Source organism: Salvelinus namaycush, chromosome 36 (genome assembly GCF_016432855.1).
Source record: "Salvelinus namaycush isolate Seneca chromosome 36, SaNama_1.0, whole genome shotgun sequence".
In the NCBI taxonomy this organism is placed as follows: domain Eukaryota; kingdom Metazoa; phylum Chordata; class Actinopteri; order Salmoniformes; family Salmonidae; genus Salvelinus; species Salvelinus namaycush.
In genome coordinates, this window is record NC_052342.1 from 14,840,227 (window position 1) to 14,976,705 (window position 136,479).

The 136,479-nt window shown below is 43.4% G+C and overlaps 6 protein-coding genes and 1 pseudogene across 11 annotated transcripts; 4 read left to right on the forward strand and 3 right to left on the reverse strand.

The window, feature by feature from the left end:
• The first annotated feature begins 638 nt into the window (after positions 1-638).
• On the forward strand, positions 639-10,803 carry cldn7a (claudin 7a). Its single transcript, XM_038975463.1, has 4 exons — positions 639-861; positions 8,511-8,675; positions 9,792-9,876; positions 10,629-10,803. Exons 1-4 carry the CDS (start codon positions 639-641, stop codon positions 10,801-10,803), a joined length of 648 nt encoding a protein of 215 aa, XP_038831391.1.
• A 33,852-nt stretch (positions 10,804-44,655) lies between these two features.
• LOC120030184 (cornifelin homolog B-like) lies at positions 44,656-48,016 on the forward strand. The gene is made up of 3 exons (XM_038975529.1): positions 44,656-44,761; positions 45,184-45,338; positions 47,894-48,016. Exons 1-3 carry the CDS (start codon positions 44,656-44,658, stop codon positions 48,014-48,016), a joined length of 384 nt encoding a protein of 127 aa, XP_038831457.1.
• Positions 48,017-53,585: 5,569 nt separating this feature from the next.
• On the reverse strand, positions 53,586-58,690 carry LOC120030449 (annotated as a pseudogene).
• On the forward strand, positions 58,441-70,848 carry LOC120030447 (UDP-glucuronosyltransferase 1-2-like). Of its 3 annotated transcripts, none has more exons than XM_038975855.1 (2): positions 58,441-58,481; positions 68,620-70,848. In XM_038975855.1, the coding sequence occupies exon 2, from the start codon at positions 68,633-68,635 to the stop codon at positions 70,259-70,261; it is 1,629 nt and encodes a 542-aa protein (XP_038831783.1). In that variant the 5' UTR covers positions 58,441-58,481; positions 68,620-68,632; the 3' UTR covers positions 70,262-70,848. The 3 variants fall into 3 exon arrangements, with proteins under 3 accessions (XP_038831783.1, XP_038831782.1, XP_038831784.1); XM_038975854.1 differs by lacking the exon at positions 58,441-58,481 and adding an exon at positions 59,639-59,831; XM_038975856.1 differs by lacking the exon at positions 58,441-58,481 and adding an exon at positions 65,130-65,151.
• Positions 70,849-70,964: 116 nt separating this feature from the next.
• Positions 70,965-73,930, forward strand: si:dkey-165a24.9 (probable G-protein coupled receptor 132). The gene is made up of 2 exons (XM_038975858.1): positions 70,965-72,778; positions 73,066-73,930. Exons 1-2 carry the CDS (start codon positions 72,192-72,194, stop codon positions 73,460-73,462), a joined length of 984 nt encoding a protein of 327 aa, XP_038831786.1. The 5' UTR covers positions 70,965-72,191; the 3' UTR covers positions 73,463-73,930.
• A 1,735-nt stretch (positions 73,931-75,665) lies between these two features.
• LOC120030671 (prostaglandin D2 receptor 2-like) lies at positions 75,666-77,816 on the reverse strand. The gene has a single exon (XM_038976112.1). The coding sequence runs from the start codon at positions 77,680-77,682 to the stop codon at positions 76,507-76,509; it is 1,176 nt and encodes a 391-aa protein (XP_038832040.1). The 5' UTR covers positions 77,683-77,816; the 3' UTR covers positions 75,666-76,506.
• Positions 77,817-82,589: 4,773 nt separating this feature from the next.
• On the reverse strand, positions 82,590-115,192 carry fxr2 (fragile X mental retardation, autosomal homolog 2). Of its 4 annotated transcripts, none has more exons than XM_038975698.1 (17): positions 114,517-115,192; positions 97,906-97,958; positions 94,815-94,908; positions 93,981-94,052; positions 92,587-92,735; positions 92,132-92,225; positions 91,787-91,903; positions 91,521-91,691; positions 91,339-91,417; positions 91,048-91,157; positions 90,333-90,419; positions 87,191-87,419; positions 86,327-86,506; positions 85,817-86,017; positions 85,595-85,699; positions 85,337-85,422; positions 82,590-85,245 (listed from the first exon to the last, which is right to left on the reverse strand). In XM_038975698.1, exons 1-17 carry the CDS (start codon positions 114,637-114,639, stop codon positions 85,138-85,140), a joined length of 2,058 nt encoding a protein of 685 aa, XP_038831626.1. In that variant the 5' UTR covers positions 114,640-115,192; the 3' UTR covers positions 82,590-85,137. The 4 variants fall into 4 exon arrangements, with proteins under 4 accessions (XP_038831626.1, XP_038831623.1, XP_038831625.1 ...); XM_038975695.1 differs by having other exon boundaries at positions 91,000-91,157; XM_038975697.1 differs by having other exon boundaries at positions 93,966-94,052.
• Positions 115,193-136,479: the final 21,287 nt, after the last annotated feature.

Genomic DNA, 136,479 nt, shown 5'->3' on the forward strand with positions numbered 1-136,479 from the left:
CTGCATGCCGGGTCTCCTCTGAAGGAAAGGCATCCCTCACTGGAAAACAAGTTATAAGAAAAAGTTATTTATTGTCATTTGACCAGTTGTTGAAGGTAAAATACAAACCTGATGTGTTTCTAGACAGTTCCAGAAGCAAATGTAAAAACAGTTTAATCTTTTCAAAAATGTGGGGGTGATTTTTTTCAACGGATAAGGCCTGGGAACACCTGTCAGCTAAGCAACGCTGGCATTCTGAAACTGAACAAATAGTTACCGTCAGCCCGGTAGGAACTGTACAGTTGTTTTACAGTACCGACTTGCTCGAGAAACAATTGTAGCTTCCCTGGAATGAAGAAGTAGCAAGGCCAATGGGCGTGACCTAACGGTAAGGGCCCTGGGAGGAGGGGATGCGAGAAGAGACCTCTCACGCATCACCGGGCACCGACTGGACACACACACCCCCTCGCGGGCCCTCATGCAGAATTTAAATCCCCCTTCCCGCAAGCTCAGTACTACAGTATTCAAGGTGCGGCTTGAGCTATAACAGGTGGAAAGGAGATCAAGAACCACAACAATATTGTGTTTACTAAAGCCAACAGAAACGTATTTATTTAGTCATTTAAAAAATAATCGATAAAATAATTTTATTTTTAAAGATGGCAAACTCGGGAATTCAACTTTTAGGATTCGCCCTTTCACTCGTCGGTGTCATTGCACTTATCGTGGGGACCATTCTTCCACAGTGGAAGATGTCTGCGTACATAGGAGACAACATCATAACGGCGGTTGCCATGTACCAAGGACTATGGATGTCATGCGCTTTTCAGAGCACAGGGCAGCTCCAATGTAAAATCTACGACTCGATCCTGCAGCTAGACGGTGAGTATAAATAAACAAAATATTTATTTGTCCGTTATATTTCTATGACGGTATGCGCGTCCGGTGCGCACCTCACGCACTGTGAATTACGCATGCATATACCCCTGTAGGCTATCTTATTATCAAAGGAGGAATGTCATGAGTATGGTGACTTGTTTCGGGAAAGTCTCATGTTGTACCAGTAAATGGAATCGATTGACGGGAGATACAGGTGAGCAGACACCTGAGACTGAGGTCCCCACCCATTTTCCTATGGAGCAGCTCTTGTTCAATGGAGCACATTGGTGTCACTGATAAAGGTGTCGCCTCGGGACTGTTAGTCATTTAATTGCCCCTCTCATGGTTATCATTTAGTAGCACCTTTTGTATTATTATACAGTGGGATACTGTTAACTCCTTTCCAGGTGCCACACTCACTGACACTTCAATCACTCTGGATTTTACTCTTGAAAAATCAATTAGAAACGTATCTGACATTTACTCTTATCAGAACCCCTTGTACACCTGGAGTTCTCATTCCTGTTACTGTTCCCGGCAACCTCTCCCCACCTCCCAACCCATTTTCCCCTCCCCTCTCTGCTGTATATTCTCAAACGGCTGCGCCAGTCCACCCCCAAGGTGGTAAGGCCCCGACTGGCATGCCCCCTGCCCATTCATCACCCACTATACCCTGGCATAGAAAGGTGGCACAGGGAGGGTGCTGACTGGGGCTCCAGATGCCAGAGACGTCCTGGTCCTAACTAACTAAATAACTAACTAACTAACTAACGGTAAACAACCAAAAGAGTAGCCATTGGAACAGCAACACAGTAACCTGTGCAGGAATTTTACGCCCTTCCCCTCCCTCTTCCTCCCACCTCGGTTTGCCCCAGACCCTTAGGGCACCATGATGAAGAGAACCTGGGTGTAATTTGGTATAACTCCCCATCTATTCTTCTTGGTTTCTCATGTCATACTGGTTGGTGAGAGGGATTTCATTGAACAGAGATGCCTGTTCAGATTTAGAACACTTAGAGATCCAGTTTTTACTGCTTGTAACTGCTGACAGTGAGCAGGTTTAGGGGTTCTAGGAATGGTACAGGGGGGGAGTCAGGGTGGTACCGTGGGGTACAGGGGGGTCAGGGTGGTACCGTGGGGTACAGGGGGGTCAGGGTGGCACCGTGGGGTACAGGGGGGTCAGGGTGGCACCGTGGGGTATAGGGGGGTCAGGGTGGCACCGTGGGGTACAGGGGGGTCAGGGTGGTAACGTGGGGTACAGGGGGGGAGTCAGGGTGGTACCGTGGGGTACAGGGGGGTCAGGGTGGCACCGTGGGGTACAGGGGGGGAGTCAGGGTGGTACCGTGGGGTACAGGGGGGTCAGGGTGGCACCGTGGGGTACAGGGGGGTCAGGGTGGTAATGTGGGGTACAGGGTGAGAAGTCAGGGTGGTACCGTGGGGTACAGGGGGGTGAGGGTGGTAACGTGGGGTACAGGGGGGTCAGGGTGGTAACGTGGGGTACAGGGGGGTCAGGGTGGTACCGTGGGGTACAGGGGGGTCAGGGTGGCACCGTGGGGTACAGGGGGGTCAGGGTGGTAATGTGGGGTACAGGGGGGTCAGGGTGGCACCGTGGGGTACAGGGGGGTCAGGGTGGTAATGTGGGGTACAGGGTGGGAAGTCAGGGTGGTACCGTGGGGTACAGGGGGGTGAGGGTGGTAACGTGGGGTACAGGGGGGTCAGGGTGGTAACGTGGGGTACAGGGGGGTTAGGGTGGCACCGTGGAGTACAGGGGGGTGAGGGTGGTAATGTAGGGTACAGGGCCCAGGGTGGTAACGTGGGGTGCAGGGGGGTTAGGGTGATATTCCATGGTATCCCCAATTTGCATGCCTGGCATGCCCTCATTGTGTTTAGAATATAGCAGAAGAGGAATTTTTCTTCCTTCCTTCCTCTCTCCTCCTCCTCCATCCCTCCATCCATCCATCCATCCCTCCCTCCCTCCCTCCCTCCCTCCCTCCCTCCCTCCCTTTCTCCCTTTCTCAGGGTTGGAGTTTTTTTTGTGACCTCAGGAATGGCCTGAACTGGCACAGACAGTTTGGGGTGGCCTCTGCTTCGCCCTCGCTGTCAGTTTTATGAGATGGGGTGACAGATTAGGGGGTCCTGACAGTAGCTTTCAATCCCCCCTCCCCTAAACAACAGCAGACTGTGTGATCATGCTCTCCACAGCCGATGTAAGACCTTTAATCAAATTAAAATCCAATTGTATTTGTCACATGCTGCCAAATACAACAGGTGTAGATCTTACAGTGAAATGCTTACTTAAAGCCCTTAAAACTTTTCTAGGGTAGGGGGCAGCATTCGGAATTTTGGATGAAATGCATGCCCAAATTAAACTGCCTGCTTCTCGGGCCCAGAAGATTTGATATGAATATGGTAGATTTGGATAGAAAACACTCTAAAGTTTCCAAAACTGTTAAAATAGTGTCTATGAGTATAACAGAACTGATTTGGCAGGCGAAAACCTGAGAAAAATCCATTCAGGAAGTAGTTTTTTTTGTTGGTTTTGTAGTTTTCTATTCAATGCCATTACAGTATCCATTGACTTAGGACTCAAATGGCAGTTTCTATGCCTTCCACTAGACGTCAACAGTCTTTAGAAATTGTTTCAGGCTTCTTTCTGAAAAATGAGGAAGTAAGAGCAGTCTGAATGAGTGGACCCTAAAGTGTCACAGAGCTTTTTCATGCGCGAGACCGAGAGAGTGCCTTTCTTGTTTACCTTTGACGTTATTGTCCGGTTGAAATATTATCGATTATTTAGGCTAAAAACAACCTGAGGATTGAATATAAACATCGTTTGACATGTTTCTATGAACTTTACGGATACAATTATGATTTTTTTGTCTTCCTGTTTTGACTGCGTTTGAGCCTGTGGATTACTGAAGAAAACGCGCAAACAAAACTGAGGTTTTTGGATATAAAGAGACTTTATCGAACAAAAGGAACATTTATTGAGTAAATGAATGTCTTTTTATTTTTTTTATACCCCCTTTTTCTCCCCAATTTCGTGGTATCCAATTGTTAGTAATTACTATCTTGTCTCATCGCTACAACTCCCATACCGGCTCGGGAGAGACAAAGGTCGAAAGCCATGCAACCTCTGAAACACAACCCAACCAAGCCACACTGCTTCTTAACACAGGAAGCCAGCCGCACCAACGTGTCAGAGGAAACACCGTGCACCGGGCGACCTTGGTTAGCGCACACTGCGCCCGGCCCGCCACAGGAGTCGCTGGTGCGCGATGGGACAAGGATATCCCTACCGGCCAAACCCTCCTTAACCCAGATGACGCTAGCCCAATTGTGCGTCGCCCCACGGACCTCCCGGTCACGGCCGGCTGCGACAGAGCCTGGGCGCTAACCCAGAATCTCTGGTGGCACAGCTAGCGCTGCGATGCAGTGCCCTAGACCACTGCGCCACCCGGGAGGCCTGAGAAAATGAATGTCTGCTGAGTGCAACCATATGAAGATCATCAAAGGTAAGGGATTCATTTTATCTCTATTTCTGACTTGTGTAACTCTTCTACTTGGCTGGTTACTGTTTGTAATGATTTGTGTAGTGGGCTATGTTCTCAACTAATCGTAAGGTATGCTTTCGCCGTAAAGCATTTTTATAATCTGGCACCGTGGTTGGATTCACAAGAAGTTCATCTTTAAACCTATGTAAAATATGTTTTGTTTTCTGAATTTTTATAATGAGTATTTCTGTATTTGAATTTGGCGTCCAGCAGTTTCACTGGCTGTTGAAGAGGTGGGACGCTAACGTCTCACGTACCCAAGAGAGGTTTTAACCAACTATGCAGTTTTAAGAAAATACCCACCCAAAAAATAAAAATAATAATAAGAGAGAAGAAAAACGAATCATTAAAGAGCAGCAGTAAATAACAATAGCGGGGTTATATACAGGGGGTACCGGTTCAGAGTGAATGTGTCAATGTGCGGGGACACATTGTCGAGGTAGTTGAGGTAATTATGTACATGCAGGTAGGGTTATTAAAGTGGCTATGCATAGATTTACATTTACATTTACATTTAAGTCATTTAGCAGACGCTCTTATCCAGAGCGACTTACAAATTGGTGCATTCACCTTATGATATCCAGTGGAACAGCCACTTTACAATAGTGCATCTAAATCTTTTAAGGGGGGGGGGGGGGGGGGGGTTAGAAGGATTACTTTATCCTATCCTAGGTATTCCTTAAAGAGGTGGGGTTTCAGGTGTCTCCGGAAGGTGGTGATTGACTCCGCTGTCCTGGCGTCGTGAGGGAGTTTGTTCCACCATTGGGGTGCCAGAGCAGCGAACAGTTTTGACTGGGCTGAGCGGGAACTGTACTTCCTCAGAGGTAGGGAGGCGAGCAGGCCAGAGGTGGATGAACGCAGTGCCCTTGTTTGGGTGTAGGGCCTGATCAGAGCCTGAAGGTACGGAGGTGCTCCCCTCACAGCTCCGTAAGCAAGCACCATGGTCTTGTAGCGGATGCGAGCTTCAACTGGAAGCCAGTGGAGAGAGCGGAGGAGCGGGGTGACGTGAGAGAACTTGGGAAGGTTGAACACCAGACGGGCTGCGGCGTTCTGGATGAGTTGTAGGGGTTTAATGGCACAGGCAGGGAGCCCAGCCAACAGCGAGTTGCAGTAATCCAGACGGGAGATGACAAGTGCCTGGATTAGGACCTGCGCCGCTTCCTGTGTGAGGCAGGGTCGTACTCTGCGGATGTTGTAGAGCATGAACCTACAGGAACGGGCCACCGCCGTTCCGGTAACCGATAACAAAGAGAAGCAGCAGCGTGGGGGGGTGCAAATAGTCTGGGTAGCCATTTGATTAGCTGTTCAGGAGTCTTATGGCTTGGGGGTAGAAGCTGTGTAGAAGCGTCTAGGACCTAGAGTTGGCGCTCCGGTACCGCTTGCAGAGCGGTAGCAGAGAGAACAATCTATGACTGGGTGGCTGGAGTCTTTGACCATTTTTAGGGCCTTCCTCTGACACTGCCTGGTTCACAGGTCCTGGATGGCAGAAAGCTTGGCCCCGGTGATGTACTGGGCCGTACGCACTACCCTCTGTAGTGCCTTGCGGTCGGGGGCCGAGCAGTTGCCATACAAGGAAGTGATGTAACCCGTCAGGATGCTCTCGATGGTGCAGCTGTAAAGATATAGGAGGACCCATGCCCATAAAGTCTCTTTATATCTGAGGACCCATGCCAAATCTTTTCAGTCTCCTGAGGGGGAAAAGGTTTTGTCGTGCCCTCTTCACGCCTGTCTTTGTGTGCTTGGACCATGTTAGTTTGTTGGTGATGTGGACGCCAAGCTTTCAACCTGCTCCACTACAGCCCCGTCAATGAGAATGGTGGCGTGCTCAGTCCTCCTTTTCCTGTAGTCCACAATCATCTCCTTTGTCTTGATCACGTTGAGGGAGAGGTTGTTGTCCTTGCACCACACGGTCAGGACTCACCTCCCTATAGGCTGTCTCAGCAAACGTAATGATGGTGTTGGAGTTGTGCCTGCCGTGCAGTCATGAGTGAACAGGGATACAGGAGGGGACTGAGCATGCACCCTGAGGGGCCCCCGTGTTGAGGATCAGCGTGGCGGGTGTGTTGTTACCTACCCTTACCACCTGGGGGCGGCCCGTCAGGAAGTCCAGGATCCAGTTGCAGAGGGAGGTGTTTAGTCCCATGGTCTTTAGTTTAGTGATGAGCTTTGAGGGCACTATGGTGTTGAACGCTGAGCTGTAGTCAATGAATAGCATTCTCACGTAGGTGTTCCTTTTGACCAGGTGTGAAAGGGCAGTGTGGAGTGCAATAGAGATTGCATCATCTGTGGATTTGTTGGTGCGGTATGCAAATTGGATTGGGTCTAGGGTTTCTGGGATAATGTAATCCCTTAGTATTCTTTGTTTTCTTTATTATTTTAGTTAGGTCAGGGTGTGACATGGGGAATGTATGTGTTTTTGGATTGTCTAGGGGTTTGTATGTTAAATGGGTCAGAGTCTTGTCTAGGTGTTTGTATGTCTATGGCTGCCTAGATTGGTTCTCAATTAGAGGCAGCTGTGGTTCATTGTCTCTGATTGAGAGCCATATTTAAGGCAGCCATAGGCATTGGGTTTTGTGGGTAATTGTCTATGTAGAACGTTTGTAGCTTTTGTATTGCACTTACGTTTGTAGCTTCACGGTCGTTTGTTGTTTTGTTTCGTTTTGTTATAAGTGTTCGTTTCGTGTTTCACTCGTCTCAAATAAAAGAGATGTATTTTTCACACGCTGCGCCTTGGTCCACTCATTATCCTCAAGACGATCGTGACACCTGCACATTTACTCTGTACCGGTACCTCCTGAATGTAGCTCCGGCTATTGTTATTTTACTGCTGCTCTTTAATTATTTGCTATTTTTATCTCTTACTTTTTGGGGGGGGTATTTTCTTAACTGCATTTATTTATTTTTATTTCACTAGGCAAGTCAGTTAAGAACAAATTCTTATTTACAATGACGGCCTAGCAAAAGGCAAAAGGCCTCCTCCGGGGAAGTGGGCTGGGATTAAAAATACAAAATAAATCAAATATAAATATAGGACAAAACACACATCATGACAAGAGAGACAACACAACACTACATAAAGAGAGACAACACAACACTACATAAAGAGAGACAACACAACACTACATAAAGAGAGACAACACAACACTACATAAAGAGAGACCTAAGACAACATAATAGCAAGGCAGAAACACATGACAACACAGCATGGCAGTAACACAACATAACAACATCATGGTAGCAACACAACATAACAACAACATGGTAGTAACACAACATAACAACAACATGGTAGCAACACATGACAACACAGCATGGTAGCAACACAACATAACAACAACATGGTAGCAACACAACATGGCAACAACATGGTAGCAACACATGACAACACAGCATGGTAGCAACACAACATAACAACAACATGGTAGTAACACAACATAACAACAACATGGTAGCAACACATGACAACACAGCATGGTAGTAACACAACATGACAACAACATGGTAGCAACACATGACAACACAGCATGGTAGTAACACAACATAACAACATGGTAGCAACACATGACAACACAGCATGGTAGCAACACAACATAACAACAACATGGTAGCAACACAACATGACAACAACATGGTAGCAACACATGACAACACAGCATGGTAGTAACACAACATAACAACAACATGGTAGCAACACATGACAACACAGCATGGTAGCAACACAACATAACAACAACATGGTAGCAACACAACATGGTAGCAGCCCAAAACATGGTACAAACATTGTTGGTTAAGGGCTTGTAAGTAAGCATTTCACAGTAAGGTCTACACTTGCTGTATTCGGTGCATGTGACAAATAAAATTTGATTTGGAAGAGAGAGAGAGAGAGAGAGCGATAGAGGGGTAGAGAGACTTGCTGATCTTTTATTTTAATTTTACATTCTGCAATATATCCCACAAGTCTATAAATTAAAGCTAGCTATAACTGTGCCACACCTCTCTCTCCCTCTTTCTCTCACTATCTTGCTACTCCTTTCCCTCCTCTCCCTTTCCTGCTCTCTCTCCTCTCCCTGGTGTGTGTATGTGTGTGCGTGTGTTTCTCAGGCGCTCTCCAGGCCACCCGTGCCCTGATAATTGTTGGCATCATCGTATCCATCGCTGGGCTGGGCGTGGCCACCATGGGCATGAAGTGTACCACCTGCGGAGGAAACAGAAAAGTGTGGAAGTCTCGCACCGCCATGACTGGAGGCATCATCCTACTGGTTGGAGGTGAGAGAGAGAGAGGGAGAGAGGGAGGGAGGGAGAGAGGGAGAGAGAGAGAGATAGGCTATAGAGAGAGAGGCTATAGAGAGAGAGAGGCTATAGAGAGAGAGGCTATAGAGAGATAGGGATAGAGATAGAGAGAGAGATAGAGAGAGAAGCTATGTTAAAGGGGCTATAGAGAGCGATCAGAATAATCACCACAAACATTATCTTTTCTTCGGGTCCAGAGTTTTCCTTACATGGTCAAATGACTTGGTCATGAAAATCTCAGGGCCCTACTTTTTTTTAACATTCTTTCTAAGCTGGTCTGAGATCTGTGCTTATTATGTCACTTGGTCATTCTGGTCCCTAACAGGGGCTATATAGAGAGATCGAGAGAATCATCACAGGCATATACTGTATTTTTATTTATGTGTAGGCACTTCTTATTTAACATTACATGAAAAGATCTGTGTTAGAGGTCACTTGGTCATTCTGGTCCAGCGTCTGAGATCTTAGAGACTACTGTATGTAGGAGGTTTGACCCTCTATCTGGCCACCAGCTGCTCTCCCACTCATCTAAGCCTGACGAAGACCTTCGGTTCGAAACTTGCACAATACAAGTCACAATCATCTGCCCAGGTTCCCCTGGAGGTCACATAGGGAGAGAATGGGGCGTTTTTACTGACTCTGTGGCTATTACTCTGACACTATTCCCTATTTAGTGCATTACTTTTGACTAGGGCCTATAGAGATCTGGTCAAAAGTAGTGCACTATATAGGGAATAGTGTGCCATTTGGGATGCTGGTTGTTACTGTTATATAAGAGGTCATTATTAACTGTCATCAGACAATGGCAGTAAAATCTAATGGTTAGGGTCTGTTATTCACAAAGTGTCTCAGAATAGAAGTGCTGATCTAGGATCAGTTCTTTATTTTAGATTATAATTAATGGACAGGGGGGACTAGATCTTAGCTCATTTGAAGACTCTTATAGGTCAATGGCAGTAAACAGCTAATGACTGGAATTCAATAGCTAGCCTCCCATTGACTTCTTGAGTGTTTGGCTCCCCTCTCTCAAATACGTCTTTATGATGTCTCGATGTACTGATCTGTCTGTATCTGTTTGATCTTCTCATTCAGCTCTGTGTGCATTAGTGGCCTGCTCGTGGTTCGCTCACAATCTCATCCGGGCCTTCTATAACCCATATACTCCTGTCAACACCAAGTAAGTATCCCTACAAAATGCCTGAATGTATTGGCCTTTTCCCTTCTATTGAGTGATCTTATTTAAAAAAAGGTCCAATAAGCAGAAATTGTGCCACCATTTCCTGGTTTCTAAAATTCTAATAGTTCACCAAATTTCAGTTTGTGATAAAACAAACAACCCCTAGTGTAGTGCAGGAGTAGGTAGCCATGGTCCTCGTAGAATGCCGCATCCACTTCATGTTTTTTATTTAACTGACCTGGAAGACCAGGTGTGTTGAATTTAGGCAATCACTGAACTGATAAATTAACTCAGGTTGGGCAGGTGGGGTGCCTAGTTGGGACAAAGGGTTGCCCAACCCTGGGTTAGAGAATCATTGTACCATCTGAACCACTATGAAATATATTTTCAATAACCAAAAATATTGTATTTTCAGATGTTTGAATCTGATGTACAAAAACAAAAGTAAAAGACACAAAAACGAAATGAGAAAAAAATGAACGAGAAGCATAGAAATAGCGCACATAGAAGAGATCTACCACTTCTTAGACTTGCTTTCAATGCAAATAACAGATCTATAACTATCATTTCTATGTGCAGTAATACCTTTCAAGCAAAGTTGGCTTGGTGCCGTCTTAAGTCTTTGAATATTGACTTAAAATAATGCAAGGCTGGAGAAAAAATGTGCACACCACATGACTTTCCAGGAGAATAATGTAAGAACACTGTTCTAGAACAACGTCTCACTCTTCTCTCCATTTCCCCAATAACAGGTTTGAGTTTGGGGCAGCCATCTTCATCGCCTGGGGGGGTTCTTTCCTGGACCTGCTGGGGGGAGCCATGCTGGCATCTTCCTGCCCCAGGAGTAAAAAGCCGGTGCCCAAATACCCTGTCATGAGTGGCGTGAGTGCTCGCTCACCATCCAGCAGCACCAAGGAGTACGTGTGAGCTAAATCATGCTGCCAGATTATAATGAGATTCATGAGGTTTTATAATGAGGTTTACAGATATGCCCCCCCCCCCCCCCCCCACCAGGACCGTTGTGATGTCTCTCACCCACTCCCAAAATTCCACAATTGTTTATGAGTGGGCCTCACAAATACACTATAATTGGTTATTGGATCCCCCTTATATTATGCCTTTGTGTAATATGAGAACATGCACCCTAACACACACACACACTTCTCTTATTACAGCCAAGATGCAGCATCATGGCAAACACTCACCTCCCTGTAAGAAACACTGTCTACTTAAATGAACATTTCCATTGTAATTGAAGGTAGTCAATTAAACTTGTTGTGGTGCTAAGGTCCTACTCTTGGCATACTCATGGGACAGCTATGTATGTAAAATAGGAAACGGGACTAGCGCATCACCAATACTTTTACAATGGAGTTTTCTGTAGACATGACCGTCTCCAATTGTGTTCAATGTTCAAGCCAAATGGAACTTCACACTAGTTGTGAGTGACTGTACACGCTATGGTGAATCACCGGACAATTCACTATTGCAGTCCAAAAGGTAGGGGGCTTTTCATACAGGCCTGCAATCTACTCTGTCCCATTATAAAATCTCTCAGAACAGTCATTCTCAACAGGTGCATTATTACAAGAAGTGTTTGTTTTTATTATTGTACTACATAATATACAGTGCATTCGGAAAGTATTCAGACCACTTTCCATTATCCACATGTTGTTAGGTTACAGACTTTATCTAAAATGTGTAAAATACATTTTTTCCTCATCAATCTACACACAATGTCCTATAATGGCAAAGCAAAAACAGGTTTAGAAGTTTTTGCAAATGCATTAAACATAAAAAACAGAAATACCTTATTTACATAACTATTCAGACACTGCTATGAGACTCGAAATTGAGCTCAGGTGCATCCTGTTTCCATTGATCATCCTTGAGATGTTTCTACAACTTGATTGGAGTCCACCTGTGGTAAATTCAATTGATTGCACATTTATTTATTTTATTTATTTATTTCACCTTTATTTAACCAGGTAGGCAAATTGAGAACACGTTCTCATTTACAATTGCGACCTGGCCAAGATAAAGCAAAGCAGTTCGATACATACAACAACACATAGTTACACATGGAGTAGAACAAACATACAGTCAATAATACAGTGAAAAATAAGTCTATATACAATGTGAGCAAGTGAGGTGAGATAAGGGAGGTGAAGGCAAACAAAATATATATAAAAATAAATAAAAATATAAAAAGGCCATGGTGGCGAAGTAAATACAATATAGCAAGTAAAAAAAAAACACTGGAATGGTTGGTTTGCAGTGGAAGAAAGTGCAAAGTAGAGATAGAAATAATGGGGTGCAAAGGAGCAAAAATAAATAAATGAATACAGTAGGTAAAGAGGTAGTTGTTTGGGCTAAATTATAGATGGGCTATGTACAGGTGCAGTAATCTATGAGCTGCTCTGACAGCTGGTGCTTAAAGCTAGTGAGGGAGATAAGTGTTTCCAGTTTCAGAGATTTTTGTAGTTCGTTCCAGTCATTGGCAGCAGAGAACTGGAAGGAGAGGCGGCCAAAGGAAGAATTGGTTTTGGGGGTGACCAGAGAGATATACCTGCTGGAGCGCGTGCTACAGGTAGGTGCTGCTATGGTGACCAGCGAGCTGAGATAAGGGGGGACTTTACCTAGCAGGGTCTTGTAGATGACCTGGAGCCAGTGGGTTTGGCGACGAGTATGAAGCGAGGGCCAGCCAACGAGAGTGTACAGGTCGCAGTGGTGGGTAGTGTAAGGGGCTTTGGTGACAAAACGGATGGCACTGTGATAGACTGCATCCAATTTATTGAGTAGGGTATTGGAGGCTATTTTGTAAATGACATCACCGAAGTCGAGGATTGGTAGGATGGTCAGTTTTACAAGGGTATGTTTGGCAGCATGAGTGAAGGATGCTTTGTTGCGGAATAGGAAGCCAATTCTAGATTTAACTTTGGATTGGAGATGTTTGATGTGAGTCTGGAAGGAGAGTTTACAGTCTAACCAGACACCTAGGTATTTGTAGTTGTCCACATATTCTAAGTCAAAGCCGTCTAGAGTAGTGATGTTGGACAGGCGGGCAGGTGCAGGCAGCGATCGGTTGAAGAGCATGCATTTAGTTTTACTTGTATTTAAGAGCAATTGGAGGCCACGGAAGGAGAGTTGTATGGCATTGAAGCTCGCCTGGAGGGTTGTTAACACAGTGTCAAAAGAAGGGCCAGAAGTATACAGAATAGTGTCGTCTGCGTAGAGGTGGATCAGAGACTCACCAGCAGCAAGAGCGACATCATTGATGTATACAGAGAAGAGAGTCGGTCCAAGAATTGAACCCTGTGGCACCCCCATAGAGACTGCCAGAGGCCCGGACAACAGACCCTCCGATTTGACACACTGAACTCGATCAGAGAAGTAGTTGGTGAACCAGGCGAGGCAATCATTAGAGAAACCAAGGCTGTCTAGTCTGCCGATGAGGATGTGGTGATTGACAGAGTCAAAAGCCTTGGCCAGGTCAATGAATACGGCTGCACAGTATTGTTTCCTATCGATGGCGGTTAAGATATCGTTTATGACCTTGAGCGTGGCTGAGGTGCACCCATGACCAGCTCTGAAACCAGATTGCATAGCGGAGAAGGTATGGTGGGATTCGAAATGGTCGGTAATCTGTTTGTTAACTTGGCTTTCGAAGACCTTAGAAAGGCAGGGTAGGATAGATATGGGTCTGTAGCTGTTTGGGTCAAGAGTGTCCCCCCCTTTGAAGAGGGGGATAACCGCAGCTGCTTTCCAATCTTTGGGAATCTCAGACGACACGAAAGAGAGGTTGAAAAGGCTAGTAATAGGGGTGGCAACAATTTCAGCAGATAGTTTTAGAAAGAAAGGGTCCAGATTATCTAGCCCGGCTGATTTGTAAGGGTCCAGATTTTGCAGCTCTTTCAGAACATCAGCTGACTGTATTTGGGAGAAAGAGAAATGGGGAAGGCTTGGGCGAATTGCTGTGGGGGGTGCAGTGCTGTTGACCGGGGTAGGGGTAGCCAGGTGGAAAGCATGACCAGCCGTAGAAAAATGCTTATTGAAATTCTCAATTATAGTGGATTTGTCGGTGGTGACAGTGTTTCCTATCTTCAGTGCAGTTGGAAGCTGGGAGGAGGTGTTCTTATTCTCCATGGACTTTACAGTGTCCCAGAACTTTTTTGAGTTTGTGTTGCAGGAAGCAAATTTCTGCTTGAAAAAGCTAGCCTTGGCTTTTCTAACTGCCTGTGTATATTGGTTCCTAGTTTCCCTGAAAAGTTGCATATCACGGGGGCTGTTCGATGCTAATGCAGAACGCCATAGGATGTTTTTCTGTTGGTTAAGGGCAGTCAGGTCAGGAGAGAACCAAGGGCTATATCTGTTCCTGGTTCTAAATTTCTTGAATGGGGCATGCTTATTCAAGATGGTGAGGAAGGCATTTTTAAAAAATATCCAGGCATCCTCTACTGACGGGATGAGATCAATATCCTTCCAGGATACCCCGGCCAGGTCGATTAGAAAGGCCTGCTCGCTGAAGTGTTTCAGGGAGCGTTTGACAGTGATGAGTGGAGGTCGTTTGACCGCTGACCCATTACGGATGCAGGCAATGAGGCAGTGATCGCTGAGATCTTGGTTGAAAACAGCAGAGGTGTATTTGGAGGGCAAGTTGGTTAGGATGATATCTATGAGGGTACCCGTGTTTACGGAATTGGGGTGGTACCTGGTAGGTTCATTGATAATTTGTGTGAGATTGAGGGCATCAAGCTTAGATTGTAGGATGGCTGGGGTGTTAAGCATGTTCCAATTTAGGTCGCCTAGCAGCACGAGCTCTGAAGATAGATGGGGGGCAATCAGTTCACATATGGTGTCCAGAGCACAGCTGGGGGCAGAGGGTGGTCTATAGCAGGCGGCAACGGTGAGAGACTTGTTTTTAGAGAGGTGGATTTTTAAAACACATGATTTGGAAAGGCACACACCTGTCTATATAAAGGTCCCACAGTTGACAGTGCATGTCAGAGCAAAAACCAAGCCATGACGTCGAAGGAATTGTCAGTAGAGCTCCGAGACAGGATTGTTTCGAGGCACAGAGGGAAGGGTAGCAAACAATGTCTGCAGCATTGAAGGTCCTCAAGAACACAGTGACCTCCACCATTCTTAAATGGAAGAAGTTTGGCACTACCAAAACTCTTCCTAGAGCTGGCCACCCGCCTGAGCAATCTGAGCAATCGAGGAGGTGACCAAGAACCTGCTGGTCACTATGACAGAGCTCCAGAGTTCCTCCGTGGAGATGGGAGAACCTTCCAGAAGGACAACCATCGCTGCAGCACTCCACCAATCAAGCTTTTATGGTAGAGTGGCCAGACAGAAGCCACTCCTCAGTAGAAGGCACATGACAGCCAGCTTGGAGTTTGCCAAAAGGCACCTAAAGGACTCTCAGACCATGAGAAACAAAATTCTCTGGTTTGATGAAACCAAGATTGAACTCTTTGGTCTGAATGCCAAGCGTTACGTCTGGAGGAAACCTGGCACCATCCCTACAGTGAAGCATGGTGGTGGCAGTATCATTCTGTGGGAATGTTTTTTAGTGGCAGGGACTGAGAGACTTGTCAAGATCGAGGGAAAGATGAACGGAGCAAAGTACAGAGAGATCCTTGATGAAAACCTGCCCCAGAGTGCTCAGGACCTCAGGCTGGGGTGAAGGTTCACCTTCCAACAGGACAACCTTAAGCACACAGCCAAGACATTGCAGGAGTGGCTTCGGGACAAGTCTCTGAATGTCCTTGAGTGGCCCAGTCAGAGCCCGAACTTGAACTCGATCGAACATCTCTGGAGAGACCTGAAAATAGCTGTGCAGCGACGCTCCCCATCCAACCTGACAGAGCTTGAGATGATCTGCAGAGAAGAATGGGAGAGATTCTCCAACACAGGTGTGCCAAGCTTGTAGCTTCATACCCAAGATCACTCGAGGCTGTAATTGCTGCCAAAGATGCTTCAACATAGTACTGAGTAAAGGGTCTGAATACTTATGTAAATGTGATATTTCAGTTTTCAAAATTTCTACAAACCTGTTTTTTCTTAGTCATTATGGGGTATTGTGTGTAGTTTGATGAAGGGGGAAATAACGATTTAATCCATTTTAGAATAACGCTGTAACGTAACAAAATGTGGAAACAGTCAAGGGGTCTGAATACTTTCCGAATGCACTGTACATTATCATCAAACTTGTTTTTTTAATGTGTTTTATAATTTGTTCATTATTCTGTATGAAGGCATCCTGTGTTCTGATGTCCACACTAGCGTTCTACTTAGGATGGAACAATATATTTGGAACGCATTATAGATAGTATGCTAGTGGTGTTCTTAGAATGTAGCCTGTGTTTTAAATGTAGCAGACTACGGTAGTACCATTCCTAAGTGCTAGCGTAGTCCAGTTCAGCCTTGTGTTTTTGCCTTCGGCTTTAAACAGCATAAGGAATATTTGATATTGGATCTTTGTGCTGCACATTGCGAAAGCTCAACCATACTGCCTTTGCCTGAAAAAGATGTTCAGCAGAATTTTAATGCTGGGTCCTTTTGTATTTGTTTGTTGTAAGCATATAAATGAAATTGCTAGATAGTAATAGTAACTAGGTTACTTATTTGTAATATTTCTATGGATGTAAGATTAAGATGTTCTGAAAGGTTTTTAGAAATGTTTGTTTTAATAAAATGCAGCTTTAGTTTTTTTTCTTTATCTAGCCCATTTTTTTTATTATTGAAAAGTTGACTCAGTGTTTTTTCTCATCACAATAGTTGAAATGCAATGTCTTAACTGTCAACGTCCCATTATAGAACAACTCTGGTAGTAAAATACACAACAGGACTATTATACAGCTTGTGATGTGTTTTTTGTCGTATTTGTCTCGACATGGGGGCTCGTATTTGGCTGTTTAGAAGTTTGACATAGGCTAGCGTAATTCTGGAGGATGCTTAGCAATCAAATGTTACATTAAAAAAGAAAAGCTCCTCTTTTATTTCAAATAATACATTATTATGCAAAACTCCTCCCATTTTCATGCAAATGTTCCCAATGCACATAACAATTCCATCCATTTAAGTCATGTGATAGTGAAAGCATCACAATGAGCCATGATATGAAATGCAATGTTTCACTGAAAGACGTGACCAAAGTATACAAGAAATTTACAGGCTTTGGTTAGGTCAATATTGTCCATATGACATTGAAACAGTATGTGTGTCCCAAACAGCACCATTTCCCTATATAGTGCACTACTTTTGGCCAGGGCCCATAGGTCCCATGCAAGGAATAGGGTGCCATTTGGGACTAAATCATTATTGTAATAATATTTAAACACCAAAGAAGAAAGTAGCCCTTCTGGACAGGAAAATTGTCCTGACATGTTTTGATGCTTCAATAGAATCTGTGCATAGAAATATGTAAAGTTTCATCATCACATACAATTTAACAGTCATTCCCACAAAGTGTACCATTACGCCATAATACGAAAAACAACATAACCCATATATTATATAAATTCTTTGAAAAAATGTGCTAAAAATTGTATAAACCAAAACTGTATTTTGTTGTAAATATAAATTATCATCAGTGGCCATCTTTTCCAACTGTCCCTGCATTCCAAAATAGTGATTATTCAACAGTAACCTGACACTCCACAAGGTGAAGCACAGATTTAGGTTAAGTCACAACAATTAGTAACCTAATGTTCCATCTGCACGTTACACATTAACAGGCTTCCTTCCTTCCAAGGATGATTTCCATTTGATCTTATAATTTAAAGAGTGCAACTTTTTTCAAATGTTGCCCTTCAGAAGCTTTAGAGACAAGCCACACTGTACTTTTCCAAGTACAGATATTACTGCCGTAGTGGACTAGGAGCAGAACAGGTTTCAGTACAATTCATTCACAGTATAAGAACAGCTAAATAAAGCACAATATACAAGCTTTAGATGCAAAGGTCTATAGAATCCTAGAATTCCGGCAATAGAATTGTCCTATTTGTGCCACGATGAGAGTTTCCATCTAATATGGAGGTCACTTGTAATATTGATGGATTAAGGCCAAATTGATTCAGTTGAGTTTGGCTTCGAAGAACTTCATGGTCACATGTGGTGTTTAGGAGATGGGTGAGAGGATGAGGGACACGGGACATTGTCTGTTATTATTCATGTCATCATCCACGTCCTCGTCCCCTGGGTCCACTGGAAAGCGAGCAGTAACATGAGAGTTAAGGTTTAGTAGTTGCAATCTACTCATACAGTTAGTGTTTAAGGTAGATAATATCAGAATCATATTTTCTTCTTATTTGGATAAGATAAAGTTGTAAAGTGATGGTTTTAAATGAATCTCTGATGCAAGATAACCTCTTGTTCTATACTCACAAAAAAACAGACATTATCACAAAAATACAATATGGTATATCTCGCTCTCAAAATATGTGGGTATACAGTGAGAACATATATCTTTCCACTTAAGGCTACTCACCTTTCTTAGAACGACCAATTTGTCAGAGCTTGGGCACACGGTGCCCTAGTCTCTGTGGGTTCAGTCTCTCACCATGTCGGTTCTGTGCTACCACCTGGGTGTATCCCGGGTTGAACTGACCTGTTGGACCTGACTGTCTCGGGCCATTAGGTGGAATCAAATCTAGCATCCCATACATCTCCACTCTACAGCAGGGCGCGCGCGCTCTTCTCCGTTTCGTCCACTAGATGTCCTCCTTGATTCTCTCTTCTCACGTTGCCGGGGTTTACTTCCACAATGGCATTAAACAGTGTTCTGGGATTGTTTACAAGCGAAATCACCAGAAATAGCCCGTTGACACAACCTGTGGATAGGGAAATTGTTGCCATGAAAACATGGCGAGGCTACACGGACACACCTAGTGCCCAAATGGACGACTTAAGAAGCGCAGCTGAGAGTCGCGTGTGGAGACGAATGGATTGGGTTCAGGTTCAGTCAGTCCTTATAAGCCCTTCCAAGTTAGTTTATGCTGGCTAGCTGGCAACAACAGCGGCATGGCGCTAGTTACAACTTGTGAAAGTAAGTGATGTTAATTTTGATGGGCGAGGGGAAAATAACTTTGTAGCCTATTGCTCACCATCTCCAATTTTTTCCATGCCACTTAATTTTATTTCGATTAGGATAGCATCGTACACCATAAATAACTTTTAATAGTTATAGTTATAACCAATCATATCGAGTGGTTCCCATGATGAATTGACGGCTGAAGGCAGGAGACTCCAAGGCTGGAGACTTTCTTCAGCAAAGATGGCTGACAAAAATACTAGGATGGAAGCAAATGTAAGTGATTATAACGTCATAACGAATCATGCAAAAAATGTACAGTTGACAGGAATATGGTAGTTAATGTAGAGACAAACAAGTATTCATCTTTTTTATCATAAAGTTAATTTACCAAAATTGCGATTTAGCAAGCTAGCTGACTAGCTAACATTAGCCAGCGAGCTGGCTAGCTTTGTTGGTGTTGTGACATGAGTATGACATTGTAATTCTGATTGTTTAATGTTTTAGGGACTCCTGAAACAACCAGCAAACCAGGCTGTCGTCTTGTGAAACAGTGGATGTAAAGAATCTAGCTAGCTAATGTCACGATCGTTGTTGTAAGAATCGGACCAAAATGCAGCGTAGTTTGGGTTCATCATCTTTTATTATGAGAACCGGCACAAAAACAATAAAGAGCAAAGAAACGAACGTGCAGCTTTGTCGTCCTCAAAGGCAACAATACAGAAACAAGATCCCACAACCAAAAGGTGGGAAAAAGCTGCCTAAGTATGATCCCCAATCAGAGACAACGATAGACAGCTGCCTCTGATTGGGAACCATACCAGGCCAACCTAGAAATAAAGAAACTAGAATGCCCACCCTAGTCACACCCCGACCTAACCCAAAATAGAGAATAAAGGATCTCTAAGGTCAGGGCGTGACAGTACCCCCCCCCCCCCCCCCCCCCCCAAAGGTGCGGACTCCGGCCGCAAAACCTGACTCTATAGGCGAGGGTCCGTGTGGGCATATAGCCTCGGCGGCGGCTCGACCCCGCTCCGCTCGCGGATCCGCACGCTTCGGTGGCGACTCTGGTGCGGGGATCGTCGCCTGAAGCTCCGGACCATGGATCGTAGCCGGAGACTCCGGACTGGGAACCCTCGCAGGAGGCTCTGGACTGGGAATCCTCGCAGGAGGCTCTGGACTAGGAACCCTCGCTGGAGGCTCCGGACTGGGAACCCTCGCAGGAGGCTCCGGACTAGGAACCCTCGCAGGTCGCATCCATTGATACAGAACAAAAAGACTGAGCGACTGGGCCACGTCTCTGGCAACCGAACCGATAGAACGAACGACAGGCCAGCTTGGGTAGTAACCCTAGATTTGTGTCAGGACTATATCTTGTGAAAGGATGAAATAGTATGAATACATTAATCAATATAATGTTTTTAATGAAAATATGTCAATCATTATTTGAATATGTTGGTAACCCGTTGTATAAAAGTGATAATGCCTTGAAACCAGTGTTTGGAGGATATATTGGTATGGTTTGCCGGCCCTCGACTTCATCTCGGGCCTAACAACACCTGTGCAAATATATCCTCTGAACACTGGCTTCTCGGGCATTATCACTTAACTAGAACCAACCCGCTCCATCCACTCAATGCGTAATGAATGATGCACGAACCACACAAAATAGGTGACTCATGTGGAGTTAGTTGCTCGTGTTTGCCAGATGCATTGAGGTCAAATGACAACATTTCATGGTAGCCCTTTAGCATCTATAAAGGGTTTGTAAAGGATCTTTAGGCCTATATATAAAATGAAATGTTAACATTTCATTAAGAAATACTTTAAAACACAATAATAATAGGCCTAATGTGATCTGATTTCACTGTTTTCATAAGATTCAGAAGAGTTAGGCCCCAATGACCCCAAAAAAGTTTTAATGTCAGCCAACCATGACTGAATATTCCGGGTAAGTAAACAGATATGATCAGAGTTGAGAAATTGTCATTTTTACATGTACAGGTCCAGCGCTGTACAGTTACATGTAATCTGATTACAAAAAAAATGTAACTCTAATCAGTTACATAACCAGCCAAAATAATAAAAACTTGAGAATTACTAATTGGATTATTTTTAAATAAATATAAAAAAATAAAAAATATATACATTATGACAATTTTCTGTTTTCTCAATGACATTCAGTTCAGTATTGTAAAAAGGCGCAAGTTAAAGTTTGGTCTGACCAATGCCTCTTAAGGAGAAAGTAATCTGAAAATAACATAAAGTTAACAGATTATATTACTGAGTTGGGGTAATCCAAAAGTTATGTTACTGATTACAATTTTGAACAGGTAACTAGTAACTGTAACAGATTGTGTTTAGAAAGTAACCTACCCAATCCTGCAGGCCTATACCTTGCTTTTGAATAGTTACAAACTGAAAAACACATGGGTAAAAAGCTAAAACTTGGCATTGCACAATGATCATCCACCTTGCAGATTGTAACTGTAATTGCAGACTCCTAGTGGATTTAATCTTTGCCAGATGAATAGAAACACTGCCCCAATCAGGCTCCACAACCACCACAACAACTCTTGAGTCATCGAGGCTGGCCGAAGAAGAGCCTTCATAGGAGTTTGTGTTTCACTTTCTCTTATGCTGCCCTATCTATCTCCATCATCATCACATATCAGATGTTAGGGCATGCTTGGTGGCAGAGAAAAACAAAAAGCCCCTTAAACCTGTCCAGACTTATCTATCTAGCTCTCTGGCTGTAACACAAATAAGACGCATAGAGGGGTGATTATTGCCTGAGATTATAATGTAAATTAAACGGCTACGGATAGAAAAGAGCAGATGCTCTAAGCTTTCCTCCCAAGACTAAGGCACTACTACTACTATTCCTGTAACATATTGTGTTTAGTTTACTATTCCACTTGAACACATTACCAAGAAAAGAGACACAGCACTGCTCTACTCTGTCCAGTGTCCACGGCTGCCATCATCATGTCCAAGCTCATCTGTGTGGCTCTCCTACTGGTCTTTCTGGTCTCCATTTGGTGCCACAACACAGGTGAATATGCAGAATACTATATGTGGGTTTACAATATAGGTGATATCAGCTTCATGTCATACTTGAACAGTGGTGTAAAGTACTTAAGTAAAAATACTTTAAAGTACAACTTAAGTAGTTTTTTTGGGTAGCTGTACTTTACAATTTATATTTTTGACAACTTTTACTTCACTACATTCCTAAAGAAAATAATGTACTTTTTACTCCATACATTTTCCCTGACACCCAAAAGTATTAGTTATATTTTGAATGCTTAGCAGGACAGGAAAATGGTCCAATTCACGCACTTATCAAGAGAACATCCCTGGTCATCCCTACTGCCTCTGATCTGGCGTACTCACTAAACACACATGCTTCATTTGCAAATTATATCTGAGTGTTGGAGTGTGCCCCTGGCTATCTGTTAATTTTTTTTAAATGGTGCTGTCTGATTTGCTTAATACAAGGAATTTGAAATTATTTAAACTTTTACTTTTGATACTTAAGTATATTTTAGCAATTCCATTTACTTTTGATACTTAAGTATATTTAAAACCAAATACTTTTAGACTTCTACTCAAGTAGTATTTTACTGTGTGACTTTCACTTTTACTTGAGTCATTTTCTATTAAAGTATCTTTTAGTTTTACTCAAGTATGACAATTGGGTATTTTTTCCAGCAGTGCACTTGAATTAAACAACAAAGTATTTCTTGTCTGCATATAGTCAATTCTGTACAGATAGATGTATCATGCCTGAACATTACTAGGTCAATGACTAAGATCTTTTACAGTTAAATGTACCTTTTGAATGGACTGTTGTTTTCTGAAGGGTTGCTCAGTAATGAACTGTTGCAGTAGTTCAACATTCATGACAAAATGGGACCAATGATTAAGTTAACTCTTCCTCCACTCTGTGTATAGTCTCTTCTACCAAATGGTCTGTGAGGGACGTGCTCCGTAAGTGTCGGTGCAAAGGTGAGCATGCCTATTTAGTAAGTGCTGTAAATGATAAATGCCAATGGTAATAGATTCATTGTATTTGTTGACTATAAAGCACTTACTGTAAGTTAACACCACTGCCTAATTAAAAACTTGAACTCAAACTTAAACGTAATTCTCTACAGTCTCCTACAAAGGTTATCATCATCATCATCCTCACTTGCATACCTATGATGACTTATTGAATATGCTATGAATATAAAGAGATGTGTGTAATTTAGAACTGTGGATGTCATTCTCTCTCCAGTTCTTCCCAATGGGAGAGAGATCTGCCGCAAGCCCCAAATCCCTGAGGAGACAAAGCAACTGATTAAATGCTTTTGCAGGAAATATAACTTGTATAGTGAGTATACAGTGTGTGTGTGTGTGTGTGTGTGTGCAATTGTTTTTTGCTTTCTATAACTTTGTCTGACTGTCTGTCTGTCTGTCTGTCTTTGTAGAACTCAGTGCAAAGCTGAACTTGGAGACAAAGCGGGACTTGGAGAAATGTTATTTTATCTGGTCCAACCCCTTCTGAGGATGAGAGGGCAAGGAGTGAACAAATTATTTTAAATCATTGTTACACCAGCATAATCAGTCTTTTAAACATGTCAATCAAATAAATAAATGATTTTTCTATATTATCAATTCACATGTTGTGTTTATGTTCATTTTTGTGTATGTGTGTTGCGTGATAGTCATTGTGTGAAAACATAATCACAACTTATTCAATCATGTTTTGCATGCAGAGCCCCTATACCTAACAGGTGAGTGCTTACAGTAGGTTTCACAGTGGCGGGTTGTCACACTCTAGAGACCTTTTTATACCTGCCATTAACTTGCGTCCTTCGTCCTGATCTTGACCTGGACTTGTCTGTTTAAACTTATGATTTGCATATTTTAATCGTCTACACCTGTATGAAAAAATTGGGCACAATCAGAATGTGGACAAGATCAACTAACTAAAAATAAACTAGGTTTACCTTTTTGTCTGTGGATTACTCGTCAGAGTAGAGAAATACACTATTTTGTATGACTCCAGGTCAAAATTCAGGTAAAATAATTACCCAATCTCCCAGGATATGTACATTAATGTTTAATGTGTGTTTTGACCTGCCCCCAAATTAATATAGTTGGTTCACAGTTGGTTCTGATATTTTAACCTGCATGTCAGATTACAAACTCACACCACTGCGCTTTGGCACTAGTTACATCTCTCTCTCTCTCTCTCTCTCTCTCTCTCTCTCTCTCTCGCGCTCTCTCTCTTGCTCTCTCTCTCTCAAATCATTGTTGCATGAACAGGCCTTCATGGTCAAATTGCTGTGAAGAAAGCACTACTAAAGGACACAAATATTAAGAAGAGATGTGCTTGGGCCAAGAAACACAAGCAATGGACATTAGAAAGGTGGAAATCTGTCCTTTGGTCAGACGAGTGATGGTGTGGGGGTGCTTTGCTGGTGACACTGTCAGTGATTTATTTAGAATTCAAGGCACACTTAACCAGCATGGTTACGACAGCATTCTGCAGTGAAACTCCATCCCATCTGGTTTGCGCTTAGTAGGACTATCATTTGTTTTTCAGCAGGACAATGACCCAACACACCTCCAGGCTGTGTAAGGGCTATTTTGCCAGGAAGGAGAGTGATGGAGTGCTGCATCAACTGTTGGAAAAGTATTTCTCATGAAGCTGGTTGAGAGAATGCCAAGAGTGTGCAAAGCTGTCATGAAGACAAAGGGTGGCTACTTTGAAGAATCTCAAATATAAGATATATTTTGATTTGTTTAACACTTTTTTGGTTACTACACAAATTCATAAATATCATATGATGCTGTACTTACTATAAAGTCAGACACCTTTGGTCATTCATAACACATACATAAAGGCTTAATGATGTAAATACACATTTATTAATACTTAATACTAATTACTAACAGCTAAAACAAAAAAACATTAAAGACATGTTTTAAACATACATTTCCTTTTATTTGTATTTTTTTTTTTTAACAATACAAATACATGAAGTTTCAATGTCTTCAACCAGGATCTCAGCGATCACTGCCTCATTGCCTGCTGTCACGATCGTCATAATGAATGGACCAAGGCGCAGCGTGCGTAGAGTTCCACATATTTTAATAAATCAAAACTCACCAAACAAAACAAACAAGCACAAACGAAATGGGACGTTCTGGGCTGCTCACAGGCAGCTACACAAACACAAGATCCCACAAAGCACAAAGGGGAAATGGCTGCCTAAATATAATCCCCAATCAGAGACAACGATAAACAGCTGCCTCTGATTGGGAAACATACCATGTCACGTTCCTGACCGGTTTTCTGTTATTTTGTATGTGTTTGACGGTCAGGGCGTGAGTTTGGGTGGGTAGTCTATGTTATGTGTTTCTATGTTTGTTAAAGGGTGACCTGATATGGTTCTCAATTAGAGGCAGGTGGTTTTCATTTCCTCTGATTGAGAGCCATATTAAGGTAGGTGTTTTCACATTGATTGTTGTGGGTGGTTGTCTCCTGTGTCTGTGTTTGTCGCGCCACACGGGACTGTCTCGGTTTGTTTGTACGTTCGTTCTTTTGTGTAGTCATTTTCCTGTTCGTGAGTTCTTCGTTTTATGTAAGTTCGCATGTCCAGGTCTGTCTACTCCGTTTTGTTATTTTGTTAGTTATTCAAGTTAGTTCGTTTTTGTCTTGTTTAAATAAATTCATTATGTCCCATTCCAACGCTGCATTTTGGTCGAATCCTTGCTCCTCCTCTTCGGATGAAGAGGAGGAGGAAATCCGTTACAGAACCACCCACCGAACCAGGACCAAGCAGCGTGAGTTCGAGCAGTGGAATACTAAACAGGAATGGACATGGGAGGACGTGTTAAACGGCAAGGGTTGCTACACATGGGAGGAGATCCTGGCTGGAAGGGATCGCCTCCCATGGGAACAGCTGGAGGCAGTGAGGAGAGCAGACGAGACCGGAGAGAGGAACCGAAGATATGAAGGTACGCGGCTAGCACGGAAGCCCGTGAAGAAACCCCAAAAATGTCTTGGGGGGGGGGGCTAAGAGGTAGTGGGCCGAGGGCAGGTAGGAGACCTGCGCCCACTTCTCAGGCTAACCGTGGAGAGCGGGAGTACGGGCAGACACCGTGTTACGCAGTAGAGCGCACGGTGTCTCCTGTACGTGTTCATAGCCCGGTGCGGGTTATTCCACCTCCCCGCACTGGTAGGGCTAGATTGAGCGTTGAGCCGGATGTCATGAAGCCGGCCCTACATATCTGGCCACCAGTACGTCTCCTCGGGCCGGCTTACATGGCACCAGCCTTACGCATGGTGTCCCCGGTTCGCCTACATAGCCCGGTGCGGGTTATTCCACCTCCCCGCACTGGTCGGGCGACGGGGAGCATTCAGCCAGGTAAGGTTGGGCAGGCTCAATGCTCAAGGGAGCCAGTACGCCTGCACGGTCCGGTATTTCCGGCGCCACCTCCCCGCCCCAGCCCAGTACCACCAGTGCCTACTCCACGCACCAGGCTTCCAGTGCGTTTCCAGAGCCCTGTTCCTCCTCCACGCACTCTCCCTATGGTGCGTGTCTCCAGCCCAGTGCCTCCAGTTCCGGCACCACGCACTAAGCCACCTGTGCGTCTCCAGAGCCCTGTACACACTGTTCCTTCTCCCCGTACTCGTCCTGATGTGCGTGCCCTCAGCCCGGTGCCACCAGTGCCGGTACCACGCACCAGGTCCATAGTGCGTTTTGAGAGTCCAGTGTGCCCTGTCCCTGCTCCCCGCACTAGCCTGAAGGTGCGTGTCCTTAGCCCGGTGCCTCCAGTTCCAGCACCACGCACCAGGCCTACAGTGCGCCTCATCCGGCCAGAGCCATCCGTCTCCCCAGTGCCATCTGAGCCATCCGTCTCCCCAGTGCCATCTGAGCCATCCGTCTCCCCAGCGCCATCTGAGCCATCCGTCTCCCCAGCGCCATCTGAGCCATCCGTCTCCCCAGCGCCATCTGAGCCATCCTTCTGCCCAGTGCCATCTGAGCCATCCTTCTGCCCAGTGCCGTCTGAGCCATCCGTCTGTCCCGAGCCATTAGAGCCGCCCGTCTGTCCCGAGCCGTCAGAGCCGTTAGTCAGTCAGGAGCCGCTAGAGCCATTCGTCAGTCAGGATCTGCTAGAGCCGCCAACCAGTCAGGATCTGCCAGAGCCGCCAACCAGACAGGATCTGCCAGAGCCGCCAACCAGACAGGATCTGCCAGAGCCGCCAACCAGACAGGATCTGCCAGAGCCACCAACCAGACAGGATCTGCCAGAGCCGCCAACCAGACAGGATCTGCCAGAGCCGTCAGCGAGCCATGAGCGTCCAGAGCCGTCAGCGAGCCATGAGCGTCCAGAGCCGTCAGCTAGCCATGAGCGTCCAGAGCCGTCAGCGAGCCATGAGCGTCCAGAGCCGTCAGTCAGCCATGAGCGTCCAGAGCCGTCAGCCAGTCATGAGCTGCCCCTCAGCCCAGAGCTGCCATTTATCCAGAACTGCCCCTCAGTCCAGAGCTGTCTCTCTGTCCGGAGCTGCCCTTCAGTCCGGAGTTGCCCCTCTATCCTGACCTACCTCTCTATCCTGACCTACCTCTCTGTCCTGAGCTATCTCTCTGTCCTGAGCTACCTTATGCCGGTGCTGCCCCTTGTCCCGGTGCTGCCCCTTATCTTAAGGTTACCATTTAAATTAAGTGGGTGTAATATGAGGGTGGTCATTCTAAGGGGGAGACGTAAGCTGGGATTGACTATGGTGGGGTGGGGACCTCGCCCAGAGCCTGAGCCACCACCGTGGTCAGACGCCCACCCAGACCCTCCCCTAGACTTTTGGTGGTGCGTTCGGAGTACGCACCTTGAGGGGGGGGTTATGTCACGTTCCTGACCGGTTTTCTGTTATTTTGTATGTGTTTGACGGTCAGGGCGTGAGTTTGGGTGGGTAGTCTATGTTATGTGTTTCTATGTTTGTTAAAGGGTGACCTGATATGGTTCTCAATTAGAGGCAGGTGGTTTTCATTTCCTCTGATTGAGAGCCATATTAAGGTAGGTGTTTTCACATTGATTGTTGTGGGTGGTTGTCTCCTGTGTCTGTGTTTGTCGCGCCACACGGGACTGTCTCGGTTTGTTTGTACGTTCGTTCTTTTGTGTAGTCATTTTCCTGTTCGTGAGTTCTTCGTTTTATGTAAGTTCGCATGTCCAGGTCTGTCTACTCCGTTTTGTTATTTTGTTAGTTATTCAAGTTAGTTTGTTTTTGTCTTGTTTAAATAAATTCATTATGTCCCATTCCAACGCTGCATTTTGGTCGAATCCTTGCTCCTCCTCTTCGGATGAAGAGGAGGAGGAAATCCGTTACATACCAAGCCAACATAGGTGGTTAAACACCTAGATAACCCCCCCTAGTCATTGTCACGCCCCAACCACCATAGAGAATAAACAGCTCTCTATGGTCAGGGCGTGACACCTGCGTCACCTGCAGGGGCTATTCGATGCATTAACTTTTCTGGGAAGTTAGGAACCAATACACACAGGCAGTTAGGAAAGCAAAAGGCTAGCTTTTTCAAGTAGAAATTTGCATCCTGTAGCACAAATTCCAAAAGGTTCTGGGACACTGTAAAGTCATGGAGAATAAGAGCACCTCCTCCCAGCTTCCCACTGCACTGAGGCTAGGAAACACTGTCACCACCGATAAATCTGCGATAATTGAGAATTTCAATAAGCATTTTTCTACGGCTGGCCGTGCTTTCCACCTGGCTACCCCTATCCCGGTCAACAGCCCTACGCCCCCCACAGCCGGGCTAGACAATCTGGACCCTTTCTTTCTAAAATTATCCGCCGAAATTGTTGCAACCCCTATTACTAGCCTGTTCAACTTCTCTTTCGTATCGTCTGAGATCACCAAAGATTGGAAAGCTGCCGCGGTCATCCCTCCATCAAAGGGGGAGACACTCTAGACCCAAACTGCTACAGACCTATATCTATCCTACCCTGCCTTTCTAAGGTCTTCGAAAGCCAAGTTAACAAACAGATCACCGACCATTTAGAATCTCACCGTACCTTCTCCGCTATGCAATCTGGTTTCCGAGCTGGTCATGGGTGCACCTCAACCACACTCAAGGTCGTAAACGATATCATAACCGCCATTGATAAGAGACAATACTGTGCAGCTGTATTCATCGACCTGGCCAAGGCTTTCAACTCTGTCAATCACCACATTCTTATCAGCAGACTCAACAGCCTTGGTTTCTCAAATGACTGCCTCGCCTGGTTCACCAACTACTTCTCAGACTGAGTTCAGTGTGTCAAATCGGAGGGCCTGTTGTTCGGACCTCTGGCAGTCTCTATGGGGGTGCCACAGGGTTCAATCCTCGGGCCGAGTCTTTTCTCTGTATACATCAATGATGTCGCTCTTGCTGCTGGTGATTCTCTGATCCACCTCTGCGCAGACGACACCATTTTGTATACATCTGGCCCTTCTTTGGACACTGTGTTAACAACCCTCCAGACAAGCTTCAATGCCATACAACTGTCCTTCCGTGGGCTCCAACTGCTCTTAAATGCAAGTAAAACTAAAAGCATGCTCTTCAACCGATCGCTGCACACAACTGCCCGCCCGTCTAGCATCACTACTCTGGACGGTTCTGACTTAGAATATGTGGACAACTACAAATATCTAGGTGTCTGGATAGACTGTAAACTCTCCTTCCAGACTCACATTAAGCATGTCCAATCCAAAATTAAATATAGAATCGGCTTCCTATTTCGCAACAAAGCATCCTTCACTCATGCTGCCAAACATACCCTCGTAAAACTGACTATCCTACCGATCCTTGACTTCGGCGATGTCATTTACAAAATAGCCTCCAACACTCTACTCAGTAAATTGGATGCAGTCTATCACATTGCCATCCGTTTTGTCACCAAAGCCCCAAATACTACCCACCACTGCGACTTGTATGCTCTCGTTGGCTGGCCCTCGCTTCATATTCGTCGTCAAACCCACTGGCTCCAGGTCATCTATAAGTCTTTGCTAGGTAAAGCCCCGCCTTATCTCAGCTCACTGGTCACCATAGCAGCACCCACCCATAGCACGCGCTCCAGCAGGTATATTTCACTGGTCACCCCCAAAGCCAATTCCTCCTTCAGCTGCCTTTCCTTCCAGTTCTCTGCTGCCAATGACTGGAACGAATTGCAAAAATCACTGAAGCTGGAGACTCATATCTCCCCCACTAGCTTTAAGCACCAGCTGTCAGAGCAGCTTACAGATCACTGCACCTGTACATAGCTCATTTGTAAATAGCCCATCCAACTACCTCATCCCCATACTGTTTTTTATTTTATTTATTTTGCTCCTTTGTACCACCGTATCTCTACTTGCACACTCATATTCTGCACATCTATCACTCCAGTGTTTAATTTCTATATTGTAATTATTTCGCCCCTATGGCCTATTTGTTGCCTTACCCCCCTTGTCCTACCTAATTTGCACACATTGTATATAGAATTTTTCTATCGTATTATTGACTGCATGTTTGTTTATTCCATATGTAACTCTGTGTTGTTGTTTGTGTCGCACTGCTTTGCTTTATCTTGGCCAGGTCGCAGTTGTAAATGAGAACTTGTTCTCAACTAGCCTACCTGGTTAAATAAAGGTGAAATAAATAAATAAAAATCATTGAACAATACACAGGGCTGTGAATAGTGTAGCTTGTCCCTGAGCTGGTGGACGAATGGTTGTTGCCTCTCTTCCTGCTGGAGGAACTACAGTTAACTAAAGTTAAAGTAACAACAAAGAAAGTTAGCAGGTCTGTTAGGAAATGCCTTTGTCACACCATCTGGATAAGTGGATTTCTGTGCTGTGCCAGAAACTGTGAATGTGAAGATGGGAAACTCCATTCAATTCGTATTATTATATTCCTCTTTCATTTACAAATCTCATGACGTGACAATGAGACATGGCTGTATCTAGGGGGATTTATATTTAGCTGAGTCTGCTAGCTTGCACAATTTCGGCTAGCTAGCAATTGCTGTGAATTGACCAAAATTATTTGAAATAACAACTGAGGTAGCTACAGTATATAATCTAACACTTAGCTACAATAAACTCATTTCAATTACAATAAATAAAGGCTAAACTTGTTTTTTGCTGTCCAGTGGCAGCATAACTGGGCCATTTGATTTGCGAACACATCACATGATCAGCATCTCATCAGCAACACTAATAAAGTACTTCTGGGTCACAGAATAGTAGAAAAGTATCAATAACCATTCATGATATATGAAAATTAATTCTCTAAACATGAACAATTATTCCTATTTGGGTTTTGGGTTTTAAAACACGTTCCAAGTTCAAATCAATTCCACCAATGCAAACCACTGTATATGGAATACATATTGTCTTAGAGCAAGAACTATTCTGGGTGCTGTCACACCCTGATCGGTTTCACCTGTCTTTGTGCTTGTCTCCACCCCCACCAGGTGTCACCTATCTTCCCCATTATCCCCTGTGTATTTATACCTGTGTTCTCTGTTTGTCTGTTGCCAGTTCGTCTTGTCTTGTCAGGTCTTACCAGCATGTTTTTCTGTCTTCCTGCCTTTTCAAGTTTCTGTTTCCTAGTTTCCCCGGTTCTGACCATTCTGCCTGTCCTGACCCAGAGCCTGCCTGCCGTTCGGTACCTGCCTGACTCTGACACGATTGTAAACCTCTGCCTGCCCTGACCCCGAGCCTGCCTGCTGTTCTGTACCTCATTGACAATGCCCTGGATTACGGACCTCTGCCTGCCCTGACCTGTCTTTTGCCTACGCCCTGTTTGGGTCAATAAACATCTGTGATTCTAGCTGTCTGCATCTGGGTCTTATCCTGAGTTCTGATAGTACAAACTGGCCATGACTGACCCAGCAGACTCAGACCAGCTCCACAATGCTGTCTCAGAGCAAGGAGCCACCATTGGAAGACACGAGGAGTTACTGCAATGCCTTATGGAGAGACTCCATACCCTGGTGGAACGACATGACCAGGCATTCGATACATTACTGGAGCAATTCAAGAGATTCTCTACAAGGTAGCAAGCCACATCAGTAATGCCCCAGACTCTCAGCAACCCTGCCACCAGTGGCGCTTCTTCCCAGCCTACCCCAGTGTCTCGAGAACCCCGCTTCCCACCTCCAGAGCGTTACACTGGAGATTCTGGAACCTGCCAGGCCTTTCTCTCCCAGTGCTCCCTCGTTTTTGAGCTGTAGCCTTCTTTGTTCCACTCGGACCGCTCGAGGATAGCGTACATCATAACGCTGATGTCCGGGAGGGCACACGCTTGGGCTACGGCGGTATGGGAGCAACAGTCCGCCGTCTACCTCAGTATGCAGGAGTTTGTGGCGGAAGTACGGAAGGTGTTCGAGTCTCCATTGTCCAGGAGAGAGGTTGCTCGTAAACTGCTCTAGCTACGTCAAGATGCCGTAGTGTGGCAGACTATGCGGTGGATTTTCACACATTGGTGGCTGAGAGTGCCTGGAACCCGGAAGCATTGTTCGACATGTTCTTTCACGGATTATCAGAGGTGATCAAAGATGAGTTCGCAGCCCGGGAGTTGCCCATGGACCTCGACTTCCTCATAGCCTTAACCATCCGGATCGACGGGCGGCTACGAGAACGTAGGAGGGAGAGGGAATCTGTCCCCTGTCGCCTTCGCTCGCCCTCGATTCCAACGTCGACTCCGAGGAATCCCGGAAACCCCCAAAGGCATTTCTGAGAGACTCCGACATTACCCGAGTGCTCACGGGAATCGCAGAGGGCTGTCGACTCGCCTCCTCCAGAGCCCAAGCTACTGGGAAGGGCTCGATTTTCTCCAGAAGAACGTTTATGCAGACTGAACACCAGAACCTGTCTGTATTGCGGGACTACAGGACACTATATTTCCACCCGTCCATTGAAAAAACCAGGCTCATCAGTAGGCACGAGTACTCTGGTGAGCTGTACAGGGATTTTCCAATCTCCCATTACTCGCACCCCTCTACATGCCACCCTGTTATGGGATGACCAGGCCAAATCACTCCGGGTGCTCATTGATTCTGGGGCCAATGAAAGCTTTATCGATGCTACCTTAGTGTTGGAGCTTGGTATCACCACTCAGCCCTTCTCCATTCCCATGGACGTCAGAGCGCTGGATGGGTGAACTACTGGCAGAGTGACCCGCAATACAATTCCTATCGACCTACGAGTATCAGGGAATCACAGTGAATGTATGGAGTTCCTGCTAATTGAGTCTCCCCATGTACCTGTGGTTTTAGGATATTCAGGGCTCCAGAAGCACAATCCCCTGATCGACTGGGCTACTGGTGCTATTGTGGGTTGGAGACCGTGCTGGCATGCTCATGCTCATCACCCATCAGCCTCCCCCGCCGGCGCAGGGTTCTTCTTTGTGGAGAAGAAGGACAAAACCCTGCACCCGTGTATCGACTACAGGGGCCTTAATGATATCATGGTAAAAAAGAAATTACCCTCTACCACTCATCTCCTTGGCTTTCGAACTTTTTCAGGGAGCTACCATCTTCTCCAAGTTGGACCTTCGGAACACCTACCATCTGGTTCGGATATGGGAAGGAGATGAGTGGAAGAATTCCTTTAACACGGCTAGCTGGCACTATGAGTACTTAATTATGCCATTCGGGCTGATCAATGCTCCTGCTGTGTTCCAGGCCCTGGTCAACGATGTGCTCCAGGACATGCTGAACCGGTTCGTGTTTGTGTACCTCGACGACATCTTGGTCTTTTCCCGGTTAGCTCAAGAACACATCCTCCACATCCGACAAGTCCTTCAGCATCTCCTGGAGAACCAGCTTTTCGTTAAAGCGTAGAAATGTGAGTTCCATTGCTCCAATATCTCCTTCCTTGGATACGTCATCGCTGCAGGACATATACAGATGGATCCAGACAAAGTGAGAGCGGTGGTAGATTGGCCTCAACCCACATCCAGAGTCCCCACAAGGGTGCGTTCTCAACCCTCTCCTGTTCACGACTGCGTGGCCATGCACGCCTCCAACTCAATCATCAAGTTTGCAGACGACACTACAGTGGTAGGCTTGATTACCAACAACAACGAGACGGCCTACAGGGGTGAGGGCCCTCGGAGTGTGGTGTCAGGAAAATAACCTCACACTCAATGTCAACAAAACAAACGAGATGATCGTGGACTTCAGGAAACAGCAGAGGGAGCAGCCCCCTATCTACATTGACGGGACAGTAGTGGAGAGGGTGGAAAGTTTTAAGTTCCTTCGGAGTACACATCACGGACAAACTGACATGGTCCACCCACACAGACAGCGTGGTGAAGAAGGCGCAGCAGCGCCTCTTCAACCTCAAGAGGCTGAAGAAATTCGGCTTGTCACCAAAAACACTCACAAACTTTTACAGATGCACAATCGAGAGAATCCTGTCGGGCTGTATCACCGCCTGGTACGGCAACTGCTCCGCCCATAACCGTAAGGCTCTCCAGAGGGTAGTGAGGCCTGCACAACGCATCACCGGCGGCAAACTACCTGCCCTCCGGGACACCTACACCACCCAATGTCACAGGAAGGCCAAAAAGATCATCAAGGACAACAACCACCCGAGCCACTGCCTGTTCACCCCGCTATCATCCAGAAGACGAGGTCAGTACAGGTGCATCAAAGCGGGGACCGAGAGACTGAAAAACAGCTTCTATCTCATGGCCATCAGACTGTTAAACAGCCATCACTAACATTGAGTGGTTGCTGCCAACATACTGACTCAACTCTAGCCACTTTAATAATGGAAAAATGTATGTCATCAATTTATCACTAGCCACTTTATATAATGCTTACATACCCTACATTAATCATCTCATATGTATATACTGTACGCTATACCATCTACTGCATCTTGCCATCTTGATGTAATGTATCGCTAGCCACTTTAAACAATGCCACTTTATATAATGTTTTCATACCCTGCATTGCTCATTTCATATGTGTATACTGTACTCTATACCATCTACTGCATCTTGCCATCTTGATGTAATGTATCACTAGCCACTTTAAACAATGTCACTTCATATAATGTTTTCATACCCTACATTACTCATCTCATATGTATATACTGTACTCTATACCATCTACTGCATCTTGCCATCTTGATGTAATGTATCACTAGTCACTTCAAACAATGTCACTTTATATAATGTTTTCATACCCTGCTTGCTCATCTCATATGTATGTACTGTACTCTGTACCATCTACTGCAACTTGCCTATGCCGTTCGGGCATCACTCATTCATATATTTTTATATACATATTCGTATTCATTCCTTTACACTTGTGTGTATAAGGTAGTTGTTGTGAAATTGTTAGGTTAGATTACATGTTAGATATTACTGCATGGTCGGAACTAGAAGATCTGATGGCGATCTAGATCTAGATGATCTGATGGCGATCTAGATCTAGATGATCTGATGGCGCTTTTGGTGGCCTTCCATGGTGCCGGATGTTTCTGCATTCGTCGCTGCCTTCATGGTGTGTGCACAAAATAAGACTCCGCAGCAAGCTCCAGCAGGCCTTCTCCAACCACTCCCTGTTCCTCACTGTCCATGGTCCCATATATCCCTGGACTTTGTTACTGGGCTTCCCCCATCAGACGGCAACACTACTATCCTGACGGTTGTGAATAGGTTTTCTAAAGCCACCCATTTTATTCCCCTTCCCAAGTTACCCTCAGCCAAGGAGACAGCTCAGCTCATGGTGCAGCACATCTTCCGGATCGATGGACTTCCAGTCGACATGATCTCCGATCAGGGTCCCCAGTTCTCGTCCCGATTCTGGGAGACGTTCTGCATCCTCATTTGGCCTGTCCTCTGGTTTCCACCCCCAATCTAATGGCCAGTCGAAGCGAGCAAATCAGGACCTGGAGACGGCCCTTCGTTGCCTCGTCTCCGCCAACCCCACCATCTGGAGCCCACAAGACCCTTCCCTGCTCGGCCACTGGTCTCTCTCCCTTTGAGTGTTCCTTGGGATATCAGCCCCCGCTCTTCCCTGAGCAAGAGGAAGAAGTCAGCATACCCTCTGCCCAGATGTTCATCCGCCGCCGCTGCCGCCATACCTGGAAGAGAGCCCGGGACGCTCTTTTGAAGACTACATCCAGGTATCAGCAACAAGCGGATTGCCACTGTACCCCTGCTCCCCACTATCGGCTCGGGCAGAGGGTATGGCTCTCCACTTGGGACCTGCTCTTCCGGGTGAAGTCCCGTAAACTTTCCCCCATTTCAACGGCCCGTTCCCCATCTCTAAAATCCTTAGCCCCTCTGCTGTTCACCTTCTATTGCCCCGCACCCTCTGTATCCATCCTACATTTTATGTCTAAGATAAAACCTTTTTCCCACCGTCCTTTGTCTTCTGTTTCCAGTTCGTCTTGTCTTGTCAGGTCTTACCAGCATATTTTCCCATCTTCCTGCTTTCTCAAGTTCTTTTTCCTAGCTTCCCCGGTTCTGACTATTCTGCCTGTCCTGACCCCGAGCCTGCCTGCTGTTCTGTACCTTATTGACTCTGCCCTGGATTACTCTGCCTGCCCTGACCTGTCTTTTGCCTGCCCCCTGTTTGGCTCAATAAACATCTGTGATTCTAGCTGTCTGCATCTGGGTCTTATCCTGAGTTCTGATAGGTGCAGCTGTAAAAGTTTTGTAGGGAATACTCAGTAGCGTCTGTAGAATATATATATGGTGTCATTTCATGATTCTCTGAACAATACGAAGTGTGGCTGGTCTTTTACTCCACCCATTCCATTGGCGGCCGAATCACATTACATGTGCGCTTACTGCACTACAGAAAATCAGCTAACCAAACAACAATGCAGTTTCTTAGATATTTCCCAGACCTCAAAAGTAATCCTTTGATGTGGTTTAAGCATTGTTGTGAACATAGGAAATCAAATGTGGTTGTTTTTCTATTAAGAAAAGTTAAACTCGGGTTAACCAGAAAATAATGGGGAAATCTGAAACCTGGAAAAACAGAACCAAGAAAAAATAGAAGTAGGCAAAAAATAAAAACAGATTTTAAAACGCCCTTCCACTTTTGAGTGTGTGTCATCCTGCAGCACAGCATTTTGAGGGAAATTGAGATCAGGTCAAATATTGACTAAGCATCCAAGAGGGAAAGAGGTTGGTCCATCCTACAAATGTTTTAATGAAATAAAATATAATATATAAAATTTAGCAGACAGTTTTATTCAAAGTGACTTACAGTCATGCGTGAATACATTTTTACATATGGGTGGTCCTGGGAATTTAACCCAATATCCTGGCATTGCAATGCTCTACCAAGATGCATTACAGGGTTAGAAATGCTTTTTGGGGCCTCAATTTAATATGATTTATAAGGCCTATATTAATTAAGCAGTGCTTATGTCACCCTTTATAAAGCACAAGTTTATGTCACATTTGACATGGGTGGTTATCCCACACCCTTTATAAAGCATGACCTGTGGTTATAGTTGATTTTTAACACATTTATGTAGTGTTTATGAAGGACTTATGAAGCCTTTATAAGCTCCATGTCATTTAAAGCGTGACCACATTCTATTCTTATTTACAATAAAAATGACTCCAAAATGACACAATACATCATTTACCATTCATTTCTATTGTGCAGAAAATAATCTGAAACACAACCAAAACAAACAGCAAATGTGTAGAGCCACAAGCTTGATGTAGTCATTGCATGCTATGAATATGGGACCAAATACTACACTTTTGACTACTTTAATACACATATAAATGAATTTGTCACAATATTTTTGGTCCTCTAAAATGGAGGGACTATGTACAAAAAGTGCTGTTCACCCGATATGGATTAAAATACCTTCAAATTAAAGCTGTCAGTCTGCACTTTAACATCATAGTCATTGTATCAATTTAAATCCAAAGTTCTGGAGTACAGAGACAAAACAACAAAAATTGGGCACTGTCCCAATATTGGAAGATTTGAATAAACTACCTTTGTCTATGAGCAAAAGTATGCCTCTGGGGTCAAAATGACCCCAGTCGGTAGCTTGAGGGTTAAACATGTAAATCAAATAAATAAAGGATTTTGCTATATTTTTAAGTCACATATGTGTTCTTGTGTTGATCCACATTATTTGCAAGTGGAAAAGCATAATGGTATTGGGTGTGTGTATATACATTGTAAAGTAGCAATCACTACCATACTTAAGTCATTTGTCAAATGCATTGTCTCAGTCAGCAGTAGCCCCTATACACAACAGGAGAGTACTTCGGTTTCAGTGGTGGGAATTCACACTCTAGGGCTCTCCTGATCTCTATCAACTCTCACTGACATCAGGGGCATCATTATATCTCAATGACAGGTCACACACACACCACTGGGCTTTGGCGTCAATCATCAATCAACAACATGAAGTCACAATCTTCAGGTGACAGTTTAATACTGTGATAAATGTTTAAGAGTTCTATTCAACATGGGTTGAACAACAACAGCAAACAAATCAACGTCTGTATAGAAACAGGTTAGACAGCCCTATGGCGCCTCGAAAATCTGATCAGCAAGTTTTTTGTAAGCTTTCATGGGAACGTGAGTCCACTGCTGTTTACTCCATGTGGTTCAGTCATTTTACACTATAAACCCCTGGTAAGGAGGAGGAGCAGAGTAAAACGTGATAGTCCAGTAATCTGAGAGGACAGAGCGATGGGTAAACACTGATCTAGAGAGTCCTGTACAGAAACCCAGTCTTCTGTCCTCGCTTCTTCCTTCACACACACTTAGAAAAAAAGGTGCTAGCTAGAACCCGAAAGGGTACATTGGCTGTCCCTCCAGGTATAACTAACACTTTCCACAGAAGGTTCTACGTGGAACCCAAAAGGGTTCTACCTGAAACCAAAAAGGGTTCTCCTATGAGGACAGCCAAAGAACCCTTTTGGAACCCTTTTTTGTTTTGCCTGCCTGTTTTACCTGTAAGACCACCAGTGTGGTGGGGGTGTGTCCCTGTCTTCCTCTGCTGGACTGTATCAGCTATGTGCCCCACGTCTTTCCCTAAAGGGCCTTCTTCATTGATTCATGGTATTACACTAATTAATCAATTGTTTTATTGATATAGTACTATCAGGAAGGCATATTATTATAACATATGAATAATATTATATTAATATACAGTATTTCCTCCCACGTCACCATGGTAATGTAATAACAGTCCAACAAAATGGTTTGCCAAAGAAAAACTTCCATATTTGTCTTGGTAAGCACTTATGTTGAATTTTTGTGGTTGTTGTTCAGTACCCCTAGTACCTTTATGTTGTGCCGTGCAGTGGAGGCCTATCTGAACTCTAATGTAATAACAGTGTAATAAACATGCATCTGGATATGCAGACAACGTGCGCAGACGCTAGTAGTTGGTAGGTGTTGTTTGTCAACACAATACCCTGACATGGCGCCTGTTTGTCTCGAGGGCCTTTGAAACTGATGATCATCAGTTCACACAGTCTCAGTCACTGACTGCACTTGGCACTAAGCAAATCTGGGCAACACAGTGGGCCAAAAGTATTACATTTCTATGGCCTGACTCCAAGAGATGGTCTCAGACCACTGCCAGTGCTCATCAGTTCCTCTCGTATCGCTCTTCTTCCTCTCTATCAGAGACATTCAGTTCTGTCCTTTTGGTCCAAACATGCCCCTTGGCCCAGGCACCCTCTTATTGTTGATAAAGTGGGCTGTTGCTACTACTGCAGTCTATAAGCTATAGATACTCTCTGCTAAGCAGTATGTGTCTGAAGGTTTTCTTATGGAGGAGCATCTGATTTTCTTGTCATGACAAATAGAAAGAGATTTATTCACCTGCGTCAGCAACATAGATCAAAACCATGGACCAAGTAGATCAAGAGGAGGGCGTCAATGTTCCATGACCTGTTGGACACCAAACGTGTTCCTAATGCATGGGATCATGTCCTAACCATGTGATCTAAACAGAAAACAAATCAAATCTGGACCGCAATTATGATTACTCTGAGGTGGCCCTGCAGTACACGGCTTCTGTCTGTAGAGAGAGCTCTTTTACTTGTTTCTGCCTGTCACCCATTGACGTTATAGAAAAGCAAGGCAATTTAAATACTTGAAGACTAAGTAAAGATTTGAGCCACGCATGTACTGTATGTTATGTCTGTTGTCAAGATGTGTTCAGTTTGAGCAGTTCTATAAGTCATTGGCATGTGAATGCTAGATAATTCTGTGTGATATGTCATGTAGGCTACGTTAACACCCATAGACAAATTCAGTTAACACCCTACAAGGACTTGTTTATTGTTTGTTTATAACCACCTACACGATTTGAGCTATTTGCTGCTCTCTCTCTCTCTCTCTCTCTCTCTCTCTCTCTCTCTCATTATTGGCATGGGAAACATATATATTTACATTGCCAAAGCAAGTGAAGTAGATAATAAACAAAAGTGAAATAAACAATAAACAAAATGTACAGTAAACATTACACTCACAAAAGTTACGAAAGAATAGACATTTCAAATGTCACATGTCTAAATACAGTGTTGTAATGATGTGCAAATAGTAAAAGTACAAAAGGTAAAATAAATAAACATACTGTAAATATAGGTTGTATTTACAATGGTGTTTGTTTTTCACTGGTTTCCCTATTCTTGTGGCAACAGGTCACAAATCTTGCTGCCGTGATTGCACACTGTGGTATTTCACCCAATAGATATGGGAGTTTATCAAAATTGGATTTGTTTTCGAATTCTTTGTGGGTCTGTGTAATCTGAGGGAAATATGTGTCTCTGATATGGTCATGCATTTGGCAGGAGGTTAGGAAGTGCAGCTCAGTTTCCACCTCCTTTTGTGGGCAGTGTGCACAAAGCCTGTGGCGGCCTTTCTAAATAGCAAGGCTATGCTCACTGAGTCTGTATATAGTCAAAGATTTCCTTAATTTGGGTCAGTCACAGTGTTCAGGTATTCTGCCACTGTGAACTCTCTGTTTAGGGCCAAATAGAATTCTAGTTTGCTCCGTTTTTTTGTAAATTCTTTCCAATGTATCAAGTAATTATCTACCTCTCTCTCGCTACCTCTCCTCTCTTTCGCTCCCTTACTCCCCCCCTTTAAACAATGGAGAGTGAAGGGATTATGAAAAACAGGGATGATGAGTGATATGCAGTATAAGAGGGTGACTCAGCTTTAAAACCCTTTCCTGCAGTCAAATGAACAAATCGCCCTCTATAGTTGCCTCATGGGTGGAATGTTATTAGCATTTTTCATAACATTATTTCCAAAAACCCGCCGAAAATACGAGTTTGAAAATGTTTCTATGTCAAACGGTTTTGTTACATTTCAGTCTTCTGTGATGAATATAAAGTGTAATATTAGGATGCAAACTCAAATTGAAATACATTTGAACTCTCTATCTGACATGGTACAGGTGTCTTCTTCTTTGTAAGCCCCTAACCATGTGTGTGAGGTGTATACCTTTGCTTCAAAGTAGATTTGTTTAAGACTACCAAGGAACACTCTTTGTCACCCTGATTTAGCCCACTGCAGTATTAAAGTAGCTAGAATCAATCATGTTGATGCTGACAACTGGTCTTTCCAGTCTGGGTAAATAAACAGAGAGGGTAATTTCCACTGCTGCTTCTCTTTGTATTCATTCTGCACAACATGCACACAATGGAGTTGCCTACATTATTGCTACAACAACAATTGTCTCTCAGTGACTCATTTAACGTGACTTTGGGTGTGATGAGGTGGAACGCAGTCAGTCAATGTTCTACTATCTCTCAGGTTTATGTTTTAGAGGTTGAGATGACCTCCTTCAACCAACAAACCCAGATTCCAGGAAACATGAAAGGAACTGAGTCATTGTCTATCTTTTTGTGAAAAATTACACTCAAAAAATGTATTAAGTTGAAATAGACCTCACTTTAGATTATCCCACACAAAAATACTTAACTAATTATTACTAAATGGTTTATAATGACCTATATTAAACATGTTATGAATTATCTTATTAATCATTAGTGCAAACTTTAAAAATGGTTTATACATGTGTTAATAACTTGCTTACTAACATTTACAAATGTAGGAGTAAAGATTAATGAAGATTATGAATCAACTATTTACTAACCCATTATGAATACTTAATAATTATGATTAAGGGTTCTTAATGGTGTTATTATAAAGCGCTACCGGACACATTTCTTCGATATTTTAATTGTTAAACATTTTTGGCCCCAGACTTTTGCAAGAAGTGGGACAGCCAAGGTTAGCACTGATCTGTTTGCGTACAGTATAGCACATTATTTTAGGTGATTCTAGAGCAGGGTTGTTCCTGGAGAACTACCCTCTGTAGGTTTTCGCTCCAACCCGCAGTTGTTACTAACCTCATGCAGCTGATCAACCAGCTAATTATTAGAATCAGGTGTGGTAGATTAGGGTTGGAGTGAAAACCTACAGGACTGTACCTCTCCGGGAACAGGGTTGGATAGCCCTGTTCTAGAGAAACAGTAGCACTGCAAGCTATTTGGAAGAATCTTGATAAACTACAATGCTAACATACAGGGAGATCATATCTTCAATGCTACCAGATATCATAATTGCTCGTTAAAATAACTTGCATGGTTTGCCAAGCTAAACTTGTTTGGACACAAAAAAGGCTTGATGCTAATGATTAGGGCCCTGATGTTTTCCTGACCATATGACCTGACCAGGAGAAACTATGCATTTAACAGTACATTACAGTGCCCCAGAATTTCAAGTTTGTCGTGGTCGGGTCAGTCTTTTGAGGTGTGGGGCTTATGAGGAAAGCCTGTGTCTGACAGTCTCAACTATTTAGACAAACTGGATAGACTAGTTAATGGGGGAAACACTGGTTTGTAAGCGCTTGCCTGCCTGCCTGCCTGCCTGCCTGCCTGCCTGCCTGCCTGCCTGCCTGCCTGCCTGCCTGCCTGCCTGCCTGCCTGCCTGCCTGCCTGCCTGCCTGCCTGCCTGCCTGTCTGCCTGCCTGCCTGCCTGCCTGCCTGCCTGCCTGCCTGTCTGTCTGTCTGTCTGTCTGTCTGTCTGTCTGTCTGTCTGTCTGTCTGTCTGTCTGTCTGTCTGTCTGTCTGTCTGTCTGTCTGTGTGTGTGTGTGTGTGTGTGTGTGTGTGTGTGTGTGTAGCCTTTCCTACTTTCTCTGCCCCCACATATAGCATGCCACACTTCTTGCTTGGTTTCAGTCACTCAGCATTCCTCTTCACCATCCTCTTCTCTGAAGCTAACTCGGGTAAGACTATGTCTATGAGCAAAGACCAGGGAGCTTAGTCCCTCTATACGGAAAATCAATATTTGTGAAAATATGAAATATATTTTGGCTATATTTTATATTTCACATTTATTTTGAAATATAAAAAATTGGCCAAACGTATATTGAATATTTACACATATATTAAAACATGTATTTATTTTCTATATGGCATAAGGAATGAAAGGGAAAGGGGAATCACATACTGCTGAATGTAATGATAATTTACAAGCCTGGTCTCACTAGATGTAACACAGTAAACATAAATCAGGGACTCTCAAATTAGAATGATATGTTACGTATAGTATGGTTACATAAGACAGAAGGTTACTTGTAGGGTGGTTGGTCATGGTGAGTGGGCGTATAACGCGAACATCTAGCAACCCCAAAGGGTGCGGGTTCGAATCTCATCACGACAACTTCAGCGCTTTAGCGGATAAGAAACTACTTACTACTTTTTAGCTACTTTGCAACTACTTAGCATGTTAGCTAACCCTAATCCTAACCTTAACCCTATCTCATAACTCTTTAATTTAACACTAACCTTAACCCTAACTCTAAACTTAACCCTTAACCCAAAGCCTACTTAACGTTAGCCACCTAGCTAACATTAGTGTTAGCCACATAGCCACCTAGCTAATGTTAGCCACAACAAATTGGAATTCGTAACATATATGTTTTGCAAATTCGTAACATATTGTACAAATTGCAATTCATAACATATTGTAGAAATTGTAATTCGTAACATACACTCTTAAAAAAAATCTAGAACCTTAATAGGGTTCTTCGGCTGTCCCCATAGGAGAACCCTTTGAAGAACCCTTTTTGGTTCCAGGTAGAACCCTTTTAGGTTCAATGTAGAACCCTTTCCACTGAGGGTTCTACATGGAACTCCAAAGGGTTTTACCTGGAACCAAAAAGAGTTCTACCAGGAACCAAAAAGGGTTCTCCTATGGGGACAGCTGAAGAACCCTTTTGGAACCTTTTTTCTATGAGTATAGAATACGAAATAGGTGACGGACATCCACAAATGAATACATACCATACCATACGAAACGTAACATGTCATACTAATTGGAGTGTTATGGATTTACAGTTTTACTCTATTACGTCTACCCCTGAGTCAAGGTTGAATTTACAGTTTGAGTTGGACTATGACTCCTTCTAGCTCATGTTCAAAGGAGCAGTTGTAAAGCCTGGGGACAACTAAGCTCTAAACACTAGGCTTCTCTGTACAGCATACAGCATTTTGAATAACTTCAACTCGTTTTGAAGAATTTCACAAACTATCTTGAGAACTAGTTCTGGCGCCATTTTTGTGAAGCATGAAACATCGCCCTATATTGATTTGCTGGTGGTGTGACTTTTGTAAAAAAAATATATACATACAGTATATATTCTTTTTTTTTTATCCTCACAGAAGACGCCACCATGGCAAACACGATGGTCATCCAGCAGCCCAAGCCCTTTGTTCAGGCCATTACCTCAAACCAATGGAGCTCCGAAATCTGTGACTGCACCAAGGATATGTCTTCGTGTAAGTGTGTGTGTTCGTGTGTGCGTACGAGCATGTTTGTGTGTGTACATATATTGATCGTCTTTAAACAAGGCCTCTTTTACCGCTCAATTCCATTCAATGGGGGGCAAACTTGTTTCAATCAACAATATAACACATTCGTTTGGAGTTTGGGCTCCCGAGTGGCGCAGCGGTCTAAGACACTGCATCTCAGTGCAAGAGGTGTCACTGCAGTACCTGGTTTGAATCCAGGCTGCATCACATCCGGCTGTGATTGGGAGTCCCATAGTGTGGTGCACAATTGGCCCAGTGTTGGCCGGGATAGGCCGTCATTGTAAATAAGAATTTGTTCTTAACTGACTTGCCTGAATAAATAAATGTCAATAAAAAATTATCCCATGGGTAAATCACTGTCATTTCTTGTCCTCTATCTCCCTTTATAGGTTGCTTAGCATTCTGGTGCTTCCCCTGCTTTGCCTGTATAACGGCGAGGGAGGCTGGGGAGTGCCTGTGTCTGCCCCTGCTAAACGGCTTCGGCCTTATCCCCCCCGCCACCATGTCCCTGAGGGTGGGGATCCGCCAGCGCTACGGCATCGAGGTAAGGACACACAGAACGCCATGACCTTGTCTAGAGTCATGACGTTTGGTTTTCTCATTGTTTACTGTTAGCACAAATCAAATCAAATCAACGTTTATTTATCATGTGCGCCGAATACAACAGGTGTAGACCTTACAGTGAAATGCTTACTTACAGGCTCTAACCAACAGTGCAAAAAAGGTATTAGGTGAACAATAGGTGAGTAAAGAAATAAAAACAACAGTAAAAAGACAGTGAAAAATAACAGTAGCGAGGCTATATACAGTAGCGAACAGAGGTGGGACCAAGTCATTGTTTTACAAGTCACAAGTAAGTCTCAAGTCTTAGCACTCAAGTCCCAAATCAAGTCTCAAGTCACGACAGGCATGTCCGAGTCAAGTCTCAAGTCAAGAATCAAGTCGAGTCTCAAGTCCTAAACCTTGAGTTTCGAGTCCTAATGTGCTCTTTACCAAATGTAATACCAAGAGTAATAGTTAGTATATTACATTTACGCAAATCATGAATGCTTTTAAAAATATCTATATATTTATTACCTTCCAAATAAACTATATATTTCCATGGAAATACATGGGTAGCCATGAGAAAGCCCCCCCCCCCCCCCCCCTACCTAGCCAGTTGTAGCTCAATCTTGGGTGCAATGATCGCGTTCCCGCACTGACTGACTGTGTGGAGGCTCATTGATTTAACGTTACGTTAGCCTACATGATACACTAGTGAAGTAATAAAATATATAGCTGTCTGTCACGCCCTGACCTTAGAGATCCTTTTAATTCTCTATTTTGGTTAGGTCAGGGTGTGACTAGGGTGGGCAATCTAGTTTTCCTATTTCTTTGTTTGCCTGGTATGGTTCCCAATCAGAGGCAGCTGTCTATCGTTGTCTCTGATTGGGGATCATACTTAGGCAGCCTTTTCCCACTTTAGTTTGTGGGATCTTGATTTTGTATAGTTGCTGTGTAGCCTGCAGAACTTTACGTTCGTTTTGTATTTTGTTGTTTTTTTGGTGTTCATTTTAATAAAAGTAAGATGTTCGCCTACCACGCTGCACCTTGGTCTCCTCATTCAAACGACGACCGTAACACTGTCGGCTATATTAGCCATGACTTACCGTTCTTTGTGCAGCTTCAAATGTCGAACAAAGTTGGAAATTGTTGCGCCTCCGCCTGTAATTTTCTTCCCGCAAGTTTTGCAAGTTGCAATCCGTTTTTTGTTGATACAGCGTTGTCTTTATATCCAAAAATAATAATTTTGGGTATCATCTTTCCAAAGGCTCTATCTGAATATCTGAATGCGCTGCACACTTTTTTTAATAGCATAATTTTAAATAATTGGGCTTGGGGAAGGTATCAAGTCAGGTCAAGTCATAAGGCTCAAGTCCAAGTCAAGTCACGAGTCATTGGTGTTAAAGTCAAAGTCGAGTGCAAGTCATCATATTTGTGACTCGAGTCTGACTCGAGTCCTAGTCATGTGACTCGAGTCCACACCTCTGGTAACGAGGCTATAACAGTAGCGAGGTTACATACAGGCACCGGTTAGTCGGGCTGATTGAGGTAGTATGTACATGTAGATATGGTTAAAGTGACTACGCATATATGATGAACAGAGAGTAGCAGTAGTTTAAAAGAGTGGTTGGCGTGTGGTGGGTTGTGGGACACAATGCAGATAGCCCGGTTAGCCAATGTGCCGGAGCACTGGTTGGTCGGGCCAATTGAGGTAGTATGTACATGAATGTATAGAAGAACAAGAGTCATAAGGCTTGGCATGCCTTATGACTAGAGTTTTTCCTGATCACAGGATCTGACCAGAAAAAACTCTGGGCTTTATAGGTATAGGCCATAATTATTGTTGAAGATGTTGTATTATTTAAACATTTTGTGAAAATAATGCATATGAATACAATGTCCATACAAATTATGTGTATCGCCCAGTTCCTTTGACTGTACATGTGAATGTGTTATATCTCAAAATAGTGTACAACTATCAGTCCCTCCATCTCTCCAGTAATTCATGATCAAATCAAATCAAATTGTATTTGTCACATGCGCCGAATACAAAAGGTGTAGACCTTACATTGAAATGCTTACTTACAAGCCCTTAACCAACAATGCAGTTTTAAGAAAAATACCTTTAAAAAAAGAAGAAATATAAGTAACAATGTTCACCTCACCTTCTAATCTGATCGCAGAATTCTCCTAACCAGTTCTAATGACCTAGGTTTCAGGAGTACCTGTGGCCCAGACCATGCCAACATTTCTTTTAGAGTACTCAACGTCTGTTTCAATACCTGCATACTGAGGGGGTTGCCTGTGTACCAGTCTGTCTGTGTTAACATTCCTCTCCTTGCCAATCCTAGTCATGCCAATCAATGAGTTGTAATGATAGAACTGATTGGGGACCAGGCTACTCAGGGAGTAATGCATAATGTTCTGAAGATGGCACAGTGCTGAACTCCGATCAGACAGTCTATCTCCGCTAATTGATTCATTGATCCATGTAGTCAGTGTTAACTGATCCTAGATCAGGTGTAATGTGATGTATCTCTGTCTCCTCCCTAAAAGGGCACCATGTGTAATGACTGTGTCTATTCCTTCTTCTGCGGGCCCTGCACCTGGTGTCAAATGTCAAGAGAGATGAAGACCCGCCTCCAACCAGTCACTCTCATCAACCCACATGTAAGATAAGGACAGACCTCGTTCTTCCTCATCCTCTTCTTCGTCATCATGCACCATCATCATCATATATCCCTCCTCTTCATCCTCTTCCTCCTCCACCTTCATCATAGTCATTAGACTAATAATAATCAACATCATCATCATTAGACTCATGTTCATGGAATAGTAACAATACCAAGCCTTATCGCGGACTGCACTTTCTACTACAGGAAGCTGATGATGGGAGGACGGCTCATAATAATGTCCGGAATGGAGCAAATGGTGTATTTGATACCATTCCATTAATTCCGCTCCAGCCATTACTACGGGCCCGTCCTCCACAATTAAAGGGCCACCAATCTCCTGTGCTTTCTATCCTCTGTTGACTCTTCTATCACTGCTCACTGTCACCAAACTCGTCACCATTGAACGTCACACACGTGTACACCTGTACTGTGAGCCACCCAAAACTGTTCTCCATTCAGTTTCAAGCAGGTCTGCAATAGTATCCTGTTCTTAGGTTGTTCACGTTCACTTCCGCCCTGCTGACAGCTGAAACAGTTTACTCTGTATCTGTAAAGGCCCTTTAGATTTTTTGGGGTGTGTGAAAGATGAATGAATATGTATGTATAAATAAGTTTCCAAAACCCTTTTGAAAACTGGACCTTTTTATCTACCACTATGCTAAATGTACAAAACATGTGCAAATGTATTGTGGAAACATATACGAGAGAAATAGGTGTGACACATTTCCAAACAACAAAACATACATTCAGATATATCGTTCATGTTTGCAGTATAAATGTATCTTAATTAATGGTGAATAAATTATTAAAAGATGAGTGTCTGTCCTTTCTCTGTGACGTTAATACAGAGGATACTGTATGTCACTGATATTTAGTGAAGGTGTTGAATCTTATGCAAACCACACACATGCAAATAGTGACTGTTCTATAATTTAGTTCCTGAATGATATGGTTTTTAATGCAACCTCTGGTCCGGAGATACCTATCACAAACCTGGATACAGCCAGGCAGAGCTGTCCATTTCAGGTGAGTATATTTTATTAAGAGTCATAATTCAACAAAACAGGACTTAGATTGAACATACCCCACTATTAGAATTATAGGCTGCAATGATTTGTATTTGATGGGGAGACTTATACGTAGACGACATAGACTTATACGTTTTAACATCAGGTTAATGGTGAATACTATATAGACTACAATTTGAAAATAAACAGTACCAGAGTGCACACAGTAGCCTATTGGTTGTTAAGTGATGATTGAAGGGGCTCCACTTGTAAGACGTGAATTAGCCACTTAGAATAGAAGGAAGTGCAGAGCTATTAAAGCGCATTTCGAAGCCCAGTGAAAGATGTGGGGGGGGGGGTATTTCATATTTGATTTCAGCAAGTTGGCATTGGGGAGGCAGAAAGAGCCAAAAGTTAGGAAAAAGTAACAATTCATTGATGTTTGTTGTTGCCTTTTGTTCAGGTTCTTTGTCCTTAGTCGAGTGGCCGGCCAGTCACCATGGCAACGAGTGTGATAATCAACAACCAACATTCTCAGCCTCCTCAGCCTCAGACACCAGCTTTCATAGCTGTCCACTCTAACCAGTGGAGCACTGGCATTTGTGACTGCTTCGATGACTTGCAAGTCTGTGAGTCTGTCTGTCTATTTGTTTGTCCATTTATCCAGTGTTCAGCGAATCATTCACATTTCTCTGCAAAAATTTGAATTCAGAGTTCACTATTCATTTACATTGTGTATTTCGGAATACCTTATTAAAACATTGTTTTATAAAAAGCACATATGTTATACATTACATTGTTCCGTTTTGACTTACGCCGTGTTTGGAATATTTTGAGACATCAAAGGAGTATTATAGCCCATACAGTCAGGGCCATAAATATTTGGACATTGTCCTAAAATAATAATAACTTGGACTTAGTCCAAGTTATTACCACAGCATATTGGAGTTAAAATTAAATAATGAATATGAGCTGAAAGTGCATACTTTCAGCTTTAATTTGAGGTATGCATTTACATCCAAATCGGCTGAACGGTGTAGGAATTACAGCACTTTTTATTTGTGGTCCCCCCCTTTTTAAGGGAAAAGTAATTGGACAATTGGCTGCTCAGCTGTTCCATGCCAGGTGTGTGTTATTCCCTCATTAGTTCATTTACAAATAAGCAGGTAAAAGGTCTAGAGTTGTGTGGCATTTGCATTTGGAATCTGTTGCTGTTAACCCTCAATATGAAGTCCAAAGAGCTGTCACTGCCAGTGAAGCAAGCCATCGTTAGGCTGACAAATCAAAACAAACCCATCAGAGAGATAGCAAAACATTAGGTGTGGCCAAATCAACGATTTGGTACATTCTTAAAAAGAAAGAACACACTGCTGAGCTCAGGAACACCAAAAGGCCCGGAAGACCACGGAAAACAAATGTGGTCTCTCAGCAGACTGTGCTCAGCAGACTGTGCTCCCTGATGAAGAGAAACCCCTTCAGTTGGCCAGATCCAGAACACCCTTCAGGAGGTAGGCGTATCTGTGTCAAAGTCAACAATTAAGAGAAGACGAGTAAATAGAGGGTTTACCACAAGATGTAAACCATTGGTAAGCCTCAAAAACAGGAAGACCAGATTAGAGTTTGTCAAAAAACATCTAAAAAAGCCTGTATAGTTCTGGAACAACATCCTATGGACAGATGAGACAAAGATCAACTTGTACCAGAATGATGGGAAGAGATGCATGGTGGAGGTAATATTATGCCGTGAGCATGTATGGCTACCAATGGAACTGGTTCCTTTGTATTTATTGATGATGTGACTGCTGACAAAAGCAGCAGGATGAATTCTGAAGTGGTTAGGGCTACATTATCTGCTCAGATTCAGCCAAATGTATCAAAACTAATTTGACGGCACTTCACCGTGCAGATGGACAATGACCCGAAGCATACTGTGAAAGCAACCCAATACTTTTTTAAGGCAAAGAAGTGGAATGTTCTGCAATGACCAAGTCAATCCCCTGACCTGAATCCAAATAAGCATGAATTTCACTTGTTGAAGCCAAAATTTAAGGCAAAATTCCCCAAGAACAAGCAGGAACAGACAGCTGCAGTAAAGGCCTGGCAGAGCATCGCCAGGGAAGAAACAGCATCAAGTGATGTCTATCGGTTCCAGACTTCAGGCAATCATTGACTGCAAGAGATTTCCAACCAAGTATTAAAACTCACAATTTAATTTATGATTATGTTAGTTTGTCCAATTACTTTTGAGCCCATAAAATTGGGGGGTTATGTATAAAAATAGTTCTAATTCCTACACGGTTCATACAATCATTTTTACAAAACCCTTAAATTAAAGATGAAAGTCTACACTTAAAACACATCTTGATTGTTTCCTTTCAAATCCATTGTGGTGGCGTGCAGAGCCAAAATTATGCAAATTGTGTCACTGTCCAAATACATATGGACCTGACTGACAGCGTTACTAGCCACTAATCAAAGTGAGTGAGATAAGTGTCGTAATCAGTGTTAACAGATCTCTTCCCTGACCTACGCTTTGCGACCCTATGATCAGGCTGTTTTGCCTGCTGGTGCTTCCCCTGTTTCGCCTGCACCACCACCTCAGAGTTCGGAGAGTGTTTCTGTCTCCCCATGCTGGACGTCTTATGGTCCTCCACCCAGCTGGTAGGGGTGCCAACCTGCACTCCTCCTGTGTCCATGTCCATGAGGGTGGCTGTACGTAACCGCTATGGCATTCAGGTGGGTTAACGAATGTCAATCTGAACGCCTGAATAAAGAAACTAGAGAAGGAAGACTGTTAGAGTAGGCCTACAGACTGTGTAAACGTGAGGCAGTACATACAACACAGTAAATGCTTGTGTTTCTGGCTCCAAAAGTGCAATAATATCTAACAAGTAATATCAAACAATACACACAAATCTAAAGTAAAGGAATGGAATTAAGAATATATAAATATTTGGGCGAGCAATGTCAGAGCGGCATAGAGTAAGATACAGACGAATAGGATAGAATACAGTATATACATATGAGATGAGTAATGCTAAATATATAAACATTATTAAAGTGGCCAGTGATTTCAGGTCTATGTATATAGGGCAGCAGCCTATAATGTGTTAGTGATGGCTATTTAACAATCTGACCTTGAGATAGAAGCTGTCTTTCAGTCCCTCGGTCCCCGCTTTGATGCACCTGTACTGACCTTGTCTTCTGGATGATATCGGAGTGAACAGGCAGTGGCTCGGGTGGTTGTTGTTGTCCTTGATGATCTTTTTGGCCTTCCTGTGACATCGGGTACTGTAGGTGTCCTGGAGGGCAGGTAGTTTGCCCCCGGTGATGCGTTGGACAGACCGCACCACCCTCTGGAGAGCCCTGCGGTTGCGGGTGGTGCAGTTGCCGTACCAGGCGGTGATACAACCCGACAGGATGCTCTCAATTGTGCATCTGTAAAAATTTGTGAGGGTTTTTGGTGCCAAGCCAAATTTCTTCAGCCTCCTGAGAGCTTCTGTCCAGTTAATACAACAGCTCGGTAGTCGATGTAATCATACAGTATCCCAGGTTTGAAACCTCTGCTGATACCTCATTGCAAGTAAAAACAAAATCCTGGGTGGAACATTCCCAGAATCAGGCAGGCATAAGCAAGAAATCCAAGAATCATCCAAACTGGTATTTCTAGAAAAACAGGGAATTTTGGGATCATAATCGTGTCTATATGTGTGTTCAGGGTGACATGATGGCGGACTGTGTGTACTCCACCTTCTGCAACGTCTGCTCCTGGTGCCAGATGGCCAGGGAGATCAAGAGACGCAGACAGACCTTCACCGTCATCAATGCACAGCCCACCATGCTGCCCGGTCAGCCCATGTTGATGGCCTCCCAGCCTGGGGTCATCACATCTCAGCCTATGATCACCTCTGCCCCTCAGGCCATCTTGAGCACTAGATTCATGTAACCTTTGACCCAAGACACAGAAACCTCACTGGGTTAGCCACGCCCTCTGGTGGTGATTTCATAGAGGTGATGTAATGGAGGTGACGCACAATGTATAGACGTATAAGACTTGAGGCATTGGAACTCATTTCAACTCTTGCACAATTCCAGCATTTACTGTACATAAGGATTGCTGTGAAATGTAAGTATCTACTCTTTTAACTATGTCAATCACCCAATGCAGATTGTTATATAATAATGAACATTTGGTGGGTGCCTATATTTGTCTTATTTCACATGTGCAAGTGTGTATTGTATACATGTGTGAATTGGAAATGTATTTTTTGCATATCCCAACTCCCCCTGAGACACCCTCTGAGAGTGGGGTCACGGCCAGGGTCTGCCATTATCAACGGCGACCCTGGAGCATTTAGGATTAAGTGCCTTGCTCAAGGGCACATCGATTTACACGATGTGACGTAAGTAAGCCTTCTGTTACCTTGAGAGCCAGACAGTTGTTAATGTCTGTGGATAAGGCCAGTATCAGAGTGAGAGAGAGAGGGAGGGAGTGAGAGAGGGAGAGAGAGGGGAAGGCTGTAGCCCTCTCTGATAGGACTGTGCTAACAGTCACAGTGACACATGTTCATCATTAAAGCTCACGTTTATTTTTACACTGCTGTGACCTCCCTCCGTCTCTCCCTCTGACTTTCCAAAACAGTAAAGAACGTTATTGTACATTAAGGAAGAGAGGAGTCCATCTCTAATGTCATGGATGTAATGTTGAATATGTTACTGTATGGTCTTATTGCATTTAAAAATGAAAACATCTATACAAAGATAATGTTAATGTGAACAGTTGCTTTGCCTGAAACGTGTATATTCTTAGTTAAACTCAATAAACATTTAACGAAACAAGTATTTTCCAGTCTGCTTATGAAGATGTTACAATATATTACACATCAAGACACTGTCAGTTAACAAGCTCACTCCAGCTTGGTCTTTCTCCTGGAGCTCCTGCAGCACAGTCTGCTGCAGACAGAAACTGAGGCCCAGAGAGAGACCCCGCTGAGGGCCAGGAGCAGCGTCGCCACATCCAAGCTGTGGTAGGAGTACCAGGACATGCTGTAGGCTTCGGTGTGCAAGTGGGACGACGTTCCTCATCACGTACTCAAACCAGAAGGTGGCGCTGGCGAGAGGGGACAGGGGCGTGTTGCGGTACAGGCCAAAGATCTTCTGCATTCTGTGGCAGTAAGAGGGATTCTCCAGGATGTCCCTTAGGGCCTCCAGGAAGTCCACTGTGGTGAGAGTGGCAGCCTCCAGACATTGAGGAGGAGCGGCAGGCCCAGCACAGGGACCCCATTGTAGATGGCCTCTTCCAGGCCATTGGTGCCTCCATGAGCCACGACGCAGGTTTTGGGTTGGCCCAGGAGGTTGCTCTGGGGGAGCCAGTCCAGTAGCAGGGTGTTGTTCCCCAGGGAAGAGGGTCTTCCTCCCAGGAACCTCCACACCACCTTGTGGGGCAGCAGGGCAAAGGCTTGGGCCACCGCCTCGGTCACCTCCTTATGCAGGGTGGACACCAGCATTCCCAGAGACATGACCACCACCACGTGCTCTGCATGAAGGCCCCTAAGGCCTCCAGGTCAGCAGGGAGCGGCCTGGCCGGACGATACTAGAAGCCCCCATATAGACCACGTTGGGCATGGTGGGCCACAGGAACTCAAAGACAAAGTCCACCTGCATCAGCCACACGTCTGCTGAGCGCTGCATGGAGAGCAAGTCAGCAGCAGAGGGGAAGTGACATTTGAGCAGATTGGCGTACCAATGGTTAACAAAGAAATATTGCGCCACCACACTATAGACATAATGCAACACGTTTCTGGTTCTCTAGAGGAAGTCCATGTGGTCAGAGAGCTCTTTGCCCGACACGAGGACGTAGGACAGTGGCGAGGGGGCGAAGGCGAAGTGACCCTCTCCCGTGTTGATCCAGGGCAGGTTGAAGACCAGAAGCAGACGGAGGTAGTTGGCCAGGAGGATCCATGTGGGCAGAGCAGGATCAGTCAGCACCAGGTCAAACCGAGCATCCCAGAGCCGAGCCATGAACGCTGAATCACCATGAACGCTGGATCATCTGCGCCAGAACGACCGCTCTGGCGCAGACCTTGTGGCCTGTCGGCTGCATGGATGTGATCTCGTACTGATGGTGGAAGGACTGCAGGAAGGGCGGCAGCATCCAGATTCCCAGAATCCTTTGCAGCATCTTGTCATGGAAGTTCTTGTCCACCTCGTCCTCCAGCATGAGGACGGTGATGGAGCTGTAGAGAGGGAACTTCTGGGAGATGTACCAGCTCTTGGCAGAGCGCAGCATGGTGAGGTCGTGACCTCGGGAGTGGAGCTCATGGATGATGACCTCCATGTTGACCCAGTGGCTGACATCCACCGGGACCACCAGGATCTTCCTACTGCCGGCGCTACAGTGGCAACCATTGCCGGGCGATAGAATCAGGAAGTAAAGGGCAGCCAAGAAAGGAGATGTCACTCTTATCATCATAGCTGTCTGTGGAAAAGTCATACAACAGATATGGACTTGATTAAGGAGGTCCAATCCCACAAAACTAATAAAGAACATGTGTGTAAACCGGAGCCAGCTCTGGTGTGACTCATGTTTTTTAATGTTTTTTTATTTAACCTTTATTTAACTAGGCAAGTCAGTTATTTACAATGACAGCCTACCGGTGAACAGTGGGTTAACTGCCTTGTTCAGGGGCAGAACGACAGATTTTTACCTTGTCAGCTTGGAGATTCGATCCAGCAACCTTTTGCTCTAACCACTAGGCTACCTGCTCCATGTGAGCTAATGCGAGCTAGGACTTTAGACGAGACTCTACAATACTTATTAAAGTGTGGTAATCCATCAACAAACAGAAAGTGTTGTATTATTTAATAAAACTCAGAAAGCAGGCTACTGAAATACCATTACAGCCCAACTTCACTAAAGTCCATAGTGAACTTTAGTTTAATGAACCTTAATAACACTGTCCTGGTAACAACACAGTTAAGGCGATTAGGTTGGATATGCTCTACAGAGGGGGCATTGTATCATATCGGTCTGCTTGGTCTGCTAGAGAGCCAGAGGCAGGGGACTGGAATATTAAGTAGTGAAAGGCTTCATGGATCCTGATCCATGACATGGAATATAAAATATAGACTTGCAAAGTTTACATGTAGAACAATGAATATATATATATATCAATCTGCGTTCCCAAACTCCACACATACACACGCTCTGTTCTTTGCAGAGTGCAAAGGTAGTGTTGCAGTATTCTATTTGCATTGACAGAGGTACAGATGGTTTGATACACTGAGTGTACAAAACATTAGGAACACCTTCCTAATATTGAGTTGCACCCCATTTTGCCCTCAGAACAGCCTCAATTCGTTGGGGCATGGACTCTACAAGGTGTCTACAGCATTCCACAGGGATGCTGGCCCATGTTGACTCCAATGCTTCCCACAGTTGTGTCAAGTTGGTTGGATGTCCTTTGGGTGGTGTACCATTCTTGATACACACGGGAAACTGTTGAGGGTGAAAAACCCAGCAGTGTTGCAGTTCTTGACACCGTTGCGCCTGGCACCTACTACTCACCTTCCAACAGGACAACGACCTTAAGCACACAGCCAAGACAACGCAGGAATGGCTTCGGGACAAGTCTCTGAATGTCCATGAGTGGCCCAGCCAGAGCCCGGATTTGAACGCAATCTAACATCTTTGGAAAGACCTGAAAAAAGTTGTGACGCGATGCTCCCCATCCAACTTGACAGAGTTTGAGAGGATCTGCAGAGAAGAATGTGAGAAAGTCCGCAAATATACAGTAGGTGTGCCAAGCTTGTAGTGTCACACCCAAGAAGACTCAAGGCTGTAATCACTGCCAAAGGTGCTTCAACAAAGTACGGAGTAAAGGGTCTAAATACTTATGTAAATGAAAAATTGAAGTATTTAAAAATAAAAAAAATTAGCTGAAATGTCTAAACTTGTTTTTTCTTTGTCATTATGGGGTATTGTGTGTAGATTGATGAGGATATATATATTTGTTTATCCATAATGCTGTAATGAAATGTGGAAAAAGTCAAGGGGTCTGAATACTTTCCGAATACACTGTAGAACAACACAGACAGTGAAACATGGACAGACAGTGACACATTCAATACCGCCTTGCACACTCTTGCCTGCATCTAGCTGATCTAGGGTGAAATCATTAGTCCAACAGTTGCAAACAAGTGTTTCTATTGGACAAATTCTGGTATGTTTATCCCCGTTTCGTTCCGTTTGCTTCTGTTTAAGAAACGTTTTCAACAGAATCGGCGGAATGAATACACCCCTGATCACAAGTAAACACAGTTCACTTTCATAGCAGCCACGTTGTATTCCTTCTCACATCAATGCACTCTCCTCCTCTCACCTTTTCCCTTCGCTTGTGGATTTCAATGCACAACACACCAGCTGTATGTGACCAGGCAAAAAAAATATCATAGCTGCTACACACATCCTACATCATTGTCACCATATTAGCTGAAGTAACATCATAGTAAACATATCTAATAGAACTTACAAGTTAGTAAACCCACTACAATCACCTAGTAACATTAGTGTACAGTCAGTAAGCAGTTCAGTATGCAGTTTAGCAGTTACACCGGCAGGCCCCGGTGGCAATAAATTTGTCAAACCAAAAGCTTACCTTGACTTGGAAGAGTTCCAGTGTTGTGTTGGATAGTCATAGCCAGCTAGCTAACATAGCATCCCTCTGTTTGAGCCGGGTGTTTGAGTAGCCTAAACTAGCTAGCTAGCTGCATTTGCTAGCTAAGTACATGTTAAGTGAAAGTGAATACATTTTCGAATAAATGAATTTGTTCAAAACTGTTAAACCATTGTCTTTCTCTCCCTTTAAGTCAACTACTCACCACATGTTATGCACTGCAGTGCTAGCTAGCTGTAGCTTATGCTTTCAGTACTAGATTAATTCTCTGATCCTTTGACTTGGTGGACAAGACGTCAGTTCATGCTGCAAGAGCTCTGTTAGGTTGGAGGATGTCTCCGGAAGTTGTCATATGGAGGGGGGTGAGAACCATGAGCCTCCTAGGTTTTGTATTGAAGTCAATGTACCCAGAGGACGACGGAAGCTAGCTGTCCTCTGGCTGTTTTAATGAATTATTTAATGACGTGAATATATTTAGTGTAGTTTTATCTAGAAAGGATAACTTTTTCAATGTTTTACTATTTTATTTTCATAAAATTCACTGAGGAGGATGGTCGTCCCCTTCCTCCTCTGAGGAGCCTCCACTGGTTCAAAGGCAATACAATATTTTTTACCTTGGCAATTCACTCTCTTAATGGCACACATACAGTACACACTCCATGTATCAATAGTCTCAGGGCTTAAAACGCCTCCTTTAACCTGCCTCCTCCCCTTCATCTACAATGATTGAAGTGGATTTAACAGGTGACATCAATACGGGATCAAAGCTTTCACCTGGATTCACCTGGTCAGTCTATGTCATGTTTTGTACATTTTGACATTTCTTTCGTATAGAGAATTGACCTGAAAGTCTCACCTATGTGATGTTGGGTTGAACAAAGTAATTAGAGAGATTCCACATAGATTTTGGCGTCACGTAGGTACTGTTTCGCTCTTCTGTCCATGGCTGGAGTGTCCTTGTTGCTGTGCGCACAGTTGGTCAAGGTCCATTTAGAACAACACCCTGTGTCACCTTTAACCATGTTGTTCTTTGCTCTGTGTTAACGTTTGCTATCGTGCTAAACTGAACCCTACTGTGCTGGCTCGGATGTTTTCTTTTCACATTGTCCTTTCCAGTAACTATAGTATGGTGGACGCGTAACCTGGCAAGTAGGCCTACAGTGCAGCTTGGCTTGGCTCAGCTTGGCTCAGTAGAGTGAAAAGGGTATTTGTGTATGCAATATCTTAGACATCTTGCCAGTCAGACATTTAACTTTGAAACGGCATTGTTCCTTAGATATTTAAGTCATTGCTGTGTATAGATGATGAAATAGAGCTGTGAGTCATAAGACACAAATTTGACTTGACAACATTTTTACAACTTTGCACTTTATTGAACGTGAAATGGATAACCATGATGGCTGACTCAGACATTAGCAGTGATAGTTCAACGACTTCTGTAAATACCCCTCCATACAATTTGATCTTCAATTATGACTTGCTAAATTGTGATATAGTATGCTAAAATGAATGGATCTAGTAAAATAGTAACAGAATATTAATTGGGAATTCAATTTCTTTCATACTGCATTTCCTCAATCAGCGTACACATATTTTTCAGGTACCAGTAGGCCTACAGATATAGTAACTGCATAAATTAAACATCTTTATGGTCTACAACTTCTACAATGGTTCTCAGTGAAACAGTTAAAACCATAAAAAGCTTTCTAATGGCTTCCATGTGAAATAAACAAAACACTCAAAGTTGATTCTTATTAAATGGGCAACCCTACAAATCCCTTCCACCGTGGGGGGTGAGGAGCTCAATGTTCTTTACCCGGCTGCTTAGAATACAAACTGTCCCCCAGGATGTCTGAACACGGCATTCCTCCCTCATCTTCCTTATCTAACTCAGAGGAGGAGTTAGTTGGTTGTTTGTTGGTGTGATGCTTGATTATAAAAAACAGTCCATCTGGGATCTCGTGTATTAACTAGCGACGAGGAAGAGGACAAGGGACACGGACAGTCTTTGTGTTACAGGTCACAGAGAGTTTATCATGTCTTTCACTAAACACTAACTGCGCTTCTCAGTGAAAGTGAGACTGGCTATCCGTGCACACTGCTGCTACAGTGATATGATGAGAGTGCACTTGAAGAGGTAGGAGATAGATATATTGTATCGCATCTCACTATATGTTTTGTAAGTTTGGATTACCATAGTTTCTATTGCCTTGTTAGGCAAAAACATCACATAGTTACCATATATTGTTGTAGTAAAAAATATTTGAATAAGAAACCAACATGCATGCATTTTGCTTTACGGAAAGATGTACATTTTTAAACTGGATATTAGCATAAAATATGATAAAAGGCTGGACGCTCCATGACTTTTAGAGATAATGAAATAACCACACATAACCATAATAATCATCCAAAGTAATATACTGAATTGAGGGGAATAATTTCTAAATGATGCACAGAATACTGTGAGAGTGGAGCCAGTTGATGCTGATGGATTCTAGTTCAGAAACCTCCAGTACATCAACAGACTATCAACTGCTTAATGTGAAATAGACACAAATTACTTATTTTAAATTTGTGACAGGCACATGAAAAAGTTCACTTTTCGTGTGTATTAGACAATTTTCATCCCAACATTACACAATTTTCTTTCTTCATAATGCATTTGTGTACATTACACAAATTTCAATTTGTTGTGGCTAACGTTAGCTTGGCTAGCTAGGTGTCTAATGTTAGCTAGGAAAGCTAGGGGGTTAACGTTAGCTAGGCTAGGGGTTAAAGTGAGGTAACCTGCTGGCTAAGCAGTTAAAGGGTTAAGGTTAGTGTTAAGGTTAGGAGTTAGGTTAAAGGGTTAAGGTTAGGGTTATGGGAAGGGTTAGCTAACATGCTAAGTAAATGCAAAGTTGATAATTAGCTAAAATGCCAAAGTTTTCCGTGATGAGATTCAAACACACAACCGTTGGGTTGCTAAACGTTCACATTATACAGCCATCTTTTCTGTCATAAGTAACCTAATGTCTTTATCTGTGCAATGTATACAAAATCGTGTACTACACAAAACATATACTTTTTCATGTGCCTGTCACGAATTTCCAATAAGCAATTTGTGTCTATTTCACAATAATCTGTGATACTGGGTTGAGTACATGGTGTTCTATAGTCTAACTGTGATGTCTTGCAGCAGGGACGGGCAGCAGATAAACATGATTAACCAATGACCTGTGGTGAGGTCAGTAGCTGGGTAAGCACTGGCTATTATCAAAGCCAGATTTACTCACAAATAAACAAAGTTCACCATACAACATATAACTTCAACAACCAGAGTTACATAGGCTATTATTAACTGATATTGACAAACAATTCTCACCAAATGTAAATACCAATGTAGCCAAGATACTCAAGCAATAGCCTCTGACACACTGCTCAACTCAGCTCAGTCATAGACCAATGTATCATCAACAGTTACAACTGATAGGTGGCACTAAAAGACCAATTTATAGACACATTTCATCTGAAGAATTCACAATGCAAACTCCATAGCATTTCACAACTGATTTACAATTATTCCAATGTGCGGCACAAGCAAACACACAATAATTGTACTATGTGAAATATGCTTAAACTCTTACAGTGCATTCGGAAAGTATTCAGACCCCTTCACTTTTTCCACATTTTTGTTATGTTACAGCCTTATTCTAAAATTGATTCAATATTTTTTTGCACCTCAATCTACACACAATATAATGACAATAATGACAAATCAAAAACTAGTTTCTAGACATTTTTGCAAATGTATTTAAAACTAAAAACTAAAATATTAAATTTACATAAGTATTCAGACCGTTTACTCAGTACTTTATTGAAGCACATTTGGCAGCGATTACAGCCTCGAGTTTTCTTGAGTATGACGCTACAAGCTTGGCACACCTGTATCTGGGGAGTTTCTCCCATTCTTCTCTGTAGATCCTCTCAAGCTCTGTCAGGTTGGATCGGGAACGTCACTGCACAGCTATTTTCAGGTCTCTCCAGAGATGTTCGATCGGGTTCAAGTCCTGGCTCTGACTGGGCCTCTCAAGGACATTTAGAGACTTGTCCCAAAGCCACTCCTGCATTGTCTTGGCTGTCTGCTTAGGGTCGTTGTCCTGTTGGAAGGTGAACCTTTGCCCCAGCCTGAGGTCCTGAGCGCTCTGGAGAAAGTTTTCATCAAGGATCTCTCTATACTTTGCTCCATTCATCTTTCCCTCGATCCTGACTAGTCTCCCCCTGCCACTGAAAAACATCCAAGGCATGATGCTGCCACCACCATGCTTAACCGTAGGGATGGTGCCAGGTTTCCTCCAGATGTGACGCTTAGAATTCAGGCCAAAGAGTTCAATCTTGTTTTCATCAGACCAAATAATCTTGTTTCTCATGGTCTGAGAGTCCTTTAGGTGCCTTTTTGCAATCTCTAAGCGGGCTGCCATGTTCATTTTACTGAGGAGTGGCATCCGTCTGGCCACTCTACCTTAAAGGCCTGATTGGTGGAGTGCTGCAGAGATGGTTGTCCTTCTGGAAGGTTCTCCCATCTCCACAAAGGAACTCTAGAGCTCTGTCAGAGTGACAATCGGGTTCTTTGTCACCTCCCTGACCAAGGCCCTTCTCCTCCAATTGCTCAGTTTGGCCGGGCGGCCAACTCTAGGAAGAGTCTTGGTGGTTCCAAACTTCTTCCATTTATGAATGATGGAGGCCACTGTGTTCTTGGGGACCTTCAATGCTGCAGACATTTTTGGTAACCAGACAATTCCTTTGACCTCATGGCTTGGTTTTTGCTCTGACATGCACTGTCAACTTTGGGACCTTATATAGACAGGTGTGTGCCTTTCAAATCATGTCCAATCAATGGAATTTACCACAGGTGGAATCCAATCAAGTTGTAAAAATATCTCAAGGATGATAAATGGAAACAGGATGCACCTCAGCTCAATTTCGAGTCTCATAGCAAAGGGTCTGAATATTTATGTAAATAATGTATTTTTTTTATACATCTTTTTTTTAAACATTTCTAAAAACCTCTTTTTGCTTTGTCATGGGGTATTGTGTGTAGATTGATGAGGATTTTTTATCTATTTAATCAATTTTAGAGCAAGGCTGTAACGTAACAAAATGTGGAAAAAGTGAAGGGTAGACCTAAATGAATACTTTTCAAGTGGACTTTATATCATAAATAAGGTTTGAACAAATATTCCATGTCAAAATGTTTAAATCATAAAAAAATGCAGGTCAAAGCGTCAAAAAACTGTCCCATTAAAATGAAATTCTAGCTTGATAAATCAAATGCATTCAAAGGGATGTTGTCTATTCTCATGATTCAACAGAAGCATAATCCACAAATTGCAAAGGAACATGGATTTACGTCTACCTTTACCTTTAAATGAAGTCCATTCGTCGGTCCTTCCCTCTCAGTGACAACAGAAGCAAATGTCCATTATTTTATTCTGCATGCACACAGCAGGGAAGCCACACATGTAGAATGGGTGTACTGCAGTTAGTCACATCCATTTTGTAGAAGCCAAGGCTCAGGCACCCATAAAGTGGCTGGAGAAGTCCCATTCCCACAGTATATACAAAGCAAAAGTACATGTCCAAGATGTCTAAAAGTCAGGGTAAAAACTGAATTTGTTATGATATTTCAAACAAGTCTACAGTGCAGTACTCACTGTTCGTCTGCCTGACAGCTAGCAATGAGGGAGATGGTGGTTGCCTTGACTGTCATGAAATAAGCTACGTGTTGTATGCTGCCTCTGTCTGGTCTTAACTTCCATTATATTTGATGTTCCACTCTTCGAACCCTGCAAAAGGCACATTACATGATGATTCCAACGTTGAAAATGATTTGAGGCATCCATTTGTCAGGTTGTTTCTGCTAGCTACAGTTGAAGTCGGAAGTTTACATACGTTAACTAAGTTTATATGTATTTGGCTTTCACAATTCCTGACATTTAATCCAAGTAAAAATTCCCTGTCTTAAGTCAGTTAGGATCACCACTTTGTTTTAAGAATGTGAAATGTCAGAATAATAGTAGAGAGAATTATTTATTTCAGCTTTTATTTCTTTCATCACATTCCCAGTGGGTCAGAAGTTTACATACACTCAATTAGCATTTGGTAGCATTGCCTTTAAATTGTTTAACTTGGGTCAAACGTTTCGTGTAGCCTTCCACAAGCTTCCCACAATAAGTTGGGTGAATTTTGGCCCATTCCTCCTGACAAAGCTGGTGTAACTGAGTCGGGATTGTAGGACTCCTTGCTCGCACATGCTTTTTCAGTTCTGCCCGCAACCTTTCTATAGGATTGAGGTCAGGGCTTTGTGATGGCCACTCCAATACCTTTACTTTGTTGTCCTTAACTTCTTAGCGCTAGGGGTCAGAATATATATATATTTTTTTAAATAACGTGCACAACGTAAACAGACATTTTCTCTGGCCCAGATCGTAGAATATGCATATAATTTACAGATTAGGATAGAAAACACTCCAAAGTTTCCAAAACTGTCAAAATATTGTCTGAGTATAACAATACTTATTCTGTAAGCGAAAACCTGAGAAAATGTAACCCGGAAGTGATATTTCTGTTTTTAAATCTGTGTTCCCTGGTCCGTCTAACCTCCATTTAAAGGGGTATCAACCAGATTCCTTTTCCAATGGCTTCATCAGGCTGTGACCAGGCTTTAGACATAGTTCCAGGCTTTTATTTTTTTAAATGAGCGAGTTTTTTCAAAAGTAGTCAGGTGTCCTCTGAATATTTCCTGCACGTGAGAGAGGGGCACCCTATTTTCCTTTTGTCTCTTAAGCCATTTCGCCACAACTTTGGAAATCAAATCAAATTTATTTATATAGCTCTTCTTACATCAGCTGATATATCAAAGTGTTGTACAGAAACCCAGCCTAAAACCCCAAACAGCAAGCAATGCAGGTGTAGAAGCACATTGGCTAGGAAAAACTCCCTAGAAAGGCCAAAACCTAGGAAGAAACCTAGAGAGGAACCAGGCTATGAGGGCTGGCCAGTCCTCTTCTGGTTGTGCCGGGTGGAGATTATAACAGAACATGGCCAAGATGTACAAATGTTCATAAATGACCAGCATGGTCAAATAATAATAATCACAATATAGAAACCTTTGTACCTGTTTCCTCCAGCATCTTCACAAGGTCCTTTGCTGTTGTTCTGGGATTGATTTGCACTTTTCGCACCAAAGTACATTCATCTCTAGGAGACAGATTACGTCTCCTTTCTGAGCGGTATGACGGCTGCGTGGTCCCATGGTGTTTATACTTGCGTACATTTGTTTGTACAGATGAACGTGGTACCTTCAGGCATTTGGAAATTGGTCCCAAGGATGAACCAGACTTGTGGAGGTCTCCATTTTTTTTCTGATGTCTTTGCTGATTTTCCCATGATGTCAAGAGGCACTGAGTTTGAAGGTAGGCCTTGAAATACATCCACAGGTACACCTCCAACTGACTCAAATGATGTCAATTAGCCTATCAGAAACTTCTAAAGCCATGACATCATTTCCTGGAATTGTCCAAGTTGTTTAAAGGCACAGTCAACTTAGTGTATGTAAACTTCTGACGCACTGGAATTGCAATACAGTGAATTAAAAGTGAAATAATCTGTCTGTAAACAATTTTTGGAAAAATTACTTGTGTCATGCACAAAGTAGATGTCCCAACCGTCTTGCCAAAACTATAGTTTGTTAACAAGAAATTTGTGGAGTGGTTGAAAAATGCGTTTTAATGACTCCAACCTAAGTGTATGTAAACTTCCGACTTCAACTGTAGCTAACTTTGTTCAATTCAAGGGATGCAAGCGCCAAAATATGTAGACACGCCCAAATATGCACAGCCCAGTCAATACCCACACAACACGTTTAAGCAAAAGCATGCAAGGCAGTGACTGGAGTCAGGAATGGCTGTGTGTGTCAAGGATTTGAATGGATGGAAAGAAAGGCATGAATACCTTGGGGCCTTTCCTGAAGTTTTGTTGCAGGTTTAGCAAATGTTTAGATTTTTAGCATAAAATCCCCAGAATCATAATCATTAGATTATCACAAGGGAACCACTGCCTACCCTGAATAACCTGATTGCACATCACTGTAATAAACATTCCAGGTCAGGTCACCCATGTCCAGTGTCTGCTGCACCCGTCCAGACAGGACGGGTTCTGCAGATCCTGATGGGAGCACAGTGTAGAGTCAGGCTCTATCTAGGGTTTCAGCCCCTGAGATGTGATGCCATTGCACCAATGTCCTTTTCATTAGGCACCAAATGCAACAAAACAGCCTCAAACAAGGAGGTACTATCTGGACTTGCTCAATTAGAAACGCTTGTTTTCGTTTTCCTTTGCGAAACGTTTTGCTGCAGTGTATGCCCTAATTAATGCAACCCAGATCTAGCTAAATGGCCAAAGCTAAAGGGTGTGTGGACCAGTAGAGGCTGCTGAGGGGAGGATGGCTCATAATAATGGCTGGAACGGAGTGAATGGAATGGTATATTGATGTATTGGATACCATTCTGCCTATTCCGCTCCAGCCATTACCACAAGCCCACCCTCAGCAGTTAAGGTGCCGCCAACCTCCTGTGGTGTGGACTGTGTAGTACAGTGGGGCAAAAAAGTATTTAGTCAGACACCAATTGTGCAAGTTCTCCCACTTAAAAAGATGATAGAGGCCTGTAATTTTCATCATGGGTACACTTCAACTATGACAGACAAAATGAGAAAGAAAAAAATCCAGAAAATCACATTGTAGGATTTTTTATGAATTTATTTGCAAATTATGGTGGAAAATAAGTATTTGGTCAATAACAAAAGTTTATCTCAATACTTTGTTCTATACCCTTTGTTGGCAATGACAGAGGTCAAACGTTTTCTGTAAGTCTTCACAAGGTTTTCACACACTGTTGCTGGTATTTTGGCCCATTCCTCCATGCAGATCTCCTCTAGAGCAGTGATGTTTTGGGGCTGTTGCTGGGCAACACGGACTTTCAACTCCCTCCAAAGATTTTCTATGGGGTTGAGATCTGGAGACTGGCTAGGCCACTCCAGGACCTTGAAATGCTTCTTACGAAGCCACTCCTTCGTTGCCCGGGCGGTGTGTTTGTGATCATTGTTATGCTGAAAGACCCAGCCACATTTCATCTTCAATGCCCTTGCTGATGGAAGGAGGTTTTCACTAAAAATCTCACGATACATGGCCCCATTCATTCTTTCCTTTACACGGGTCAGTCGTCCTGGTCCCTTTGCAGAAAAACAGCCCCAAAGCATGATGTTTCCACCCCCATGCTTTACAGTAGGTATGGTGTTCTTTGGATGCAACTCAGCATTCTTTGTCCTCCAAACACGACGAGTTGAGTTTTTACCAAAAAGTTCTATTTTGGTTTCATCTGACCATATGACCATATGACATTCTCAATCTTATTCTGGATCATCCAAATGCTCTCTAGCAAACTTCAGACGGGCCTGGACATGTACTGGCTTAAGCAGGGGGACACGTCTGGCACTGCAGGATTTGAGTCCCTGGCGGCGTAGTGTGTTACTGATGGTAGGCTTTGTTACTTTGGTCCCAGCTCTCTGCAGGTCATTCACTAGGTCCCCCCGTGTGGTTCTGGGATTTTTGCTCACCGTTCTTGTGATCATTTTGACCCCACGGGGTGAGATCTTGCGTGGAGCCCCAGATCGAGGGAGATTATCAGTGATCTTGTATGTCTTCCATTTCCTAATAATTGCTACCACAGTTGATTTCTTCAAACCAAGCTGCTTACCTATTGCAGATTCAGTCTTCCCAGCCTGGTGCAGGTGTACAATTTTGTTTCTGGTGTCCTTTGACAGCTCTTTGGTCTTGGCCATAGTGGAGTTTGGAGTGTGACTGTTTGAGGTTGTGGACAAGTGTCTTTTATACTGATAACAAGTTCAAACATGTGCCATTAACACAGGTAACGAGTGGAGGACAGAGGAGCCTCTTAAAGAAGAAGTTACAGGTCTGTGAGAGCCAGAAATCTTGCTTGTTTGTAGGTGACCAAATACTTATTTTCCACCATAATTTCCAAATAAATTCATTAACAATCCTACAATGTGATTTTCTGGATTTCTTTTTCTCATTTTGTCTGTCATAGTTGAAGTGTACCTATGATGAAAATTACAGGCCTCTCTCATCTTTTTAAGTGGGAGAACTTGCACAATTGGTGGCTGACTAAATACTTTTTTGCCCCACTGTATCTGTGTCTACTGAGCATGTAGTATTTGTAATGCCTGTACTGATTCAGTACTGATGCATCAGTGAATGGAGAGGGTCTATATCGTGGGAGTGGAGGAAATTGACTGATAAGGTGCACTGTACTGAGTTCATCTCTGTATTTCATCCAGATTGAAAAACCATACAGTTATATGTAATTTAGGGAACCAATCTGTCCATAGTGGTACGAAGTGGTGACAACTCCGTTGAGATTACATCATATCGTGCATCTACTGTGTGGCTTGAAGCTTCATTCTCACAGTAGCATAACATGGGAATACTGTTTCCACACAATGTCAGAAAATGTCCCCCTCCCTTCCTTCATAACAGTTTTATCTAGGGATTCAGCATGTACAGCTTTAGATAATAACCCAGTGGACATTTGGACATCTGCCAATTGCAGAGGCTGACATGTCGACTATGGAATTTATTTTGTACAGAAAAGACAATACCTCGATAAAGCTACTTTATAGTCAGACCATGTAATCTCTTTCTCAGTCCTTGCATTCTGTATGCTAAAACTGCTCATGAAAATCAAACAATTTCTATTGTATACTTCTTCTAAATATAACATATACTATCGTAGAGAAGAGAAGAGAGAACATTTTCCTGAGATTGTAAACAAACATGTTGTTATTTTCTTGTTGTTTGTTCCCAGCTCCAATGACGTAATGGGCATGTGCGGTGGAACAGCGGTGGTCCTTCGACGAATCCTCTGCCTCCTCCTCCTCCTCGTCTTCATTCGGGGTTGCCACAGTAACGGCATTCGGGGAGGTAGAATCCTGGTCTTCCCAGAAGATGGCAGCCACTGGCTCAACATGGAGGTCATCCTCCGAGAGCTCCACTCCAGAGGTCACAACCTCACCGTGCTGCGCTCTGCCAAGAGCTGGTACATTCCCCAGAATTCCCCTGTCTACACCTCTATCACCGTGAACCCTGCTCCTCCTCCGGCGGGCGAGGACCTGGGTCCTGACTTCTACACCATCCTGATGCAGCGCTCACTGAAACTCCGCAGGATGTTACCTGTCCTCCGTTTCCTGGAGCAGCAGAAGGACACGGCGGCCATGTTGATGATGTTTCACAGCGAGGCACTCTGCATGATCTCCACCATCTTGGATGACTCCGTCCTCGTCGCCAAACTGAGGGTGTCCAGATTCGACCTGATGCTCACCGACCCTGCCTTCCCTGCTGGAGTGCTCCTGGCCCAATACCTGGGCATGCCCATGGTTTATAATGTCCGCTGGCTCAACGCAGGCGAGGCCCACATGACTGTTGCCCCCACGCTGCCCTCCTATGTTCCGATGTACAACTCCCTGTTCAGCGATAATATGGACCTCCTTCAGAGGACAGAGAACTTCCTGCGTTACCTGGTCATCCTCCTCCAGGAGCACCTGGTCATCCTGCCACTCTACGTCAACCTGCTCCAACGTCACTTCCCCCCTGGTGCTGACCTGCTCTCCATGCAGCGCTCAGCAGACGTGTGGCTGATGCGGGTGGACTTTGTCTTTGAGTTCCCGCGGCCTACCATGCCCAATGTGGTCTATGTGGGGGGCTTCCAGTGCCGTCCAGCTGAGCCACTTCCTGCTGACCTGGAGGCCTTCATGCAGAGCTCTGGAGAGCACGGGGTGGTGGTCATGTCTCTGGGAACGCTGGTGTCCGCCCTGCCTAAGGAGGTGACCAAGGCGGTGGCCCAAGCCTTTGCCCTGCTGCCCCACAAGGTGGTGTGGAGGTTCCTGGGAGAAAGACCCTCTTCCCTGGGGAACAACACCCTGCTACTGGACTGGCTCCCCCAGAACGACCTCCTGGGCCACCCCAAAACCCGTGCCTTCGTGGCTCACGGAGGCACCAACGGCCTGTATGAGGCCATCTACCACGGGGTCCCTGTGCTGGGCCTGCCGCTCCTCTTCGACCAGTTTGACAACGTCCTGCGACTGCAGGTGCGCGGGGTGGCACGTGTGCTGGAGGCCGCCACTCTCACCACAGAGGACTTTCTGGAGGCCCTAAGGGATGTGCTGGAGAATAAGTCCTACCGCCACAACATGCAGAAGCTCTCTGGCCTGCACCGCGACACGCCCCTGTCCCCGCTCGCCAGTGCCACCTTCTGGATTGAGTACGTGATGAGGAACGGTGGAGCGTCCCACCTGCGCACCGAAGCCTACAGCCTGCCCTGGTACTCCTACCACAGCCTGGACGTGGCGGCGCTGCTCCTGGCCCTCAGCGGGGCCTCTATCTGGGCATCAGTCTATGTCTGCAGCAGGCTGTGCTGCAGGAGCTCCAGGAGGAAGACCAAGCTGGAGTGAGACATTAATCTAAAGATGGGCCAAGATGGGTATTTTAGATGTTGTACGTATTTGACCATCAATTGGCACTTTTCTGTCAACGATTTAAAAAATTGCTCAAACGAAACTTGAGAAAAATTTTACAAATTCAAAAAATAACTCAAGTCCACCATAAATACATAATAACATTAAAAGGGAAGTACATGACTCAATAAAAACTGAGGTAAAGTTATTTATATTCAGACTGGCCTTAGGGAATGTGGTGCCCTGGAACTGTCAGATTACGTATTGGATTTCAGTCTGGTGAGGGAAAGTACAAGATGACAAAGATAACACTCTCCTCTCTATGATATCATGTGTTAAAAATACAGCCTAGCCAACATTGTCTCACACTCCCATTCTCCTCAAACAATTTGAATTGTGTAGTTGTAGCTTTTCCCTGTGCCTGAGCTACAAAGTAAACTTAGGGTAAATTATGACTATACTGTATACCACAGTCGTACACAGTCAACAAATATGTTTGTTCAAAGGAAAAATATATGTCAAACTCATACTTTTCCACCTAAAAGCCCCAGTAAGAAGTCTCAATAAAGATGTAATTATTGTCATCCGAATAGAGTCAATTAACATTACACACTCTCCTTTTTCTGTTGAGTGTTGAGTGGTGTGCGGTGCGCGTTGTGTGTTGCATTTACACTGTCTCTTTGTGAGGCTGTTATCTCAACCTGTCAGTTGCTTCCTCCTCCTTCTCCGGTGCAGAGGCTGATCCTCTCATCACATAGCCTCTGTGGCCTGTTATCTCTGCTTTCTGACACAGAAACACACACACGCAGTGAGAGGCATCCATTGTTTAAGAGAAGACAAAGGGGACATATGTTATGTTACAGAATATTTGTTTCTTAAAATGTTTTGCCTTAGTTTCCCCAACCATGAAATGGTCACAAATTCATAGATTGTTACAAGAACACTATCCATAAATCACTTAGAATTTTTCCCTTCCTTCCCTACACTCATAAAACCAGTCTCCTTCTCACTCACTTTTTTTCCTCCTCTAACGGTGAGAGAACGAGGGAAGAGGGAGAAAGAGTGAGGAGAGGAGTGAGTGTTTTTGTTCAGGAAAAGAAAGGGGTTCTCCTGCGGTTCTCAGGATGTTGCCCTTAAAGCCTGGAAAAGTGGGCTTCCTGTCCAGGGTAACAATCAGAGAATAGACAAGGCCCTGAGGATTAAGACGCTGTGTTCCTTCAGCAGCAGACACAGTCACTTTGTGTTGTACACTAAGCAGCTGGAGGGAAGAAGAGGTTTGTGGAACAATTTCTACTGCATGGATTTTAGAGCTGTATGGGTGAGGTGAGTGAAAAGATTCTCAAAATAAGTTGTTTTCTTGGGCAATTTTTTTTAAATTCTCTTTTTTATGCTTTAGTTGTATGGGTTTCACTTTAATCTCATGCTCCAATGCAAATGTTGACATAATGTTTGTGTAACAATACTGTACATGCTTGTGTAATGTTCTGATTTAATGTTGTAGAAATGTTGTACTAATGTTGTCATGATCCTCCTATCATCTTCATCCTTGTCCTCCTCAGGTTTTCCACCAGGATTTGAGATCACTGGATCCTAGCAGAATGAAATTTGCGTGATGGACACCTGACTCTGGGAGCCAATAGAAACAATATGGACAGATCACATGCATATGAATTTATAGATTTTATGAATGATTTGGATTAGAAAACTTCCTCTGTCAAGTGCATCTATTTCCACATTTTCTATCAGAAGTATTGCATTTATGAATGAATTGAATGGATATAAATCCAGAGACTGTCACACCACTGTCTCTCTCTGGGAATATAAATTTGCACCAGAGGGTGAAATAAGCACCTGTGTACTGTAGTACCTGGTTTCTTGTCAAAGGACTTTGAGGGTATCCCTCCTCTCCCAGAGACTGTCAGAGATCATGTCCAACAGCAATGACAGCTGCAACCTCCCCCTGAACACCGACACACTTGGTCTCACCTACATCTACAGCCTGGCCTTCTCACTGGGTCTCCCTTGCAACCTGCTGTCCCTCTGGGGACTGTACCAACTGGGCCGGTCCGGTGGGGGTGGCTGTCAGCTGGTCTACATCCTCAACCTGCTGCTCTCTGACCTCCTCCAGCTCCTCACCCTCCCTCTCTGGATCCTCTATCTCCAGGGGGCGCACCGCTGGCCCTACGGCCGCCCCGCCTGCGAGTTTGTGGGCTATGTCTTCTACGTCAACGTCTACGCTAGCGTGGTGTTCCTCTGTATCATCGCACTGGACCGTTGCCTGGCGATAGTACACCCGTTGAGTAGTCGTGGCGTTCGGACCGTGCGGGTGGCGGCGGTATTGGGGGTGGCGGTCTGGACACTGACCTTTCTGTTCTGTTTGGGCGGGCTTCTTCCGTCAGTGTTTGATGCGGAGAGGCTGTTGTGTCTGGAGCAGTACCCCGTCAGCCTCAGATATGCTCACTTTAAGATTGCTACCGTTGTCATGGGGTTCCTGCTGCCCTGTGGTATACTGGGGTGAGTGGGAAACTGAGTATGAAGTATGCTTGGCTGACATGTTATGTGTGATTGCATAAAGAAATGGAGGAGTATGGCCTGCACTCTGCATCTACATGTGTCTATCGATAATGCTTTGATAAATATGAAGTGAACACTATAAACACCTTTATATTAACATGTCACATTACATGCAAAAGGATGTGTCAATGAGAGGAGTCTTGTTAAAAAGTCACATCTAACATATTTACCTGACATGACCTTTGACCTTGGCCTCTGTATCTCTCTCCCGCACCCTCCCCTTACAGCTACACTTCTGCCCGCATAGGCGTGACTCTCCAACACTCGCCATCCGTCTCCAACCAGGGCCGTCACAAAATCACAGGCATCCTCATTGTCATCACTGTCATCTTCATCGTCGTCTTCGGACCCTACCACCTCGTCGGGGGGTACCGTTTTGTCTCCTTGCTCCTCACAGATGACCCCTGTGAGTTGGAGCGGTCCATTTTCCTATGTTACCGGCTGTGCTACGGCCTGACGAGCCTCAACACCCTGCTGGACCCTCTGTTCTACATCTTCCTGTGTCATGACGCCCGTCTGGAGCTCCGCAGGTCACTGACGCCCTGTCTGGGACAGGGGCACACAGCCCCCAAACAGGTCAGACTCAGTCTCCGGGGGCATCCTGATCAGAGTGACAGTGTGTAGAGAGACTGGATTGGACACGTTTTTGAGTTTCCTGTTCCTTTGATTCTAAGGAAGAAGAATCTGGATAAACTGTATTATGTTACCTGTTTCTTGTTCTTTGATGGTCTTGAAGTCGAGAGGAGAGGAAACATTTTGTGGTGACACCAGCCATACACTACAATGCAGTGTTTTCATAGACTTGCTCAAGGAACTGACTCCACTGGTTTGGCTGCTGAGAATTGGTGATGGAAAAAAGCAGCGATTGTGCCACCTAGTGGGGAGATTATGTATGCTGTTGGCTGACATTGGAAACGGTGTTCCATCTGCTTCACCTTTCTGCTGACAGTCATCTCTAACTTTTAATGCACTGCAATAGCTGCCTCAGAGTATACAGCCATATGAATGACTATCAGTGGATATCAATAATAATGTCAAATATGTCTTGATTACTTGCTTATTGCAGTAAATAAAGTCATTTTAAATAACTTATTTATTAATTTGTATGAGAAACTCCAAAATATCTTTCCAAAAGAGCTTATCATAACCAGACATACTAAACATACACCAGACACTAAAACATATTTACAAACACATACTCCAGAGACTAAAACAGACAGTCTGAGAGTCAGAGTCTTTATGTGCCTTTTACTGATGAGTGGCTTCCGTCGGCCACTCTACCATAAAGGCCTGATTGGTTGAGTGCTGCAGAGATGGCTGTCCTTCTGGAAGGTTGTCCCATCTCTACAGAGGAACTCTGGAGCTCTGTCAGAGTGACCATTGGGTTCTTGGTCACCTCCCTGACCAAGGCCCTTTTCCCCCCGATTGCTCAATGTGGCCAGGCTGTGTTCTTGGGGACCTTTAATGGTGCAGACATTTTCTGGTACGAATCCCCAGATCTGTGCCTTGACACAATCCTGTCTCAGCCCCCCCATAAGGAATTCCTTCAACCTCATGGCTTGGTTTTTGCTCTGACATGCACTGTCAATTGTGGGACCTTATATAGACAGGCGTGTGCCTTTCAAAATCATGTCCAATCAATTGAATTTACCACAATGGACACCAATCAAGTGGTAGAAACATCTCAAGGATGATCAATGGAAACAGGATGCAACTGAGCTCAATTTCAAGTTTCATAGGAAAGGGTCTCAATACTTATGTAAACAAGTTCTGTTTTTTTATTCAATACATTTGCCCAAAATTCTACAAACTTGTTCTTGCCTTGTCATTATGAGGTATTGTGTGTAGATTGCAGAGGATTTGTTTTATTTAATCCATTTTAGAATAAGGCTGTAATGTAACAAAATGTGGAAAAAGTCAAGGTGTCTGAATACTTTCCGAAGGCACCGTAGAGACTTACATTGGGGAACTAGCTCAATTTGGGCTCCTCTCAAGGTACAGATACGCAGGTCTTTAGGATAAATTTCACAATACCTGAAAAAAAAAATTGGTTTTATCAACATTTAGCACTAATTTAAGATCGGTGAGCGATTCTTGAATTGAATCAAAGCCGAGGGTCGCGAACGGCCTGCTGCACTGATGGGGCACATGATTAAATAACGAATCCGCATAGAGATGTAAGCACGTTATTATTATTATTATTCAGGGACAAACATTAATGTAAATAGTGAACAGTAAAAGGCATAGTATTGAGCCTTGTGGCACTCCTTGGTTATGTAAAAAAAAAAATTGACTGAACTACATCAGCAGACAGACACTGAGTGTACAAGACATTACAAACACCGGCTCTTTCCATGACATAGACTGACCAGGTGAATGCTATGATCCCTTATTGCTGTCACTTGTTAAACCCACTTCAATCAGTGTAGATAAAGAGGAGGAGACAGGTTAAAGAAAGATTTTTAAGCCTTGACACAATTGAAACATGGATTGTGTATATGTGCCAATCAAAGGGTGAATGGGCAAAGCAAAAGATTTAAGTGCCTTTGAACGGAGTATCGTAGTAGGTGCCAGGCACACCGGTTTGTGTCAAGAACTGCAACACTGATGGGTTTTTCCATGCTCAACCGTTTCCTGTGTGTATCAAGAATAGTCCACCACCCAAAGGACATCCAGCCAACTTGACACAACTGTGGGAAGCATTGGAGTCAACATGGGCCAGCATCCCTGTGGTACGCTTTGACACCTTGTAGAATCCATCCCCCAACGAATTGAGGCTGTTCTGAGGGCAAAAGAGCATGCAAATCAATATTAGGAAGGTGTTTACTTCTGTCGTGCAGATCATTTTTGAACCAGCTACAGGCCAGTTGGTCTATACCAATTTCGGATAGCCTCCGTAGCAGGAGTGCATGATCAACCCTATCGAATGCTTTCAACAGATCAATATAAAGGGCAGTGCAGTGCAGTTTCCTGTCTAGTGCGTTAACCATATAAAGCAGCCGAGATGGTGCTCTGTCCTGGCCTAAAGCCTGACTGGTGAGCATTCGGAATAGATTTTCCATCTAAAAAAGGACAGCAGCTGAGAATTTACAGAGACTTCTAATATCTTCGCTAGACATGAAAGTTTTGAGATTGGGTGATAATTACGAAGATAGCAGGGATCACCACCTTTGTGGAGCAGGAGATCAAGGGCCACCTTCCACACCTTAGGAATAATACCCAAGAGAATGGATAGATTAAAAATATGTGTCAAGGATTCCACAATGATATGTACAGCAAGTCGTAGAAGACATGGGTCAAGCATGTCTGCCCCAGTGGACTTTTCCCATCAATAACTAAGAGCGAGACCAGTGGGTCACCATTTACATTAGCAGGCAAGTCTGCAATTGAACAGGGGTGCATCAGAGCTTACTTGGAATGGGTACCGTAAAAAAGCAACAAGCAAATATAAAAGCATACTAGCACATTGCTGAGCCTTTGGTTTAACACTACTGAAACCATTGCAAAACACACAAGATATATCCCTTAATCCTTCTGGGTGTATGCTGTACATAACACGGATTCAAAATGCAATGATTTATAAATGGATCATTATGTATCCCACTGTTGCAGAAACTAGACGCGAACCTGGCTTTGGCACCGGAACCGTCATTGACACAAACACCACCTCAGTTAGCAGGGTGTGGTTCCTTCGTCTTCTGTGCCGCCTCCTCCTCCGCCCTGGAGTCTCTTCCTCTCAGGCTGGGGGCATTGTTGAGGGACCTCCTCCCCCTCAGCAGTAGCTCTGAGGTACTGATGGAAGATCTCTGCGTGCTTTGTCGCCGTGACCACTCCCCTAGGTCCTCCGCCAGCACGCTCTCCATTACTGCCGCAAGGGACTGTCTGATCTTATGGCACAGGTCCGGGCAGCTGAACACATAGAGGATGGGGTTTAGCACACTGTTGAGGAAGGCTAGGCTGGCGGTGGGGGGCAGGCCGCTGGCCACGAGGCCCCGGAGGGAGGGTCGATACTGAGCTACAGCCTCCAGGACACTGAAGACATGGTATGGAGCCCAACAGACCACAAAGCTCATCAACACCGCTACCACTAGTCTAACGAAGCGGAAAGGGTGCCGGTTGCGGCCACGCCGCGCGATACTAATGGTCACTGAGACATAGCTCCACACAATGACCACCAGGGGAAGAATGAAGGCCAGGAGGAGCTTAGAGAAGGCCAGGGCATCCTGGCGTGCCTCACACAGCTCTTTTAGGTCAAACTCCCTAACAGGGAGATACTGGGCGTAGTTATAGTAACACATGATCCGCCCGTCATGCCGATGAATAGTATCCCGGAATAGGTAGTACGGTACCGTACAGAGCACAGCCAGGGCCCAGATGATTCCACATACCCTGCCGACCAGCCGCACGTTCCTCCGGTTGTGGACCCAGACGGGCTTGTGAACCACCAGACAGCGGTCCAGAGAGATGGCCGCAAGCAGGAAGGCGCTGACGAACATGTTGAGGAAGAAGACGGAGGAGTGGAGTTTGCAGAAGGTGGTGCCCAGGGTCCAGGTGGCTCCGCGGGCCAGGAAGATGGTGAAGAAGGGGAGTGACGCCGTGGCCAGGAGGTCCGAGGCAGCCAGGTTGAGGATCCACACGCTGATGACGGTACGGCGGACACGGAAACCCACGACCCCCAAGATGAGGATGTTCTCCAGGATGCCGAAGGAGGAGACCAGGCCGTGGAGACACACCGTGGCCAGGCTCAGAGCCCCCACCTCAGCCGAGGAGTTGGAGGGTACGCTGGCGTTCACCATGGCCTGGATGAGAGGGCAGTAGCCGGGGCTGCTGCTAGAATTGGTCATCTTGACAGTTGAGATTCTGCTTCTGACACTTTATCCACTTTGGCTCTGAATTCCTGTGTACAACACTGCAAAGAAACAAGGCAAAGAGGCATTACGAATTAGGACTCTATTCATTCCATATCTTGGAAATTCAGAGTTACAGCATGATTGAAATTTAGGAGAATATTCCATCAACGTTACACCAAACATACACAGAACATGGTTGCCGTGTTCGCAGAATATAAAATATTAATGTTCTAGACATGTTTCATGAGAATGTTGCAAGAACATTCCTTTGTATCAGTTGTCAGGAGATCGGCTGATCATCAAGCTTTGATTATTTTAATTAGCTGTGTAGTGCTAGGGCAAAAAACAAAACGTGCACCCAGGGGGGACCCCAGGACCCAGTTTGGGGAACATTCTACTGAATATACGTTAGCAAAAACCTTCAGAGAACGTTCTTAGCATGCCTCTACTTCTCTGCCTCGCTTCCTGACGCTTTAATAAATCGTAAAAGCCATCTCCAAACTGGCAATTGTTTTCGATTATTAGCCATGGTGGTTTCTGTCTAACATGACTGAAGTGTCAAGTTTGCCTGAAACTGTTCAACTGCCACTACCATCTCAAATTGTTAAGAGCGAGAGATGGCTTATCTCTCTGTCTCACTCTCTCCACATCCTCTGTGCAAGTTTGCCTTGTCTATATATGTGAAAGCCATTGCACAAATAGGCAACTTCTGTTCTAGCTCTTTGCTAGTCTCTTAGTACAGAACGTTGTGTTTGTTGATGGAAATGTACCCCATAGTAGGGGAGAGTGGGGTAAGTTGAGCCAGTTTTTACATTCAGCATCACTCTGTCAGGGGAAATAAAGATATCTACATATATTTCAGGATGTTGTGTATCCATGGAAAAAAACTCTGAATTTATGTAAACATAACAGTTTTGAAAACATAGCTTGTTCAAAAAAGGTGGTCTTTTGGCACAACTTATCCCGGGTATGGGGTAAATTGAGCTGCGGGACAGGGTAAGTTAAGCCACCTACAAAATCCTTTTAAAACCCTGTCTATCTTTTTTTCCCAAACACAGTTCAACACAATCACTTTGTCTTTTAAAGGGATACTTTGACAATGAGGCCATTTAACTCATGGATACCATTCTCATGTCTCCATGTCCAGTATGAAGTTGCTCGCAGATATGCATGCGGTTTGCAGTATGCCTTCAACATACAACATATTTTAAGCATTTTTAAACACAGGCTTAACACCTAACAAACACTTTGTACTTATTTTTTATTTTTTTACACTTCTAACATAGACTAGGCAATGTTGTTACCTCATATCCCAGCGATAATTAATTGCATTACGCCTGGGAAGAAAAAAATTGCTCAACCATTGGCTCAACTTACCCCAAGGCAAACATTTGGACTTTACAGTGCCTTCGGAGAGTATTCAGATCCCTTGACGTGTTCCACATTTTGTTACGTTACAGCCTGGTGTGACAAGCTTGTAGCATCATACCCAAGAAGACTTGATGCTGTAATAACTGCCAGAGGTGCTTCAACAAAGTACTGAGTAAAGAGTCTGAATACTTATGTAAATGTGATATTTCAGTGTTATTTTATTTTTTAATTTACAAAAAAATAAAAAAAATAAAAGGTTTTGCTTTATCATTGTGGGGTATTGTGTGTAGATTGATGAGTATTTTTTTTTTTTTTTTCAATTTTCGAGTAAGGCTGTAACCTAACAAAAATGTGGAAAAAGTCAAGGGGTCTGATACTTTAAGGCACTGTATTAGCCCACACAGCTACAAGGATGCTAGGTTTAGGACTTCATATTGAAGCTTATAGAGACCCCAACGGATCTATAGAACAATCATAAAAGTATCTACTTTGGTTAGATACAAGCATCACATAAATTCATTTGACTTTTGAAAATCCGTTTTTTGGACCTAACTAGCTTACTGCTTTTTCCATGTGATTTCTTCCTTCACAGACTCCGTGAAATGATAACCTCTTTCTAAATATTTGGTCAAACGACACATTTTGGTTTCTGAGAAACAAGGGTGGCTCAACTATCCCTCTCCTATCTAAAATTACATGAAAGCTTTTTTGTAAGCCTACATTTCTCAGCTAAAGTGAAAAATAGAGCCAAAACTTAGAGTAATTTATTCTGGATCTCATCTCTTTGTAGTCCACATACAAAATGATTCTAAATTCCAAAATAGTTTTGAATGGATTACAAATAAAAACGCACCTTAGCTGAGAATTTTCTCTCCACTGCTGAGTCCACGTTGAGAGACTTGCTGCCCTGGTTGTGATCAGTGTAGTTACGATTGGTGGGTATTCAAGCACACTGACACGCCTGGAGTTACACCCACTAGTCAGTTGAACTGGGATGAAAAGCATTTGACAGATTAAAGATAAGTTTATCTGGCCTTGTTAATACACTGACTACTGATTATTGGTGATACGGCCGAGGAAGAAGTTTCAGAAGAAACAAATTAAAAGGACCTCAACCTAACCCAAAATGTGTAAAATCAAAAAACATTTTGAAGTGGACCTGGGGATAAAGCAGTTCATATCATCATTCCTTAATGCAATCTTATGGTTTTGATACGCTCTGCGACTCTATTGATGCATTATATTTCTCTCTCACACACAAGCTGTTTCTTTGCAGTGCTGATTAAGAGATTACTGACGACCACAAAAAATATGCTTGAATACCACACTCAGCTGTGGTGTCGATGGGGAAACTTCAGACGTGAGTCACCCATTGTTTGCTTCAACGAGTGAGAAAGCGTCAATTCACACAAAATAACTACTCTTTTCTCAACCCGTTTCCACTTGCATGCATGGTATGTATGGCAAAGCATCATTGACAGTAAAACAATAATCCAAGCACAACAATTGCATCACTAATTAGACTTGCGTCAGTGACAGGTTCTGTAGAACAGGAAATTCAAAGTTCTCTTGGGCAAGATATGAGATGTGCCATTGTCCATCTGCGGTTTATTGCCTGCAGTTCTAAAAAAAAAGGTAGCTTATCTTTGCATAGGGAATGCAAATGATTCCACTCAACACAGGCTTTTGGTACTAAGGCACAGCAACATAAAACATTTCAAATGATATCTCAAAAGAAATCTAATTTAGTGACTGTGTTAAATATATTCTGTTCTTATAGATTGATAAGGGTCTAGTTAGAATACTATTTGGGTGTTTCCAGAAACAGACTGGCCATAGTGCTAATAATGGGCCAGTATGGGAACCTCAAGGAGAAAAATGGGCTGGGGTGTTAGTAATGCCTGAGGCTATTTCTCTGGGGATCCCAATCCATACCTGGGTATTGCAGACACCAACCTGGTCAAAGAGCAATTCGTATTATTCTGTATGTAAATCCCAAACACTATTTAGTATGATATGTTACAGGGTTAAGGTTAGGGGAAGGATTAGCTAACACACTAAGTAGTTGCAAAGTAGCTAAAAAAGTTATAAATAGTTGAAAATTTGCTGAAATGTTAAAGTTGTCCATGACAACATACGAACTCACAACCTTTGGGTTGCTAGACATTCATGTTATACGCCCAGCCAACCACCCAACTTCCATTTTTGCCTGAAGTAACCATAGATCTTATACCAAACGTACCAAATGTTTAATAAAAATTCATAATAACTTGAGTGTCAAGGATTTACATTTACTATGTTACGTCTAGTCTATGAGACCTTGCTGAGAACACTGGTTTCATGCTAAACTGAACAGAGAACACAGAAGTGGTAAAGTTGGGTTGAGAGGTTCTCCCAGATTCTGTCCCAAATGGCACCCTATTCACTACAAAGTGCACTAGTTTTGACCAGAGCAATAGGGTGACATTTGGAATGTAGCACTACAGTCCACACTGATGTGTGGGTTACAACAGCGTACTTTCAGTCCTGTCCATCAGATCCTGTGCCACCCATTTGTATCAATTTTTATCCTATCAGTTTTGATTCACAATTTATACACATTAACGACAACTACATTAAAATGTCAAAGACTAGCAGCCAATGTTTTTCAAACGGGTGTACGGACTGATTGCAAAATATGTTGAGACAGTGGTGTACCTCTTCCTTCCTCTGAGAGCCTCAGATAAACTGTCAACTCACTCTAGTACACTTGCCCCCTGGTGGACTAATGACGGTCTGCCACCTAACTGCTATAAATCAAAACGTATAGGAGGTAGTGTGTAACACACAACCTACTTTACTCATATCTGGGACGTCAGACGTTTTTCAACCTTCAGGCTAGACAAATTTTCATGAATAATTATACCTGACAATTAACTGCACACACCTGGACCAGGTGTAAATCAGTCCCTGATAAGAGGGGTTACAAAAATATGCAGTGGAACTGGCTTCAAGGTCCAGAGCGGAGTTTGCGGCATATAGGGGATAAGGTTCAATTTGACCCAGGGTGCCCTGCTGCCTCTGGATCAGCCATGAGTCACTCTAGAACAGGGCTCGCCAACCCTGTTCCTGGAGCACTATCCTTCTGTAGGTTTTCAATCCGAACACAGTTGGAACTAACTAGGTTCCGCTTATCAACAAGCTAATTATTAGAATGACGTGCGCTAGATTAGGGTTTCAGCCTAATCTCCGGACAGTAGCCCCTCAGGAACAAGGTTGGAGAACACTGAACTAGAGCTAAATGCTCTGTGACGATATTAGGAGGACTGAAATGAGGGTTTAGCTCTGTGTTTGTAGAAACATTATCAGCGTAGGCTGCTGTAATAGAGAAATGTAGAATTTTAAAAGGTTGCAATTAATCTAGACTATTCAATCTATGTTACTGTCATCAGATGAGTGATAACAGTTAATACTTGGTTATCAGTAGGGGAGGTTTTTGTATTTCAGCGACTCCTGATTTAGCCAAAGGGACAAATACGTAAAAATGTATCAAACAATGAAAAGTCCTTTATTGCCATCAGAACATGAGTGAGAAGACCAGAGACAACCTGACACAGAGTGAAGAGTTGACAGTACCTAAACAGTACTACTAGCATACACACAAACACACGTCAACATTCTCCCCAACCAGAAAGACATAGGGATACAGGGAGCCAAAAGAGGGAGATACAGTAGACACGAGTGAGGTATACGTTTCACACAAACAATACATTAAGTGCTCAATCGGTCTCTTAATCCCACATGCAGGCATGCACAACTGAATTCATTATTTGAAATAATCAGTGCTCTGCTCTCATTCCATTACACAGAAACAGACAGTTTGACCAAAAGGGGGCAACACAATCCAGTACACACCTCAACCCAATTTAACCCACTCAATACTTGTGGCTGTGAGAACACTGATGTTCCAGGTTTGTGTTAAAAACGTATTGTAATACTTAAGAGTAAGAAATGGGGCTTATTCTATTCTTAGTCATACCAGTAAAAAGGCAGCCATCTTGTGGGTCAATGAGTGGTGGAAAGGTAGTCAGAGAAGCCACTACAGTACTAAAGTGTCTAAGGCAGGGCTCTCCAACCCTGGTTCTGGAGAGCTACAGTCTGGTAGGAGCAAAAGCCTGCCTACAGGATTGTAGTTCTCCAGGAACAATGTTGGCAAGCCCTGCTCCAAGGTATGGATTCTTAAACACATTCGATGTGGACATTAGCAGCAGTTCTAGTAGTGGATGAAGTAATGGTGAAACTGAAACGTGACCCTCTCCCTCATGCAAAGCTACTGCTAAATGATCATGCAAATTGGCTTGTTTATCGATTTAGAAAAATAGAGCGCAAACTCAGACAGAAGAAATCAATCAGTTCATCTCAGACAGTTGTTGATTTCACTTCCATTTTATTTCACATTTTCTATGATGTGGAAAGAACAAAAGTAGTTGAGAGGTAACCAAGACGACAGTAACAACATGAGCCCACAAGCCAATAAGAGTTTGAGTCTCCTCCCTCACGCCCCTCGCCCGCCACCTTTTAAGAACAGGACAACCACCTTGCTTATAGTTAGTTAATCTCAAAAACACTCACGTCTCCTCCGACCATAACGTGGGGCGACCACATTGACTGCACCCCACCGCCCGTGACTGAATTGCAGCAGTGTCGTGTTGCGGTTGCAGTTTGTGCATCTGTGTGTAACAGTGCGTGTGTATGGCTCTACTTATCTCTTTTGAAGCTGCGCTCGTCACACAGTCAGTCTCCTCTCCCCCCCCACGCCACACAGACCCTCTAGAAGGGTGAAATAACATGGCCAGCCTTCTACCGTCTACCTCCCTCCATCTCGTGGTCACCGTGGCGTGTGCGTTGGGACTCCCATGCTGCGGATCACCCAGGCGTTTGTTAGTGTGGCTGGGAGCTACAGCGCCATGTTACCCTACCTCCCTATTCCACACAGCCAGTAGGCCCGGAGAAAGAGGCACTGTGAAGTTTTGTTTACAGTCTAAATCCATCGACTTATCAAGTACTCAATCTATTTCCTTGTCTGTCAGTCTGAAAGGCTGTGTGTAGGACCAGCCCTGGACACAAGCGTCAAGCAAGGGAGAGGGGAAGTGACGCAAAACCTCTTCCTATCCTCCCAGCCAATAGTGGCCTCACCTGCTATTGTGAACTCACCACTGACCCAGGGTTGCCAGCTCTCAACTGTGCACACGTACATACACACACACAGCCCAAACGCTGTCCAGTCCACTCTTAGGGAGGACAAGCGCCTTGAATTTCTTGTTTGGCACCAGACTCTGGCCAGTCATTCGTTCCCTCGTTCTTTTCTGTATTACCACAGTTAATACCTCTGCAATCATTTAACTCCCCCTTCCCTCGCTACTGGTCTGTTCTCTTCTCAAAGAAAAACCTCCTTCTTGTGAAACAAAAACAAACTCGTTTTTTTTTTCTTTCTTTTTTCAAATTCAAGGCACAATGTCTATCAATAATCACATCTGTTTGACTTTGTCCATCAACAACTGACGTTTAGGCCAGGGTACGTAACGTAACACTCCTGACGCTTGTTCTTCACCTCTTGGACTCGTCCGCCCATCCCTCCTATCCTCCAGCTAGCCTCATCTACCCTCCGGACTTTAAGACTGGTAAAAGACATGTCTGTTTGAATGGGAGAGCGGCCAAAAGTCCAAACCAGTGATAACATCAAAATAAAACAAAAACTTGCAAAAAAAAATAAAAAATAAAGTCCCGTCCTGTGTTTGTTATTTCTTTAAAAATCAAGTCGTATCCACCAGCTATTTTCTGGCAAGCTAGTTGTTTTTTTATTTAAATAAGCACTAAGTACTGATAGATAGGATAACATACACCATTACGTGTGTTTTTAAGATGCTTTTGTCATTTTTATGTACTTTCTCTCCCCCCTCTCTCTCGTAGTAGTATGAATCTGGTATTTTGTCGTTTTTCACTCATCTGTTTTAATGTTTAAGTAAATGCAAGCAGGGACAGAGTTTGCCATGAAGTCTTGCTCTAGACGTGGGTTTTTAGGGGGCGAGGCCTAGTCCTCTACGAGACGCCGTTGACAAGGGTCTCGCTGGCTGTGGCCATGCCGTTGCTAGGGGAACGCTTGGAGGGGACCATGTGCTCTTCCCTCTTGGCACTGCTCCCGTTCTCCTGAGGAAGGAGAGCAGGGGAGGGAAACGGTCAGTTTAACAGTTTCACTAAAAGCTGACATCTCCGTGTGTGTGTGCGTGCACGGACATACCTTGAGCTCGGGAGCAGCGAGTGTTTCCTGGGGAAGGGTCTGTCGGCTCTGGGACTCGGCGCGGGAGATGTAGTCTGCCACGGTCACTGCAGAACCAAACAACCCAGAGAACAGTGATGTAACCAGGAGATCCAGTATAATGACAACCCCAGCACTACACAGTGAGGGGATCAGACTAAGGAAGGATAGGGTAGAGAATAGAAAACTATCCCAGGTCCAGACTGACAACATGGAGGGACGGTCTGACACACTACTCACCCTCAACTGGCAGTCTGTCACAGCTGGCAGATCCTCCCTCTGGGTGGTTGCCACGGTTACGGCGACGGCGGCTCCTGTTGCGGCGCTGGGGTCTGCCCTGCTCATCTGGTAAAAATGTTTTTTATAAGAGATAGGAAGTCAGAAAAGAAACATTATACTTCAACCTAGTCTCACAGCATAACCATCTGGCGTTCTACAAAATTAAGCCTCCAGGCTTCCTACCCAGTCCATTCTCGTTGGGTCCGGCCTGGCTGTCTGACTCTGTGGCAGCGGCGTCCATCACACTGGGCTCCTGGTCATTGCGGCGACGGCGAGAGCGTCTCCTGAGGTCTACCTCTCCCACCCCCTCGCTGGCATCTGTGTCACCCTGCTCACTCTCACCCTCCAGCAGGGAGAACGGGTTGCTGTCCGGGTCCCTCAGCACTGGACAGGGGAGAGAAAGAGGGAACGTGAGAGATGGCAAGATAATGCCTTAGTATCAAACTGCACCACCTTCCAGTTATGAGAAACAACTAGACCATGGGGTTTGACCTGGAAGATGCCAATATCACCCAGGTCCTATTCATTAGGGCTAACTGTAGAAAAACGATTTGCTACAGAATACGCAAATTAGCGTTTCTCATTGGACAAGTTCAGGCAGTACTTCCCTAATTCTGTCAGTTATCTTCCATTTGGTGCTTAATGAATACAACCCAGTACCCTAGCTTGGACTATTAGCCCCCCGTGTTGTACCGGAGCTGATTGAGTTGGAAGGTCGTGAGGCTGGTCCTCCGCGGCCCCGTCCGGTGTTGGATCCACGGCCCCTGCCACCCCGGCGGGAGCCCCGCTCATCTCCACCCACGCCCCGAGGCCGCTGGTCACGCTCATTGAGGTCCTCAGACTCAGAGGCGTTGGACTGCTCAGAGTTGGTACCTGTAACACACAGACAGAAACATACAGCATTAAAAAAATGGTATGGAACAAGGGATGAGCAAAAACAGAGGATAAAGAGAGGGTGTGCATGAGGAAAGAGGAAGATGCAGGGGGGGGGTGGGGTCTATGTCAAATAGAGGGTGCTTATATTTGTCCTGTTCACACATGTACAAGTGTGTAACCTGTACAGTGTGTGGTGTAAAATTGACTTTTTAAAATGTTATATCCCACTCACTGCCAGGGATCAGTCATTACTAACAGCGACCCTGGAGCAATTAGGTTTAAGATCCTTGCTCAAGGGCAGATCGACCGATTTTTCATCCTAGTCGGCTCGGGGATTACTAGTCCAACGCTCTGAACGCCAAGTTACCTGCCACCATACGTGGGATGTTCTACTGGTAGTCTAAGTATGTACCAGTCAACTCATCAGCAAACCCATGAGAGGGTGTTCTCCTAGTAGAGTCAAACTGGTTGGTGATCACTGTAGCAAAGCTCAAAATTGAACCAGATCATCGTCCCTGAAGACTATTGACAGAGTGTAACCTGCAAACAACTAATATCACACAGAACCAACAACTAACAACCCAGAAAGGCAATTGAATTATTCAGATAAGCAGCATGCCAGGTTTGTTACGTCAGAATCTGTCATAAACAGGGAGGGATCAAAAGGAGTTGTCTAGTCACCATATCCAGAGTACTGGCTGTTGGAGGGCCTGCGTCCTCGGCCGCGGCCTCCGTAGATGCGGGAGGTGTGGAGGTTGGTGGAGTTGCTGCTCTCGTCCGTCAGGTAGCCCTTCTCCCTGTCCCCGGGGCCGGTGCCCCCGACCCGACTAGGGGGAGCACGATAACCCACCCCGATCTGACGGAGTTGCTCATCAATCTGCAGCCGCTCCAGACGCAGCTGCTCCACTTCCTGTTAGAGAGACAGAAGTACATGTTAGAACTTACATCCTAGACTCATTCCTATTGGGCAGAGTACATGTTGGAACACACTACCGTTCAAAAGTTTGGGGTCATTTAGAAATTCCCTTGCGTTTGAAAGAAAAGCACTTTTTTTGGTCCATAAAAAAAATCTAATTGATTTCCAGCGACAATAGTCATTTACAACGTCTACACTGTATTTCTGATCAATTTGATGTTATTATAATGGACAAGTGTGTTTTTCTTTTTAAAAAAGGGACATTTCTAAGTGACCCCAAACTTTTGAACGGTAGTGTACATCCAAGACACATTCCTATAGGGCAGAGCACGTTAGAACATACGCTGCCTGAGGAAGACTAGTTGAAACGCGTTGCAGTTGTGGGTCCTGATGCACTATGCTGACTGCTCCCATATGTATTCTTATGTAAATATATTCTGTTAATAGTCCACTGAAGTTTATTGGAAAGTACTACTTGTCTTCTTTCATTACAACAGACAGAAAGAATATCTTGTGTGGGCAAAGAGCCTGGACCTCTGTGGGCTGGCAAACATTTATTTTGAAACATACAGGACCCATCCCAAAATGGCATCATATTCCCTATATTGTGGACTACTTTTGACGGGAGCTCTATGGGCCATACTGCAACAGTTTGACGTGAAATTTCAGTATCTGGAGAGAAGGAAAAAAGGCTTTTCTAGACTGACATCTCTTTTTCAGTTCTGCAGTGTGGGCAAGACTGTGGGTAGCCGGATCAGTTTAGGAGTGTAAGGGCTGGGGATCAAGTACACTGACAGCAGTTCACTGGGGCCTTTTGGTTAGGTGAGGTGGCTGAGGGTGTCACTTCAGAATGCAACAGCTGCTGAACAGCTGACCCTTGAGGGAGGTGGCTGACCAGGCGCAAGGGGGTGCAAGGATGGGTAGAGGCGTTATTTTGGGAGGCTAGGGTCCAGATAACCTGTAATCTACACCGCTACCCCCTCTTCCCAACCCTGAGCAGGGGACTATTTATAAAAGCACACAGGGTAAGGGTAAAACGGAGCTACTCTCAGCAGCTTTCACACGAGGTGAAGGGTGGATGGAGGGGGGGGACAGGTGACCAAGCTGAAATGATCTGGAACCCCCACAAGTCCCCATACAGTGTACAGAACACCTATTGAAAGACACTAGTTTCCACATGTTCACAAGTAGGTAGATTAGAACTTGCTCCTGATTCAGGGTCAGATATTAATTGCCTTCTATGGTTAAGGTTATGATGGGGGAGGGTAATTTGATCCTAGAACTGTGGGTAAGGGGAACTCCTACCATGTGTGTATATTCAGGCCATTGGCCCAGTCATTCAGTGCCTAGGCTTACTCTAGATATTCAGAGGCATATAGGGTCAACATATACAGTGCCTTGAGAAAGTATTCATACCCATCGACTTACTCCACATTGTTCTGTTACAGCCTGAATTCGAGCTACACACAATACCCCATAATAACAAAGTGAAAACATGTTGAGACATTCCTGCAAATTTATTGAAAATGAAAGAGAAATAAAATTTACATAACTATTCAAACCCCTAAATCAATACAGATTAGAATCACCTTTGGCAGCGATTACAGCTGAGAGACTTTCTGGGAAAGCAAGAAACACACCTGGATTGCACACCTGGATTGTACAATATTTGCACATTATTCTTCTAAATTATTCAAGCTCTGTGAAGTTGGTTATTGAACATTGCTTGACAGCCATTTTGAAGTCTTGGGTTTAAGTGATTTACATGAAAACTATGCCACTCAGGAACATAATGTGGTCTTGGTAAGTAACCCCAGTGTACACTGGCCTTGTGTTTCAGGTTATTGTCCTCCTGAAAGGTTCATTTGTTTCCCAGTGTCTGTTGGAAAGCAGTCAACCAGGTTTTTGCCTGTGCTTAGCATTATTCCGTTTCTTTTTTACCCCCCCCCCAAAAAAAAGTGTAGTCCTTGTGTAGCATACCCATAACATCGCAGCCACCACCATGCTTGAAAATATGAAGAGTGGTACACAGTGATGTGTTGTGTTTGCCCCAAATATAAAGCTTTGTATCCAGGAAATTGAGTTTTAATTAGTGCAATTTTGCAAAAGGATGCATGTTTTGGAACATTTTATTCTGTACAGTCTTCTTTTTCACTCTGTCATTTAGGTTAGTATTGTGGAGTGACTATAATGTGGACCAAACCTCAGTTCTCCCACATTACAGCCATTAAACTCCCTGTTTTAAAGTCAACATTGGCCTCATGGTGAAATCCCTGCACAGTTTCCTTCCTTTCCGGCAACTGAGTTAGGAAGGATGTCTATCTTTGTAGTGACGGTGTATTGATACACCATCCAAAATGTATTTAATAACTCCACCATGCTCAAAGGGACATTCATTATCTGCTTTTTTAATGTTTACCCATCTACCAATAGGTGCCCTTTGCGAGACATTTGAAAACCTCCCTGGTCTTTGTTTGAATCTGTTTCAAATTCACTGCTCGACTGAGGGACCTTACAGATAAGTGTGTGTGCGGTACAGAGATGAGGTACTAAAAATGTTAAACACTATTGCAAAGAGGCCATTTAACGTATTAAGCCATAACAAAAGGGGTTTAATACGTATCGACTCAAAACATCTCAGCTTTCCATTTTCAATGAATTTCTAAACATTTCCAAAAACAATTCCACTGACATCATTAAATCTCAATTTAATACAGTTCAGCCTGTAACAAAATGTGGAAAAAGACGAGTGAAAACTTTGAAGGCACTGTAGCTGACAGTACGGAACCTAAAGGGTCTGTCAGGCCACAGTGATACCGTAAAAGAGGGATCCGAGGTTTGATTGACATGAGCAGAGGGCTATTATTTGTCTGGTGGTCTCTGTACGGGTTTCTGCCTGTGTCTCACCTGTAGGTAGGCCACATGGTACTCCAGCAGGGCCTGGGCATTGCTGATGTTCTCCTTAGTTCCCACAAAGACGAAGGGGACCATGCCCTGGAGAGGAGGAGGAGAGGAGAATGTAAGACAGTAGACTGGTGGAGCAGACTTACTAGTGGAGAGCGCGTCATGAATTTGAGGAGGGCGAGTCCTGCTGTTTAGTCATGGACATTTGTACATTTTCGCAAGGGCCAAAGAACCGATGTATTTACGTTGATGTAGAAATACGCTGAATGAAAGAGGGTTCTCTTTGAAGGAAACATGTTAGAAAACTTACGTGTACGATCACAATCACAAGAAAGCACACTGAACAACAGATAAACACCAACCGATGAGACCCCAGCCAACCCCCCTAGAACGGGTGACGTACAGTACAGACATGCTGTGGAAACTGAAATGGCACAACTGGCAGCCTATAGACAGAGCTTATGATTTTACAGAAATCCCAGTTGAAGGACTGCTGGATTTCCTGCTTATTCTCTCCTAATTCCAGAAATCTTCCAACCAGAATCTCTGGAAATGTTGGGAAAGCTATCAGAATTTTGACAGAGACGATGGTGGTGACGGTGAAAACATAGAAGCGGTAATTAACACCGTGGTACGGTTATTGTTAGAGCGGCCGCAGCGCTCCATTCACCTCTTGTTTAGGGGCAGTGTCTTCTCTGCCAGCCCCCTGCCTGCCTACCTCCTCCCGGGGAAGCTTTTTGTCGTTGTCCCCCTCGATCCGGACCCGAACCACACCCGACTTGTCTACGATCTCCTGGATGACTTTTCCATTCTTGCCGATCACTTTCCCTGGGAGAGGAGGGGGGGGGGAAAGGTGGACATTTGGAGACTAAGGAATAGTTGGCCGAGTCAGGTTTATATTAAAATAGAAAATGATGGAACAATTGAGATTGTATCATTGTTTCTCAATACATGCATTGTACAGGACATTTTGTGATTGACTAAATCATGGGTATGTGCTTTAACTCACCTACGAGGTTCCTGGGCACCTGGAAGTAGTCTTCTTTGAACTCCAGGAAAACCCTGGCCAGTTTCACTGCTTCTGGAGTCTGCAATGCAAACAAGCCATTATACACAGAGACAAAGACTGCCACACACACCAAGACCCCTCCCTCACCTAAACACACGCACAAACACGACACGCCCACACACCTCTCCGTAGATCCTGAAGGTGCAGCTCTCCTCCTCCAGTTCGATGGCGGTGACGCCGGGCACCTTCCTGGCCTGCTGGATGTTGGCACCGTGGGAGCCGATGGCCAGACCCATCAGGTCTTCCCTTACCTTCACCTCCTCCTGGTATGCTGACGCCAGCTGCTTACTGGTCTGGGGGGCAAGGAGAAAAGTGTGTATGTCTCAACATTTTGATAGCCGGTCTCCAAGTTACATTTTAATTGAATGAACAGGATATACATTTGTACCTCAAGGTGTTTAGTGGCTTCTTCGTTGCGGGACATGAGCATGAGCTTGGTACGGATGCTGCGGAAGTGCATGTCGCTCAGGAGAGCAGCACGCTTTACTGACGTCTCGTTCGTTGACTAGAGAAAGAGAGAATTAGCGTGAGAAAGCTACTTTTACAGAAAAAAGGACAAAACTAGGGTCCGTATTAAAAACATGGAGTAGTTGTGTTGATATAGGATCAAGCCCCCAGTCCATATAACCTTATGAATTACCTAAAAAGGCTAAATAGATCCTAGATCAGCACTGCTACTCTGAGAACCTTAGTGAACACAGGCCCTGGAAGCAGTAGATGTTGTGATACTGACCAGCACGGTGAGCTCGTGTGAGGCTGCACTGTAGAAGATACAGTTGGCTCCGATGGCTTTCCTGAAGTCTTTGTGGATGTTGTCGTTCGCACAGCTGTTGGTCCAACAATAAACTCTGGGTGAATCCACAGTTACTCACAACAATAACAACGCACTATGTAGCTACTGAGAGAGGCGCCATTGGCCTGGCCAAACACGACAGAGCTCAGATGACATTTCAATGTATTTAACTGTAACAAGAACCCCCCTCACAAATAGCACCCTATAACCTACATAGTGCACTACGAGAAGGAACGGTCAAAGGTAGTGCACTAAATAGGAAATAGGTTTGCCATTTCATGTCAAAGCAATATACTCCAATGACTATTGGAGTAACACCCGTAGACGGTCAGACTGAGTGCAGCGCTACAGCGTGGTGAGGCTGGTGTAGTGCAGTGCCAGGGTCAGACACTCACATGTCCCGGAGGTCTTCTGGGACAGCGATGGGGACCTTGTGGAAGGAGTTTCGGGAGGAGGGGCTGTTGGGGTTGACGGGCCGGATGCGTTCGTGCGTGACGATCTCGTTGTATGTGGCGTCGCAGGCTGCGTACTCGATGACGTAGAACTGAAGGGTTCAAATAGAGACAAGGGTTCTCAGAGAGAGAAATGGCAAGAGAAATAAAAGTAGTGCTGAAGAGAATTTAATCAAGACAGACCCATATGAATATATGGGCCAAATAATGAGGGGCTATATTCGGTCAGGCTAGACACGTTAATACTACCCAACTACCTAGTGAGCAAACACCGCAACAAATCTAAAACAGACCAAGACTGCATTCATACCACAGACAACTTATTTCTCCATCGCATTGAAGATTAATAGGGTTTTTAGGGAAAGTAAATCAAAAATGGCACTTCTCTTTAATATTTCATCCAGCTTAGGTTTTATTCATTTGATTGATGAACCAAGTCCTTTTTCTAGTCCCCTCTGGCTCAGAATGAGAGCGAGAAAGAGGGAGGAGAGAGACGGAACACACCACACGCCATGCTCTAAGGCCAGTATTAAAACCATCACTAAACAAAGCAGACGTTCCAACAGGGCTTTATCACAGATCCAAATGCAATTGTTGTATCTAGCGTCACACAGCACGAGGCCTCAAATAACTAACGCCTCCTCAGTCTCACCCTACTGACCCATAGTCAGTCTGCCTGTTTGATTCCCATAGAGCTCTGGTCAAAAGTAGTGCACTATATAGGGAATAGGGGGCCGATTGGGGAAGAAAACGCCTAGCCACTCCTGAAGATCTGAGAGGATTGAATAGGTATAAAACAATGGTAGTTGCTTCAGTGTTCCTTCTCATAGACTAGGTGAAACTTCCCCCATAATTCCACCTAACCAATGCTTTCTGATCTACAGAAGTGCGTCAGGTGTAGGGGTCAATATGGAATCTAGAATCTGTGTATAGTCTGGGTGGCCCTACAGTATGGGATTAAACACACCATGCGCTTCCTGCTGCCTTAGCTGACCCTATTAACCTACATTAGACTGCTGTCGGTCAGTCTAGCCAAGGAATGACTGAGGGATATCCCATAGTGGATGAGGAGGGTGTGTAAAACGCTGATTCATCACACACCATGCACATGACACGAGGGTGCACCAAATGACAACCTGGACTGATCTTGATGTTGAAAAGAGGACTAAATAGCTAAAGTATTGGATGAGATCGAGATATTCTTCATGCCTCTGTTCACATTAGAGTGAAACTCAACCCCTTACGAACACACACCGTGCCCCCCCCCCACCCCCCCCACCGACCCCATGCCGGCCCCAGCGTGCACCCAACCCCTAACTCACCAGTCCCTGACTCACCTCTCCCTTCATCATTCTCACCCGGGCCAGCCACCAGCCACATGGCTCCTGCTCGTTGGCCCTGGAGTACACCTGGGGAGGGGTAGAGGAGAGATTATTAAAACTGGACAGAGAGAGTTTATACCTGCAAGGGATGCAAAATTCCACCATGTCCCTGGTTAAAAAAATTCTGGATTTCCTCTTTAGGCCCATTTCCTCCTGTATACAGGAATCTTCCAAACAAGATTTCTGGGAAAGTTACCATCATTTTGCAACCCTAATACCTGCTTAGGGACGCATACAGCAAGGATGGTACGAGAGGAAAATAACTGGAAAATTACAAAAAGAGGGAATATTTCTTCGGAAATCTATGTAGCATAAACCATCACTTTCAGGTGTGAAAAACCTATAGGAAAGTGATAATTGTGAATGTATGAGATATAAATAACTGATATGGACAATGAGATGAGTTTGTCTCATGGCAATAATGAGTGTTGCTGTGATGAATGAAATCCTAGCTGGCTAATCACGTGGTTAATCTCTCTCTATATCACGCTGCCGTGGTGAACAGGACTCCGGGTAATCTCTGGACTAGCAGGGAACTGCCGCATGGGTAGTAATCTCCAGCTATGACTGCAATCATGGCGGAGGAAGCAAACTAAACCGTTGATAGTGATATGGATTAATGTATGGTACGGGACTCTGTATGACATCACAGTTCACTGGGGGAAAACCATGATTCCCCCCTCCCCAGAAATCCCGGTTGGAAGATTCCTGGAACTTTTCTAGAATCAGTTTTCCAACCCTAGAGGGAGATAGTGGGGTCTGCGACATAACATGAACAGCCTGGCGTACCTCAACCTCATCTCCCTCGCCGATGTCCTTTTGGTAGTCGGCTGGGGGCGGCAGCCGCACGTCACTGAAGGGCAGCTGTCTCTCTGGTTGCCAGCTTTTTAGGGGGACAGGGAGAGAAGACAATCAAACACACACCGGTCAGCCATCTTACAAACAGGAGAAACCTGAAAGACTACAACATCGGCTGACTCCCTCCTCCCATCATGTGATTTATAACAGGAAACAAGTCCACTTCCCTAAACACTTTCTCTTGCCTCTGCATGCGCGTGCGTGCAGGGCTCTATAGTGCGAAATATTTTGCTGTGAGACCAGGAATTTCATATTTTTCATTGTGCTCCTAAATATCTGTGCGCGCCTACATTTTAACTTAGGGACACACATGCTCCTTGTAAAAAAAGGTCAGTGTGTGTGTGCGCGCTTCCAGAACATAGAACCTAATGAAATAACTACTAAGAAACACAGCAAAACACAGGAGACAACACCCAAAAGAGTGTCAACCCCTAACATAAGGCTTAATAGTCCTGCTGCCTGAGGCGGTGTTCTCTAGCTGACAGACAAATATCATGGTGACAGTCAGTGAAGGCCAGGGAAAGAGAAAGGAAGTAATGTACAGTTGAAGTCAGAAGTTTACATGCATCTTAGCCAAATACATTTAAACTCAGTTTCACAATTCCTGACATTTAATCCTAGTATAAAAAAAAAATCTGTCTTAGGTCAGTTAGGATCACCACTTTATTTTAAGAATGTGAAACGTCAGAATAATAGTAGAGAATTATTTATTTCAGCTTTTATTTCTTTCATCACATTCCCAGTGGGTCAGAAGTTTACATGCACTCAATTAGTATTTGGTAGCATTGCCTTTAAATTGTTGAACTTATGTCAAACGTTTCAGGTAGCCTTCCACAAGCTTCCCACAATAAGTTGGGTAAATTTTGGCCCATTCCTCCAGACAGAGCTGGTGTAATTGAGTCATGTTTGTAGGCCTCCTTGCTCGCAAGCGCTTTTTCAGTTCTGCCCACAAATTTTCCAACTTTGGAAGGATGCTTGGGGTCAATGTCCATTTGGAAGACCAATTTGCGACCAAGCTTTAACAACCTGACTGATGTCTTGAGATGTTGCTTCAATATATCCACATCATTTTTCTACCTCATGATGCCATCTATTTTGTGAAGTGCACCAGTCCGTCCTGCAGCAAAGCACCCCCACAACTTGATGCTGCCACCCGGGGGTTCTTCATGGTTGGGATGGTGTTCTTCAGCTTGCAAGCCTCCCCCTTTCTCCTCCAAACATAACAATGGTTATTATGGCCAAACAGTTCTATTCTTGTTTCATCAGACCAGAGGACATTTCCCCAAACAGTATGATCTTCGTCCCCATGTGCAGTTGCAAACCGTAGTCTGGCCTTTTTATGGGGGTTTTGGAGCAGTGTCTTCTTCCTTGCTGAGCGGTCTTTCAGGTTATGTCGACCATAGGACTCGTTTTACTGTGGATAGATACTTTTGTACCGGTTTCCTCCAACATCTTCACAAGGTCCTTTGCTGTTGTTCTGGGATTGATTTGCACTTTTCATACCAAAGTGCGTTCATATCTAGGAGACAGAACGCATCTCCTTCCTGAGCGGTATGACGGCTGCGTGGTCCCATGGTGTTTATACTTGCGTACTTTGTTTGTACAGATGAACATGGTAACTTCAGGCATTTGGAAATTGCTCCCACGGATGACCCAGACTTGGAGGTCTACAATTTTTTTCTGAGGTCTTGGCTGATTTATTTTGATTTTCCCCATGATGTCAAGCAAAGAGGCACTGAGTTTGAAGGTAGGTCCTGAGTTTGAAGGTAGGCCTTGAAATACATCCACAGGTCCACCTCCAATTAACTCAAATGCTGTCAATTAGCATATCAGAAGCTTCTAAAGCCATGACATTTTCTGGAATTGTCCAAGCTGTTTAAAGGCACAGTCAACTTAGTGTATGTAAACTTCTGACCCACTGGAATTGTGATACAGTGAATTATAAGTGAAATAATCTGTCTAAACTATTGTTGGAAAAATTACTTGTGTCATGCACAAAGTAGATGTCCTAACCAACTTGCCAAAACTATAGTTTGTTAACAAGAAATTTGTGGAGTGGTTGAAAAACAAGTTAATGACTCCAACCTAAGTGTATGTAAACTTCCGACTTCAACTCTGTTTGCAATGGGAAAAGCCATAAACTTACTGAGTGTAACTCAATTACATTTGGTAATGATCCTAAGATGGCACCTATAATCTACAGTAGATAAATTATCTACATATAGACTGTGTGTGTGTATGTGTATAAAGGCAAAGTGAGAGAGACGATTAGAATAATCAGAAACGTCAGTAGATTACAGAACTAGTATATCGGGGAGGTAGTGTGTGCATTTATCTAAAATACTAAAAACGAGAGCTCGGTCTAAAAACAGCTCAATGGACTGCAGCTTATTTCAACCTACTGGCATCAAATTCACAGAAAGATACTTATGCTCACTGAGGGGGTTCATGATCATTTTAATATAGGCTAGCCCTCATAAAATAGGGTTGAACTGTATACAGGTTGAGGACAGTGGTGAAAATATGGACAAGACATTCTTAAAATAGTGCCGAAGCAGACACTCATAGAAATCACAGGTTTCAATCAGTTATGTAGTATCTCACACAAACAGCTACTCCTCCACAAGGCAAGGGGGGGGGGGGGGGGGGGGGGGGTGTTGGAACAGCAGAACCATCAAGAATGTCAGGGGCCACTGTCCAGTGCGCCTGCCTGTACACCTCAGAGGACTATATTTAGGGACACCACAGACGACAGACAGAGTCAACTAGAGAAAGAGGAACGGGGAGGGGGTTAGGAGTTACTATAAAGGGTTTTGAGGACAGCCGTGTCCCGAGCACAAGTGGTGCTGAAATGGGTATTTCAGATAGAGAGAGTAAAACAAACCCAAGGGAATGGGGGAGAGCGATGACTTGAGCAGCGTGGGTAGACTGGTGTGTGTTTCTAACTAGGATAAACCTGTGACTCAGTAACTCACAAATAGAGGGGCTACTACACGTCACATGAGTGTAAATAACAACTTACTTGTTTTCAAATACTATTGTGAGTGAGTCTTCGTGGACGTCTTTGATGAACCCCTGAAAAAGAGGAGAAAAGGTTGATGCGTATGTGTCAGAGGGTAAAAACAGGTCTCTAGGGCTGGCACAGTTATGGATGAAGAGTCCTAAAAATAAAATAACCAGCATAACTGTTTAAAAATAATACATTGTGGAACAAACAGCTGACTGAAGAGGGGGCGGCGGGGCATTCGTGCAGTTGAGTCCTTTTCTACAGTAACATGGACTCAATGTGATGAAACATTGTTGTGCTTTGCAAAAATGTAGAATGTTTATTCAAATGTTGACAAAAGTGCACAACACGACCCTCCCCACTGGAGAAAGTTAGGTGATACTGGATCAACAGCCATTACAAGAGAGACTCCTCCTCCAAATCTGTCCCCCATCCATCAGTCAGCCCTCTACAGATCTGTCACACTGTGCCATTAACTCACCATGAGGGTAGGAGTTGGGAGTAGTGGAGGGAGGTTGCCATGGTGCTCAGTGTTACACTGCCTTATATAGGGGCAAGAGGTCGCTGGCAGTGGCACTAGGGCCTGAGAGGGAGAGTGATTGTCAGAGCTTCACCTGCTGGAAAGGAAACCTAAGGTTTCGAGAGGCAGCGCAGGCATTATACATACTGAAAGCCCTTACAAGTGATAGCATCAAGATTCCCTTATACTACACAATCTAACAATAACTTCAGTTCTACTGCTGCCACTTTTAGGCAGAGAGAGACGGCCCCAGAGAGACGGCCAATGAGCCAGAGGGACGCCAGATTGTGTTGTGACAGTGCAATTCAAACTGCCACTGTCTGTGTTGCCGTCACTCAAACTGCAAGCTAGTACCACAGAGACTAGCTAGCTAGTAGTTACCAGAAGGGGGAAAGAGAAGAAAACCCCACTTTGGATAGCTACCTTGTTTGATGAAAGGAGACAGGCATAGTATATTCCAATACATGGCTTACTGAAGTAGTTCTAATGAATGGTGTTCATTTTACTACCAGGTCAAAGGTCAGGCAAGCCTTTTGGCATGAGAGCAGAGGTTAGAGTGTCATTCCCGGTGGTACAGTGAGGTCACTCCTTCTCCGGCCATGTGCTGCACTAGGATAACTCCCCACATGCCCAAAGACGGACCACTCTGGCGTGGGGGTGCCAGGTCTACTCTACACAACCCTGGTATAGGACGACGTCCCTGTAAGCACCTGTGTAAGGAAGGTTTTTTTTCTTCTGTTTTAATATTGTTGGACATAAGACTACAAATACCAGCAAATCCGCTCATGCTGAAACCGTAAAGGGCCTTCCCCAAACTGTTGCCACAAAGTTGGACGCACAGAATAGTGTAATGTCATTGTATGCTGTATCGTTTAGATTACCCTTCACTGAAACTAAGGGGCCAAGCCCGAACCATGGACAACAGCCCGAGACATTCTTCCGTCACCAAACTTTACAGTTGGCACTATGCATTGAGGCAGGTCAGATCTGTCCATCGGACTGCCATATGGTGAAGCGTGATTCATCACTCCAGGAGAACGCGTTTCCAATGATCCAGAGTCCAATGGCAGCGAGCTTTACGTCACTCCAGCCGATGCTTGGCATTTCGTATGGGGATCTTCGGCTTGTGTGTGGCTGCTCGGCCATGGAAACCCATTTCATTAAGCTCCCGACGAACAGTTCTTGTGCTGACATTGCTTCAAGAGCTCGGTAGCGAGTGTTGCAACCGAGGACAGATGATTTTTACACGCTAAGCGCTCCAGCACTCCATGGTCACGTACTGTGAGTTTGTGACCTACCACTTGGCGGCTGAGCCGTTGTTGATCCTAGATGTTTACACTTCACAATAACAGCACTTACCGGGGCAGCTCTAGCAGGGCAAAAATTTGATAGACTTGTTGTAAAGGTGGCACGGTGAAAGTCACTGAGCTCTTCAGTTTGTTTATGGCGATTGCATGGCTGTGTGCTCAATTTTATGCACCTGTCAACAACGGGTGTGGCTGAAATAGCCGAATCCATTCATTTGAAGGGGTGTCCACATTATTTTGTATATAAAGTGTACATGTGATCGTTATCAAAATGTAAGCAAGGTTTGAAATTATTATGTTTTAGTCAAATATATCCATTTGGGCTTCTTGTGGTTAACTTCTTATGGCTGGGGGACAGTATTGAGTAGCTTGGATGAATAAGGTGCCCAGAGCAAACTGCTTGCTACTCAGGCCCAGAAGCTAAGCTATGCATAGTATTAGAAGATTTGGATAGAAAACTCTGAAGTTTCTAAAACTGTTTAAATGATGTCTGTGAGTATAACAGAACTCATTTGGCAGGCAAAAACCCAAGAAAAAATCCAAACAGGAAGTGGGAAATCTGAGGTTTATAGGTTTTCAACTCTTGGCCTATCGAATACACAGTGTAAAAGTTGGCCCGACTTCCTACGGCTTCCACTGGATGTCAACAGTCTTTAGAACCTTGTTTCAGGCTTCTACTGTGAAGGGGGAGCAAATAAGAGCTGTTTGAATAAGGGGTCTGGCAGAATGCCATGAGCTAAGTAATGCACGCAGCCGTGAGAGTGAGCTTTTCATTTCTAAAGACAAAGGAATTGTCAGGTTGGAAAATTATTAAAGATTTGATAAAAACATCCTAAAGGTTGATTCAATACTTTGTTTCTCGTTTTTCTAGAAACTGTAATGGAATTTTTTTACTTTGTCTGGACTAAGTGCCTGCGCCTCGTGAATTTGTGAACTAAACGCGAATAAAAAGGAGGTATTTGGACATAAATGATGGACTTTATCGGACAAAACAAACATTTGTGGTATCTGGGATTCCTGGGAGTGCATTCCGAAGAAGATCAAAGGTAAGTGAATATTTATAATGCTATTTCTGACTTCTGTTAACTCCACAACATGGCGGGTATCTGTATAGCTTGTTTTGGTGCCTGAGCGCTGTACTCAGATTATTGCATGGTGTGCTTTTTCCGTAAAACTTTTTTGAAATCTGACAGTGGTTGCATTAAGGAGAAGTATATCTTTAAGTTGCCGTCCACAATTTATTTGGCCCCATGACCATCCGCTCAAGAAAAACAGATCTCTATATATCTAAACCCAAAAAATATATATTTTAAAAAAGAAACATCCCTTTTTCAGTACCGGTCTTTCAAAGAACATTTGTAAAAATCCAAATAACTTCAAAGGTCTTTATTGTAAATGGTTTAACTTCTTCGGGGTAGGGGGCAGTATTTTCACGTCCGGATGAAAAGCATGCCCAGAGTAAACGGCCTGCTACAAAGCCATAAAAGCTAGAAAATGCATATTATTATTTTTATTATATTTGGATAGAAAAAACTCAGAAGTTTCTAAAACTGTTTGAATGATGTCTGAGTATAACATAACTCATATGGCAGGCAAGAACATGAGTAAAAAATCCAACCAGGAAGAGGGAAATCTGAGGTTGGTCAATTTTCAACTCAGCTCCTATTGAAGATACAGTGGGATATTGGTAATGTTGCACTTCCTAAGGCTTCCACTAGATGTCAACAGACTTTAGAACCTTGTCTAATGCTTCTACTGTAAAGTGGGGGCGAATGAGAGAGGATTGAGTAGGGTCTATCATGACCTGAACATGAGCTGACCATGCGCGTTCATGTGAGACCGAGCTCTGTTCCAATGCACTTCTGAAGACAAATGAATTCTCCGGTTGGAACATTGAAGAATTATGTTAAAAATATCCTAAAGATTGATTCAATACTTCGTTTGTCATGTTTTTACGGACTGTAATATAACTAACTTTTCATCCGTACTTTCCGCTGGATTTGACCGCGCGTCGTGAGTTTGTAAAGTGTACTGAACGCTAGAACAAGGAGGAATTGACATAAATGGACATTATCGATCAAAACAAACATTTATTGTGGAACTGGGATTCCTGGGAGTGCATTCTGATGAAGATCATCAAAGGTAAGTGAATGTTTATAATGATTTTTCTGACTTATGTTGACTGCACAATATGGCGGGGATATATTTGTTTCTTGATTGGGCTCTGAGTGCCAACTCAGATTATTGCATGGTTTGCTTTTCTGTAAAGCTTTTTAAAATCTGACACAGCCGTTGCATTAAGGAGAAGTGCATCTAAAATTCCATGCATAACAGTTGTATCTATTAGCAATGTTTATTATGAGTATTCCTGTAAATTGATGTGGCTCTCTGAAAAAAATCACCGGATGTTTTGGAACTACAGAACATAACACGCCATTGTAAACTGAGATTTTTGGATATATATATGAACTTTACCAAACAAAATATACATGGATTGTGTAACATGAAGTCCTATGAGTGTCATCTGATGAAGATCAAAGGTTAGTGATTAATTTTATCTCTATTTCTGCTTTTTGTGACTCCTCTCTTTGGCTGGAAAAATGGATGTGGTTTTCTGTGAATAGGCACTCACCTAACATAATCGTTTGGTTTGCTTTCGTCGTAAAGCCTTTTTGAAAATCGGACACTGTGGCTGGATTTACAACAAATGTATCTTTAAAATGGTGTAAAATACATGTATGTTTGAGGAATTTCAATTATGGGATTTTTTTTGTTTTGAATTTGGCGCCCTGCAGTTTCACTGGCTGTTGAAGAGGTGGGACGCTACCGTCTCACGTACCCTAGAGAGGTTAAACACTGTTTCCCATGCTTGTTCAATGAACCATAAACAATTAATTTTCATGCATTTGTGGAACGGTTGTTTACTTTTTAGGGATAGGGGGCAGCATTTTCACTTTTGGATGAATTGCGTGCACAAACTGAACTGCCTCCTCTGTCCCAGATGCTAATATAAGCATATTATTAGTACACTGCTCAAAAAAATAAATGGAACACTTAAACACAATGTAACTCCAAGTCAATCACACTTCTGTGAAATCAAACTGTCCACTTAGGAAGCAACACTGATTGACAATACATTTCACATGCTGTTGTGCAAATGGAATAGACAAAAGGTGGAAATTATAGGCAATTAGCAAGACACCCCAAATACAGGAGTGGTTCTGCAGGTGGTGACCACAGACCACTCAGTTCCTATGCTTCCTGGCTGATGTTTTGGTCACTTTTGAATGCTGGCGGTGCTTTCACTCTAGTGGTAGCATGAGACGGAGTCTACAACCCACACAAGTGGCAGGAAGGCAGAGGTAGCGGTCCTGCTGCTGGGTTGTTGCACTCCTACGGCCTCCTCCACGTCTCCTGATGTACTGGCCTGTCTCCTGGTAGCGTCTCCATGCTCTGGACACTACGCTGACAGACACAGCAAACCTTCTTGCCACAGCTCGCATTGATGTGCCATCCTGGATGAGCTGCACTACCTGAGCCACTTGTGTGGGTTGTAGACTCCGTCTCATGCTACCACTAGAGTGAAAGCACCGCCGAAAGCACCGCCAGCATTCAAAAGTGACCAAAACATCAGCCAGGAAGCATAGGAACTGAGAAGTGGTCTGTGGTCACCACCTGCAGAACCACTCCTTTATTAGGGGTGTCTTGCTAATTGCCTATAATTTCCACCTGTTGTCTATTCCATTTGCACAACAGCATGTGAAATTTATTGTCAATCAGTGTTGCTTCCTAAGTGGACAGTTTCATTTCACAGAAGTGTGATTGACTTGGAGTTACATTGTGTTGTTTAAGTGTTCCCTTTATTTTTTTGAGCAGTGTAGTATTGGATAAAAAAAACAGACGTTTCTAAAACTGTTTGAATGATGTCTGTGAGTATAACAGAACTCATATGGCAGACAAAAACCTGAGAAGAAATCCAAACAGGGAGTGAGAAATCGATTTTCAAAACAGTGCCAATTGAAATCCCTGTTAGTTATGGATGTGCATGCACTTCCTAGGGCTTCCACTAGATGTCACTGTCTTTAGATACTGGTTTTAGGATTCTACTATAAAAGGAGGGGCTCATAGGAACTCTTTTACTGAGTGGTCTGCAGAAAGCCTCGGTCTCATTATGCGCGGTCACGGGAGAGTATGCTCTCGTTCCAATGCTTTTCTTCAGACAATGAAATTCTCCAGTTGGAACCTTATTGATGATTAACGTTAAAAACATCCTAAATATGGATTGCATACATCATTTGACTTGTTTCTACGACCTGTAATGGAACTTTGAGTTGTCTGGAGGAAGTTCTCGTGCTTCATGAAGATGGATTACTGGGCTGAACATGCTTACAAGTGGCTAAATGATGGGCTTAATAACCTTCTCAATAGGGGGTGCTGTTTTCACTTTGTAAAAATTTCGTTCCCAAATTAAACTGCCTCGTACTCAATTCTTGCTCGTACAATATGCATATTATTATTACTATTGGATAGAAAACACTCTAGTTTCTAAAACCGTTTGAATTATATCTGTGAGTAAAACAGAACTCAAGTTGGAGCAAACTTCCTGTGAGGAAGTGAGAAATCTGAAATCAGGCAGTCTGTTCTAGGGTCAGTTTATTAATTTGCATGTCTTCTATTGGTCGACATGCACTGCATACGCCTTCCCCTAGATGTCAGCAAATAGTGAGAATTGGAATGGAGTTGCTAGGCAGATCTGAGGCCATATAAAGGGTCTGGGTACGTGGGGTACACTTTTCAACATTCGCCATGACGCAAGACAGACCTCAGGATGGCGTTCTGGAAAGCTCCCGTTATAGGCCTTAGATATATCCGGCTCTGATTTTATTCGATATAGGTGTTAAAGACATCATAATGTAGTTATTTTAAACCGAGTTATATCAGTTTATATCAGTATATTGCGATTTTCGGATATTTCTTTGTGCTGCGTTATAGTGAGTTGGGCACGTCTTCGCCACATGGCTACTGTTTACTGCTAATTCCAAAGTTGAAGGCGACAATCTACAACCGAGCAACGATTCTTCTGGACAAAGGACAACTTGCCCAAGATTCTGATGGAAGCTCATCAAAAAGTAAGAACTATTTATGATGTTAATTCGTTGTTCTGTTGAAAAATGTGACACTACTATTCCGCCATTAATTTCGGTGCGGTCTCGCTTTAGCGCACGCTGTATGTCGTAGTAACGTTAATTTTAAAAATCTAACACAGCGGTTGCATTAAGAACTAATGTATCTTTCATTTGCTGTCCAACCTGTATTTTTTAGTCAAGTTTAGGATTAGTTACTGATTAGATTAGGTGCCTCTCCCAAGATTTCTCCCGACATTTTGTTGGCAGCTTGGCTACTATTATCATTGTATAACCACGATTTGTGCCGCTAAATATGCACATTTTCGAACAAACTCTATATGTATTGTGTAATATGATGTTATAGGACTGTCATCTGAAGAAGTTTGAGAAGGTTAGTGAAAAAATTAATATCTTTTGCTGGTTTATTCGTTATCGCTATTGTTGGCTTGAATCAATGCTGTTGTGTGGTTGGCTATTGTAGTAAGCTAATATAATGCTATATTGTGTTTTCGCTGTAAAACACTTAAAAAATCTGAAATATTGGCTGGATTCACAAGATCTTTGTCTTTCATTTGCTGTACACTGTGTATTTTTCATAAATGTTTTATGATGAGTATTTAGGTAATTCACGTTGCTCTCTGTAGTTATTCTAGTTGCTTTGGTGAGAGTTGTGATGGTGGCTGCAATGTAAAACTATGATTTATACCTGAAGTATGCACACTTTTCTAACAAAACATATGCTATACAATAAATATGTTATCAGACTGTCATCTGATGAAGTTGTTTCTTGGTTAGTGACTATTTCTATCTTTATTTGGTCGAATTTGTGATAGCTACCTATGCAGTAAAAAAATGGTGGGAAAAAAAAGTTGTCTTTTGCTATCGTGGTTAGCTAATAGAAATACATAGTGTCTTCCCTGTAAAAAAATTAAAATCAGAAATGATGGCTGGATTCACAAGATGTGTATCTTTCATCTGGTGTCTTGGACTTGTGATTTCATGATATTTAGATGCTAGTATTTACTTGTGGCGCTATGCTAGGCTATGCTAGTCAGCTTTTTTACTGATGAGGGTGCTCCCGGATCCGGGATTGTGACCAAGTAGAAGCTAATGGAACAAATCTGTCATTTATTGTCGAACTGGGATTCCTGGGACTGCCTTCTGATGAATATCAAAGTTTTTTGTAGCTTCTGTTGACGCCAAAATGGTGGCTATTTCTTTGGCTATTTTGGGTTCTGAGCGCCGTTCTCAGATTATTATTTTTCCGTATTTTATTTTATTTTTTATTTTAAATCTGACACAGCGGTTGCATAGAGGATAAGTTTATCTTTAATTCTGTGAATAACACTTGCATCTTTTATCAATGTTTATTATGAGTATTTCTGCAAAATCACCGGATGTTTTGGAATCAAAACACTACTGCACATAACGCGCCAATGTATACAGATTTTTTTATATAAATATGCACATTATCGAACAAAACATACATGTATTGTGTAACATGATGTCCTATGAGTGTCGTCTGATGAAGATCAAAGGTTAGTGATTCATTTTATCTATATTTCTGCTTTTTGTGACTCCTATCCTTGGCTGAAAAAAATGGCTGTGTGTGTCTGACTTGGCTCTGACCTAACAATCAAATGTTGTGCTTTTGCTGTGAAACATTTTTGAAATCGGACACCATGGCTAGATTAACAAGATGTTTCTTTCATTTGCTGTATTGGACTTGTTAATGTGTGAAAGTTACATATTTCAAAAAAATATTTTTGAATTTCGCGCGCTGCCTTTTCAGCGGAATGCTGTCGGTGTTCCGCTAGCGGAACCCCTGGGCTAGAAAGACAGCACTACAGGAGACAGGACACTAACAGCTTACAGATGGTAGGCAATTAAGGTCACAGTTATGAAAACTTAGGACACTAAAGAAGCCTTTCTACTGACACTGAAAAACACCAAAAGATGCCCAGGGTCCCTGCTCATCTGTGTGAACATGCCGTAAGCATGAGGACTGCAGATGTAGCCAGGGCAATAAATTGCAATGTCCGTACTGTGAGACACCTAAGACAGCACTACAGGAGACAGGACAGACAGCTGATCATCCTCTCAGTGGCAGACCACGTGTAACACCTGCACAGGATCGGTACATCCGAACATCACACCTACGGGACAGGTACAGGATGGCAACAACAACTGCCCGAGTTACACCAGGAACGCACAATCCCTCCATCGGTGCTCAGACTGTCCGCAATAGGCTGAGAGTGTTTGGACTGAGGGCTTGTAGGCATGTTGTAAGGCAGGTTCTCACCAGACATCACCGGCAACAACGTCACCTATGGGCACAAACCCACCGTCACTGGACCAGACAGGACTGGCAAAAAGTGCTCTTCACTGACGAGTCGCGGTTTTGTTTCACCAGGGGTGATAGTTGGATTCGTGTTTATCGTCGAAAGAACGAGCATTACACCGAGGCCTGTACTCTGGAGTGGGATCGATTTGGAGGTGGAGGGTGCATCATGGTCTGGGGTGGTGTTTAACAGCATCATCCGACAGAACTTGACGTCATTTCAGGCAATCTCAACGCTGTGCGTTACAGGGAAGACATCCTCCTCCCTCATGTGGTACCCATCCTGCAGGCTCATCCTGACATGACCCTCCAGCATGACAATGCCACACTGCTCGTTCTGTGCGTGATGTCCTGCAAGACAGGAATGTCAGTGTTCTGCCATGTCCAGCAAAGAGCCCTGATCTCAATCCCATTGAGCACATCTGGGACCTGTTGGATCAGAGGGTGAGGGCTAGGAACATTACCCCCAGAAATGTCCAGGAACTTGCAGGTGTCTTGGTGGAAAAGTGGGGTAACATCGCACAGCAAGAACTGGCAAATCTGGGTCAGTACATGAGGAGATGCACTGCAGTACTTAATGCAACTGGTGGCCACACCAGATACTGACTTTGATTTTGACCCCTTTTGTTCAGGGACACATTATTCCATTTGTTAGTCACACGTCTGTGGAACTTGTGCAAACAATGTTCTTCCCCAAAAACATAGCCAAACGACAATCTAGCTAATTATATAGCTGTCATCTAAAATAACCCTAATTTATAAGACAATTCTTATTTGATTAATGATGGCTGGACCCATCTATGTGAAGCTAGGCACAATAAGGATTAGCCACAATAATGGACTTTGCGGTTAGCCTTCAAAATAAAATGATGGCATAATTCTACTATTTGTATTCATTTGCATCAGTCATTGACAAACTGCAAATTCCACTATTGTGCCTATGCCTTAATTTGGCTAGCTTCACAACACAACCTGGTCGAGCCTCAAGTACACTAGCCAGATGAAGCTAGCTGGCGACTTATAACATTAGCTTTGGGCAACAGGGTTAGATAGCTGGCTAGCTATTTATTTTCATGAACTGAAGTTACAATTTCAATAGGCGAACAACAAGTGGCAACCTAGCCAATACTTACAAGGATTCCTAAATCATTGCTAAGAATAATTAAAATGAAGACAGTTTTTACTGGTCATTGTTTTCAGGCTGGTTGTATTGGTGCTAGCTAGGTACCAAGCTAAAGCTAGCTACCCCAGAAGTAGCGGTCGAACAAATTATGCTTTATTACCAACGCGGTATTGTAAACACATCGTTCATGGCCGGTGTTTGCTGACTTTCTTTGTACAACTTTGACAGTGCTACTGTGCCTTTTTTGACACGCAAATACCTAAACAGCATTCCATGGTATGCATGTCATGCAGCTAATAGCAGTGACGCTATTACTGTGTAACTCCGGTAGGACAACATCGGAAAAATAGCGCACTTGGTAGTGTTAACCGGTGCTCGACCAGTCGGCGAAAGCCAACATCACCCACGACAGAACGGTTGATTGTCAAGGGCAATGAAATCCATTATCTTGACTTTAATGGACTTAGCCTTTGAGTTGTCTCGCTTAAATTGTTACTCTTTCAAATGACTGCTTGATCCACACAGCAGACATTGTGGGGTAGGTTAGGAATGCTGTGTTGCACTGGTAGTGCAAAATTTTACGTGGCGTCATTAGGTCATGTACCTACATTATTTAGGTATGCAAGTCAGCTTTTGCACATCAGCCGACACAGATGTTGGCATTTTTAGCGAATATCGTCCGATACCGATATGTTCACCGATATATCGTGCATCCCTAACTTTAGGAATACACAGGGAGGGAGTATGGAAGCCTATTCCCGCCCCTAATTATTATATATTTTTTCACGTTCTCTCGAAATGGACTTAACAATATTGAGAAGTTAATTGATAAGGCCAGCATCCCGAAGTCACCTCTTCACTGTTGACTTTGAGACTGGTGTTGTGCGGGTACCATTTAATGAAGCTGCCAGTTGAGGACTTGTGAGGCGTCTGTTTCTCAAACTAGACACTTATGTACTTGTCCTCTTGCTCAATTGTGCACCGGGGCCTCCCACTCTATTCTGCTTAGAGCCAGTTTGAGCTGTTCTGTGAAGGGAGTAGTACACGACGTTGGCCAAGAAACTGAAGATCTCATACATTTCACGCATGGAATAGCCTTCATTTCTCAGAACAACAATAGACTGATAAGTTTTTGAAGAAAGTTCTTTGTTTCTGGCCATTTTGAGCCTGTAATCGAACCCACAAATGCTGATGCTCCAGACACTCAACTAGTCTAAAGGTCAGTTTTATTTCTTCTTTAAATCAGAACAGTTTTCAGCTGCGCTAACATAATTGCAAAAGGGTTTTCTAATGATCAATTAGCCATTTAAAATGACAAACTTGGATTAACTAAAACAATGTGCCACTGGACCACAGGAGTGATAGTTGCTGATAAATGGGCCTGTGCACGCCCATGTAGAAATTACATAAAAAAATAATCTGCCGTTTACAGCTACAATAGTCATTTACAACATGAACCATGTCCACACTGTATTTATGATCAATTTGATGTTATTTTTACGGACAAAGGTGCTTTTCTTTTTTTTTTTAAAGGGACATTTCCAAGTGACCCCAAACTTTTGAACTATAGTATATGTATATATATATATATACTTTTTTATTTAACTAGGCAAGTCAGTTAGGAACAAATTATTATTTACAATGACGGCCTAGAAACAGTGGGTTAACTGCCTTGTTCAGGGGCAGAACAACAGATTGACCTTGTCAGCTCGGGGATTCGATCTAGCAACCTTTCGGCTACTGGCCCAACGCGCTAACCACTAGGCTACCTGCCACCCCAATAAACACATACATAACCAGTCAAAAGCTTGGACATGGTTGCTCATTCAAGGGTTTATCTTTAATTTTACTATTTTCTACATTGTAGAATAAGTGAAGACAACTATGAAATAACACATATGGAATCAGGTAGTAAACAAAATGTTAAATCAAAATATATTTTGATGTTATATTATTCAAAGTAGCCACCCTTTGCCTTGATGACAGCTTTGCACACTCTTGGAATTCTCTCAACCAGCTTCCTGAGGAATGCTTTTCCAACAGTCTTGAAGGAGTTCCCACATATGCTGAGCACCTGTTGGCTGATTTTCCTTCATGCTGCGGTCCAACTCATCCCAAACCATTTCAATTTGGTTGAGGTCGGGGGATTGGGGAGGCCAGGTCATCTGATGCAGCACTCCATCACTCTCTATGTAAAATAGCCCCTATCCAACCTAGAGGTGTTTTGGGACATTATCCTGTTGAAAAACCAGATGGGATGGCATATCGCGGCAGAATGCTGTGGTAGCCATACTGGTTAAGTGAGCCTTGAATTTGAAATAAATCACCTTCTGCGTCACCAGCAAAGCAGCCACACACGATAACACAACCTCCTCCATGCTTCACGGTGGGAACTACATGTGCGGAGAGCATCCGTCCACCTAACCTGCATCTCACGAAGACAAAGCTGTTGTAACCAAAAATCTTACATTTGGACACAGACCAAAGGACAGATTTCCACCGGTCTAATGTCCATCACTCGTGTTTCTTAGCCCAAGCAAGTCTCTTCTTATTGGTGTCCTTTAGTAGTGGTTTCTTTGCAGGAATTCAACCATGAATGCCTGATTCACACAATCTCCTCTGAACAGTTGATGTTGGGATGACTGTTACTTGAAATCCGAAGCATTTATTTGGGCTGAAATTTCTGAAGCTCGTAACTAATAAACGTATCCTCTGCAGCAGAGTTAACTTTGGGTCTTCCATTCCTGTGGCAGTCCTCATGAGAGACAGTTTCATCATAGCGCTTGTCTGTTTTTGCGACTGCACTTTTAGAAACGTTCAAAGTCCTTGAAGTTTTCCGGATTGGCTGACCTTCATGTCTCATAGTAACGATGGACTGTCATTTCTCTGATTATTTGAGCTGTTCTTGCCATAATATGGACTTGGTCTTTTACCAAATAGGGCTATCTTCTGTACTACTACCCCCCCCCCCACCCTTGTCACAACACAACTGATTGGCTCAAATGCATTAACTAAAGAAATTCCACAAACTTTTAACGAGGCACACCTGTTAATTGAAATGCATTCCAGGTGACTACCTCATGAAGCTGGTTGAGAGAATGCCAAGTGTGCAAAGCTGTCATCAAGGCAAAGGGTGGCTACTTTGAACAAGTTCAAATAAATTTGTTTAAAACTTTTTGGGTTAATACATGATTCCAAATGTGTTATTTCATAGTTTTGATGTCTTCACTATTATTCTACAATGTAGAGAACAGTAAAAACAAAGAAAAACAATGGAATGAGTAGGGGTGTCCAAACCTTTGACTGATACTGTATATAAAGAAGTCAAAGGTGCTGCTCTCACAGGATTCCTAGATAAATTAAGGGATGTCGAAAACGCACTCGTGTGCTTGATATGAACAATAGTGAGAGGAGATTAGTACAGTGCCTTCAGAAAGTATTCATACCCCTTGACTTTAAATCAACATGTCTGTGTTACAGCCTGAATTCAAAATGGATAAAAATCGACTTTCTCGGTCATCTACACAAAATAACCCACAATGACAAAATTAGATTTTTTTTTCGCACCAAAATTGTTTCAAACGAAACACATAAATCTTATTTACAACCGAGTCATACTTTGAAGCACCTTTGGCAGTGATTACAGTTGAGACTCTCTGGTTAAGTCTAAGAGCTTTCCATACCTGGATTATGCAAATATTTTCCCATTGTTTTTTTGTTTTTTTTTAAATCATTCCTAGACAACCATGTTCAGGTCTTGCAATAGGTTTTCATGTAGATTTAAGTCAAATCTAACCTGACCACTCAGTAACATTCACTGTCTTCTTGATAATCAACTTCAGTGTAGATTTGTCCTTGTGTTTTAGGCTATTGTCCTGCTGAAATGTGAATTAATCTCCCAGTGTCTGGTGGAAAGCAGACAAACAGGTTTTCCCAATAGGATTTTCCTGTGCTTAGCTCCATTTCCTTTTTATATCCTGAAAAACTCCAGTCTTTAACAATTACAAGCATGCCCACAACATGATGCAGCCAGCACTATGCTGGAAATTAGTAGAGTGATACTCAGTAATGTGTTGGATATGCCCCAAACATAACACTTTGTATTCAGGCCAAAAAGTGAATTGCTTTGCCATATTACTTTATTCTATACAGGCTTCCTTTTCACTCTGTCAATTAAGTTAGTATTGTAGAGTAACTACAATGTTGTTGATCTATCCTCAGTGCTCTCCTATCACAGCCATTCAACTCTGTAACTGTTTTAAAGTCACCATTGGCCTCATGGTAAAATCCCGGCGCAAGCGCTCATTCCTCTCCGGCAACAGTTAGGAACGACGCCTGTATCTTTGTAGTGACTGGGTGTATTGATACACCATCCAAAGCGTAATGAACTTCACCATGCTCGAAGGTATACTCACTGTGGTTTTTTTTGTACCTATCTACCAATGGTGCCCTTCTTTGCAAGGCATTGGAAAACCTTCCCAGTCTTTGTGGTTGAATCTGTGTTTGAAATTCACTACTCCACTGAGGGATCTTACAGATAATTGTATGTGTGGGGTACAGAGATGGGGTAATTCAAAAATTATGTTAAACACTTATTGCACACAGAGTGAGTCCATGCAACTTATTATGTGACTTGTGCATATTTTCACTCCTTATTTAGGCTAGCATAACAAAGGGATTGAACACGTATTGACACTTCAGCTTTTCATTTGAATGAATTGGTAAACATTTTCAAAAACATAATTCCACTTTGACATCACGGGGTAGTGTGTAGGCCAGTTAACTAAAAAAATCTAAATTTAATATATTTTAAATGAAGGCTGTAAGGCAACAAAATGTGAAAATGAAAGGTACTGTAAAGGTGAATGGATTGTATACTTTCAGGCCGTAGAGCCAAAATGTCACAAAGTTAACAGAACAGGTGTGAGGGAGGAGAGTAAACATAGTCCAAACCAGGGCTATTAAACTCTTACCCTATGAGATCCTGAGCCAGTTGGTTCTGTTCTACCTGATAATTAATTGCACCCACCTGGTGTCCAAGGTCTAAATCCGTCCCTAAATATATGGAAACAATCTAAAAATGCAGTGGAACTGGCTTCGAGTTCCAGAGTTGAATTTGAGGGGTCTAAACCACAAGGGGAGAGCAGAGCTAGAGAAAAAACAGGACAGAGTGAATGATCATTTGGACTGGCAGAGTGCTGAGATTAGGATCACCTGTTCCACCAACACCTGCTTCAGTTCTTCAGTTACTGTCAGGCAGGCTCAACTGAGCCATTCAACCCATAGCAAATCACTAGGGCCTATTCAACTGTCTGCCAGTACACAAACTGTCTGTTTTACTAAACTACAGCAAGCATTTGCACAGGGACTTCTGCCTTGCTGACATTAAATGTAGTCATTTGACTCAACTTGAGTCACTGAATAAAATAACTGACATCCTCATAATGAAAATAAATGCATTGACTCCCTTATGTTGAGTCACCTAATTTGGTTATGTCACTGTAGTGTGATGTTTGGAAACAGCCATGATATGACTGACTATCAATGTAAATCATTTGATTCACTGTAATAACGTAGGCTGACTCAGCCTCCTCCTTTGAACGAGAAATTGGAAGAAAAAAAACTTGTTAGGAAACAATGTGCGAAAGTGGAAATAATTTGACAGCTTTATGGTAGGTACCTGCTTAGAAAGACTAATCAAATACATTACGTCAGTTAGGCTACTTACTTTGCTATGTCTCACCCGGGCCAGTAAACAAACAGGTCGAGATCTCATAACATTTTATATTTGCCATCCTTCCACCGCCCTTATTCTCGCTAGCAAATGTGAGTGATTAGCTAGCAACTCCTACCAAAGAAAGGAGTGCCCCGAGAAGATGGTTAGCTGACTAGCTCAAGACAGCCAACAAAGTGTAAAAATAGACATTTGGAATTGACCAAAACCAGGCCACAACAAGCGTGCTCCACAACGGCCAACGGTGACCTGATGAAAAAAAAAAAAAAATCTAGGAATAGCGATCTTAACATTTGGGCCTACTCTCAATGAATGATGCTGCTAACCAAATCTGCCAGCTAGTTAGTTAACGTTACCAACGCTAGCTTGGTATTTGCTAACTAGTTAGAACAAAACTCTGTCGACATCCATATTTGCAATTGTTTACCAGTTGTGCATCCTTAGCAAACGTTAATGACTGCACTATTTCATTTACCTTGTAGAAGGCCCCGTTCGAACCGCGAACCTCCACCGCCAGCCCGTCCATAGTCGTCGGTAGGTCCCCACGACTGGGCTTCTCTGATTGAGCCGCTACGACTCCGTGCGGTTCCGGTACCATCCCCAGCTTCTCTGCCGCTGGCCCGTCGCCGCTCTCCGGCCGCTTGTGGATTTCCAGTGTTTCGGGAGGTGGAGGGAGAGGGGTGAAGGGATCGGGGAGTTGGGTGTTGATTATGGGATCAACGAATAGCTAACGTTAGCGTCTCCAGCGGTCAACTTGACGTTAGCTCACTACCTAGCTAACGTTAGCAAACTATCGACGATACCTTTGTTAGCTAGCGTGCAACGGCACTAGCAAGGTGCTGTCCTGCGTTGAGGGGGCCCGCGGCGGTCTAGTTGCAATGTGCTTCAAAGCTAATGATGCTATGTGAAAGGGAGATGTTAGCAAGCAGCTAGCTATCATCGACACCTTGATTCCGTCACTTGCGGGATGCCAAAACAGGCGTATACATGCAGCAGTCGGAGAAGTTACTGTATTAAGTCATCGCTGGGATTCCTTTTGTTGTTTTTGAAGTATAATTTAGCAAAAAAGTCTCCTCCCGAACTAAGCGTTTGTGGTGCACTATAGCCCTACAACTCCTTATACTCCAACCGCCCGTCCCTCAAACGCACGCCGACAGAGTACATCAGTGAGGTACTGAATGATCTCGATAATCCCACCCCTCATTCTTGAAAGATACACCCAAAATAGCATACTGACTTATCATTGGTCAACATGACCGCAAATCAAATATAGATATTTTTCATTGGTTTGACAGTTAGAGGCCGGTCTGTGTTTCATCCAATCATTTTGCAAAATATCTATTTTAGGCATCTCTATTGGAGATACTGCCTGTCAGTTATGTTACCCAAATTACTGGCTCTATGGAAAGTTAATTTTGTGGACCTCTACATTCCCATCCTTAGTGTGATTTAATTGAGTCCAGGGGTAGTCTATGAAAAATTATCAAATCACGTTCATAAATGTGCAGACCACATTCATATTCCTATTCATCTAAAATAAATATTTGTGGAAGAAAAACAATGTACACTTTGCATGGTTTTTCTTTTAGATCCATTAGTAGGCTACCGGGTATATAGACATTTGAAAATGCAGGTATTCACATTTGCAAGTGAAGTGACATACTTTCAGAGAAATGGCCTCAATGTCCAGTTCTAGTTAAGAGGTATTTTTTACACAATGACGGCCTACCCCTGCCAAACCTGTAAAGGAGAGCTTGTAACAGCTGACTGAGCCCTCTACCAATCAGTGCCCAGTCAGTTGTTACATTATGCAAGGACCAAAGTTACAAAACCCCATCTGAGGGACCATGAATGACTATTATGGACCAGGGCGCCTATTCAAAAAGTGTCTCAGAGTGGTAGTGCTGATCTGATTAATTTAAAGGGGTTAATCAGCAATTGCTACATCCATCTTTGGACTTTGAAATGAATGCTATAACGCTATACCAATTGAATCTTGAAGAATATCACTTATTAATGCAGCAGGAGCTTAGTTCAACTGTCGCACTCCATCAGAACACAAAATATAAGCATGCTTTACTCCATTGTTTGTAAACAATCCAATTGTAAACAAACATTGCATAGCTTTAAAACATGGTTAAAACTTCTGTCCTTGCATCCATAGCTCTTTCTATGAATTTGAGAGTAGTTACATTTCTCTAGTGCTATCCCTCAGCTTTTTACCAAAAAGAGCGGTCTGGTGGCCTTTTTGTTATTGTTTGAACTGCAGGTTTCCCCTTTAAGCGTGATCTGGAGGACCAGGGGGAATGTCATCCCGGCCTTAGGGGTCAGCTGTGGTGACTAGACACTAGGTTTCACAGGTCAAGAATAGTGACAACTATAATGACTTTGCCACATGGGTCTGACAGACCTATGGTGACATAAACCATTTAGTTGAAAAAGAGCAAAAATGGGAATGTCATTGGTTGATCTTGCTCTTTGTTAACATCTATCATTCTGGCTGAATGTTGTGACTGCTCTGTCGATGGCACACTTGGATTTGGGGAGTTTCTCCCATTCTTCTCTGCAGATCCTCTCAAGCTCTGTCAGATTGGATGGGGAGCATTGCTGCACAGCTATTTTCAGGTCTCTCCAGAGATGTTTGATCGGGTTCAAGTCCAGGCTCTGACTGGGCTACTCAAGGACATTCAGAGACTTGTCCTGAAGCAACTCCTGCGTTGTCTTGCTTGTGTGCTTAGGGTCGTTGTCCTGTTGAAAGGTGAACCTTCGCCCCAGTCAGAGGTCCTGAGTGTTCTGGAGCAGGTTTTCATCAAGGATTTCTCTGTACTTTGCTCTGTTCATCTTTGCCTCAATCCTGACAAGTCTCCCAGTCCATGCTGCTAAAAAACATGATGCTGCTAAAAAGCATGAGGCTGCCACCACCATGCTTCACCGTAGGGATGGTGCCAGGTTTCCTCCAGATGTGTCGCTTGGCATTCAGACCAAAGAGTTCAATCTTGCTTTCATCAGACCAGACAATCTTGTTTCTCATGGTCTGAGAATCTTTAGGTGCCTTTTGGCAAACTCGAAACGAGCTGTCATGGCCTTTTACTGAGGAGTGGCTTCCATCTGGCCACTCAACCATAAAGGCCTGATTGGTGTAGTTCCTGCAGAGATGGTTGTCCTTCTGGAAGGTTCTCCCATCTCCACAGAGGAACTCTAGAGCAATGTCAGAGTTACCATCGGGTTCTTGGTCCCCTCCCTGACCAAGGCCCTTCTCCTCCGATTGCTCAGTTTGGCCGGGCGGCCAGCTCTAGGAAGAGACTTGGTGGTTCCAAACATTTTCCATTTAAGAATGGAGGCCACTGTGTTCTTGGGGACCTTCAATGTTGCAGAAATGTTTTGGTACGCTTCCCCAGATGTGTCTAGACACACTCCTGTCTCGGAGCTCTACGGAAAATTCCTTCGACCTCATGGCTTGGTTTTTGTTCTGACATGCACTGTCAACTGTGGGACCTTATATAGACAGGTGTGTGCCTTTCCAAATCATGTTCAATCAATTTAATTTACCACAGGTGGATTCCAGTCAAGTTGTAGAAACATCTCAAGGATGATCAATGGAAACAGGTCTCAACAAGTCTCATAGCAAAGGATCTGAATATTTATGTAAATATTATTTTTAATACATTTGCTAAAATTTCTAAAAACCTGGTTTCAATTTGTCATTATGGGGTATTGTGTGTAGATTGATGAGAAAACAATTAATTGAATCCATTTTAGAATAATGTAACAAAATGTGGAAAAAGTCAAGGGGTCTGAATACTTTCCGAAAGCACTGTATATATAAAACTCCCTGTCAACAAACAATACAACACATAATAGTCCTCTGGCTCATCAAAACTCTGCAATGATATGAACAACTTATTTTCAAGTGTCTCATTTCATCCATCATACACACACGATGCCCAGAGGGCTGCAGGCAGAAGTTTACCGAGATCCAGGTCACTCAAAGAAATATACAATGACAATGTCACGAGTGACAGTGACACACACACACACCACAGCTGTGACCATTGATATTATCTCCACACACACATACATTAATGCATTGACAAGCGCACACACACCAATGATATTATATCCAAGGTGCCCAGTGGGCTGCAGGCAGGTGTTTAGGGAGATGACCCAGATCCAGGTCACTCTATGACAGTATGACAATGTCATGAGTGACACGCACGCACACGCACGCGCACGCGCACACACACACACACACACACACACACACACACACACACACACACACACACACACACACACACAGGTTCCTCCCGCCACACAGACACATTTGGTTGCCAGAGAGAACCTAAGGTACACACTCTCATTAGCTGTGTGCTGACCCATCCATCCGTGTGTGAATTTGACTCTGTGTATCCAGTCTTGTTTTCTGCATCTCCACCCCTTCTAGACACGGAGTAGACCTGACCATCACCATCACCTTCAGAAGCAGGTAGACTGTGAGATGTCTTTTGTGGTTCTTCGATGAGAAGTCATTCTTTTTTATGCTGTATGCTATTTTTATGTCATACCCGGAAACAGAAAATTAAAATGGTTATGTGGAACCGTTCAAGCAGTAAAGGCGCAAAAAGTTCTAAACATTGTGTGGGTTAAAAGCACTATCATTACCATTAATGCTTTTATATCACAATCAATACAGTGCATCCTGGAATTTGTACGTGAAATAAAATCATGAATTGTGTGCTTGCTTTTTAAATAATAACTTTATATTCAGCTCTAGAGCAGATGATAAGTTATTAATAAGAGAACAAAAGCTGTCATTTCATATAATAATACATCTAAGTAACTGCCAAAGTTATCATAGCAGAAAATGTTACTGACATGAATTTCATACAACAGTTACAATAGATCGGAACATGGACCGTCGTTGACCGATTCTGTAAGTACCTAAACCCGTTCACCAACCAAACCACAATTGAACCACAACTTCAGTGTTTTGAGTGCTCTAAGAGCTCAGTTCCCTAGTCTCTTTAATCCCAGACTTAAAGCAACACATAAGCAACATCACTGGGTCATCTCCCTTGCCACATTGTTCATGTGGGAGGCAACCCGTCTGCCTAGGGAGACTACCAGTAACCTAGAGATGAATCGAAGGGGAGGAGATGTCCTTTCTTATTCTGTTTACTGTGAAAAGACCAGACCAGCCCCTCTGATCCGAGCAGACATATAAAAACCAGCCTGCTATTAGAGTTTCAGATGGGACTTGTGATAGCAACCAATAAACACTGTGGTATTAGCTACTGACCTAGTCCCTCTGGCAGTAGTGAAATAAGATGTATTCTTTGTGACCTCAGAAGTTGAAAGGCCAGTAGTGATGATGTTGAATCTGTTAACTTGTTTTTTATTTATTATATATATATTATTTTTTTAACCCCTCCACCCTCTACGGAGGACAAATATCTTAGTTTTTTTTTACAGCTTTTTTGCTACATATACATACATTTTACCTGTACATTTTACATACACATTTAAAAATATATACATTTTACATATACATTTTACATACATGGTACTTTTATATATAACAACAATATATTACCAAACAAACTCTTTAATCCCAACCCTCAGCCACTCTCAACCCATCCCACCTGTCTCCATAGACCGCCCTTGTTTGGTTTCCATGTGCCATATATTTTTCAATTGTGCTGTGATGTTTTACAAAATGTTTGAATCTTTCTAATCGTATATTATCAACAGATTGTGAGCTAAATATGAAAACCTTTCCTACGAGTATTATTATATTATTTATTGACTGGCTATGGCTTTCCAGATCGCCCAACACTGCTATTTGTAAGGTTAATTTTAAGTGCACGTAGTGATTTTTTAACCATTTGTGAGGGATCAGCCGGATCAAGTGGTCCGACTGCGCCCTCTCCTGGAGCTGCTCTGCAGTACAGCCACTACTGATGAGCTCACCTGAGGCCAATTGACTGATTATTGGTTGTGTTCTCTTATTAAGGACCTGACTGAAGGGGCAGAAGGGAGAGAGTGATTATGAGCTGGAGACTATGTTGAATTCCAGGACAACAGGCTGCCCTGTTATAGGTTCCGCTCAAGCTGTTGGAGTGGCGTTGGGTACCAACTGTTCGTTTATTTTGTTGTTTGGATAGCCATTACCCTGGCCTTTGTTTGTACGGTCCCTGAGATAGTTGAAAGAAGAACTCACAATACAGTTTTCTTATTTTTGTTGAAGTCACGTCTCTGAGTCTCATTTCGTCTCATGCTGTCCCGCCTAGGATTTCGTCAGTGAATAGATACGGCCTTTCACACATTCCTGAACCTGTGACCAGAAACAAGCTATATTGGGGCAATACCAAAATAAGTGATCTATTGATTCTGCAACAAAATCTACAGAGCTGAGATTGGTGTATGTCCCATACATATAGCATTCTGTTGGTGGCAAGAATTTTATATAATAATTTAAATTGAAAAAGTCATTGAGTCAAGTGTAGTTTTTCTTTGTACCAGTTCATAAGCCATGGAATTGGTACATCAAAAATCTCCTCCAATTTACTTTGCAACCTGTATGGCGCAGCTGTCAACATTTTTGTCCTCAGATGAAACTGGTATATTTTTCTATTTATGCCAGTTCCTTTCAGCCAATTTGTATCTTCAATATATGGCAGGCAAACAAGTTCCCTACCTTCTCCCTTTTCCACTTGCCTCCTCCATTTTTGTGGTAGTGCTGCAATCAGGTGGTTGTAAATTTGTATTGAGCAGATATTCCCATATATTTTCAATAACTGCATATGTGACATAACTCCTCCATTTCTTTTCATAATATCATTAATAAATACAGTTTTTAAACATTTATTTCCATAAAGAATGTTTTTTTATGAGTCAATATATTTGAGTTTAACCATAACATTTGTTGTAATATTTGTTCTATCTTTTCTGGAGGATAAAACTGAAATTCTAACCAGCTTTGTATGGCTTGTTTAAGAAAGGGCGTTACTTTAAACAAAATTTCATTTTCAATTAGTCGGAAATGATCAATTGTAATCTGTAGAAGGAAAAAAACCATTTTTGAACAAAGGATGAGCTTTTCTTAAAGGGTAGGGGGCAGCATTTTCACATTTGGATGAAAAGCATACCCAAATTAAACTGCCAGCTACTCATCCGCAGAAAATAAGATATGCATATTATTAGTAGATTTGGATAGAAAACACTCTGATGTTTATAAAACTGTTTGAATCATGTCTGTGAGTATAAATTTAGCAGGCGAAACCCCGAGGACAAACCATTCAGAATAAAAATAAATTGAGGTCACTCTCTTTTCAATGAGTTTTCATTGGGAAACCAGATTTCTAAGCGACCTGCTTGCAGTTCCTACGGCTTCCACTGGATGTCAACAGTCTAGAGAAATTGGTTGAGGTTATTCCTTTGTGTAATGAAGAAATATGGCCATCTTCAAGTTGAGTCACTCTTGGTGGGCTAGTGAGATAGAAGCGCATGACCAGAAGGCATGCTACGGTTGGTTTTAATCCTGTATTGAACACAGATTATCCCGTCTTCAATTTGATCGATTATTAACGTTAAAAAATACCTAAAGTTGTATTACAAAAGTACTTTGAAATGTTTGGGCAAAGTTTACAGGTAACCTTTAAGATATTTTGTCGTCACGTTTGAGCAAGTTGGAACTTGTGTTTTTCTGGATCAAACGCGCCAAATAAATTGACATTTTGGATATATATCGACGGAGTTAATCAAACAAAAGGACCATTTGTGATGTTTATGGGACATATTGGAGTGCCAACAACAGAAGCTCGTCAAAGGTAAGGCATGAATTATATATTTATTTCTGCGTTTTGTGTCGTGCCTGCAGGGTTGGAATGTGCTTATCTCTCTTGGTTTACAATGGTGCTATCCTCAGAAAATAGCATCGTATGCTTTCGCCGAAAAGCCTATTTGAATTCTGACATATTGGCTGGATTCACAACAAGTGTAGCTTTAATTTGGTATCTTTCATGTGTGATTTCATGAAAGTTTGATTTTATAGGAATTTTCATAGGAATTAATTTGAATATGGCACTCTGCATTTTCTCAGGTTTTCTGCCAAGTGAGACAGTAGCGTCCGGCCTAAACTCAGATTTTTTTATATAAATATGAACTTTACCGAACAAAACATACATGTATTGTGTAACATGAAGTCCTATGAGTGTCATCTGATGAAGATCATCAAAGGTTAGTGATTAATTTTATCTCTATTTCTGCTTTTTGTTACTGCTCTCTTTGGCTGGAAAAATGGCTGTCTTTTTCTGTGACTTGGCTCATACCTAACATAATCGTTTGGTATGCTTTCGTCGTAAAACCTTTTTGAAATCGGACACTTTGGCTAGATTTACAACAAGTGTAGCTTTAAAATGGTGTAAAACACTTGTATGTTTGAGGAATTTAAATTATGGGATTTCTGTTGTTTTGAATTTGGTGCCCTGCAATTTCACTGGCTGTTGACGAGGTGGGACGCTACCGTCCCACATACCCTAGAGAAGTTAATAATCTATTGGAGAACCATTTTGGGTTTAAGTATAACTTATGTATGAGTGAAGCTTTTAGTGAGCGGTTCTTCAGGCTAGGGTCTATTTTTCTTCATTTCCGCCTGACTGATGTGCCCAAAGTAAACTGCCTGTTACCCAGGCCCAGAAGCCAGGATATGCATATAATTGGTAACATTGGATAGAAAAAACTTTGAAGTTTGTAGAAATGTTAAAATAATGCATGAGTGTCACGTTCCTGACCTAATTACCTTTGTTTTGTCTTTGTTTAGTATGGTCAGGGCGTGAGTTGGGGTGGGCATTCTATGTTATGTGTTTCTATGTTGGGTTCATTTTCAATTAGCCTGATATGGTTCTCAATCAGGGGCAGGTGTTTTACGTTTCCTCTGATTGAGAACCATATTAAGGTAGGCTGTTCTCACTGTTTGTTTGTGGGTGATTGTTCCTGTGTCAGTGTTTGTGCCACATGGGACTGTTTCGTTCGTTCGTTTGTGTGTTCCTTCCTGTTCGTGCGTTCTTGTTTTATGTTCTCAAGTACAGGTCTGTTCACGTCGTTTTGTTATTTTGTATTTTGTCAAGTGTTCTTCGTGTTCGTTTTTTCACAAATAAATCTATATGTATTCACACTACGCTGCGCTTTGGTCCGATCCTTGCTCCTCCTCAGACGAGGAGGAAGACGAGCGTTACAATGAGACTATAACACAATTGATATGGTAGGAGAAAATCCAAAGAAAAACCAACCCAATTTTTTTTTTGAGATCCCATGCACTTACAATTGAAAGCTATGCAATTCCAGCTCCCAGATTGCAATTCCTATGGCTTCCCCTAGATGTCAACGGTCTTTGTTCAAGGTTTCAGGCTTGTTTCTTCCCAAACAAGGAAGAATTCTGAGTTTTGGCACATGGAGTCACAGTTGGAAATCAGTCTGTCAGCGCAAAGAAGAGGACGTGCACTTGCTAATTTTACGTTTCTATTGTACATACTTCGTTCTGTATGAAATATTATAGTTTAATTACATTTTAGGGTACCTGAGGATTATATAGAAACGTAGTGTGACTTGTTTTAACAAAGTGTAGCGGTAGCTTTTTGGATTCCTTTGTCTGCATGTTGAAGAGTGGATCACTCAAATTGATGGATCCAACTAAACTAACTGTTTGGATATAAAGAAGAATTTTATCTAACAAAACGACCATGCATGTTGTAGCTGGGACCCTTTGGATTGCAAATCAGAGGAAGATTTTCAAAAAGTAAGTGATTATTTAATGGCTATTTGTGATTTTATGAGGCCTGTGCTGGTTGAAAAATATGTTGATGTGGGGCGCCTTCCTCAAACAATCGCATGGTATGCTTTCGCTGTAAAGCCTATTGTAAATCGGACAATGTAGTTAGATTAACAAGAATTTAAGCTTTTAACCGATATAAGATACTTGTATGTTCATAAATGTTTAATATCCATAATTTTTATGATTATTTATTTGAGGTCCGTGCCCTCCAATTTCACCGGATGTTGTTGACAGGTCGCCTAGCCTTATTAATAATTTTAGCCCCCCAAACTCATATTCATTATATAAATAGGCACGTTTAATTTGGTCTGGCTTAGCATTCCAAATAAAATTAAATATGTTTTGCTCATATGATTTTAAAAATGAGTAATCTGTGGTAGGCAATGCCATTAGTAAGTAAGTAAACTGTGATAGGACCAAAAAGTTAATCAATGTAATTTTTCCATGAAAAGACAAGTATTTACCTCTGCATTGTTGCAAAATCTTATCTATTTTTGTTAACTTTCTAATGAAATGAATTGTAAGTTATTTTATATTTTTTGAGTTGTGAATACCAAGTACAGTTGAAGTTGGAAGTTTACATACACCTTAGCCAAATACATTTAAACTCAGTTTTTCACAATTCCTGACATTTAATCCTAGTAAAAATTCCCTGTCTTAGGTCAGTTAGGATCACCACTTTATTTTAAGAATGTGAAACGTCAGAATAATAGTAGAGAGAATTATTTATTTCAGCTTTTATTTCTTTCATCACATTCCCAGAGGATCAGAAGTTTACATACACTGAATTAGTATTTGGTAGCATTGCCTTTAAATTGTTTAACTTGGGTCAAACGTTTCAGGTAGCCTTCCACAAGCTTCCCACAATAAGTTGGGTGAATTTTGGCCCATTCCTCTTGACAGAGCTGGTGTAACTGAGTCAGGTTTGTAGGCCTCCTTGTTCGCACACGCTTTTTCAGTTTTGCCCACACATGTTCTATAGGCTTGAGGTCAGAGCTTTGTGATGGCCACTCCAACACCTTGACTTTGTTGTCCTTAAGCCAATTTGCCACAACTTTGGAAGTATGCTTGGGGCCATTGTCCATTTGAAGCCCCATTTGTGACCAAGCATTAACTTCCTGGCTGATGTCTTGAGATGTTGCTTCAATATATCCACATCAATTTCCTACCTCATGATGCCATCTATTTTGTGATGTGCACCAGTCCTTCCTACAGCAAAGCACCCCCACAACATGATGCTGCCACCCCCGTGCTTCGCGGTTGGGATGGTGTTCTTCGGCTTGCAAGCCTCCCCCTTTTTCCTCCAAACATAACAATGGTCATTATGGCCAAACAATTCTATTTTTGTTTCATCAGACCAGAGGACATTTCTCCAAAAAGTAAGATCTTTGTCCCCATGTGCAGTTGCAAACCGTAGTCTGGCTTGTTTATGGAGGTTATTGAGCAGCGGCTTCTTCCTTGCTTTCCTTTCAGGTTATGTCGATATAGAACTCGTTTTACTGTGGATATAGATACTTTTGTACCTGTTTCCATTATAAGTGAAATAATCTTCCGACTTCAACTGTATGTCTACTTCACCATCTGCCCATTTTATTGGTAAACTACAAGGTAGCCTAAACAATGTATTTTTTTAACGATCCAATACGTAAATTGGTACACTTGTCATAATTAGGTTTAACTCCAAGAGAGGCTAGAAAAGTGATCAAGATCTTCAATGAGACTGTGCAGGGATCCAGATTGCGGACTTAATAAAAAACTAGCATACATCAGCATACATTGACACTTTTTTTTTATCCCCTGGATTTTTAACCCCTTGAAGTTCTTGATGGATCTAATTTTAATAGCTAGCATTTCAATGGCCATAATACATAGATATAGAGACAACGAACAGCCATGTTTAACTCCTCTTAAAAGTTCAATACTTTCTGAGAAGTAACCATTGTTTACTATTTTACATCTGGGGTTGCTGTACATAACTTTAACCCATTGTATAAGAGATTCAACAAAATTAAAGTATTCCAGGCACTTAAATATAAATTCTAATCGTACTTTATCAAACGCCTTTTCAAAATCTGCTATGAAGACCAGACCTGGTATCTTCAATGTTTGATAATGTTCAATTGTTTCAAGTAATTGTCGTATATTATCTCCAATATATCATCCAGGTAAAAAACCTGTCTGATCAGGATGAACACTATCTGGTATAACCTTTTTTATTCTATATGCTATGCATTTCGCCAGGATTGTCGCATCACAACTGGCTCTATACTTACCACCTGGGTCCTGTTTGAGTAGTAATGAAATCAGACCTTGTTGAGTACCTGAAAGTCTACCATTTGTATAAGAGTAACTAAAACATGCCAATAATGGATCTTTGAGTACATCAAAAAAGGTCTGATATAACTCTCCTGGTATACCGTCAAGCCCTGGTGTTGTTCCAGACTGAAAAGATTTAATTGCCTCAAAAAGTTCCTCTTCTGTAAGTTGGCCTTCACACCGGTCTTTCTGTAAATTGAATCTGTTAACTTAGCTGAATAACAGAATAACCTAATAATACATTTGTTATAAGGTTATTCCGTTATTCAGCTAAGACAAAAGACAATGTAATAATTGTATGTTGAATCAGCATATTTTCAGTTTCTTTGTCAAATAACTCAACTCCATCTTACCTGGGCAGATCTCTGGCAGTCCCTTTGATTTGCATTGTCCTCTGTATATCCATAGTGATGGCAGTCCAGCCCCATCCGATGCCTGCAGTGACCATACAGCCAGGCACGTTTCAGTCCCCTGCAGTCTCAAAAACGGAGGTATGGAGCAGCTGCGTGTGCGTGTGGTTGCATTGGTGTCAGTACAGACTTCGGAGAGTGTCTCTGTCTCCCCCTGCTGGACATTTTCTCTGCCTGCATCCCATCTACTTCTCTGGCCCTCAAGAGCAACATGAGGGAGAGATACCGCATCCAGGTAGAGTGAAACACCCCTGATGTTACTCTTGGCTGATAACGTAACATCTCCAATAATGAAATTAACCAGTGTATCATACACACAGAGCTGTCAGGTGATGCTAGACAAGATCAATAAACACTCAATCATAATGAGGGCCAAAGTAGGTCCAATGACGTATATCACTAAATAGGACCAATCAAATCAAATCAAAGTTTATTTGTCACGTGCGCCGAATACAACAGGTGTAGACCTTACAGTGAAATGCTTACTGACAGGCTCTAACCAACAGTGCAAAAAAAGGTATTATGTGAACAATAGGTAAGTAAAGAAATAAAAACAACAGTAAAAAGACAGTGAAAAATAACAGTAGCGAGGCTATATACAGTAGCGAGGCTATAACAGTAGCGAGGCTGCATACAGGCACCGGTTAGTTGGGCTGATTGAGGTAGTATGTACATGTAGATATGGTTAAAGTGACTATGCATATATGATGAACAGAGAGTAGCAGTACCGTAGAAGAGGGGTTGGCGGGTGGTGCGACACAATGCAGATAGCCCGGTTAGCCAATGTGCGGGGGCACTGGTTGGCCGGGCCAAAATTGAGGTAGTATGTTCATGAATGTATAGTTAAAGTGACTATGCATATATGATAAACAGAGAGTAGTAGAGACAGACGGGTGTTAAAATAGACAATAGACAATAGAGACAGACGGGTGTTAAAAAACTATCTCATGACACCTGTCTATCTCATATCTTCCCCACCACCACCACCACCTGTAGATGACCATATGCATCGACTGCCTCATGGTCACCTGCTGCCCCACCTGTGCCAGATGGCCCACAAGTTGAAGTTACATCAGCGCCCTCTCCTCCCTGTCAATGTCCCTTCCTCTGTCCAGATCAACATACATCCCTCTTACCCCTTGTCTCATCCCTCTTGCCCCTCTCACCCCTCTACAGCCTATGCCTGTTGGACACTACCTCTCTGTGCCACAGATTAGCCAGCATAAGCAAGAGATAAATTAAGAGGGGTTTGGATGTCGAGTGCTATCCTAGAATGTGAGAGTGGCAGCACAGCCAGTCAACAGTGCATTACAAAGATCTCTGTTTTAAATCACCATAGGAAAGCAGCCACTTTTAGAGAAATCATAACATTATCTGATTGACATTGGTTGCAATTAATGAATCAAAAGATAAACATCTTCAGTGTTTTGTATAGGCTTGTTAGATGCACCTACCACTTGAAATTGCACATGATTAACACAATCATGTAACGACAGTATCTGATTCTGTACAAATGTTGTACTTTAGATCAATGGTGAGGGGGCAGGCAAACAGTAGAAGGGCTGTCCTCCCCTGGATTTCCTGCAATTCTACAGTTTGATGAGAAAAACTAAAACTTCTATCTCAAAGGGTGCACCAACATGGTTTAAATTAATCTAGGATCAGAGCTAATCTAGGTTTTGTAAATCTAGGTTGATAATCAAGCAGAGATCTGTTGCACCACTTAATTTATAATCGGGATCAGTAAATCTATGATCAACATTTTAGTAGACTGAAAAGATTTGGCATGGGTCCCCAGATCCTCAAACATTTCTACAGCTGCACCATTGAGAGCATCCTGACCGGTTGCATCACCGCCTGATATGGCAACTGCTCGGCATCTGACCGTAAGGCGCTACAGAGGGTAGTGCGAACGGCCCAGTACATAAGGAACCATTTGTCATCCTCACCGACCATTGGAACCTACATACAGACAGCGAGGAGACTGAATCCACGCCAAGCAAGGTGGGCCCTTTTCTGCACAAGGTTTGACTTCACGCTGACCTATTGCCCAGGTTAAAAGAACACCAAGGCTGATGCCCTGTCCCATTTCTGATTCGGGAGAGGGTCCTGTCCAGAATGCACCTATAATCTCTTCCTCCCGAGTTCTAGCCCCTGTGGTCTGGGACGTAGATGTGGACATCCGCCAGGCTCTGGAGAGGGAGCACACTAACTGTCCTCCCGAGCGCATCTACATTCCTATGGGGCTACTGACCTGGGCACACACAACTGTCGTCGCTGGACATCCAGGTATTTCTTGCACTACCCAATCCATCTCTGAGAAATACTGGTGGCCCACCTTGGCACAGGATGTCACTCGCTACGTCAACTCCTGTTCCGTATGTGCCCAAACCAAATCCCCCTCAGAATGCTCCAGCAGGGAAACTCCTTCCCCTTCCTGTGCCTCAGCATCCCAGGTCCCATCTATCCATCCATTGACTTTGTTACTTAAAACCCTCCTCTGACGGTTTTACCACCATTTTGCTGGTTGTGGATAGATTTTCAAAGTCCTGTTGTTTAATCCATCTTTCTGTTCTCCCTACTGCTCTCCAGGTCGCTGAGGCACTATTCCAGCAGGTCTTCTGGCATTATGGAGGACATTGTCTCCGACCGTGGCCCCCAATTCACATCATAGGTATGGAGAGCCTTTATGGAGAAGCTCGGGGTCACGGTCAGCCTCACTTCCGGGTACCGACCTCACATGAGACTACATCATGCCGTCCATCGTCAAGAGGAGCAGGCACACCGCCACCGCAGTGTGACCCTTGTGTTCCACCCTGGGGATCGTGTCTGGCTTTCTACCAGGAACCTCCCACTCCGCTTGCACTGCAAGAAACTCAGCCCCCGGTTTGTGGGGCCGTTCAAGGTTCTTCGGAGGGTCAATGAGGTGACGTACAGCTTTCCAGTGACTACCGTATCTCATCTTTTCATGTCTCCCTTCTTAGGCCGGTGGTTCCTGGTCCCCTAGCTGATGCTGTCCCCCGACACCCCTCCACCTCCCCTGGACATCGAGGGGAGTACGGCCTATGCCGTCAGATCCCTACTGGACTCTCAGCTCCAGTACCTGGTGGACTGGGAGGGGTATGTCCCAGAGGAGCAATGTTGGGTTCCGGTGGAGGACATTCTGGATCCCAACATCATACGTGATTTCCACCTCGCCGACCGGCCTGCACCTTGTCCTCTGGGTCGTCACCTCTGGTCAGTGCCGTCCTGCGGCTGGAGCCGTGTGTCAGAGGGGGGGTACTGTCACGTCTACTCCCGCTCCTCCCCTCAGGCGTTCGACGTCACCATTATACGAACCACCGGTCCTGGGATCCATCATTACGCAAACCTAGCATCAATCATTACGCACACCTGCACGTCATCATGAGGCACACCTGTTCTCCATTACCTCACTTATTACCTCTCCTATATCTGCCACTCCCTTAGCTTCCTTCCCCAGTCAGTATTGATCCTGTGTTAATGCAAAGATGCTACTGTTCTGTTGTCTCGTTCCATGTTTGTTGTTTTATTAAACATTTCCCCTGCACCTGCTTCTCAACTCAGTGTCTTCGCTACACGTATGATCCCAAAACGTTTTGAGCTAGCTAGCTAATGTTCGCAAAATGGCAAGAACACCACAATAGAAGTCCTCCACAAAACAGAATATTCGGACATTGTTTTGTTTCCGAGTTAATAAGGTGAATGCGTCCACACCATTCTATTGGGGTACACCCGTGCCATAGATGTAGTAAAGAGGTCAATGAAACTCGACCCAAACAATGGAAATGCCATGGAAACATGTGGGGTAAAGATGCTGCTTGCCCCCTAGCAAAATGTGCCTACAGTTGAAGTCGGAAGTTTACATACACTTAGGTTGGAGTCATTAAAACTTGTTTTTCAACCACTCCACAAATTTCTTGTTAACAAACTATAGTTTTGACAAGTCGGTTAGGACATCTACTTTGTGCATGACACAAGTAATTTTTCCAACAATTGTTTACTGACAGATTATTTCACTTATAATTCACTATCACAATTCCAGTGGGTCAGAAGTTTACATACACTAAGTTGACTGTGCCTTTAAACAGCTTGGGAAATTCCAGAAAATTATGTCATTACTTTAAAAGCTTCTAAGAGGCTAATTGACATCATTTGAGTCAATTGGAGGTCTACCTGTGAATGTATTTCAAGGCCTACCTTCAAACTCAGTGCCTCTTTGCTTGACATCATGGGAAAGTCAAAAGAAATCAGCCAAGACCTTAGAAAAAAAATTGTAGACCACAAGTCTGGTTCATCCGTGGGAGCAATTTCCAAATGCCTAAAGGTACCACGTTCATCTGTACAAACAATAGTACGCAAGTATAAACACCATGAGACCCACGCAGCCGTCATACCGCTTAGGAAGGAGAAGCGTTCTGTCTCCTAGAGATAAACGTACTTTGGTGCGAAAAGTGCAAATCAATCCCAGAACAACAGCAAAAGACCTTGTGAAGATGCTGGAGGAAACAGGTACAAAGGTATCTATATCCACAGTAAAACGAGTCCTATATCGACATAACCTGAAAGGCCACTCAGCAAGGAAGAAGCCACTGCACCAAAACCGCCATAAAAAACAGACTACGGTTTACAACTGCACATGGGGACGAAGATTGTAATTTTTGGAGAAATGTCCCCTGGTCTGATGAAACAAAAATAGAGCTGTTTGGCCATAATTCCCATCGTTATGTTTGGAGGAAAAAGGGGGAGGCTTGCAAGCCGAAGAACACCATCCCAACCGTGAAGCACAGGGGTGGCAGCATCATGTTGTGGGGGTGCTTTGCTGCAGGGGGGACTGGTGCACATCACAAAATAGATGGCATCATGAGGGAGGAGAATTATGTGGATATATTGAAGCAACATCTCAAGACATCAGTCAGGAAGTTAATGCTTGGTCGCAAATGGGTCTTCCAAATGGTAAATGACCCCCGACCATACTTCCAAAGTTGTGGCAAAATGGCTTAAGGACAACAAAGTCAAGGTTTTGGAGTGGCCATCACAAAGCCTCGACCTCAATCCCATAGAAAATATGTGGGCAGAACTGAAAAAGTGTGTGCGAGCAAGGAGGCCTACAAACCTGACTCAGTTACATCAGCTCTATCAGGAGGAATGGGCCAAAATTCACCCAACTTATTGTGCGAAGCTTGTGGAAGGCTACCCCAAACGTTTGACCCAAGTTAAACAATTTAAAGGCAATGCTACCAAATACTAATTGAGTGTATGTAAACTTCTGACCCACTGGGAATGTGATGAAAGAAATAACAGCTGAAAGAAATAATTCTCTCTACTATTATTATAACATTTCACATTCTTAAAATAAAGTGGTGATCCTAACTGACCTAAAACAGGGAATTTTTACTAGGATTAAATGTCAGGAATTGTGAAAAACTGAGTTTAATGCTTGTATGGATGTCAGCCCCAATACATGTTCATGTCATCACCAATCAACTGCATCAGAGTTAAAAAACGACTGACTACCACCACCAATTTCTCTATGCTATTTATGCTACCAGCTTATTGGAACAGGGGTTAGCATTTAGCAGTCACTTCTTCTAAACCTAAAAAAGGGACTACTTCTGAATGTTATGCAGCGAAAACAGACAAAGATATTTTAGTCGGACTTTAGTAACCACGTTGTGGGCCTGTTACAATACATCACATATGATGGATTTGACAAATATCCACTTTGTTAAATCAGATTTCTTGAATGTGTGCCAATCCGGCATCTTTCTATCCCCCATGGTCTGCGTTCCTTTAATGTTAACTAGTGTCTGCCTGCAAGCTGAAAATCTTTACCATTGTGTGTGTACATGTTTAGGCTACCTGCCCCTCCCTCTTCCAGAGGATAGGCTACTGTGCTGACGTTAGAATTATTTTTACGTTTGACCTTTATTTAACTAGGAAAGTCCGTTAAGAATTTTTCTTATTTACAATGAATTCCTACAATGACGACGTTGAGCCAATTGTGCACTGCCCTATGGGACTCCCGATCACGGCTGGTTGTGACACAGCCCGGTATCGGACCAGGGTCTGTAATGACGTCTCCAGCACTGCAATGTGGTGCCTTAGATGACTACGCCACTCGGGAGCCCAAAGCGTGAGACGATGGGGAGAAAGATTTTTAATTAGCTAGAGAAGAATGGATTAACCTTTTCAATGATAGTTAAGGATACTATAGACCTAGTTATTACGTTGAATTTATTAACTACAAAAAGGTAAGAGGTGTTTTTAATTCTGTTGCCGCTTTGCACACACAAGCTTGTTAGCTTCCTAGTTCAGGCTTATTAGCTTGCTAATCAAATAAAAATGTATTGGTCACATACACATATTTAGCAGATGTTATTGCTGGTGTAGCGAAATGCTTGTGTTCCTAGCTCCAACAGTGCAGTAGTATCTAACAATTCAAAACAATACACACATCTAAAAGTAAAAGAATGGAATTAAGAAATATATAAATATTAGGATGAGCAATGTCACAGTGCCATTGACTAAAATACAGTAGAATAGAATACAGTATTGTAGCAGGCTCAAGGGTGTGGGGTTTCCACGTCACCAAGTTCAATAACCAAACACGCAGAAGGAGCACAACTAGAATATAAATGGGGCATTTATTAGTGATATTTGCATACGGTGGGAAAGGGGGGAATCCAGCAACCAGTTCACAACGAGTAATCGTAGAGATAATTATCCTGCTTCTCACACTCTCCATAACACGCATTTCCCTCTTGGTCCTCTCCCTCTTTGTGCAGCCTGCTTCCTCTTTTATCCCCAAGCACTCAATGGCTTATCGATCCATCTAAGGCTCGGGGGTGGAGCCAGCGGGCTGCAAGATATCTTCCTTCAATCACCACTCCCCTCACCTCTCCCTGCCGTCTGCCACAGTATATACATATGAAAGGAGTAAAGCAGTATGTAAACATTATTAAAATGACCAGTCATTCCATGTCTATGTATATAGGGCAGCAGCCTCTAAGGTGCAGGGTCGAGTAACCGGGTGGTAGCCAGCTAGTGATGGCTATTTAACTGTCTGATGGCCTTGAGACAGAAGCTGTTTTTCAGTCTTTCGGTCCCAGCTTTGATGCACCTGTACTGACCACGCCCACTGGATGGTAGCTGGGTGTACAGGCCGTGGATTGGGTGGTTGATGTCCTTGATGATCTTTTTGGCCTTCCTGTTACATCTGGTGCTGTAGGTGTCCTGGAGGACAGGCAGTGTTGCCCCGGTGATGCGTTGGGCAGACCGCACCATCCTCTGGAGAGCCCAGCAGTTGCAGGCGGTGCAGTTGCTGTACTAAGCGGTGATACAAGATGCTCAAAAAAAAGTACCTTTTTTGATAGTATTTTACCACCTTTTCTCCCCAATTTCGTGATAACCAATAGCGAACCAACTACAATCTTGTCTCATCACTACAACTTCCCAACGGGCTCAGGAGAGGCGAAGGTCGAGTCCTACGTCCTCTGAAACATGACCCGGCAAACCGCGCTCCTTAACAACCGCCCACTTAACCCGGAAGCCAGCTGCACCAATGTGTTGGCGGAAACACCGTTCAACTGACGACCGAAGTCAGCCTGTGCCGCCTTATGGGACTCCCGGTCACGGCCGGTTGTGACACAGCCTGAGATCGAACCCGGGTCTGTAGTGACGCCTCAAGAACTGCGATGCAGTGCCTTAGACTGCTGAACCAATCGGGAGGCCTTCACTGACATTTTCAACCTGTCATTGACCGGGTCTGTAATACCTACATGTTTCAAGCAGACCACCATACTTCCCTACCAAGAAAAAAGGCAGTAACTGCTCATTTGGTTGACAATGAGTTAATGTTATTTTTGCTACATTAAATACATGCTTAATCATGTGGACAAGGATCCTGCCTCTATTGTATTGTGTTTTGGAGAAAATGGGGGTCATGTTAGCAGTAACTGCATAAAGTTACTGTGAAACCAAGGTAAATAAAAGCATTTTTTCTCAGTTCCACGCTATGAGCAGTTACTGCCTTTTTTCTTGGTAGGACAGCATAGTCCCTGTGTCCAAGAACACCAAGGTAACCTGACTAAATGACTACTGATCCGTAGCACTCACGTCTGTAGCCATGAAATGCTTTGAAAGGTTGGTCATGGCTCACATCCACACCATCATCCCAGAAACCCTAGACCCACTCCAATTCGCAAACCAACCCAACAGATCCACAGATGACGCAATCTCTATTGCACTCCACACTGCCCTTTCCACTTGGACAAAAGGAACACCTATGTGAGAATGCAGCTCAGTGTTCAACTCCATAGTGCCGTCAAAGCTCATTACTAAGTTAGGACCCTGGGACAAAGCACCTACCTCTGTAACTGGATCCTGTACTTCCTGACTGGCCGCCCCCAGGTGGCAAGGGTAGGCAACAACACATCTGCCATGCTGATCCTCAACACAGGTGCGTGTTTAGTCCCCTCCTGTACTCCCTATTCACCCATGACTGCATGGCCAAGCACGACTCCAACACTATCATTAAGTTTGCCAAAGACCTAACGGTGGTAAGCCGGATCACCGACAACGATGAGACAGCCTATAAGGAGGAGATCAGAGACCTGGCAGTGTGGTGCCAGAACAACAAACTCTCCCTCAACGTGATCAAGACAACGGAGATGATCGTGGACTCCAGGAAAAGGAGGGCCGAACATGCGCTCATTCTCATCAATGGGGCTGTAGTGGAGCAGGTTGAAAGCTTCAAGTTCCTTGGTGTCCACATCACCAACAAACTATTATGGTCCAAACACACCAAGACAGTTGTGAAGAGTTGCAAGACAATGCCTGTTCTCCCTCAGTAGACTGAAAAGATTTGGCATGGGTCCTCAGATCCTCAAAAAGCTATACAGCGGCACCATCGAGAGCATCCTGACTGGTTGCATCATCGCCTGGTATGACAACTGCTCAGCCTCCGACCGCAGAGGGGGCCAAGATTTGTGCCATCCAGGACCTCTATACCAGGCGGTGTCAGAGGAAGGCCCTAAAAATTGCCAAAGACTCCAGCCACCCTAGTCATAGACTGTTCTTTCTGCTACCGCACAGCAAGCGGTACCGGAGCGCCAAGTCTAGGGACAAAAGGCTTCTTAACAGCTTCTACCCCAAAGCCATAAGACTCCGGAACATCAAATCAAATGGCTACCCAGACAATTTGCATTGATTTGATTTGGAGCATGTGTCGGTAGTACTGATTGAATTGAAAGAAAGGCAGTGCTGCTCTCGGATCAGCTTTCTTAATTCAAATCTTAACTTAGTATAATTATTTCACAATACTGACGACGGATCAGCTCCTTGAGCGATATTACCACCTTCGGCTACAAATATTGAGTCGGCTTATTCTAACGCTTACCCAATAAAAATGCACAAAATCATGGATTTGGCACATCGTTGCGTACATGTTAGGCTACACATTTATTAACTATATTGAGACAAATTACAGACAGTAGCCTACAACAAACGACATATAACTACATTTATTGAACATGAAATGTATTTAAATATTGAAATAGGCCTATAGCCTACTGTATTTATATTTTCATGATGTTATCTCGGTCTTCATTTGAAGCATATTTTTATACCTAGCTTGTTTGTATCAATTGCAAATATATTGGCAACTGTATTTGTTGTAGTCACCATTGTTCTGAAGTTATCTGTGGTCAGAGAGATGGATAAATCATGTGATTCTATGTTTAGCGGAGATCTTCTGTGTTTAAAGTGACACAGGAGGGCAAAAAAACATAACGATGCACTTAGATGTTCTATAAGTGGTCTGAGGCAGGCGTTAGATTACGAGCGTTTTCAAGTGCAACAT

Coding starts and splice junctions, on each gene's coding strand:
- si:dkey-165a24.9 (XM_038975858.1), top strand. CDS start 72,192: ATGTCCAACAGCAATGACAGCTGCAACCTCCCCCTGAACACCGACACA. Junction 72,779..73,065: donor CTGCCCTGTGGTATACTGGG/GTGAGTGGGAAA, acceptor CTCCCCTTACAG/CTACACTTCTGCCCGCATAG.
- LOC120030184 (XM_038975529.1), top strand. CDS start 44,656: ATGGCAAACACGATGGTCATCCAGCAGCCCAAGCCCTTTGTTCAGGCC. Junction 44,762..45,183: donor CACCAAGGATATGTCTTCGT/GTAAGTGTGTGT, acceptor CTCCCTTTATAG/GTTGCTTAGCATTCTGGTGC. Junction 45,339..47,893: donor GCCAGCGCTACGGCATCGAG/GTAAGGACACAC, acceptor CCTCCCTAAAAG/GGCACCATGTGTAATGACTG.
- fxr2 (XM_038975694.1), bottom strand. CDS start 114,639: ATGGTACCGGAACCGCACGGAGTCGTAGCGGCTCAATCAGAGAAGCCC. Junction 91,904..92,131: donor CACACGAGCTCACCGTGCTG/GTCAGTATCACA, acceptor CTCTTTCTCTAG/TCAACGAACGAGACGTCAGT. Junction 91,692..91,786: donor AAGCCACTAAACACCTTGAG/GTACAAATGTAT, acceptor CTTGCCCCCCAG/ACCAGTAAGCAGCTGGCGTC.
- LOC120030671 (XM_038976112.1), bottom strand. CDS start 77,682: ATGACCAATTCTAGCAGCAGCCCCGGCTACTGCCCTCTCATCCAGGCC.
- cldn7a (XM_038975463.1), top strand. CDS start 639: ATGGCAAACTCGGGAATTCAACTTTTAGGATTCGCCCTTTCACTCGTC. Junction 8,676..9,791: donor CATCATCCTACTGGTTGGAG/GTGAGAGAGAGA, acceptor CTTCTCATTCAG/CTCTGTGTGCATTAGTGGCC. Junction 9,877..10,628: donor TATACTCCTGTCAACACCAA/GTAAGTATCCCT, acceptor CCCCAATAACAG/GTTTGAGTTTGGGGCAGCCA.
- LOC120030447 (XM_038975854.1), top strand. CDS start 59,809: ATGATGAGAGTGCACTTGAAGAG. Junction 59,832..68,619: donor ATGAGAGTGCACTTGAAGAG/GTAGGAGATAGA, acceptor GTTTGTTCCCAG/CTCCAATGACGTAATGGGCA.